At 44.0% G+C, this 121703-nt stretch overlaps 1 pseudogene; it reads left to right on the forward strand.

Annotated features, from left to right (window-relative positions):
• The first annotated feature begins 22535 nt into the window (after window positions 1-22535).
• Window positions 22536-114718, forward strand: LOC143379979 (RNA-binding protein with multiple splicing 2 pseudogene; annotated as a pseudogene).
• Window positions 114719-121703: the final 6985 nt, after the last annotated feature.

A 121703-nucleotide genomic window follows, 5' to 3' on the forward strand; every position in this document is an offset into this window, starting at 1 on the left:
CACTGCAGCTGAGTAGGATTAGAATATGCTGCTCCAAAATATGCCACGTTAGCATATGGGTTATTTTGAGCTGAAAGCTATTGAGAATCAACAGACACAGAAAGAAGCTTTGGAGCTTCCCTTATCTGACTAAAGGCAGAAACTTCTGAGAAATGAGAACTACCATAAATCCTTTCTCCCCAGAGAGTTTTATGGACATTAAGAAGACAAAAAGGCCGCACCAAGATAGGCCTGCACAAATTTCACTAAATAACCTTTCCAGGCTGGGGGTGAAGCTCAGGGGTAGAGCACTTGCCTACCATGTGTGAGGCGCTGGGTTCAATCCCCAGCACTACAAAATAATTAAACAGCCTTCCATTCGTTTCTCCTTGTATTTATCTTCCCACAATTAGCCATCCCTAGAAGTTCACCACCATCTTTCCTCGTCTTATCACTTCTTTGCAAATATATTGTCCTGTGTTACAATGATATAGGAGCTTCCAGTTCTGACCACCTTTCTGGAACTTTTATTTCTGGAGGCCCCTTATATGTATATTGAATACACCCCTTTTTCTCCTGTTAAAGTGTCAGTTTATTTTGCAGCACTTCAGCCACTAAATCTAAGAGGGAAAAAATGTTGTTTTTCTTTTCCCAGCATAGTTTTTATTTTAACCAGTAGCTGCTCTGGGTCAGGGACTTCCTTTACCTTCTTCTCTTTTTAAACACCTTTCTTCTTGTCTTACCCACTTTCTTTCCTTTGAAAAGCTCCTAGACCTCCTCTCCAGTGCAGATTCTCCTTTTCCTCTGTGCTAGCACCCATCATTGTCCAGAAACTGTCCAACCAATAAACAAACTTCCCTGGCTGGTCACAGTAGTGCACGCCTGTAATCCCAGTAGTTCAGGAGGCTTAGGCAGGAGCATCACAAGATCAAAGCTAGCCTCAACAACTTATTGAGGCCCTAAGCAACTCAACGAGATCCTGTTTCTAAATCAAATATAAAAAAGGGCTGGGGATGTGGCTTAGTGGTTAAGTGCCCATTCATTCAATTTCCAGTATGAGAGAGAGAGAGAGAAGGGAAGTCAGTCAGTTCTTGGAGACTGCCCAGTAACACACACCTGTATTCTCAGTTGGGAGGCTGAGGCAAGAGGATCACAAGTTCCAGGCAAGCCTTGGCAACTTAGTGGGACCCTGTATCAAAATAAAAAATAAAAAAGGCTGGGCATGCTGGCACATGCCTATAATCCCAGTGACTCAGGAGACAGAGACAGGAGGATCACAAGTTCAAGACCAGACTCAGCAATTAAGCTATGAGCAACTTAGTAAGACCCTCTCTTAAAAATTAAAAAAAAAAAAAAAAAAAAAAAAAGGGCTGGGGATGTGGCTCAGTGGTTAAGCATCCCTGGTTCAGTCCCTGGTACCAAAACATACAAAGGACTGGGGATGTAGTTCAGTGGTAGAGCACCCCTGGGTTTAATCCCCAATACTGGGGGGCAAAAAAAATCCTTCTCTAGAAAAGTTTAGAAAAGGATTCTCGAGTTAAAGGAAGGCAACAACTCAAAGAACCTGAATGGTGTGAATTGGAGAGTTAAAAACCCAAATTACTCTTCAAACAGGGGCCTCAAAATGGCCTCAATCAATATTATTGGATGATTAAGTGAACTTTACATTTACACTGTTGGTAAACAAAAGGATTTCTCTAATATGTTAATCAGTAGAGGAGATTGCAAGAGGGAGTTTAACTTAATTAAGAAGATAGTTCTCAAACCTTTTGCTTTATCCATTTCCAAATAACAGGCTTACTTGCAAATTTCAAGTGTGTCTTCGTTTTTTTTTAAACAAAGGCTAAGCCTTGTCTCCATTAGACAAGATTTCATATCAGTGATTTTTGTATTGGCCCTTAAGTAACAGTGGGTATCTCTTTAATAGCCCTGATCCTAACTTTTTTGCCAATTCAAAAATGATCTTGGGGTTGTGGGGTGTGTATTCTACCATTGTATCATTCAATGGTAGAATGATTGTCTAGCATGTACGAGACCCTGAATTGAACCCTAATACCACACACACACACACACACACACACACTCACTCACACACACACACACACACACACACACACATACACACACAAGAAACACCCACAATACTTTAAAAAGTATCCTAGAAAAATACCTTAAGAGGGGTGGGGATATAGCTCAATTGGTAGAGTGTTTGCATTGTTTGCAGAAGGTCCTGGGTTCAATTCCAAACACCACAAAAGAAAAAAAAAAAAAGAAAAGAAAAGATCATTAAGAATGGAGCTTAGGGTCTTCTGTCAAATAGATGTACTAATAGCACCTATATTATAGTTATTGATAATTAAATGAGATTGTGATAGAAAAGTATTTTAAGAAACTTTTAACTTTTTTTTTTTTTAACCCTGTAATTATTTCCCAGTGTCTCCTGCCGTCTCCCTGTGCAGTCTGAAGTCTTCCCTTATCACCTCACAGTGTTTATTGCTCCAGGGGAAGACTGATAAGGTAGAAAAGCAGCAAAACCGTTTAGGAGTGGTTAAGAATGAGGCCTTTTGAACCTAGAAAGTTAAATTAAGCCTGAAATAGTAGAAGGCATGGAGCTGGTGCCATAAATATTAGAATTGGAAAGACAGGGAGTAGACTGCCTTATCTCCAGGTACATGGAATTATAAAAACCCTGGAAGGAGCCTGGTGAGGTGGCGCATGCCTGTAATCCCAGCTACTTGGAGCCTGAGGTGGGAGGATCACAAGCTGGGGGCCAGCCTGGGTAATTTAGAGAGATGCTGTTTCAAAATAAAATTTAAAAAGTCTGTGGAAGGGAGAAGAAAAGCAAAGGGAGGCAGGAGGTTGGCAGGTCCCCGAGGAAAGGTCCTACAGAAGCCCCTGGCCCCAGGAAGGGCCGACAGATAACAGGGAGAGGTGACCTGACTCCAGGGCAGAGGGGCTGTATTCCAGTGTGCTCAGGCAGGAAGGCCAAGCTGGGAGGTGGGAGCATTAGTCCAGAAGCAGGCGCTGCCAGTGTTTTCCTTGTTGGTTTGTTTGTGTTTGGTCCTGGGGATTGAACCCAGGGGTACTGGCCTTGAATTTGTGATACTCATGGCACTGTTTTTTTTGTTTTTGTTTTTTTTTTGGCAGGGGGGTGAGAGGTACTGGCAATTTAACTCAGGGGCACTTTACCACTGTGCTACCTCCTCAGCCTCCCCACCTTTTTTTCTTTATCTTGAGATAGGGTCTCCCTAAGTTGCTTAGGGACTTGCTAAATTGCTGAGGCTGACCCCAAACTTGACCTCCTCCTGTCTCCGCCTCCCAAATTGCTGGGATTACAGGCATGGGCCACCATAACAGGCCTTGTGTCCCCTATAAGGTGGGTTAGAATGGATCCGTCCTCAACCCACATAGCAGGCAGCCCTTATACACCCAAGCAGCCTTATGCACCCAAGCACTCTGTTCTTGGTTCAGACTCAGAAACCAGGCCAGATCCCGTCACCAGGCAGGCTTGTGAACGTGGGGGTTGGGGGGCTGCCTAAACAAAACTAATGTTTCATAGCTAGGGAAGCAGCAGTTTATGGGCTGTTGGCAGCTTCCAGGACTTGGTTGAGGCAGAAGTCATCTCGGAGAGGATTTTCTTTGTTTTGTAGCAGTACCTGGAGTGGCCCATCTCCGTCATATAAGTATAAAGGTTAAGAGGTGGTGGTGAAATAAGTCCTACTCTAGAAGACAAAGGCCTGTCTACCACCCTTGATAATGCAGTGTTGGTCTCAGAGAAGACAGGGTCAGTTTGCAAAGAGGCCAGGAATATTCTGATGGAGCTCAGGGATGCTGAGACAGCTGGTTAGAGAGAATAAGAGACACCAACAGGAGTCTGCCTCCAGAAAGACAGCACTGGACAGTGGCTGGGGACAATCAGGAACCCTGATGGTATGAGGATTGCCTGATTCTGCCACCACAAAACTTCTTTAGCTGCTCTTCAAGGAAACCTGGCCTTGAGAACAGGGACAGGAACAGGAACTTCCAGATCAGAGGGTCCTGACCCTGCTTCATGTTAGAATCAGCAGAGGAGCATCTGGAAATGTGGGTGTCGCAGCCCTTGCACAACTGTTTGTACACTGACGTTCATAGCAGCATTCTGCACAACACTCATAAGTTGGAAATAACCTAAATGTCCATCAGGGGAATGCATGAATGAGCAACATGCTATATGCACTTAAGGAATGATCATCTACCCTAATTTTATCTGTCTAGGTGGCCTAGTTGAACTCTGCCTGGCCTTAAACTTATTTGTCTTTGAGGTCGGGGTGCCTGAAGGCCAGTAGTCTCTCTTCCGGTGGGCTAGCCAAAACCAGCGAGAGCAACAGGAAGACAACCACTTAGCTTCAAACCCCACCTGCATGCTAAATGACACCCCACACACACCCAGCACCATGACAGTTGACAAAAGAGGTGGCATCCAAGTTCCCAGAAAATGTCCACCCATTCCCAGAAAAGACATCGACATCCCGTTGCTTTTATTAGTCTCCCCCTCCCCCTCCCCCTCATTTCTTTAACCCCATACCCATGAGTTCCGGACCCTCACCCTGCAACAGGTTAAACTTTTCTCTCTGCTTCTTTTCTTGGCCAAGAATAAAGCTTCCTTCACTGATTAATCAGCCCTTGGTCTTGATTTTGGTTTTATAATTCTGAGAGGGGGGAAAAAGTTCCCAGTCTGGAGTCAAAATTTGGTAACAGAATATTATTCAGCCTTAAAAAGAAAGGAAATTCCGATACACACTACAACATGGATGAACTTCGAAGACAGTACGCATAATGAACTAAACCAGGGCCGGGGCCCAAGAAAATGATGCCCCTGAATGTGATGCTTTGGCAGCCTGAACACCATGCCACTCCCTGGGAATCTCACCAACCAGGGAAGATTAACCGCACCCAGGCTGACTTTGTTCTGTACTGTCACCTATTGGGGTGGGCTGCTCCCAGACGATTTTGTAATCACATTAGAGACTTATTTGCATACCAAGACATTTATTACAAAACAGTTCCTTCCCCAACCCTGGCATAATTTGTGTCACCAGCCTGCCCCCAGAAGCCGCCGCTCCTATTCTCTTCTGCAGCTCAGGATGCTATAAAAACTTCAATCACCCAGCCCTTCTCCCAGTCTCTTTGTCAGACTCCTGTGCATAAGCATGTGATCAAAAGTGCTTTCTTGTGTTAGTCTGTCTCCTGTCTATTTTGTAGACTTGATTATGGAAACTTCAGAGGGTTAGAGAGAAACTTGCTTGCCCTACACCAGATGCAACAGGATGAATACTGTATAGTCAAGTTCAAAGACTGAAGTAAGAAGGATGGAAAGTTATTGTTTAATGGGTATAGAGTTTTGGTTTGGGGAGATAGAAAATCTCTGTACATGGATGGTGGCAATGGTTACAAAATAACATCAATGCACTTAACGCCCCTGAATTGTACACTTAAAATGGTTAAAATGGGACCAGGAGTGTAACTCAGTGGTGGTACACTCGTCTAGCATGCAAATCCCCTGGCCTAGTCCATATTATCGTCCTGACATTCTGTGTGTGTGTGTGTGTGTGTGTGTGTGTGTGTGTGTGTGATTGATAGACATATAACATAACATAAAATTTGCAATTTTAACCCTTTGTTAAATTGTTGTGTTTTTTATTTTTTGTTTGTTTGTTTGCTTTTTTGTTTTTTTGCTGGAAACTCTTGTTCCTGATCCGATGGGCCCTGATGTTACTCCTACAGAAGAGGGTCAGATTATGTGACCCCAAAATATGCCACTTGGCATAAATATTATTTTGAGCTGAAGACAACTGAGAAGGAGCAGATGCAAGAAAAGCTCTCTGGGTATTTGCATAGTAGCAGGACACAAGTTTGTTAATCACTGGATACAACTGGACCCTGGCCAGCCCAGGAGGACACCAGAGGGAGTTGCAAAACAAACCTCACGCTCCATCCTCCCATCCCTCAGCGCCCCACGTATTTGTCTTTCCACACTTTGCTGCTCTAGAAACTCTAAATCCTTTTCATTTGTCTTGTCACTTCTCTACAAATTTACGTGCCTTTGTTAATATGCCACGTAGGCCTATATTGTTTGTTTTTGTAGTACAATTAAAGTTGGGGTGCTCTACCCTGGAGCCACTTCCCCAGATCTTTTTATTTTTTGAGACAGAGTATCACTAAGTTGCCCCAACTGGCCTTGAACTTGTGATCCTCCTGCCTCAGGTTCCTGAATCACTTGGATTGAGCTACCATGAGCTACCATGCCTTGAGTTACTCATCGAGGGTTCCCATGTGAAAACAGGATGCACATGTTAAGAGACTTCTGTTTATTTTTCTTCTGTTGTTCTGTCTTTTGTCACTCTAATATACAGGCACACTGCCAAAGACCCTTAGATGGGTAGAGGAAAAAATGTGTTTTCCTTTTATATAGAAAGGCAACCGAGAGCCTTGGGAGGAGAGAAGTTTTCCACATCTTGGTGGAAGTGGTAGTGACCTGGGTAGAGACATATGCAAAGAATTCACCAGGCTACATGCTTGCAATTGGTAAGTATTGCTGCATCAAAGTTATACCTGGTTTTAAAAATACTCCTGACCAAGTTTATCCCCGAGAGACTATAGATGTAAATGGCCTGGATGGGGCTGAAGTGGCATTGTTTCTAAAGCTCCCCTGTTGGTTCTAATATGTGGTCAGCATTAAGAAACACATGTGGGCGTTCCCAGCACATCCTACTGGCAGCCAGACAGTTACCAGTCAATGCTTGACCTCTGAAAGCAAGACCAACTTTTGTGGTCTAAGTGAACCCCAGGGATCATAGGGTGGGGAAAAGGACCCCATGTCCTTCCAAGACTCCCTTCCTACTCCTTCTATAAAGTTCCACTTTGCAAAGCCACCCCGCAGGCCACACAACCCAACAACTGATAACCTGTCATATTCCGCCTAGATAGCAGAACCCAAGCAGAAAGGGCCTCCCATGGCGAAAGCCTGAAGTCCAAGGTTTTAGCTCCAGAGGCCTCTGCCAGAGCATCACCATGGGGTAAGCAGGGAGCCAGGGGTTTACAAGTGCAGGAAATTGCCTGTAGGAATCCAGGGCCCAGAGCTTCAGCTTGGCATCTAGACACATAAACCACTGGTGCAGAAATGTCAGGAAAGGGGTCCATGCGCCGCACGTAGTGGGCGACACTGATGATTCCAGCCACCCCAGGGAAGTATGAGCCAGAGGATTTTGGCTGGGGAGCCCTGAGTAAACACAGTGTAAAAGCCCTGTGATGATGGTCTGGGGAGTTGTTGGAATGAGTATTTATGGCTGTATTTTTCATTGAGCTTGGCCAGAAGGCTTCAGAACTGAAAGTTTTTTTGGCACCAGAAGCCTTGCACCAACCAGCTATCTCTAAATTAAGTAGTGAGCAGACAGGCTCTGAGTTACTGGACACTAATTCACACCTCAGTGTGAGAATTCAAGCATCTTAAAACGAGTTCTCACTATTAGACATTTAAAAATATCTAATGAATACTAACGAAGAAAGGAAAAAAAAAAGGGAAGATGTCTACTCGTCCTGTTTCATGGCAGAAAGAGAGTGTGGAGATCATCCACAGGGCAGCCTAGGGCACAGTACCCCTTTTATTTTTCTAGTGCTTGGGATTGAACCCAGGGCTTTGTACATGCTAAGCAGACACTCTTCCACTTGAGCTACATCTCCAGCCTCTCCCATTCTCCGGCCTTTTTAGATGTATTTTATTATGAGACAAGTTCTTCCTAAATTGCCCAGAATGGCCTCAAACTTGTGATGGTCCTGCCTTGGCCTCCCAAGTTGCTGGGAATACAGGCCTTCCGCCCTCTTCTTAAAGGTCAGAGCCACCCCAAACCATTTCCATTTTCTTGAACAATGCCCCAAAGTCTCCTAAGCAGCCAGGATTCAGTTGAGACACCACCAAAACTGCCCTTGAGTTGCTCAATCTTTACCTCAGACCCCTTGGGCCAAACCTCACCGTCCTCCTTGGGCTGACTGTCTCTCTGCCAGGCAAAGCCCAGACAACAGTAGCTCCAGTTGGATTCATCTGGACTGAAACAGAGACACCCAGCTGACTCACCACGCCACACAGTGGGGTGGCTGGGCCCAGGGAACAAGGTAAGGCAGTTAATAGGTAAAGTCAGGGATGTAGCTCAGTGGTAGAGCACTTGCCTAGCATGCTCAATGGCGTGGGTTCAACCCCCAGCCCTGCAAAAAAGAAAAAAGAAAACAAACAACAACAACAACAACAACAAAAAAAAACCTTTTAAAATGTGCCCTGCAAAAAAGAAAAAAGAAAACAAACAACAACAACAACAACAACAAAAAAAAAAACCTTTTAAAATGTGAGATCATGTCTTCCATAGAAATATTTTTAAAAGAGTATGTATTAAAAAATTTTTTGCTCAAGTAATATGATAGAACCAGACAGTTAGATCTGATAGCCGACTTGAAGGAAAAAGCAATGCAAATATATGTGAAATAAAGGAATGTTGAGATGAATTGGAAATGGCAGAATTAAAAAAAAATTGTTTTTTCTCCCCCGCAAAGCAGGTAGGGGATAGGAAGAAGTCAAATTTCTACCAGACAGAACAGAATTTACGCATTTGTCAGTTAACTACCATTTTTGGAGTTGCAAAATAACTTAAAAACAACTCAACAGGGCAGGAGGATCACAAATTCAAAGGCAGCCTCAACAACTTAGTGAGGAACTAAGCATTCCCGGGAATAAGAAACAGGGCTAGCAAGGTAGCTTTGTGATTAAGCCCTTGCATAGCATGCATGAGGGCCTGAGTTCAATCCCCAGTACCACAAAAAAGCACAAAGAAACCCAATTGAACAGCTGGGCACAATAGCACACATCTATAATCCCAGCTACTCAGGAGGGTAAGGCAGGAGAATCACAAGTTCTAGACAAGCTCGGCAATTTAGTAAGACCCTGTCTCAAAATAAAATGTTTTTTGTTTGGTTTAAAAAGGGCTAGAGATGTAGCTCAGTGGTAGAGTGCTTGCCTAGCATTCCCAAAGCCATGGGTTCAATCGCTAGTACCAAAACCCAAAACCAAACCAAAACAAAAAGTCCCTGAACAACTGAGGATGGTGGCACATGCCTGTTGTCACAGTTACTAAGGAGGCTGAGGCGAGAGAATCAGGAGCTCAGGAGTTTGAGACAACCTGGGCAAGTTTCGAAAATGATAACAGCAAAACAAACACAAAAACTGAACAGGACCAGAATCTTGTGATCTTTTGACCCTGAAGAGTATGCTACAGTAGACACACAGTTTTCCACTGAAACACACATTTTTTTTCTACCTAATGTTCCTTTTTTTTTTTGGTACTGGGGATGGAACCCAGGAATCCAGGAGTGCTTAACCACTAAACCATCTCCAGCCGCACCCCCCCCACTTTTTTCTGAGACTAGGTCTGAAAGGAAAGCAAGGAACCCAGAGATGGGCGAGCAAGAATTGAAAGGCAGAGATCAGGCAGAGATACTCACAAGAGTTTGTCAGAGCTAACAAATAAAGGCCATCTCTCCATAGATGGAGAGAGGCAGGACAGGCTTGGGGTTGGGGACTTTTACGGGGCAGGCTCAGGTCCTAATTCAGGTGGTTAAAGGTGGGGTTGGTATGAGGGAGAGGTGAGCCTTTCCCAGAAATGCCCTTGGGCAGGAAAGTGAGATTTTCTTAAAATGGTGGCTGTCACTTTAGATGGCCGTCCAGATGCGAAGCAAGGACCTTACAGGGTCTCGCTAAGTTGCTTAGTGCCTCACTAAGTTGTGGAGGCTGCCTTTGAACTTGTGATCCTCCTGCCTCAGCTTCCTGAGCCTGTGCCACCACACCTGGCTCTACCTAAAGTTCTCTCTCTTTCTTCCTTCCTTTCTCTCTCTCTCTCTCTCTCTCTCTCTCTGCTGGGGGCGGGGCTCCACTCGAGAGAGAGAGAGAGAGAGAGAGAGAGAGAGAGAGAGAGAGAGAGAAGAAAAGGTTTATTTGGGACTCACAAAGACAGCTGATTCTGTTGCTTTGGGCCCCAGATGAGGCAGAACAACATCATGGCAGAAAGGTGTGGAGGAGAAAAACAGCTCAGGACATGGAACCAGGAAACAGAGAACTCTACCCAGAGTTCTTAACCAAAGGGAGTCCCTATTCGTTTGATTGATGCTTCCTTAATTCTGGCTCCTTGGATCATACACCATATTGCTGCTCCACCAAACCTCCACACAGCCAGGAAGATGGGGAGATGAAAAAGATGTAGGAAGGACTGGGACTGGGCTTCTCTGTGCCACTCATCCCTAACTCAGCAGGAACAACCCAGCCCATATCAAGTGTCACCTTGCCCTCTAGCTCTCTTGGTCTCTTTATTGAAATAATGATCCCGACAATGTTCTCGAAGGCTTCTTCAGCTTTAAATCTCTAGCATTCCAGGGAATAAGAAACTGATGTGAATTAATCTTAACCTGGCCCAGGATTTGTAGCAAATAAATAGCTCACGGGTCACAATCCTCTGTGGCCCCAGCATGTCAGGCCTTGCCCAGGGGTAGATGGTAAGTAAGACACCATCTTCAGGACTTTTTCTTTGGCTTTCTTTCCCACCACCACCTCTCATCAGCACTCCAACCATAACAGGGCACCAAGAAGTACTGGATGGTGAGCTGATCTCAGGGACCTAGGTCTCTCCTTAAGGGGCTGGCACAGTGGGGCCTCCGGAGCCTGGCAGGGATGCTGCCAGGCCCTGCAGGAAAAGGATGAGTCATGCTGGGGGCGGGGCTCCACTGGGCAAGAGGCCCAGGGAGTAATTAACATGACAATCCTCCCAAGGGCCTGAGGCCAGGAGATGGGGCCTCGGAGGGGGCACCCTAACTGCCTGTGCCCTCCTCACTTCTGTTCCTGTCTTTTTCCATTTAGATCAGGAGTCTCCTGGCCCCCAAAGTAGGAGCAAGAGGAGTCAAAAAAAAAAAAAAAAGAGAGGAGTAAGAAGAATTCAATTTCCAGTCATTTCAGTCTTAAATTCTTCTGAGACTGCCAGAAAAATGCTAATGAAAGACCAATTGTGTAGCCATGTGTTTTCTTCGGACATCTGCCCAGGCAGGGAACTGGATGGCCCAGAAGTCAGGTCACCAGCTCTATCCTATGGCAACACCTTTTGCTCGCTACTGACCCCTCCTGGAGTGATGGGGACAATGGACTGAGAGAAAGAAAATGGTGCTAGGTTCCTAAACCAGCACCTGTCCTTGGAAGATGGATCCTGCCTAAACCTTAGGCCACGGGCTAAGAGGATCAAACCTCAGGAATTCCCTTTCCTCCAAGAGGCCCCAAACCTTTTCACACTGGAATTTTCTTTTATTTGAATCTCCTTAACGTTTTGTCTTGTAGAGGATGGGGGGTTGGGTACTGAGACCTTCAGGAGGTTGAAATGAACACAGGACTTGGCAAACAGGAGTAAAGTGTGGCAGAAAATGGAAATCATGTATCCGCAAGAGCCAGTGAACACAGTTTTGGGGTGCTTTCTCCAGCGGCCTCACCATCTCGGGGCGGGGTCACCCAGCATACTGTCCTGGGACGGTTCCAGTGTTGGCACTGAACATCTGGAATCGCAGGAAACTTCTCCATCTCAGACAAACCTGGACAGCTGTTTATTACCCTGACTTGATGACAGGAGTGGCAAAAGCTGCCTTGGATTGACCCATGCGGGGAGGGAGGGAGGGAAAATTGGAGGGTCCTGGCAAGAGAGGAGGGAAGGTCAACACATATGCAAGGACTCTGCGTTGACATAAAGCTGATAAGAACAGGAAGTAGTATTAACTGGAGAAATGGGAAGAGTCGTGGAACTAGAGTTTCCAGTGAGTTCACTATAAGTGAGTTGACTAGGGAAAAAGAATTTCGAGATCTGGTAAGAAAGCAGTGAGGAAGCTTTGGACTGCAAGGAACAAAACCCTGACTCAAACTAGCTTAAAAAGTCCAAGACTGTTTCGTTGCGTAACAGGAAGGGCAGGTTTCGGATGGTTGATTCAGAGGCTCAACAGTATAATTAGAGAATCAAGTTCTTCTCACCACTCTGTTTGGCTACCTTCACTGTTGACTTCATCCTTAGACGAATGGCAAAATCACCACCTCCAGACACGACAATGTCCAGAGTAAGAAGAAAGACGGTCTCTCTTCATCACAGGAGGTGTCTCCAAACAAGGGTTCAAGGAGTTCTCTGGAGAGAAGTGGGAAATTGACTCCAGACCAGTGGTGTTCCTGGCATCTGTGACAGAAATGAATTTCAGGATGTGCCAGTCAGAGGCACAGATGAAGGCCTACTTAGGAAAGTAGATATATATTCAAGGGAGAATGGGGACTATCTCAAGAGAGAGAGAGAGAGACCTTTACGGGTAAAGTCAGGAAAACACATTCAAGGGAGAATGTGGGCCATCTTGAGAGTGAGAGACACATTTTTGGTTTCCCTGCTCTTTTTTTAAAGGAAACTTGGTGAGCGGTGGTTATGGGAAGGTATGAAGGAATGATATTAGTTTGGTGATCTTAGGATGATTTCTGGTGGTCTGGTCCATCTCAGGATTCTCAGGTTGACATGGTCTTCATTATCTGATCAACAGTACTCAAAAGACCTCTCAATTATAGGTTTCTCAAGATATCTTTCTATCTTTGCTTAATCTATTCATGGGGAGGGGCATTAGTTAATAGCACGAAGGTAGAATTACAGATTTCTCAGGAATTTGGGGATAACAAGTATGCAAAGAGACTGGTTTAGGGAGTGACATGCCTGGAAAGTATGCAGAACTTCTGAATTAAAAAATATATATATATTTCTTTTAGGATTCCATCTCCTTTCTTGTGTGTGTGTGTGTGTGTGTGTGTGTGTGTGTGTGTGTGTGGTGCTGGGACTGAACCCTGGGCCTCACATACGCTAGGCAAGTTACCACTGAGCTACAACCTGAGTCCTGGACCTATTTCTTATTCCTTCTATCCTACCTCATTTTGATGAGTTTCTCTTACAACCAAGAACATTTTTCTCAGAAACCCCCTATGGGGCAGCCCTTCATTCTCATTGGTCAAGAGGGGGTCACATGCTCAATATAGACCCAATCAATGGCAAGACAAACCTCATGCTGAGCAGGTGTGTAGTCCAGCACATGGCTGCACCTGGAGAAGTAAATCTTAACAAAACTGGAGTTCTGTTAGGAAGAAGGGAGGAATGGTTTCTGGGTGTAAAGTCAAGTGTCCATCAGGAGCAGCTGTAGGCAAGAGGGATCTAAACATGAAAACAATTCAATTTAGTTTTTCATCTGAATTTTCACTGGTCTCTTCTGCCTATGGAATATATTACATACTCATTATCTTTAACCAATATATCACTGTTTTAGAACCTGCCTTTAGAATGCTTCTCCTCCTTCCCCATCTGTTAGGGCCTGGCCCAAACCCAATCACTTAGTCTATAACCACATCTTATGAGTGCTTGGAAGAAATTTCAGGATGACCCAGTCCAGGGTTATTTTTCTTTGGAGAGCTCTCTGGGTCAACCTAGTTCCTTGAGAGTGGTCCTGCTCTACACCTCTCAGAACTCCTCTCAGTTCCAATACAATGGTTGATACACAACAGATGCTCACTAACGACGTATCAACCGGCAGAAAGTAGTGCTCACAGGCTGAGGAAAGAGTGTAACATGGCCTTTTTTGAATCTGTAACCAGCTGAGCCTAGAGAAAGGTTGTTGGGAGGAGAGGCTGATTCTGAACCTAGGAGGCATGCATGGCTAGGTACCCTGAGGTGTTGGGATGGCAAGAGGAGCATGGAAATGATCACCCCTCAAGTTAAATGACAGGCATAGATTATAATTCGCTGTTTTGAGATAAACTTTTAATATCACCTTGGCTAGGTAAGTGGCGCCATCGCCATCTCTATCACTGCCAGTCCTTAAGGTTGGGATCCCAGTTAGGCGAAAGAAACAAGCAAAAGCCCCTTTGGATGGCACAGAGATCTCCCTGTACTAGGAGGGGAAGGACATGGGCAGGAAAGGTTTGTTCTTTTTTGTTTGTTACAGTACTGGGGATCACAGGGCATCACACATGCCAAGCAAGTGCTCTACCATTGAGCTACACACCCAGCCCAGAGATGGTCATTTTATTCTTTAATGGCTACTAGCATCCAGAGATCTGAATTCCTCCAAAAGAGCCTAAAAGATTTCAAAGAGTCTGCATCCACTCTGATCTGTGTTAGGGAAAACAGATTTTTGTTTCTGTTGCTTTTTGCAGTACTAGGGATTGAACCCAGGGCCTCCCGCACCTACTCGGTAAGCACTCTCCACTGAGTCACACCCCGAACACATTTTCTTTTATTTTAAGTTATGATCTCTGCTAAATTACTCAAGCTGAACTTGAATTTGTAATCCTCCTGCCTCAGCCTCCTGTCTTTCTGGGATAACAGGCTGATGCCACCACACTGGGTTTAGATAGATTTCTTTCTTTTTTTGGGGGGGGGACACCCGGAATTGAACGCAGAGGCACTTAACCATTGAGCCACACCCCCAGCCCTTTTTTATATTTTATTTAGAGACAGGGTCTCACTGAGTTGTTTAGTGCCTCTCTAAGTTGCTGAGGCTGGCTTTGAACTCTCATCTCAATCCTCCTGCCTCAGCCTCCGGAGCAGCTGGGATTACAGGTGTGTATCCCTCAGATAGATTTCTTTTTAGTGAATAGCAATTCCAGCTAGCCTGTTTGTTTGATCCAAACAGTTAGCCAACAAGGTTCTGCTAACTGTGGGCCACCAGAAGCAGCCCAAGAGAGATTCCCAATTTTAAGTCATTATGGGATGTTGAGACTGAGGTTAACTAACACCTGCAACACTTAGCAAAAGCTGTGATGGAAATTATCTGTGTGGCTCAGATTGCCTGGGCTTCCCACTATGATCCCCCTCCAAATTCTACTCATACTTCTACACCAGGACTACAGGGGTGGCTCGAAATTAAGGACGAAACAATCAGAATCCCTCCTTGAGATGTTTCCCTAGAAAGCTAGTAGCCAGGAAAGACAAAGCCACTTTTCCTGGTTACCAGGTTCTAAGGGGGGGACTCAGGAGTGTCCCAAAGCCATGTTCCAGTCTTAGAGGACAGCCAGCTTGAGAGAAGGAAATTAACAGAAAGGAAAAACAGGCTGGAGAGAGCCAGGCAGTGAGGGACAGACAGATGGAGTTTAAGACCCCGGTCTGCCAGGGCTTCCCATTCCGGCTCTAGCTTGGAACTTTCCACAGATGGGACAGTACAGTGCCTCTTCTTTCTTTTTAGCCGGGGTCATTCAGTTCCCCACCCTGTGTAGTCAAGCATACAGTGCTTGCTCAGCCAGGGCTGAGGTCATACAGGAGGGTGGCCTTGAAGGATGGAGAGGGGACAGGGTGCTAGGTAAGGAGGACCTAGGAGACGTCTCTAGATACACAGCAGCCAGACAGGCCAGGAGCTGAGGCTGGCAGGGCACATGTGAAGGTTGGCGCCAGCTGGGCAGGGTGCCCTGAGAGAGCCCTCCCTCTGGGGGTCCCTGAGAGGGGAATCTGGGCCTCTCCCCCGTGAGGCAGCCTAACCTCGGGGCTGAGCGGAGCCCACAGCAGAACTTTAGAAAGCGCGCTTGGATTACACCACAGCTGGCCAGGGATGCCATCCTGTGGCTGGCTTTATTTCATGTTTCTGTTTTGTCCCCACCCCCTCCAACCTGTTCTAATCTTTCCAGTTTTTTCTAACCCTCAACTTTTCTGATTTCGTGCCTTTATTATGTTCAAGACCCTCCCCCTGGGAAGAAGTGGCCGCTAAAGGACTCCAAATCTCTATTTCCCAGAATCTTTATTTGACACGGGCAGCAGCTTCTGAAGTTCAAACCAGGTAAAGGCAGGGGCTCTGGATGCTCTCCGGCAACCCCGACTTACATCCCAGAAGAGGCCCCCCGCGTGGCCAGCTGCATCCTGGTGGTTTTCACTGGGCAACGTTCGCATCCAAGGCCTGCTTGCCAGGGCAGGGATCTGCCCTGGCCTGAGCCCCGGCCCTCCTCTCTGTCCCTGCCCCACCCAACCTCTGGCGCTTCCTGCCCTCGCTCCTTCCTGCTGCACCAAGGTGGAGCCCAGCCACCCTCCTCCACTCCGTCCTCTGTGACTCAGTGGAAGCTGGTGGCCACTTCCCCCCTCCACCCACCCACACGCACATTCCAATGGCCAGCTCATTCCCTTCTCGGCACTCCATCCCCCAACCCCCAGGCCTCTGTCTGGAGTAAATAGTCATCTCTTTATGGGGCTGTTTACGACCAGAGCCAGCCCAGTATGGGAAGGGGTCACGTGGATCTTACCCTCTGAGCACACTTCTTTCTCTCCACCACCAATAACTGACCTCTGTGGATCCTTCCTTCTGACCCCTGGCTGACCTGGGGCATTTTGTTTTAAGGAACTAGAGCTACCCCTTCAGGGGAAGGTGTTGGGCCCAGCGCGCAGCGCTAACTCAATACATGTTTCAATAACAGAGCTTTTAAAAATGATTAATAGGTTGAAGGTGTGGCTCCTGATAGAGCACTTGCCTGGCATGCATGAGGCCCTGGGTTCCATCCCTAGCACCACCGAATTAAAAACACTAATAAACGGAGGGGCTGGGGAGGTGGCTCAGCGGTAGAGCACTCACCTTGCACATGCGGGACCCTGGGTTCCATCCTCAGCAACACATCAAAAGAAATAAATAAAACAAAGGTGCTGTGTTCAACTGTAACTAAAAAATAATTTTTTAAAAAAATTAATAAATGGAGAGTAATTTAGGAGACCCCTAGGCTTCCCCAGCACCTGAGAAATCCTATCATCTAGGTAAATCCTCCTTCCAGGCACACATGGGAAGTCGGGTGGTTAAAATGAAATCAGTGACATTGGGGTTTAAAGCCCCCAGCTCTGCCACTCGGAGATGTGAAGCATGTTTTATGGAAAGGAATGGAGATTCCTTACCCGTATGTGGGGGATGATGGCTCCATATTTCATCAAGTCCAGGATGCACTTTTTCACACTTTAATACCTCTGAAGTCAGGATACGTCTCACAATGGATGTGGGAGTGGGAGACTGTATTATTGTGTGCTGCAGTGCCCCAACAGTGTGTCTCTATAGGAGGAGCCCACACCCTACCCTGCTGAGCCCAGGGTGCCATGTCACTTGTTGTGGCCAATGGCATGTGAAGAAAGATGACATACATCATATCTGGGCTGAAGTTTTAAAAGTCAACGGCAGCAGCCAGGTGCCACGGCACACACCTGAAATCCTAGTGGTTTGGGAGGCTGAGGCAGGAGGATCGCAGGTTCAAAGCCAGCCTCAGGAAAAGTGAGGTACTTAGCAACTCAGTGAGACCCTGTCTCTAAATAAAATATAAAATAGAGTTGGAGATGTGGCTTAGTTGTCGAGTGTTCCTGAGTTCAATCCCTGGTAACAAAAAAAAAAAGAAGAAGAAGAAGAAGAAAAGAAAAGAAAAAAGAAAAAGAAAAGAAAGAAAGAAAGAAAAAAGTAAGAAAAGAAGAAGTCAACTTGGTTCTCCTCATGCTCTTTTTCATCTACCCCAAGACCAGCAAAGTTCCATATGAGGCTATTTCATGGGCCTGGATCCCACAGGACAGATGAAATGGAATGGAGCTATAGCCATTAGTCATTAAGAAGAGAGAAGCATAAACCTTTCTCCTTTCAGCCATTGTGATTTGGGCTGTTTTGACAGCACAGTCTAGCATATCCTGCCTGGTACTGCGTCTTCCAGTTAATTGACAGATTTTTTTTTCTTTCTTAGTAATTCATAATTGATGGTATTGTTGTTTCAGTGAAATAAGGTTACCTCTCACAGTCTGAATGAGCTAATTCATGTAAATCACTTAGCACAACGCCTTGCCTACAGTAAGTGATTGATTCATGTTGGCCATTGTTACATTTTCTAACTTTCTGGTTGTTGCCAGTGGTATTGGTCAGTTTTCCTTTACTGTAACGTATGTCACATAAATCAACTTAAAAAGAGAAAAAGGTTTATGTTGTCTCCATCCATTAATTGGTCACATTGCTTGAGACCTATGACAGAAGAGCATGTCATCTGGGAGCACATGGGGTGACATCTGGGTTAAAGCCCTAGCTCTGCCACTCAGAGGTGTAAAACACATTTTCTGGAAAGGAATGAAGATTCCTTCTCTGTACACTAAGGATGATAACTCCATATTTCATCAATTTCAGGATGTACTGTTTATCTCATGGAGGGGAGCCACAAAGAGAAAAAGGAAGGGGTAGGATCCCATTATACCCTTTGAGAGAAGACTTCCAATGACCAGAAAACCTCCCACTGGGCTTTAAGCCTCTTAAAGGTTCTGCCACCTCTCAGTAGCACCAGACTGGGGACTGGACCATTAACACATGGGCTTTGGGGAGACACTTCAGATCCAAAGGACAGAGTCAGTATTTTTGACACACTTGGAGTGATGACACATAAAGGTGGGAGGCCCCTCAGATCCCTTAGGGAATGAAGAGGTTTATCTATAAGTTCAAGTGAATAAAAACGTGGCCTGTTGCTTGCTATTGAAAGCTCTTTGAGGGTGTAGGTTTTTCCACTGCCCTTCCTAAAAGCCAGCCATTGAAAAGGCCACTGTTTGGGTACATAACTAAGTTAGAATAAGAATGCTGAGCTTTTATTCTTATTCATTGACAGTTAATTAGCTGGGAAATGAGGGGGATGGGGAAACTACTCAAGTGTGCCTTGGCAAGTTTTTGGTGCATTAGAATAAAGAAACTCCATATGTTTAAAGTAAAAAAGAAACACCTTGAATTTTTGCAGAATTAGGCAGGGACCCAGATCCTGGTCTGGACAGACGGTACTTCTGGCTAATTCTTGATCTTTTATGTTATACCACGATGCTCTGGAACAATTCTCTAGAGAAATTGGGTAGTCAGCCTGCAGATTCCAGTGCAAGAAGAGGGTTGCCTACTGGGCTGAGTACAGTTGGGAGGGCAGCTGTCTGTCTCTGATTCTCCACGACATTTCCCATCCCTTTAGCATCCTCTCCCCTAAAACTCACAAACTCACACTACCCGCCTGTGCCTGTCTCTTTCTACCCTTCCTCCACTCAGGAAAATAACCAAAGGAATTTATCCTTAGGTATTAGTGATATATGCATTCCTTCTACTGGAGCATTTATATTTTTAAAAAGGGAAACTAGAAAGTGAAAAGGAGATTACAGGGCAGCATGAAGGTTATGTTAGGATCTGTTAATTGCAAGAAACAGAAACTTAAACTGACTTAAGTTAAAAAAAAATAAATAAATAAAGGAGGAGGGCTTATTATTAAGCAACCGGAATTGGCATGCTTACAGATAGCATGTACAGTGTGGCCACAGGGAACCAAGAAGTCCCGGGCAGCTACTCTCTCCAGCTCTTTCCCACTCTCTGGAGTCCATGGGCTTTCATCCTGCTTGTGTCTACCCCAGTCTTTCTCTAGCAGTTGGCTTCCTTCACTCTATGGTCAGCTTTGCCCATGGCCCCATAATGTGGCTGCTCCCAAATCCCAAATGGTGGCCCAAATACCTTGTGACTATGTGACTTTTTGCTTCCTTTTTTTTTTTTTTTTTTTTGCTGGGGAGGAGGTGGGGAGAGTACTGGAGATTGAACCCAGGGCTGCTCTAACACTGAGCTACATTCTTGACCCTTTTTATTTTTTATTTTGAGAGACAGAGTCTCACTAAGTTGCTGAGGCTAGCCTCAAAACTTGTAATCCTCCTGTCTCAGCCCCCTGAGTTTCTGGGATTATGGGAGTGCACCACCACACCTGGCTGTGACTTTTTGTTTCAAGCCCAGCACCAACTAACTAGAGTTTCTATAACCTCTAACCCCGGAGGCCAACTTCCTCCCCATGGGGCTCCCCTTCTGATTTTTCAGTCCTGCCTTCTTCTGGCTCTTCTGCCTCTTCTCCCTCCCCAGCCTCCAAGAAAGAAATTTGTAGTTAAAAAAGTTTAAAAAAAAATAAAGGAGGAGGGCTTATTATTAAGCAACCGGAATTGGCAACTCCCTTTCTCTACTTAGCAAACTCCTGTCTTTCCTTTAATACCTTGCTCCAAACCTCCTCCCGGTGAAGGCTTCCTTAGGGGCCTTCTGGGTGTGGATGCCAAGCACACAGCCTGGCATGAACTAGGTGTTTGGTATGAGGCAGTTGCAAAGCAGTATAGCATAATGGGTTACAGCATTAACTCCGGTGCTGCCCAACCCTGGGTTCAAAGTCAGGCTCTGCTCTCTACTACAACTTCACCTCTCTGTGCCCCAGTTTCTTCTCCTTTAAAAAAAAAAAAAAAAGTGCTAATGGTACTTCTTATCCGACAAGCTCTGTGGAAGACTACATGGAAAAACATATGCAAGGGGTCCATCACTTATTAGGTGTGAGCTGTTATCTTTACTATTTCTGAATATGATGTTTGTATAGGGGGAGGGGTGCACACAGCCCTGCTCTTTGCTAGCTCTTTGATTTTGTTGAGGCAAGATTATCTCTCTGAGAGATGCAGGTTGATGATACTTAAAAATATTTTGTGGTGGTGGCATGCTGGTGTGTCATCTTCTTGGAGAAACTCAGTGAATTACAAAGTATCATGTCTTTGCTTAAAGGATCTTGCTTATTTCCTTGGCCCTTCCTTGTTTGCAGGGAACATATTTAGTCAACCAAGCAAGTTATTGGGAAAGGCTTTGAGTGGCAAGGGTTAATCCCAGAGTCTTAGGAGTTGGGCCCTGGAGAAAAAGAGATTTTTAGGTATGGTGGAGAATAAGAGTCCCCTGTATCCATGTGAGACCCTGGGAGGTATCTCCATGGGGATGCTAAGTGGGATCCACTTTGGCTGTACATGGGGATTTCTTTTTTCTTTCTTTCTTTCTTTCTTTCTTTTTTTTTTTTTTTTTTTTTTTTTTGTCCTGATGGGGACAATTGAATTACATTATGAGGAAATGAGGCTCAGAAAAAGGAAAATGTTTTCCCCAGCCAGGGTGACACCCAAATTTATTAGAAAAGTGAAGACTAGGACACTGACCCATTTATTTTTATTTTTGCTACAAGGGATTGAACTCAGTCAGGGACCCTTTACCACTGAGCTACATCTTCCTTTGTTGAAAATCTATTTTTAATTAATTTATTATTTTTTTTTATTTTGAGACAGGTTCTCACTAAATTGTTTAAGTCTCACTAAGGTTGAACTTGTGATCCTCCTGCCTCAGCCTCCTGAGTCTCTGGGATTACAGGCATGCACCATTGCACTCAGCTGACCCGTTGCTTAATTAGTATTTGTGGAGGGGCCTGGGGTATGGCTCAAGGGTCAATTGCTTGCCTAACATGCACAAGGCCCTGGGTTCCACCTCTAGCACCTACCCACCCATCCCTACACACACAAAGGATGGCACTCCTCAGTTCCAGGCCCAAGTCTGAGTCTGGAGGACTCAGCAGAGCAAGGCAGATAGGGTCTCTGGTCTAATGGGAATGGCAAGCAGTAATCACAGAAGCAAGTAAATATATGCTATATTTCACTGATTCTAAAATGCCTCCTTTTCACATTGAAATCAGGGTGGCTGCATCTTGTGACCAATGATAGGACTTGAGAAGATTTATTTTTCTTTCAAAGTTATATTTATTAACAAATACTGCACCTTACAATTGATGTTGTCTGTGATTTAATCAAATGTAGTAATAAGATACAGGTGACAGCATCCTGACTTCCGTGATCCTGAGTTATTTCCTTCCAAACAAGTTTACAATAGAAAGCTCCAGCTTGAAATGGACAATGATCTCTATGATTGACCTATTCCTGGGGCTTCTTTAGAAATTCCCAGGTCTCTTAGTTGTATTTCAGTGAATCCACTTTTGTTTAAAATCAATAAGCAACTTTCCTGTATTGGTAAGGAATTTGTTTGACTGCAACTAAAAGAAAACCTAACCAACCCTGACTTACGATAATTTTTATAATCTTAGGGCTGGTGTAGCTGCTCAAATAAGTCACCAGGCCCCTAGGCTACCTCTATCATTTTGATCTACCACCCTCAGATCTTGACTTTAGTCCTCGTGGTTACAAAATAGCTGCTATGCTTCTTGCCCTAACATCCCTGTTGCAGATAAAAAGAAAGAACAGGTAAAAGGCACACCAGTCCCTTTTAAGAAGAAGAATAATAAATAGTAGCCAAGGTACTGTGGTACATGCCCATAATTCCAGCTGCTCTGGAAAGTAAGGAAGACAGACCAAGAGTTTGTTTGTTGTAATGGTGCTGGGGATTGAACCCAGGGCCTTGTGCATGCTAGGCAAGCACGCTACCAACTGAGCCACATCCCCAGCCCCAGATCAAGTGTTTGAAGCCAAACTTGGCAACAAGGATCTTGTCTTACTTAAAAATAAATAAATAAAAATAAGTAAATAAATTAGGGACAAAAAGCTTTTTCAGAAGCCTCAATTGGCTGACTTTGCCTACATCTTGTAGGACAGTGGGGTGTCACATGCTCACTGCCTACCTGGAAGGTGCTCCTGGAAAGAGGATTATGCGAGATGGAGGAGCTGACAGAGTCTGATCTGCTGGAAAACTATAATGGCACTGGTAGACAGAAGAAAGAGGGGAAATAGTTTCTATTGCTAAAGGGAAGTTGCCAAGCATATCACTCTGAAAATGTGACAGAAGGCACTCGGCACGAATGGAGACCATACCTGTGATGCTTCATGCTTCTGTTCAAATTCCCAGCCACCTTGAAGACTGGGGTGATCTCAAGGACAATGGCCATGCTACCAGACTCTTACTAATCCCCCTAGATAAGAGAAGTAACCTTTCCAGAGCAGGACAATGAACCCCTGACTCGTGGAGCAGAGCTTTGGTTCTTCCCAGAGAGACAGAACTGATTTTACTGGAAGACCTGAAGCTCATCGGGACCTGCACTGCTAGGTGAGAAGGTCTCCTTAACCAGGCACCAGCATCTTGGGAATAGGACTCACATCTTGGGCAGTGTCTGGCCAGGAAGGGAAGGAGCCTCTGTAAGGGCTACTGGGGATCACAGTAACAAAGAGGTTACCCTTTGGCAATATTTTACCAGTCCATTGGTCTTTCTTTCCCATATATCTTTTCATCTCAAGCTTGTCAACTGACCTGTTCATATAATTCCTTTTGGAAATGGTTAAAAAGCTATACACACAGATTTATATTGGTACCTATAATAATAGGCCCCAATCCTTCACTGTTCCCTTGTGATCACTCCTTTGAAAATGACCTTGTGGCTGCCCTCCATTCCTTGATTTAGGCTGCCCATGTGACTTCTCCGGCCAGCAGAATGCAGTGGACGATGTTTGCGCAGTTCTTAGCCTCTTGCCTGCTTTCTCTTGGAACCCATATAAACAGGCCCAGGCGAGCCTGCTGGAAGGAGGAGCCAACACAGAGGAGCTGCCCCAGCTGAGGCCATCTGCTAGGTCTGAGTGTCCCTCAGGTTCACGTATTGGAAACAGCATTCCCCAACATAACAGTATTGGGAGACGGGGCCTAACAAGGTGATTAGGTATTAATGTTGTTTTCAAGTGAGTCGGGGATCATGAGAGCGCATCTGTTATAAAAGCAAGTGTGGCCCTCTCACGCTCTCTCGCTTCTGCCCTCTCTTGCCCTTTTACCTTCCACCCGGGTGTAGCGCAGCACAAAGGCCCACACAAGGTGAAAATGCCATGATTGGCCTTCCCAGCCTCCAGAACAATGAGCCAAATAAATCTCTGTTCACTCTTTCTAAATTACCCAGTTTCAGGCTTTCCATCATGGCAGCAGAAAGTGGAACAAATAGCATCCTAGAGCAGCCAGACCCCAGCCGACTTAACAGTTGACCTCGGGGCATGTGTGAGCCCAGCCTAAAGAACCACAAATTAGGCTGGGGCTGGAACTCAGTGGCAGAATGCTTGCCTAGCATGTGTGAGGGTTCCATCCTTAGCACCACTTTAAAATAAATAAATAAAATAAAGGCATGCTGTCCATCTACAACTGTAAGAATTTTTTTCTTTTAAAGAAGCCAAAAATTACAGAATTTTAAACTAAATAAGAGGTGTTGCTTTAACCATTAAGTTTAGGGATGCTGTGTTAAACAGAAAGAGCTTACTGGTTGACTTAGTATGTGCCACACCTGGACACTGGCTAGGTACTTTATGGAAGTGTCTTATTTCTTTTAATGACATTGGTACAAATCAGCATGCAGAGTATGCGTTGGGAGGAGACACAGTCCCCAGCCCACCCGAGTCTGCTTCTGTCTGTTCCATTCTGATGGAATTTCTTTTTCTTTATTTTTTTTTTTTAAGGGGAGGGTGTTTTTTGTTTTTTTTTTTTTTTAAGAGAGAGAATTTTTTTAAAATATTTATTTATTTATTTATTTTAGTTATCGGCGGACACAACATCTTTGTTTGTATGTGGTACTGAGGACCGAACCCGGGCCAAATGCATGCCAGGCGAGCACGCTACCGCTTGAGCCACATCCCCAGCCCCCTGATGGAATTTCTATGTAGTCAGTTGCTCTAAAGAGCTTTCAGACAAGAGGGTTAGGATGTTCTGTGAGAACCCCCTAATGTTCTTCAGTCTCTTGTCACTTAATGGTGTGTGGGGTTGGGAGGTGGCATGCTGGTTAGAATCCACCCAGCTTCCCATTGTACCAGCATCTTTTGGGGAAGATTTCTTGCTAGTTTTAAGCATATGGAAGTCCTAGAGGTCAGTGATAAGGAGGGATCCTTTAATGCCACTCACTAGACAGTCCTTATCCAGCAGGGAAGGAAATATGAGATGTTATATTCTTTCTGTGCAGAAAGAAGTGGGCGTAGATGGGAGGTGGTAGCTTAAAACCCTTTGCAGGAGGACATCACCAAAGCAGTGACTATGATAAATGGCACCCTTGTGCCAATAAGGAGCATGTGGCATCAGGTTGAAGGTGCTCCTGCCTAGACAGCCACCCTTCAGCACACATAGCCTCCCACTGAACCTACTGTGGGTTATGGGCAGTTGGTCGCAGTTCCTTGATGTAACACTTAACTGAAAGTCAAGGTGTCTGCCAAAAAATAATAGCTTTCAATGTGAAATTATAAATCATTATGGGTAGTATGATATACAAATTGCAATAGAAGCATCGGCAGTATTTTACTTTGATTTCATTTTAACTTTCCTTTCATTGCCAGCTTTATCTAAAGTCACTGTCGGGGACACTTTATTCCCATGCCACGTACCCTTCAGTGATGGTACTGATGTTGTCCACTTGAGTAGGAGGAGGTGCATGGAGGCCAAGGAGACTGTGAAGGAGCCTTCCCTTCCAAACAAGCTGTGATTATTTCTAAGAAGTCCGTATTTAACTTTTTCAACATGGTTTCTTCATGTATCCCCTGGGCAGTGCTCGGAAATGTTTGATTTCCTTTGGGACTTGGAAGTCAATTTTAATGGTTAATCCAAAAGGTACCCCTTTTTTCAAAAGCTTAAGGAAGCCTTGTTTAAAAAAAAAAAAAAAAAAAGAGGCTGGATTTGTTTCCTTTGTGATTGGCAGGCCTCTGTTGGAGAGGGAAGACTTGAAAACATTGTGGGCCTTAAAAGGTTCCAACCCACCTGCTGGGTACTTTCTTCCCAGGAATGTGGGAAAATTGAAAAGTGGCCATTTCTCAATGCTTCCCTTTATAACCACAGGGAGGAAGGTATTGCTGAATATCTGCCTTAAGCAGCAGAACCAGAAAAAGAAAAGAATAAACAGAGGGGAAAAAAAAACCCAGAAGTGTGAAAACACTCCTAAAGTGTTTTTATCTCAAACTTCTTACAAGAATGGAGGTTCCAATTGGGTGGCCCTTTCAGTCACCCCAGAATCCCCTCTAAAAGAATTCCCAAAGAGAGTTGATATCCCCCAGGGGCAACTGCTGAGAGGACCTGTGATAAAGATTTCCAGAACATTCTGGGTTGAGGACTGTCTCCTCCAGGCTGCGTCTGGCTTCATCTTCCTCTTTTTCAACTCCCCTGTGGCCACCTGTTTCCGAGGAGCCTCAGTGCTTGTAATAACAAGGAAAACCCAGAAACTGAAAATAGATCTGATTTCCCAGAATCTCAGGTACTGAGAGGCTAGAGGGGTGGGGACTTCTTGGACATGAGCTCATAGGCGGCAGTCCTGTGCCACACAGCTCTGTCCAGCTCCGGGTGACATCGCAAGAAGACCATTTTGCAAAGAAATACTACGGAGGTTTTCTCTTCATTTTCGAACATACCCTGGTAACTCAGGCCAGACCAAAATGAATGCACTGCTAGGACCTGCTTCTTCTAATTAAAGTGCTAGATCCATTTCCAACCATGGGAACTGCATTAGTCCCATAACTTTCATTTCAATGTTTGTCACCTGAGCACTTGAGGTCATCTGTGAACGAGGTCTGCCAGCCCAGGCATCTCTGCAATCTCTGGCTTCTGAAATACACTTTGCATTGGCGTGAAACTTCTCATTTCAAAGGAAGCTTTGTACCTTGGCTCAATGGTCCTTAGCCCACCAAGTTATATATAACCTAGAGCAAGGTAGCCTTAGTCATTAACACTGTTCGTGGCACACCTATATGAGAGCATTTCCTGGCTTCTTTGCTAAGGAATACTGACCCAAGGGGGGGGGGGAATATTAGTTTTCTCTTAGAGAACTAATATGCTTAACCACTTGACAGTAAACATTTTTTGTTTTGTTTTTATATTTTATTTATTTATTTTGGTACTAGGCATTGAACTCAGGGGCACTTTAACACTGAGCTCATCCCAGCCTTTTTTTTTTTTTTTTAATTTTGAGACAGGGGCTTGCTAAGTTGCTGAGGCTGTCCTTGAACTTGCAATCTTCCTGCCTCAGCCTCCCAAGTCATTGGGATTACAGGTGTACACCACTGTGTCTGGTGTAAAGGTATCACTTTGATTATAATTTTAAAATACATATTACATTGAGTGAAGATTTGCTAGAGAGATCTGAAATTTCCCTACCTTGTAATTTTATCTGCTCACCTTTTTGCTGTTAACTGCTTCCTCTGGGTACCTGTTTATCTCCTCTACTGAGCTGCATACTCCTCAGGGTCATGAACCTTACTTTATTATTTTGTCTAGGGTCCCAACACCCATGTTCCTGCCCATCGCCTCTTCTCCCAATGTCTTGTATCTGGTCTAGTATGATACACACGGAAGGCGTTGGACATGAAGAGAATGGGGTAGAGTTACTCTCTACCCACAGTACACTCCACAATAGGGACCCCACTGACCCTGAGGAGATTCTCAATCCACGTTCAATTAGACTGAGCAGAAACATAGATTGCAATTGTCCTGGTGAGGTCCCTCAAAATGGGCCGACAATACCAAGAGTGGTGAATAATAGGACTGAAGGAACAGAAGCAGAGACCCCAGTGATTTCTTTTCTTAGCAGGGTCAGGGTTTTCATGACACCCCAGAGCCTGGGGAGAGTAAACATATTTGAAGCTGGCCAGCTACTCTCAAATGTGATCCTGGGGGCTCCCTATGGTTCACCAGAATGGACAAACTAGTCTCTGGCAGAGGTATGAGATTCACCAAATGAAATAAAACCCTCTCATTTAGAAAGAAAATTGTGTTCTGTCCCCACCCATTACTCCCCTGTGGTTCATTTCTGCACAAACATTGGCAAGAAGAGAAGAAGGAAGAAAATGAAGAAGAAGCGAGAAAAAAAAGACATTTCCTCTTTTTTTTTTTGCACCAGGGATTGAACAAGGCATACCACTTAATCACTGACCAGCTCCTACCCTCTCTTTTTTCTATTTCTTTTTATTTTTTTAATTTTGAGACGTGAGTCTTGCTAAGTTGCTAACACTGGCCTTGAACTTCTGATCCTCCTGCCTCAGCCTCCAGAGTTACTGAGACTATAGGCATGCACCACCATGCCTGGAAAGAGAGGCATTTCCTCATGTAGACTGGCTTGTCTAAGATGCATCTTCTCCCTGGACTTGCAGACAATACAGCCCTGCTCCTTGCCCAGAGAGCACTACTGGTACTCCCGCTAGACAATGTATTTCCTCTCTGCTGTTTCCCTTCTTCATGTTGTTTGCCTATTCTCTGGGCATAGCACATTCTTAGCTGCTCCCCACATTGGCATGATGGCTCCTTTTAAAGGCCAAAGTCAAAATTCCTTTGATTGTCCAGTACAGAAACCTACTTCATTAGAGCTTAAGCTAGAAAAGAAATATGTGGGCACAAAATTACCTTATGACGCTGTAACGCCATTCTTAGGTATACCCCCCCACCAAAGAATTAAAAACAGGTATTCAAATTCTTGCACATGAATGTTCATAGCAGCATTATTCACAAGACTCCAAAATAGGAACCAGCTGGAATGTCCATCAGTTGATTAGTGAATAAACAAAAGGTGGTGAGCAGGCACAGTGGCACATGCTTGTAATCTCAGCAGCTCAGGAGCCTGAGGCAGGAGGATCACAAGTTCAAAGCCAGCCTCAGCAACTTAGCGAGACTCTGTCTCAAAAAAAATAAAAATAAAAAAGGGCTAGGGATATGGCTCAGTGGTTAAGCACCCCTGGGTTCAATCCCTGGTTCCAAAACAAATAACAAACAACAACAACAACAAACACTGAAAGGTTTGATTCCATTTGTATGAAATTTCCAGAATAGGGAACATCATAGAGAAAGCAGACTAGTGGTTGCCAGGAGTTGAGAGGACAGAGGAGGAGGAAATGATTGTTTAAATGGTATAGGGTTTCCTTTTGGAATGATGAAACGTCTTGATTACACTGTCTTGTAAATGCCACTGAACTGTACATTTTTAAATGGCTAGTGGTACTGGGAACGCAGTTCAGTGGTAAAGAACTTGCTTAGCATGCACAAGGCCCTGGGATGGATCCCCACCCAGCACCAAAAAAATAAAAAATAAAAAACCTTAAAAAAAATGACTAGTGGTTAATTTTGTGTTGTATACATTCGATCTCAATGTAAGTAAAGGCAAAAGCAACCCAATGCTTAAAAAATAAAATCTAATGACAATTTAGAAAAGCAAAAAAAAAAAAAAAAAAAAAAAAGGAGCTAGGTATGATGGCACATGCCTATCGTTTCAGCTACTTCAAAGGCTGAGGCAGAAGGATTACTTGAGCCACAAGTTTGAGATCAGCCTGGAACATAGCAAGATCCCATTTCAAAAAAAAAAAACAAAAAAAAACTATATGGACTCGTGTAACTGAAAAGTCTGGGATCCATCCATCCTACTAACTTCATATATGACTAAGGGCTCAATGACACTGTCAGGGTTTTGTCTCTATCTCTTGGTCCAACATTTGCTGCGAGCAGCCCTCCCACATGGGAAGAGAGGGCCCTGCCAACTCTGGAGTCACACAAGACTTCGCAAACAAAAGAGGAGACTTCCAACTTGTGTGGGTCAGGTAGAGCCATCCTTGGACTAATCACCAGGTATGGAGTCCTCTGACTGACCTGGCTTGGGTCATGTGGTCATACCTGTGGCCAGCTTGGGATGGGTGTGGGAGGCAAAGTGTGAGGTCAGTGTTACCCAGAGTTCAGGGGCTGAATGGCTCTTGTGGAATGGAGAAAGGGCGACTCTCCAAAGGAAAGTATTCCAGGCAGCAAGCAGATGACTCCTCCAGGGATTCCTCCTGGGCTTTCTTGCTCCTTCCCTGGATAATCCTGCCTCTCTCACACCATGAGCCCAAAGCATTTCTGTTCACTGGGACCTCCATTATCAACAATACAGCACTCAAGAGCAGACTCTAGTCCTATAGGTGGTTGTGTTAATTTTGCTCTGCAGATAGCAATTTGGCACTGTGCACTAACTTTGGAATGTTCTTATCCTTTGACCCTGCAGTTATGCTTTTAGGAATACTGTATGTCCTAAGGAAAAAATCAGCAGGAGAGCACACTTGGGGATTGCTTCCCAATAGTGAACTTGGAAACAAATAAATGCACAAGGGAAGAGTTAAATGAGTTATGGGAGGATGAATCAAAGACTACCTTAAAGCTGCTCAAAAGGATAACACAACTGTGTGTGGTGGTGCACACCTATAATCCCAGCAACTTGGAAGGCTGGGGAGGAGGATCAGAAGTTCATGGCTAGCCTCAGCAATGTAGCGAGGCCCTCAGTAGCTTGGTGAGACCATTCTCAAGATAAAAAAATAAAAAGGGCTGGGAATGTGGCTCTGTGGTTAAAGTGCCCCTGGGTCCAATCTCTAGTACCAAAAAACTCCCCAAACAAACCACACACACACACAAAGAATAACATATCTGCATTTATTGACTTGACCATAAAATATGGTCAATATATAAAAATATACACATTTTAAAAAGTTCAGTGTGGTAGTGCACGCTTGAAATCCCAGAAACTTGTGTGGCTGAGGCAGGATGAAAATTTTATTAAAAGCAAATATAGTATGACCCAGTCTTTAGAAAGCAATTCTTATCGAGCTGGGGGATACACCTCAGTGGTAGTGCCCTTGCCTCGTATACCTTGCACGAGTTGGATCATCAGCACCACAGAAATAAAAACAGAATCAAAACAACCCTAATAAATCAGAGGGGAGACCCTGGGGCTCAGACTCTCTATAGACTTAATGCACAGTTTAATGGTCAAAATTAATACAAAATAAATGTCATTAGTTTATCACATCTCTGGAAGGACATTAAAAGGGCTCTGAGTTCTAATGATCTTAGTAACTTAGCAAGACCCTGTCACAAAATAAAAATAAATAAATAAATAAGGTTGGGGATGAAGCCCAGTGGTAAAGCACCCCTGGGTTTAATCTCTAGTACCCCATCCCCATAAAAGCCCATCTCAGAATCCTCTTCTTCCTCTTCTGATTATCTAGCACCCTGTAGCTACCCCAGACACTTGAATGTGCTAAAACCCGAAAGCTCTCCTGATCTGTAATCCACAGGCTTTTCCCTGCACTAGACGTCTTCCCGTCCCACTCCGATCCTTTATTATTATGGGGACCAACTTAGCTCTCCTCTGCAAGTAATAACTCTTGCTCTCTCTGGAAGAGAGAAGGGAAGGAAAACCAAATAAGCAAGGTCAGGATTTTCTCCAGTGGGGAGGGGCAGGAAGAAGGCTCCTGTTAATTTTTTTTTTCTTTTTTGCAGTACTGGGGATCAAACCCAGAGCCTCATGCATGCTAGGCAAGCGCTCTACCATGGAGCTACACACAAGCCCCTTCTTTTTCTATTTTTAAAGAAGCCATCATACTGTGGCATATTTTTTCCTTCTTTCAAGCTCTAGCAAAGGATGAAGAGAATTGAGATACTGAATCCATCCTCGACACGGGATGATTTCTTTTTTTCTTTAATTTTAGAACTTTAAAAAAAGTAATCTCCCTCCACACATAACAAGTAATATGAATAAAAGAACACTCTTTGGAGGTTTATAAATTTCACCCATAACAGGCTACGATGTAAATTCATTTAAAATAAAGCAGCCATAGGCCTGGGGTGTGGCTCAGTGGTAGAGTGTATGCTTCGCATGTGCCAGGCCCTGGGTTCCATCCCAGCACTGAAAAACAAAGTAAGATTATAAAATAAATATATTTATATCTCAGAGTGACTGAGCTTGTTTGGGGGAGTCAGTCCCTCTGACTGGGCATGGGCAGAGAAGGCCGTTCCCCCACAAGTTCCCTGCAGACTGCCTTCAGATTGAAGCTGTCCTTGCAGGCTGGCCCTGGAGTGTTGGCAACTGCCCACTGCCTCTTTGGCTTTGCCGTAGTCCCCTCATGTGAGTCTCCAGTGTGTCCGAGTGGCCTTGGCCACGTGTGAAGCCCAGTGGGTACCTCCCACTGCAGAGTTGCCATGCAAAAACTCTGGGGTCTGAGCAGGGTAAAAATTACCCTTCTGCCTGCTTCCCTCTTCCTGCGCCTCCTCTCTCCACCCCCCCCCCCCCCCCCCCCGGGGCTGCTCTACCACCTCCCCTGGGTCCTCTCTGGCCAGCTCAGCTTTTGTGTTTAGGCCAGGCAGGGGAAAAAAGCATTTGGCTCAGCTCTGTTTGTCAGGAGTCCAATATTACCAGGGGTCTCGCCTGGTTTCAAGTATTTCCCGGTGCCTTTCCTTGCTCCGTAGTCATTTCTAGCCAGGATTTCTTGGCTCTGGAAAAGATTGAATGCCTGTCTGAGCCTTCTGGGCCTGTGTTTCATTTGCAGCTGCCTGGCCCTGTACTGGGTGACAGTCTCAGCCCTCCCCAGTCAGCCCATCCCCTCCTCTTGGCCAGCAGAGGAGGCCCTTTGTGTTGTAGTGGTGAAGCTTGGAAGGGGGAGGGAGGCTCCTAGTTTCCACCCACCGCCCTGAGTTCTGGGTTTACTTTAGCCCCAGCCCAGCATCAGGGGTGGCACTGCCTTCTGAGAGCCTGCCTTCTGATTGCTGGGCTGCCTGCTAGGCCGAGCAAAGACAAGAATGCCAGCCCCAAACAGCCCTGACCCCTAACTGTGTCTAAGTCAGACTGGGACCTGCTCAGCACCTGGTGCTTTCCTGCTCAAAATTTCCAGCTGTTCTGATCTTTCACACAGGGCTTGACAAGGAGGGAAAGATCTGGAACCAAAAGAATTCAGGAGATCTGTGGAACATCAGGCCTCACTCTCTGGCTGCTTAGGGGACCCCCGTTGTGGACTCCCCAGTTGCTTCCTGCCTTTGGATGCATCAGAGGCAATGGCCTGATGGGGCTGCTTGGCCCTGGAATCCAAGAATCGGGAAGGAGAGAGCAGTTTACCTTTGTGATGTTGTTGCCATCCCATTGCTGAGAAAGTGTGGCAGCCAAGGCTAGGGGAGCCAACTGAGGGCCTGTTTAGTACATGGCACATAGAAGCGAAGAACTTGGGGGATGTGTTTTCACCACCATAGGTGACTGTGCCCTGCCCTGATAGGGTCGAGAGGAGGCTGCGAATGTTAATGAAGTTCTGACAAAGATGTCCTCCCTTTTCTCCTCTTTGAGCCTAAAATGTATTTCCCGAATTTTCCTTTTCTTTGCTTTTAGGTATCATGACCAAAGTTACAGACAAATACATGAGCACTTGGACTCTATGAAAGGTAACAGTCAGGGTGTGCTGTTGTAACCTTTTAGGGAGAAAAAAAAGGCATTATTGACAAGGGTTTCCTCTCTACAATTCTTACACTCCAGAAGTAAGGGAGATAAAACAGGTGACATAAAAGCACCCTGCCTGTGCTCCAACCTGCTAGGCCAGCATTTATTTCCAGCCTCCTTCCCCAGGGTTACTAATACCCCACACCCCCATCTCCTGCCCTGGGAGAGAGGAACTACAGGAAATGCCTCTGTACATAGGGTGTTAAGGAAAGCAAAGCATCCTCCTTAGGCTCTTCCTTTGGACCCGGTGAACTCTCCAGAGGGTGGGTGGGCAGGAGGGGAGGGAAGCGCAGTTCTCACACCAGCTGCAGGGCGGTTGCTGACAGCCACTGTGTCTTGAATTTGTCCTCGTCCTCTGGGCATCACAGGAGGACTTCACATCCTTCGCTCTCACATCACCCCACTCAGAGAGGGACAGGCACCGGCCTCGACTCCAGATGAGGAAACGGAGGCTCAGAGAGTCTAGGATTGCCCAAGGTCTCTGTGCTGGTCGACTGTGAAGCAAAGGCAGAAACCAAACAGCCTGGCTCTTGGGTTGCAAGAGGCCCGGGCGTGGCACTCCGGGCGCCACAATCTGCGGGTTGCCGGGGTCCTCTGGTTCGCTGCAGAGATCGAGAGGTGCCTGCGCCAGGCGGAGGCGCGTACAGCAGCCGGTGGCGGCGACCGGCAGCGGCAAGGACATGAGCCCAGGCGGCCTCGCGCTCCTGGCAGGCCCTTGGCCCCGGGCGCCCCAGCTCTAACCCGCGGAAACACAGGCCGCGGCCACCGGCCGCCAGCAACCTCGCGTCGGGAGGGGAGGGCCGGGCGTCCGGTTACCCGATCGTCCGCGGAGCCGGGCGGGGAGGGGCGCAGGTGGCAGCTGGCCCGCTGGGAGGGGGCGCGGGCGGGACTCGCTCCCTGCCAACCGCACGGGGCGGGGGAAGACCATTCTTGGCCTCGAAAGGAAACCAGACCGCGTTTGTATCCAGCTCAATCCGCAAACACTGTGCGTCAGGTGCCATGCTGGACTTGAGCCTGTGCAAAGTAGGACAGCTGTGTTCCCGCCCAAGCGTGTGTCCAGTCGAGGGAATGAATCCACATCGAAGAAGAACGACAAAGACACCAGGAAGTGGAGGATAAGGCCTGAGAATCGTGACCAACCGAAGGTATAGGGGTTCCTGGAAAGGAAGTTTATTTCTCTGCAGAGCCATCCGGAAAGCTTCCACACTGGGTCAGGTGCAGCTGCCCTGAAACCTCCTTCGGGGCCTGTCATCTGCCCCATGTCTCCCCACTGACAGTCCTGCAAACCTTACCCCAAGACTAGAACCCTTGCTTTTTTCCCCCTGAACCTTACATACTCCTTGGACACCGCTGTCCCCATAGCCCTTTCTAGTAGAGACCCCCTTGAGCCATGCACCTCAGGTCTTGGAGATGACCTCTGCAAGTTTCCAGTTTCTTCTTCCTCAAAGACCCAGCTCCCTAGGGCAGCGAACTACTTACTCATTACTATGATGATAGATACCTGCCATTGTTTGTTCAAACCCATATAAAGTAGCCATCCAGACTAATGTAAAGAAACTGAAGAGTTTACACTAGGTAATAACCCTGTATCTTAGGTTCAGAGTTGCAACAAATATATCATCCTCGTGAGAGATGTCCATAGTAGGGGACTCTGTGTTGAGACAGGAAGCACATGGCAGATCTTTATTTTTTATGCTCAATTTTGCGGTGAACCCAAAACTGCTTTAGAACATAAAGTATTAAATTTTAAAAAATTTAAAAATTCGATCTGGTATTGTGGGGTTTGCACTTGTAATAAAGACTATCCTTGGGCAACATAGCAAGACCCATCTCAAAAATAAAATGAAATAAAATTTAAATTTAACCCCCCCCCCAAAAAAAAACACACCTTTGGAATGCACATCACCATAAGCTTGCCATCCACCACTCCTCCACATTAGTGTCATCTGTTATCCTCCTGGTCACTTCCCCCTTCCCTTGAGAACTTTTAGCACTGGGCTTTTGGTATCCACAGTCATTATTTTTGGTGACCTTAGCATCAATGCTGACAACTTACCCAAAACCTGGCCTCTAAAGCTCTTGACTTCTTTAGCCCTAGCAATATAGGCCTCATGCCCCACTCAGCCTCCTGGTCATGTCCTAAATCTTAGAATCATCAGTGTCTACACCATGTCAAAAACTCAGATCCAAAGATGCAACAACTTGCCATCTGTCCAGCTCATTTCTTCAAGTCTGTGGATTCAGCAATTCTCCCACCTGAGACCTTCAATCCACTCTTTCTCCCCCAATATATCTTCATTCTCAACCAATTTAGATTCCATGGTTAATATGCAAAATCTTCCTCGTGAACACTCTTACCTTTTTTTTTAATTGGCGACATTTTTTTTTATTGGTTGTTCAAAACATCACAAAGCTCTTGACATATCATATTTCATACATTTGATTCAAGTGGATTATGAACCCACTTAATTGGCCACATTTTTATTGGTGCATTATAATTACATATAATGGTGAGATCCATCATTCCACATTCATTCATGCACATGATATAACAATATAATTTAGTCAATGTCATTCTCCAGACTTCTACTCTTTCACTAGTCTCTGTCTACCATACTCACTGGGTGAAAACTCCACTGTGGTTATATCCAACTGTTTACTTCACACCTACTCCAGAGCAGTTGAACACCACTAAAGTAAATCATCCACTTACTCTGGATAGACTTATTGAAAATTTACGGCTGTAAATTTCAAGTGGGTATTTGAACTGCTGGCCAATCCTACTACAGTTTCTTAGAAAATTCCTGTTCCTTCTCTACAGTGAAACATTTTCCCACTTTCTCCTCTCTGCACATACTTTCAACACCCCTTCCTCTTTCATTCTCAGTAGACTCCATCACAGAGAAAATAGGTACTGATCAACTGCCTGATCTTCCTCCCACCCAAGCCACCAGAATGCCACAGGTCTACATTCTCTCTGGCCATCGTTGACAATCACTCCACTATGCCCTGAGCTCTGTGCCCTTTTACCAGCCCAAGTATTCCCTGTCTTTCATGCACCATCAATTTCTTTCTCTCTACTAGATTCTTCCCATTGAAGTAAAGCAGAACTTAATATCCCTAAATTTAGAAGCATATAAGGCATAGTCTCATATCCCCTGCTGGCTACTGTCCCACTTTTCTGTCCCTCTTCAGAGCCAATGCTCTGGAGAGAGTTGGCCCTACGCTGACATCTCTACTTTGGCACCTCCTGTTCTCTCCTTTACCCATTCCAGTTGGACTTTTCTCCTACTTTTTTTGTTGTAATCACCCTTAATGAGGATGCTAGTTAGCTACATCTTGAGGTCCTATTAGTGGCCAGTTCAATGTCCTGTATTCATCTGGCCTGGCATTGATATTGACATGTTCTGCTACTCTCCCTGTGGATGACTGAATTATGATGCTATATCCTGTCACTTCTTGCTGTGTCCATATCCCTTCAACTAGAGGTAGTATACTGTTTGCACCTTGACTTTGAGCTTGGCTGAATGACTTGTTTTGGCCCATGGAGTAAAGGAGGAAGTGGCATGGTACCAGTTCCAAGCCTAGGCTTGGGGAGGCATTTTATGTTTCCATCTGCCTATTTGTGTCTTTGATCACCATGGGAGGAAGATGCACCCTCTCTGGCCTGCTGGCACAAGGAGAATGTGGGACATGTATCTGAGCAGACTCAGATCTAACTGAAGCTTAGAACAGCCCAGTCAAGGTCACCTAACCAACTCCCAGATGACCCACAGACTTGTGTATAGGGCATAAGAATATTTATTCTTATGCTATTGAGAGTTTTGTGGTTATTTGTTACCCTGCAATAGAAAACTGACACATTCTTCTCCAAATTTGCTGTTCCAGTCCCTTGTCATGACAATCTTTCGGTTTTCCTTCAACTTTGAAGGCTGCCCTTCTGATTTTTTTGCTGGCATTTCCTCTACCAGATCTCTAAAAGTTGAACTGGCTTCAGCATCATCTCTCTGCTATGTTCTATCTTCAATTTCTCTGTAAATGAAATTATCCAGGCCACTGCTTTGAATATTATCTAAATGCTGGTTCTTAAGTTTACAACTGCAGGTGGTACACATCAGACACTAAACTTTTTAACACATGTTTACCTGATGTCTGATAAGTCTTGGCATAGCCCAAACAGAACCCCTGATCAATCTCCTGCTCCTGACATGGACATCTATCCATTCAGTTTACCTTAAACTATATGTACCATTCTCCATTTTCTCTTTCTTAATAGGACAGATCATCAGTAAGTGTCTCCGCCTCCAAAATTGGTCAAGAAACCATTATCACATCTCACCTTACCCATATCCATACCCCAGGGTTTTTTGTTTTATTTAATCTCTTCTTGTCTTCTTGCTTGACTTCTGCAACAGTATCTTCGATGTTTTCTTCAGCTGGGCTTGGTGCATGCCTGTAATCCCAGCAACTGGGGAAGCTGAGGCAGGAGGATCACAAGCTTAAAGTCAGCATCAGCAATTTAATTGTTTACAGTGAAGCTTATGGTCCATGCTCTACACAGTAGCCATATATCAAATAAAACCCACACTCCTTATCTTGGCACCTAAGAACTGAGATTATGTAGTCCCTGCCATGTCCCCCAAACCTCTCTATTCTCTTGATTCACAGGTCCTGTGGCACATGCCCGTACTCCTAATGATTCAGGAGGCTGAGGCAAGAGGATAACAAGTTCAAGGCCACCCTCAGCAACTCTGAGCTCCTCATTAACTTAGTGAGACTCTGTCTTAAATTTTTAAAATAATAATGAAAGGTTTCTGGGGATGGAGCTCAGTGAAAGTGCCCCTGAATTCAATCCCAAGGAAAGAAAAGAAAGAGAGAGAGAAAGGCAGGCAGGCTGGCCAAGCCAGAGAGTTCAAGATATATACAAGGGGCTGGATGGCTACAATCATGGGGTGAATGAAGGAAGAAAAGTCCATGTGGTGGGAGGGTGGAACACCATTGCCCAAGTAGACCAAATAAACAGGTACCGTCAAGGATTATGAGTTAAGGACAAGATATGTTCAAAGCAAAGATTTTAAGATGATTAAAATGGTCGAAGGATATGCATTTCTGTGTCCTTAACTAAGTGCTCTCCCCCTGGGAACCCAAGATTTTAGAAGACAAAGACATCTAAGAGTCTAGCAGCCCAAGGGAGACAGAGATTGGTCCCCTTGGATTTCAGATGCAAGAAAAACCCATTACCCAACCTTTTAGGAACCAATATTGAGTTCCCAGTTTTGGAAGGTCTCTCTAGGTAATTAAGGACTTGCTGAGCAGACAGCAGGCACTCCTACACATGTGTTAACGAGCTGGCGGCCCAGTGAGCTTGGGCTCCCTTACCCACCCCAACCCCCACCACACACACACACACACACACACACACACACAGGAGCGCGACCAAATCGCTTTCATTCACCCAGTGAGTGAACACAGGCTCCAAAAGACCCCCACCCCATGAGTACATCCTGGACCCAGCTACTTGCCTTCCCAGCCCCCTCCACCCAATTCTATTGTCAGGGCTGAACAAAAGGCCCAAGGCATCCTGGGTTAAAGGATTTTTAACTCTGCCAATCCCAGGAGGCTCCGACACGAGGCAGCTTCCTGCTGGAGAAGTGACTGAGACATCTCCCCAGGCGACGGGGGCTTCCCCCCCCCCCTTTCTTTCTGAAAAACAGAACCTAGCCGCCAATCAGAAACTGCCCCCCAGGACCCCCACCCTAGAGACCTCCTAGCAGTCGACGGGTCTCGAGAGCTCTTCCCCGGTGACTTCTAGCTGTGGCTGTCAGGCTCATTTGCGTGTCCCTCTTCCCCCTCCCCCTCTCCATCAGGCAGGACTCGCGCTTCTTCCCCTCCCGGGCTCCCCCACCTCGCCCCGCTCCCAGCTGGGCAATCGCAGAGAGCCAGGCCCCGGGCTCTCCCCGGGTCTCCCTGCACAGCCCCCATCGCGTGTGTCCCGGCCGCAGCAGCGTAGCCCCGGGGCTCCGCACGCACCGTGCTCCTGCTCGGGCACCGGCTCCGAACCTGCCCGGCCGGAAACGAAACCCGTTTTCAGAAGAGGAAAGCCTGCGGGCATGTTGGTTCTTAGCACGAGAATTTCAGGGCGGCCAGGTTCGCGAGTGTGTGTTTAAACGTGCCTCTGTCCTAAGCCCCGAGCCCCGGGACACCCGGTCCCAGAGGTTTCCGGGACAAACAGCATTTGCTGTCACAATCCTTTTTTGCCCACCTTGGCACAAAAGTTATGCATGCATTTTCCTCCTCTTAAGTTCTTCACGTAGAAGAGATACCAGGTAAATGAGAAACATGTTTCGAAAGGGGGGGAGCAACAAACGCTGGCATTAAAGCAACACAAAAATGCCCTCGCTGGGGTGCACGCCCGGGCGGCGGCGCAGCGCCCTCTGGCGGCCTCGCGGGGCCCCACAGAGCCGGTCCACGCCGGTCTCCTGACCCCCCAGGCACAGAGCTGCCAAGAGAGAGCGGTGCGCGACCCGCCCCTCCTACAACCCGCCCCTCTGTGCAACACTGGGGCAACTTGGGAGGAAGGGAATGGAAGGTGTCGACATCAAGTCCTGAGAAATGCCAAACGCCTAGGGGCGGGGCGGACTTAAAAGAAAAACCCTTGTTCTATTTTCAACGGATGCCTGAAATTCTACCAATACAGCATCATCCCCTTACCTGCAAAAGGCTTTGACTCCTTTTACAATCCAAATGCTTCAAGGAAGGGCAGCCCTTAAAACAAAGGCAGATGGAAGGCTACATCCAAAAAAAAAAAAAAAAAAGTAACTAAAATCCCCGCTACTCTTGAGACTGAGGCAGGAGGTTGCTTGAGCTCAGGAGTTTGGGGCCAGTCCGGGTAACATAGTGAGACCCTCAAAAAACAAAAACAAAACTGTAATAACAACAAAGTAACAAATAAATAAATGAAAACACTAAGTAAGGAGTCTTCTCGGGCTGAGGAGTATAGCTCAATGATAGGGCTTGTTCCCTATGTGGGAGGCCTGGGGTATCCCCTAAGTTTGATTTCCCAGTACCACTAAATAAATAAATAAATAATCAATCAATCCATTGCCAATTTCCCCACCAGAAAGACATATCACAGTGTGTACATAATACATGATGGTTCGTTCTTTCTCTCTTCCTTTCTTCCTTCTTTCTTTTCTTTTCTTCCACATGGGGTCTCATCGTGTTGCCCAGGTTGGTCTCTAACTCCTGGACTCAAGCAATCTCCTGCCCCAGCCTCCCAAGTATCTGGGACTACAGGCGCATCCCACCACGCCCAACAGCAATGACATTGAATAAGTAATGTTTCATCTTCGCATTTCTCTTGTTGGTTGCCTGAACAGCCTTTTCCTCTGAACAGCAGTTATTTTAGGATGCCCCACCCCCCAGTGGCTATACCCCGTTTTCAGATGCCTCTACCTTTCCTTGCCCATTGTACATCTTCAGCATTTCTGTGATCGTTCCATTTCTCTTTCTCACAGCCACTGGGAGTTTAGATTTACAACTTCTGAGTCCCCTAGTCAGGATCACAGCAGTCACTCACTGATGTGTTTGGATCCCTTTTCACTCACGCAGGATCCCAGGGAGACCCAAGAAGATCTTTCAAGTCACCTCTGCCCAACATGCAGCACCATTGCCTGCAAAGACACCCTGCACCCAGCTTCCTCTCTATCTGGAAATTTTCTCCTTTGATCACTCCTCCATTTGACAAAGGCAAGAAGAAATAGGGGTGCCAGGCTTCTGAGGGACCCAGGCAGGTCTAATTACTTTTCCCTCTTTTCCCTTCCCAAAGGGTTTCTACTGCCTCTGCTAATTGGTGATTGTCTGTGGCAAGCTGGCAGGTCATTGAAGGGTTAAATATGGCCTCATTCAATTATTGACTGGTTGGCCCACTGTCAGCTGGTGTGGAAGGGTGACTGGGCCACATGTGTCCCATCCAGCAGACTGGCCTGTGTGGGGTTTTCTGATGGTAATAGAGTTCAAAGGATGGAAAGTACAGAACCTATAAGGCTTCTGGAGCCCCAGGCTTTGAACCAATGTACCTTCACTTCTGCCACACATTCTCTGGGTCAAAGCAAGTCACAAGGCCAAGCCAAACAGAAGGGGTGGGCAAATGAACCTCATCTCCTATTAGAAAGATCTGCAGCCTTGGATCCATTTTTCTCATCTCCAATACTTGCTCTCTTCTGTCTTGGGGCTCATTGCCAATAAAGTAAAATTCACTTAAAAATATTGTATCACTTAGATGCACCAAAGACATGCAGTTTGCATTGTGTTTATGTACAGATGCTCAGTAGTCAGAGTACTTGAGCTCCAATCCCACCTCTGCATGTGCCAGGGATGAAACCACAGGAAATCTATCTCACTATCCTGTGCCTCAGTTTCCCAATCTTAAAAAAATGGGAGTTGTTGTAAATAGTAAATAAGTCAATCCGTACAAAGTGCTTAGGCAGTGTCCAGCACATGACTCTGTGTCCCTGGAGTGATGACTAGTGGCCCACCCCTATTACCAAGGCATACTAGCACCACAGTCTGCAGCTCTCTAATCTCCCACGGCTGCTGGCATTGACTGCCTCAAGACAGCATCAGTGACAGTAGTACCTGGCATTTACAGTGCCCCATGGAGACACCAGCTAAATGGCCCATCAGTGTTTGCCAGTTCCTTCGTGGAAGCCTGTTTGTCTAGAACTGGTACCAGTTCGCTGTTATAAAAAGAGGTCTGAAGTCAGACACACCTGAAGTTCACTTCTGACTCTTTCCTGCAGGATTTAGGTGAGCTTATTGATTTCTCTGTGTTTCAGTTTCCATGTCTGTAAAATGGGTGTGACATCATCACCTCCCACAAAGCATATGAAGCATGACAGAAGAATGTAAGATGTCATGCTTAACAAATGCTACTGTACGTAGGACATGGGGCCTGGGTCCCTGAAAATGACCCTCCTAGGTGAAATTGCTGTGGATGGATATCTTTTCCCAAAAACGACTTCCATTACTCATGAAGCCCTCCCATGCCCATATGGGGTGGGCGTGATCCTAAGGAATGAGCTGTGCTCTCTCTATGGTTAGCTTAATGTCTGTGCCCCCATAATACTCCCTGAGGCCTATAGCTTTGTGAGTATTTTTTCTTCAATCTAGTATCTAATATTTAGCCCAGAGCTTGGTGTGATACGTACCCAATAAGTGCATGATGAAATAATGAATGAATGAACAAAGACGTCATTCTGATACAGTTTGAGCATCCCTAACAGGAAAATCCAAAATCCAAAATGCTCTGAAATTTGAAATTTTTTTTTTTTTTTTTTTTAAAGATGACATCTTACTATGTTGTCTAGGCTGGCCTTGAACTCCTGGGCTCAATCAATCCTCCTGCCCCAGCCTTCCAAGTAGTTTGGAGTACAGGTGCACAACCGTGCTTAGTGGAAATTTAAGCTTTTGATGACTGATTTGATGCTCAAAATGTTTGGGGTTTTGGGATTTTAGGATTAGGGATGGTGATCAGGTAAAATTTATACCAATATTCCAAAATCAGGAATAGTCTGAAATCTAAATACTTCTGATCCCAAGCCTTTTGGATCAGGGATCCTCTTTTCCTTGTTCCTACGTTCTCTTTTCCTTGGGTTAGAGCACTTCTGGATAGTTCCTAAACCCATTCAACTCCTGGGGGCAGAAGGGAAGATGTTCCTCAGAACTGGGAGTAGGGCAACTACTCAACCTCTGCTACCACTGCAGTCACCAGAAGCCAGGTGAACCCCCAGAGACCCAGATGTAACTTGCCCAGCGAGTGACTTGGGTGAGCAGCACTGGGAGAGAGCACTGATCTGGGCACAGTCAGCATTTTCTCCAGAATTGAGTCTTCGATAGCTGATAGAGAAGAAACCCCAGATTCTGCTGATGGCTCACCTGGAATTCAGACCATGGAAAATGACAGAGCCAAGCAGAGATGTAAAGGGGGCAGGACAAACCCATTTCCATTCCTGAGAGTGTGTTTATGTGTGCCTAGACATACTTGGAAAAAAAAGAAAGAAAAACCACTCATCTTACCTTATTGCTTTAACCATTTCATGAAATGAGTCCATATTCGTGGATGCAAACGTCTTGCAGAATAAATGCATGAGAGCCTGAGGTTAAGAGTGGCAGGCTGTAGAGCTGACTCCAGGTGCTGGGGGCTGTCCTCTGGGGGCTGGACCTCCAGGAGTCCTTTTAGAGAAATCTGTGAGCCAATCAAGCCATTAGCCATTCAGACCAGTGGCTGGAGGTAGTGCAGGTGCAGAGGGAAAAGGGGTCCTTTTGTGACCATGGGACTAGGCTTCCCCTGCAAATGACAGTGGAAACCAAGCTCCTGTATGAAGAAGCTGAGTTCATAGTCTGCCTTCTTTTCTTTTTTTCTGCTTCCCCTTAGCTTTTGCAGGACAGATGTGTATCCATTCACAACACTATGGCCGATGCCTACGTTAGAAGGACAGCAGAAAAGTGGGAAGGAGGCGAGTGGGTGAATGTGGCCACAGTGACATAGTGCGCACTCACCCTGGGGGAGTTGAGAAGAAAGGGATCTTGCGGTGCGTAGTTCTGGAATTGGGGACAAGGGTATCACCTTCATCAGAGGGGACTTGGAATCCCCAGAGAGTACATTTAGGCCCCCAGGATGGGGTCTGATTTCTCAAAGGACAAAGGAGGTAAGGCAGAGATTGTGTTGATTCTGAGCTGGGCTAAGGTTACTTAGTTACAACCAATTATAAAAGCCCTTCAAGCAAAGGGTGGTCCTAGGTGTTTACAGGAAAATTAACTTGACTGCTATTTAATATTTTGTTCCAGGGCCCATCTCAGACCTACCTAGCCTCTAGAAATGTGAAATAGTGCCAAACTTCATACTCTTTTGTTTTGCAAATATACTCTTTTGGGGCTCTCTAGGGAGTAGGCCTGGGGAATTCAAAATTCTAAATATGTGCCCCCAGATGATTCCAAGGTACCCCAAAATGGAAGAGCTTTATTGCGCTGGCTCCCAAACCTGGGGTGTCTGAATGGCTGGGAGCTCCACTAGGTTCCACCCTTGCTTGATCTAAGGAGGTGGCTTCAGGAATTGCTCTTCTTATGAAGCTCTCTAGATGGTTCTGATAGTCACTCTGGCCTGGTGCCCTTGAAAGGAATTAACTGATAAGAAACTTTTCTGACCTGTTACTCTGGGAGACTTAAGTCTCCCCATATTGCCTCTTAATTCAGACCAGGGCATTCTGCACAGACTCCCAGAGCAGGCCTAGGAGTGTGTAAATGCTGGGGCCACTGTGTTCAAGTATTTTTAGATTGATGAGAACCCCCAAATTGGGCCCAACATCAGCAGGGCATCTGAGTGAGCAAAATAAGACAGACAGACAGACAGACAGACACACACACACACACACACACACACACACACACACCGGGGAAATAAGCCTCCTACAGGCCTCTGGTCACCATTCTGCCGGTCTCAATTCTGCAGGGACAGTGGGTACGAACAAGTTGGCTGTGAGAGAATTCTTAAACTCACAGGATGTGAATGGCATCTACATGTGTGTCTACACCAGCAGAGACCCTGTTTTCTAGCACCACCGATGTGGAAGCTACATCTTTACTGGTAGGTAAATGTCAGTGCAGACTGGCTTTCAACCCTCAGCCCTCACCAAAAGGAGCCTCCCTCCCCCCCCCAAAAAAAATCATTTCAATTCTTATCCAAAATAAAATGGAATGCCATTCATATTCCATTTAATATCAAAATGAGCAGGGTATGCAAAGTCGAAAGTATTGTCATAATTAGATGGTATTTGCCTTCTCTACTCCCATTCTCTCACATGTGTACAAAGCTAAGTGCTTTGGGAAAACTCAGTCTGTTATCACAACAGACTAAATGCCAGATAGAAGATTCCATCTGTATTTATTAATCTAGACACTTTTTTTGGGGGGGGGGCAGGGATTAAACCCAAAGATGCTTAACCACTGAGCCACATCCCCAGATCTTTTTTATTTATTTATTTATTTTTATTTTCAGACAGAGTCTAAATTGCTGAGGGCCTTGCTAAGTTTCTGGGGCTGGCCCCTGGAACCTGAGATCCTCCTGCCTCAGCCTCTCAGAGTCACTGGAATTACAGTTATGTAGCCACCATACTCAACAAGACATGTTTTTGTTTTTTTGGGTTTTTTTTAAACAGCAGAAATGTAAAATAGTGCCAAACTTCATACTCTTTTTGTTTTGCAAAATAGTTATTTTTCTAAACAGACCAACAGAAATGTTAAGTTAGCATGTAGTGGGTTTGTTATTGTAAGAAATAAATATGTTTTCAATTCCCAATTTTAATTTCTAAATTGGTAAATATTGAGAGGTACAACCCACATAAACAAGCAAAAACCTCTTTGAGGTTCTCAATAACGTTTAATGTTTAAGTATATAAAGATGCTTGAGAATCACTGCTTCACTTCGCCTCCTCCCATAGCGAGATGGCTTCACTTTTCTCTATTCAGAAAACATATAATAGGGTCAGAGGTTCCAGACAGCTGGGGAGGTAAGGGGGTTCAAGGAACTTCTGGGTTTGAAGGCAACAGGTCAGCAGTTACTCGTGAGACACCTATAACTGCTATTTGCCAATCCCATCTTGGGGGAAGAGGAGGGCCCAGGTTACATCCAACAGGTATTTAGTCCACTTCACTCCTACTTCTCAAAGCCCCAGATTTCCAAGATTCGACCGCGCGCGCCACCTGGTGGTAGTCTCTCGCCCACGCAGTCTTCTTCCCCCAGAGCTGCCTGCCACGCACCAAGACCTCAAACCCAGCATCTCATCATCCAGCACCCTTCATCCTGAGGAACAGTTAGGTCCTGAGCTACCTCCTGCCTGTCCCTGTGAGCAAGTCTCTTTCTGTCTCTATCTCTCCTCCCCTCCCCGCCCCGCCTTTTCCTACCAGGGATTGAACCCAGGGGCACTCAACCATTGAGCCACATCCCCAGCCCTTTCTTTAAAAACTATTTTATTTAGAGACAGGGTGGCTGGCTTCGAACATGAGATCCACCTGCCTCAGCCTCCCGATCTGCTGGGATGACAGGCGTGCACCATGGCAGCCAGCACACGTTCCTCTTTTGATGACTAATTTCAGCCTGCCTCTGCCTCTGTACCTGCCCTTTCTGGGGGCTAGGCCACATTTGTAGGTGATACAAAGAAATAGTACAGTAGTGCTCCCTTTGGAGGAGGGGATACACTCCCTTTGGTGGATGCCTGAAACTGTGGATAATACATAACCATATATATATACTGTTTTCCTCCCATATTACATACCCATGATAGTTAATAAATTAGGTGCAGTAAGAAATTAACAACCATAACCAATAATGACATAGAACAGTCATGTCAATGTACTACAATAAAAGTTACATGAACAAAGTGGGAAAGAGTCAAGACTGATATTCATATTCATATTTTTGAACTTCAGATGACTGCTAGTGACTGGGGGCTAACTGGAGTCTCCTATAAGTGGTGTATATTGGACCCAAGCAGGGCAGCATCAGGCCAAAGCTTCACTTCTTACTGATATTCCCTACAGCAAAGAACCTGGCAATAGAAGGAACCCTGGACATTGCCCATTGATGGATACTCTACCCTGAGGTCAAGTTCCTTTGGGAGGGGAAACTGTGTCCCAACCCTCTGTCTCTCCTCATCTTAGGCTGGATATTCTGTTCTCCCAGAGCACATGTCAGTTTATAAATTCGGGTTATAAGTTCAATATTCTGATGTGAGGAACAATACACAAGCCCTCACGACTTTATTCCAGCAATTTAGGGGCCAAGTGTTCTATAAGATTCCAGAATTCCTCAAAGTGTATATGCAGATTAACACTTTGTAGCCTTCTTAATGCAAAATAAAGTAAGCCCTAAAATTGAGGAAGAAAACATCAAAGTTGTGTCTCTTTTAATCAGACCTTAGACACTCAGAGTAAAGATACCTCCAAACTGACAACATTATTGGGGGAGGGAAGGAGAATTCAGAGACAGTGAGGTATCCTTGCAGGGAAACTTTATATTTTATTTAGAAACAGGGTCTCACTGAGTTGCTTAGTGCCCCATAGTCCATTAGAAGGAATGTGACCATCCCATCTCAACCATCTTGAGCCCTGTGGTTTCCATGGGAACCATCAAAGAGTGGTCCCCTTTTCTTTTCCTACAGATGTTCTTCCAACCGGCACCCCCATCACCACCCCCAGGAATCACTTTCAAGAGCAACCCAGAACTGGATTCTATACAGATATCATTTGCAAAGGTGTTGCTTCCCTCATTCAATTATGTTTTAAGGAGGTTCAAGCTATTTCTTTAATTTACACAGAAATGCCCTTTAAAAACAAATCAGAATTATAAAGTACAAGACACTGATTAGTCTTTCTACTTAAAAAAAATTAGTTGTAAATGGATGCAATACCTTTATTTTATTTTTATGTAGTGCTGAGGATCAAATGTGCAAGGCATGTGCTCTACCACTGAGCTACAACCCCAGCTCTAGTCTCCCTATTTTTGTACATGCTTTAAAAATTTCTACAACTACTGGGTGCAGTGACCCATATCTGTAAACCCAGTGGCTCAGGAGGCTCAGACAGGAGGATCGCAAATTCAAAGCCCGCCTCAGCAAAAGCAGGGCACTAAGCAACTCAGTGAGACCCTGTCTCTAAATAAAATACAAAATAGGGCTGGAGATGTAGCTCAGTGGCAGAGTGCTTGCCTAACATATACAAGGCCCTGGATTCTACCCTGATGGGGGGAGTGGTGGTCAAAAATTTATAATAATATATAAATAACAAAAAGAAAGGAACATTCAAAACAAGATTTTCTTTCAATGTTTCTGAAGAAAATCTGGTCTTTTGAAGAATTAGGAGAGGTTATGAAATAAAAGCCACTTTCTACAAATGAAAACCATAAATTATAAACCTCAATCCTTATTTGGGGAATGGGAGGATAGCATGGCTTAAGACTTTAATTTTAAAGCCTTTGAAGGACATAAATCAATTGTTGTTGTTATTTTGGTACTGGGGACTAAACCCAGAGGTGCTTAACCACTGAGCCACATCCCCAACACTTTTTAATTTTTTTTTTTTTTTTTTTTTTTTTGTACCAGGGATTGAACTCAAGGACATTCAATCTTTGAGCCACATCCCCAGCTCTACTTTGTATTTTATTTAGAAACAGGGTCTCACTGAGTTGCTTAGTGCCTTGGCATTGCTGATGAACTATGCCAATGAACTATCCTCCTGGCTCAGCCTCCTAAGCTGATTAGAGGCATGTGCCACCATATCCGGCCTTAATTTTTTTTTTTTTTATTGTGAGACAGGTTCTAGCTAAGTTTTTCAGGGCCTTGCTAAGTTGCTGAGGTTGGCCTTGAACTTGTGATCCTCCTGCCTCAGCCTCCCAAGTCATTGGAACTACAGACGTGTACCACAGCACCTGGCTTATTGTTGTTATTATCACTATATTATTGATTCTTCATTTTTTCCCCATATTTTTATTGGTGCATTATAGTAGTAATAAATAAAGCTTTAGAGTATAAGTTAGATTGGAGAGAAATCAATCAATCACATTGTCTTTCTTCCAGAGCCCTCTTCACACCTTTTTCCCAGCAGCCTCCTCTTTTCCCTCAATCTTTCAAATTTCCACAATGAGAAACAGATAGCAAGTATGAAAACCCGCTGCACTGTCCTACGATCTAGGTTGGGTAACCTGAGCTCTTTGAGCTAGTTCTCTAGACCCAGAGTTCTGTTTCTGTATGCCCAGCACACTAAGATTTTTTTTTTTTCCATTTGTAAAGGTTGTACAGCAAGCAAATACACAAAGAAGATGTGCCGGGGATGTCTAAGTGCACCGTCTGGCTGGTCTGCCCTCTGCCGCAGGCTGGCTGGAGCCCCAGTGAAAGGTAGCTTTGCTTCCATCCCGGCAGCAACTGGTAAGAGGTAGAGTGCGAAGTTGCCATGCCGACAGGGAATTCAGTTCTTAAAATAGTAGACTGTGCTCAGGCATTTTCAGGGTGGGTGGGTTTGGAGAGAGGGGGCTGGGCAAGGGGTAGGGAGAGATGATAAACTAATGAGTCAGACCCAACTGGTGACAGCTGTTCCATCATCCCGCTGGCAGTAGGGGGGAGGGGGGAGGGGACAACTCAGAAAACAAGGTCTGAAAGAGAGATCCTCCATTCAGAGTAGGGACAGCTCCGTCTCCTCACACGGTTTTGTTGCCCTGCCAAAGGAAATCCCCCTCTCCTGCTCTTCTCCTGTCTCTTCCTGCAGAGAACAGAAGTTGGAAACCATCTCATACAAGAGCCTGTGTGGACTGGGGGATGGGGGTGGGGGTCTGGGTGATGCCAAGGATCAGTCTCTGCAGGGGTGACAGGGAGGAGCTTACTCTCACACAGATGGTTGGCCTGCCTCAGAGCTCTGGCTCCGAAGGCCTGGGGATATTATTCATCATCGTCCTCGTCATCATCTGATTGAAATTTCACACACACAAAAAAATGTGACTTTAGGCCCAATGCAGTGGCTCACACCTATAATCCCAGCTACTTGGGAGGCTGAGGCAGAAGGATCACAAGTTCAAGACCAGCCTCAGCAATTTAGCAAGACCCTGAGCAGCTGAGAGAGACCTTGTCTCAAATAAAAAATAGAAAAAAGAAAAAAAAAAAAAAAGACTGGGCATGTGACTCAGTGGTAAAAAGCCTTTGGGTTCAATCCCTTGTTACCAAAGGGGGAATAAAAGTGACTTTCATCCAAGTTCACCAATCTATCAATCATTCCTTAGGAATCTCCTGTTGCCCCACCGTCTTGTCCTCATGCCTGGAAAAGTGAGCTGTATTCATCCATGCTCTTTATTGTGGTAAAATATAAGTAGCACAAACTGTATCATTTAAATTTTTTTTTAGTATTTATTTTTTGGTTGTAACTGGACACAATATCTTTGTTTTATTTATTTATTTTTATGTGGTGCTGAGGATTGAACCCAGGGCCTCCCACATGTTAGGGGAGCATTTTACCGCTGAGCCACAATCCCAGCCTCTCATTTTAACTTTTTTAACAGTACAATGCAGTGGTATTAAGTTGATTCACATGGTTGTGCAACCATGGTCATCATCCATCTCCTGATCTTTTTTTTTTTTTTTTTTTTTTTTTTTTGGTACCAGAGATTGAACCTAGGATGCTTAACCCATAAGTCATACCCCGAGCTGATTTTTATATTTTGTTTAGAGACCAGGTCTTGCCGAGTTGCTTAGGGTCTTGCTAAGTTGCTGAGGCTGGCTTTGATCCCACAATCCTCCTGCCTCAGCCTCCTGAGTTGCTGGTATTACAGGAGTGAGCCACTACACCTGGTTTTGTTTTGTTTTGTTTTGTTTTTGCCTTGTTCTTGAACTCAAGGCCCTGCATATGCTAGACAAGCATTCTACCACTGAGTCATATCCCCTGCCCTTTTATTTTATTTTGAGACAGGGTCTCATGAAGTTGCTCCTGCTGGTCTTGAATTTGTAATCCTCCTGCCTCAGCCTGCTGAGCCCCTGGGATTATAGGTGTGTGCCACAGCACCCAGCCCACCAGCTCCAGAACTTCAAAGTCATTTTATACTTGACTCCTGTGCATAAGTGCCCACCCCAGCACCTGGAAAATACCCTTTTTCTTTCTGTCTCTATGAAATGGACTTATCTAGGCACCTTATATAAGTGAAATCATACAATATTTGTCTTTTTTGTGTCTGTTTTTTTTCACTTAGTATAGCATCTTCAAAGTACAACATCCATGTTGTAGCAGGTATCAGAATTTATTTCCTTTTTAATTTTGTTTTGTTTTGCTTTTAGACAGGATCTTGCTCGGTTGCCCAACCTGATCTGGGAGTTCCAAGTTAAAGCAATCCTCCCACCTCAGCCTCCTGAGTAGTTGGGATTACAGGTGCACCCCACCATGCCCTCCTTTCTCTCTCTAGTTCCTTATAAAATATGTAACAAATCATCTATGCACTCATGGATGGACATTTTGGTTGTCACCTCTTGTTGGCTATCACGTGCTGCTATGAGCATTGCTGCACACATACCCGTTCAAATCTCTACTGTTAGTACATTTGCAGGCTGAGTTCGCTTCCAGAAAGATAACTGGCAGACTGAAAGCCCAGCCAGTGTGACAAAGAGCCTGCAGCCCTGCTTTGTGTCTCCATTCCACCCTCTCCATCCCCTATGAGGTCACTAGCTCCTTGATTCCTTTCCTTTACCCCATGTTCCAACCCTCTGCTCTTGCCATCTCACCCCCGAGGTCAAGGCCCTGGGGGCCTCTGGTCCCAGACCCATCCTCCAGGACAGTGGGGAGCTTTAGTTCTTTCCTATTTTTCAGAGTTGAGCATCATTAAAGAAATTTTCCTGCTTTTTACTGTTATTAGTTTTGCAGTGCTAGGGATGGAACCCAGGGCCTCACATGAGCTAGGCAAGCACCCTACCACTGAGCCACATCCCCTGACCTTTCTGTTCTTAATTACAACTGTATCTTCTAGAACGATTTCAATCTGTTTTTGCACTAAAGGACCCATGTTCCACCAGGAGTTAAAAAAAAAAAAAAAAAAAGGAAGGACTCATTGTGTGCCATGTCACTAGGAAGTTTGGGCTGGGAATAGGCACAAGGCCTCAGTCGGCTCCCTCAGGCTAAAGGGAAGGGATTTTATTTCATGGCTGAACAATATGTTCTCCTTTTTCCTCTGAAAGTGTTCCACTTGATATTGATTGAATGGAGCTAGCTGGGCTCTGGATAAAGCCAATGCCTAGGTGGGGAGGCAGAGCCCAGCAAATAGCAGAATATGTTTCTAGAACCCTGATCCAGGGAGCTAATAAATTGCCTTCAGTTTTAAACCTGGTTTGTTAGGATTTCCTGATCCTCAGGGCCAAGAAACATCCCAACTGGCTCAGTCTGCCTGGTGTTAGGATTTGGGTTTTCACTCCAAGAACTGTGGGAAGTCATTAAGAGGTTTTAGGCATGGGGTGGGCAGGGAGCAAGGGGTGACAAGATCAAATCAGCACTTCAGAGCATCGCAGTCCAGGGTGGAAATGGGCTGCTATGGGGGAGTGGCTGTAATTGGGGGGTACTGGGCTAGTTCTGATGAGAAGCTGTAGAGAAGGAGAAGTGGAACAGACCTGGATGGTTTTAAAGACTGATGACATTTTGTGGGCATCAAAAGAGGGGGTCGAGGGTGACCTCTGGCTTGTGGCTTGCTCAACTGAATGAATAGGGGTGCTGCCCACCGCAACAAGACCGTGGTTGAGGGGAAGGGATGGAACACTCAGTGTCACATTCCCACAGGGGCAGGGCCTTAGGTGGTGGGGGACACACGGCTACTCTTAGTCACACTAGCTGTGAACCAAGTATGGCCCCAAAGTGCTCTTTTTTTTGGTTTGTTTTATTTTGCTTGGCCTGGTACCGGGGACTGAACCCAGGGAAACTACCACTGAGCCACATCCCCAGTCCTTTTTATTTTGAGACAGGGTCTCACTAAGTTGCCAAGGCTGGCCTCAAACTTGCAATTTTCCTGCCTCCATTTCCCGAGTCACTGGGATTATAGATAGGCATGCACTCTGCACCTGGTCCCAAAGTGCTTTGTGTGTATAAACTCTTTAGCACAATAGCCTTACTCCCATTTTATAGATAAAGAAACTGAGGCATAGAGGTGACTTAACATGCCCAAGGTCACACAATCAACAAGAAAATGGAATTGAACCCAAAATGTTTGTTACCATGAGGTTCCCAAGGAAGAAGGCTATAACCAGCAAATGACAGGTAACATTTGTGACACAATGATCTGGAGCTGGGTCCTACTCCTGGGGAGCTGGATTTTGATTGCTAGCATAGTCCCCCTTCTAAGTCCTAAGCATCCTGGGAGGAGTGCTCTGTTTCATGGCCCATGGTCCCAGCTGGAGTCCCCCATCCCACCCAAGACCTAATGGTCCCCAGCAGTGCCAGGGCAAGATGCTGGCCCTTCCTCCTCTGCCTGGGGCTGCTCCTACTGGGAGAAGAGGACATCCACACAGCTGGCGTGGGCGAAAGGGCCTGTCCCTGCTGTGGTTGCCTGCAGAGAGGAGAGGGCCATCCTTGCCTGCTCTACCTCTTTAGAAAGCACCACAACTGGATCTGGTCCCTGGAGTCTGATGGCTGTCCTTGATATTTACAGGGATTTGACCCTTCACTGTGGCTTGTCTTGTCAACACGGTGCTAAACAATGTCCTCAACACACAGAGGGGGCTCCTAGTGCATTATCCTGGAAATATCTCACTGTAGGTGTCTCCAAATGTCAGTTCAGCAATAAGACTATGGATCCCCAAGGGAGGAACTGGTGATGCTGCTCATTTCTGTCACCCACAGGTGCTGCCCACTTACCTTACTGTCTTCCACTATAACTCAGGTGGAGGCTTCTTCTCCCTGGAGATCTACGTGAACTCTTGCTGACAATCCTCCCCTCGGCCAGCGCACACATTGAGACCAAAGTCAGAGGAAACCTAAAACTCCCCCACCCATTGCTACTATTCTGTGGCCCAGGGACATGATTTTTATTTCTCATTGCCCTTTCTGCACCTTGGCCTCCCAATTCGAAGAGTGGTTTCTTTTATCTGCCAGTTCACAGCGGCGTGGATTTTCGTCCTTCATGGGTATCCACAGAAACAGGTCCTCATAGACTCCTCATAGACCTCATAAACGCACTCAGCTCTGTGGGGTCAAGGGCAGGCTCACGATCCATCTCGGCCTGCTCACTTACCTGCTTTCCTTTTTCTTCCTCTGCCCGCTGCTTGGTCCCCTCCAAGTGTTTGGGAAGTGGCCAGGCAGGGCAGGCAGGACATTTCCTGAGTTTTGCTGCTTTCCTGTAGGCAATGGTTGAATGCCCACGAGGGTTTTAGCTCAGGACATGCCATGATTCTTTGTGCTAAATCCTCCCTCCATTCGTGCCTGGGGAGAGCAGGGCACAAGATGGTGAAAATCTTTAAGATTTTTGCTTCCTTTAATCAGCTCCCAAGGCCACTGACTTCTGGCTCTCTGGAGTCCAATAGGAAAGAAAAGAAAGAGTGGATTGAAAATGAGAAAATACTCTGTGAAGGAGTAAAAAGGCACTTGGAAGTGTAACACTCATTTGGAGATGGAATGAATACATGAGATAAAATCCTGAATAAATGTCTTGCATGGTACTAATTGCGTTTTAAAGGCTGCCATCGGAGAACAGATAAAACGATGCTGTATTTCATTAGTGGCTCCTGTAATTCTATGGTATTTGCCAGCAAGCCCTATTAAAGCACTCTGTAATTAAAGACCAGTTCTGGGTCCTGTAATTTAGAGCATTATCAAAATATGGCAAGTGACTGGAGGTAAGGCATGGAAACAAACACTGCTTTCATGAGGTCCTTGTAGATCACACAGAATGTGAGTTTTAAAAGCTCAGCCTTTGTGTCACTGCCACCAGCAGGGTCAGTCCACATCAGTGTTTTCCATTTGACAGGCGACCAGTTACATCTTCATTATCCCAAAGGACTGTGGTTGGAGAAATCAATCAGTTCTTTTATTAAAAAAATATTTTAAAAATCTGAGATATAATTATCAAAACAGAAAGTGACCACTGTGAAGTGTATAACTCGGTGGTTTTTAGTAGAGTCACAATATGTATGACCATAACGCCTCTCTAACTTCAGAACATTTTCATCACCCTAAAAGGAAACTGTGCCTATTAACAAAGTCTTGGTCCATTCCTGCTGTTATAACAAAATACCTTAAACTGAGTCATTTAGTAATAAAAAGGTGTATCTCACAATTCTGGAGGCTCTTAAACCTTCCTAAGCCTCATCTCAAAAATGGGAATAAGTCAATCGGCTATCTCTCAAGGACTCTAAGATACAACTCTTTCACATCTAAGCATTCTTAAAACTGGGATGTCTGTCAGCCTGGTGGTAGTTGTCCCTGTCTGGGTTGCACATCAAAAGCTATGAGGGAAATTAGCTGGGCAGAGTGGTGCACACCTGTAATCCCAGAGGCTCAGGAGGCTGAGGCAGAAGGATCACAAGTTCAAAGCCAGCCTCAGCAACTTGTCAAGGCACTAAGCAACTCAACAAGACCCTGTCTCTAAATAAAATATATATATAAAAAAAAAATGGCTGAGGTGGGCTAGGATTGTGGCTCAGCAGTAGAGCACTCATCTAGCACGTGGGAGGCCCTGGGTTCAATCCTCAGCACCATATAAAAATAAATAAAATAAAGGCATTGTGTCCAACTACAAGTAAAAAAAAATATTTTTTAAAAAAAGAGGGAGCTGAGGATGTGGCTCAGTGGTTAGGGCCCCCTGGATTCAATCCTCTGTACAAAAGGAAAAAAGTTATGTGGGGAGCCAGTGACCTGGGAGAAAACTCCTGAGACAATGGTGCTTTTTTTTTTTTTTTAGTGGGGGGTAGGTTCCAGGGATTGAACTCAGTGTCACTGGACCACTGAACCACATCCCAGGCCTATTTTGTATTTTATTTAGAAACAGGGTCTCACTGTATTGCTTAGCATCTCGCTTTTGCTGAAGCTGGCTTTGAACTTGCAATCCTCCTGTCTCAGCCTCCCAAGCACTGGGATACGTTCTTTTTTAATACCAGGAATTAAACCCAGGTGCGCTTTACCACTAAGACACGTCCGCAGCCCTTTTTCTATTCTGAGACAGGTTCTCACTAAGTTGCTTCGGGCCTCGATAAATTGCTGAGGCTGGCTTTGAACTCACACTCCTCCTCCTACCACATCCTCCAGAGCTGTTGGGATTATAGGAGTGTGCCACCACACCTGACAGCAGGGCTCTTTTTAGTTACACTGTGTCACCAACAGTCTTCACAGCCAGCAGTGTTGTTGGCAAACCCGGATCTGATCAATACCTGTGGCCCAAGAGTTATCACAAGAGTGGGCCCTAAGTGTGGGAAAGTGTGGACGCTACTTTCACAACTGAAGTCACTTGGATTTTCCCTTTTATCTGGGCACAAGAATGATGTGTGGCAAACATTTCTATCTCAATCTACAAGAGTTCTTTCAGTAAGTAAAAAAAGTCCTAACCTTTGTGTCAAATAATTTCTTCCATAGGGAAGCATAAAATAGTGATGTGTGTTATCTTCAGGGACAATATACATGTGACCACTTCCCACAACCTGGAGCTATTGAAAGGACTAGATGAGACACTGGTGTAAAACAGCCAGGGCCTGGCAGAAAGCAGTCATGTTATAAATGTCAGTGGTTAAGAAGATCAGTAATAATAACACTGTGACAGGCATGAGTAATGTCCAGCTTTCTACAAGGGACCCCTCTTCTGATCCTACCCTGACTCACTGATCCCGGAAAAGGAAAAACTCTAATAAATGCTGATTTCTTTTACAGTTCTCAGAAAAAAACCAATAAATTAGCTGGCCCAATAACACAAAATTTAACAAATGTAAGTCAAAGGCCTCAGGGAAAAGACTTGTTATATGCTATTTGAAGACTGGAAGGTGATACCTAGAGATCACTCACTTGGCAGGATACAGGTTGGTCCCAATCAGCAGGTGATTCTGGGCCAAGGGGTGCAGGGGCTCTGCACTCTCCAAAGTTCAGTAATTAGCATGTGGATCTCTTTCCAGCTGTGGCTCAGTGACTGCAGTGGTAATTTGAAATTGGCCATGGTATGAAAATCTACATCACAGGAGTTGGCAAACACTATATGCACTGGATCCCTTGGGTTGAGGTGGCATCTGTAAACTTAGTATCAAACCACAAGCTGCAGGTGCTCACTGGCTCAGCAAAAGTATCTGAGCCTGTGGGAGTTGTGGCACCAGGGGCATTTGCTCTTTGCTTCCTTGGACATGTGTCCTTGCTGCTTTATTCCTTTCCATATGGCTGCCTTTGGGACATAGGCAACCTGCTTGGGGGGTGGTGGGGTTCTTCTTGCTCCAGCATCAGGCCCTGGACAAACCTCTCCTTAGTTTCTACGCAGATGGAATTAGGATTAGTATTGAGGCCTCTGAGAGCTGAGTTAGGAAGAGAATGAAACAAAGAAAGCACAAGAAAAGAAAAAATTATATAATGAGTATCTGAAAAGAGGCTAGAGACAGGCTCTTTTTTGTACCAGGGATTGAATCCAGGGGCACCTAACCACTGAACCACATTCCCAGCCTTATTTTATATTTCATTTAGAGACAGGGCCTCACTAAGTTGCTGAGGCTGGCTTTGAACTCTCAATCCTCCTGCCTCAGCTTCCTGAACTTCTGGGATTACAGGCATGTGCCACCTCACCCAGCAAGACAGTCTTTTCTTAATTTCTTAACTAAGGTGGGCTCAGCTGAAATTATTAGCATGGCTGAATGTGCAGACTACCTGCCTACATGAGAAGCAGAATTCTGTTGGTTCAATTTCTCCTTCTCTCCTCTTCAATCATTGTTAGGTCTAGCAGACCAATGAAGAGAAATGGAAAAGCAAAGAAAACCCAGGTTGTGTGGGGGAGAGAAGGCAGTCTGAGGAGGGCGGTGTTGGAGCAGCCATAGGGCTTGAGAGAAGTAGGTGGGCAGGAAAGGGAATTGAACATGTTATTTCATTATATTTTTGAATAGATGATACAGGCACAGGTACGACTATAAAACCCTTAGCTCCCCCCACCATTTGCATCTAGCAACCCCATCATCCTTCCTAAAAGTCACCTGTCACCAGATATTCTCCAAGGCAGAGCTCCTCAAGCTTCCCTGTGGATGAGGATCACCAGAGGGCTTGTTCAAACAGAGCGCTGACCCCAGCCCAGAGCCTCTCTCCCGTGCTGTGCTGGCACTGGTGCAGGGATCCCACGCTGAGAACCGCAGCTCCCCAGGTATTAACAGGAATGTTTTCAGAGCTAAACCCTCTTTCTCTTTCTCTTTCTTTCTTTCTTTCCTTCCTTCCTTCCTTCCTTTCTTCCTTCCTTCCTTCCTTCCTTCCTTCTTTCTTTCTTTCTTTCTTTTTCTGAAGCGATATGAGTTTCTTGTTCTGGGAAATAAAAATGTGCCTATTGAGACAGAGTTCACACAGCACAGTTCCCGCCATGGCCTTTCCTATATTGGTTTTGTCACTTGGGATACTCTCATCCTTGGCCTCTGTAGAGTCAAGGCCAGCTCAAAGGCCACTTTGTCCAGGGAGTCTTCCTTGGTTCTCCCCCTATGGCAGAAGAAATCTTACCGTCCTTTTTTTTTTTTTTTTTTTTGGTATGGGGGATTTAACTCAGGGGTTGCTTTACCACTGAGCTGCATTCCCAGCTCTTTTGTTGTTGTTGTTTTGAAATAGAATCTTGCTAAGTTGCTTAAGGCCTCACTAAGTTGCTGAGGCTGGCCTTGAACTTGTGATCCTCCTGAGTAGCTGGGTTTATAGGCATGGGCCACCATGCCTGGCTTTACACTTCTTTGAACTCCCATATCACAACAGATATTAAAATGAGTCTCTCTCTGTCTTAATTCATATATGTGTGTACATATATATATTTATACACACACATATATACATATATGTTTTGTTGGGGGTTTTTTTGGGGGGGGGACTGGGGATTGAGCTCAGGGGTACTCGACCACTGAGCCACATTCCCAGCCCTAGTTTGTATTTTATTTAGAGACAGGATCTCACTGAGTTGCTTAGCACCTTGCTGTTGCTGAGGCTGGCTTTGAACTCATAATCACCCTGTCTCAGCCTCCCAGGGGGCTGGGATTATAGGCGAGTACCGTTCCCCCGGCTTATTGTTGTTTATAAAGAGCTATGAAATCCCAAAATGAGTTTGAAAGATCATTAAATACAGAATTTTGGCTTTGTAACATTTGGTCCAAATGTAACATGGATAAGTGGAACAGTCTCCAACAGGGACAACTGGGTGAGGACATGACAGTAGGCATGTTGGCAGCTTTGGCAGAACAATTCACCCACCTTGGCCCTCAGAAGGCAGCAGCTGTTCTGTGCCCTTGGGAGAATCCAAACCTACTCTTGCCAGCTTGTTCACTTTTCCAAGAAGAGTGGGAAATCTGGATTCTCAAGTGGAACGTTCCAAACACACACACCTGTGGATTGGTTCAACATGACTGTGTGGGGCTCCTGGCTGCTGTTGGATCCCTCACCCTGGTGTCCCCGTGAACAAAGACAGGCCGCCCCTAATCGTGAGCCACGTTCTGCTTCTTTAGAAATTAATTAGTCGGGGATTTGGAGGAGCTTTACACAAAGGACTTAGCTTTATTAAAATACTCCTTTGGCCCAAAGAAGAAATATTTTAAAAATCCCAACCCTAAGTGCTTAATCTGCTAAAACGCACAACAAATAAAATTAACACTCTGCAAAGAGCTTGCTTCCTGTTTCAGAAGAGCCCCTGTGGCCTCTCTAATCTGATTACAGAGAAGTGGTCTTTCCTGCCAGGAGTGCGACAACAAGCCACAGACTTACCCAACCACATCTGAGAGGAACTAGTCTGCAAGCAGCATTATCTGCACTTTTCATTACCTAGAAGAGAATTCCCTCAGTTAGGGCTCTGGTGGCGGCCTGTAGGGCTGATCCTTCTTGGTGTGGCTGATCCCTCCAGGGGTGGCGGTCCTCTGAGCCTCCTGCTCTGGCACTTCTAGGAACATAAGGCCCAGGAGCCTGCTGTAAATGATGCTGGAGAATCTCTGGAAGTCAACATACAACTGAAGGCAGCCCAGGAAGAAACAACTACCTGAAACGCCTTCTCTCCATGTTCTGAATCCTGGTGTGGGGTCAGCTCCAGGGTAGCACTCCATATAAGCACAGTGGACAACTGTCTCAGGGTGCAAATGTAGCCACATTTCTCATTTTTACCACTACTAACTCTCATCTACCTTCATGAGTAGGAAATCTAATGATCTGCTTCTTGGAATGGCCCTTTAAACTTTCTAAGAACCCTGAGCACTTCTTCCAAAGAGGCAAGTTCTCCATCCTAAGGCCTGATGGAGCGGGAAAGGGCCTCCAACTCAGGTGTGGCGGTAAGAGACTGTTTGGACACTGACTGGTCCACACTTGCCCTGTACTTCAGACAACACCAAGCCATGAGAAGCTGTTTGCTAAGCATGGCGTCTTGCCATTCCTGATTCACAGCTGAAATGGTCACACTTAGGTTTTTTAATTTGGATCTCAGTGATTCCAATTTACTGTCATCAAAATGGATCCATCATAATTTGCTAACTGCAGACAACATACATATTTTTGTTTGAAACTTTTTGATAAGTTGGATGGATGCAACCGATGATCCTCTCAATCTATTATGTTTGTTTTTTTTAAAACCAAGGATTAAACCCAGGGGTGCTTAACCACTGAGCCACATACCCAGACCTTTTTTAAATTTTATTTTGAGACAGGGTCTCATCAAGTTGCTGAGACGGCCTCTAGAGTCACTGGGATTATAGGCATACACCCCTGCACCCAGCCTGTTTTATATCCATAATGATCAAAATCATAGAACAACTTTTTTATTTTCAAATTCTATTCAGGCACATCTTTGTGTGTTACTTGACATAGAGAGATAAGTCATCAGTATCTGTGTTTGGCTCCTCTACTCTTAGACAACACAAAAGCAGACAGCTGCGGAAAGGCAGCCCAGATCATGTTCCCACCCCTAAACACTTAGGTACACTCTCCCAGGTTCATTTTCCTGCCGTTCTTTACATACAGGGCCTTGCCTCTTGCTTTGCTGAGAAAATAGAAGCCATGAAACTGCCTCCACTTCCTGCTACCTCGTCTCAAAGTTTCCTGCAGCCAGTTCCCCCTTCACCAGTCCCTTGTCCAATAGAGCAGTGTCCTTCCAACTGGACTCCACCAAGGCCAGGCCCTTCCAACTGGACTCAGAGGCCTCTTCCCTCCTGCCTTCTCACGACCCTTACATTAACCATCATAATGAGGACCCCCACACGCCTTTTTTTTTTTTTTTGGTACCCATGATTGAACACCACCTCTGATCCATATCTCCAGCCCTATTTTGTATTTTATTTAGAGAAACGTTCTCACTGAGTTGCTTAGCACCTCACTTTTGCTGAGGCTGGCTTTGATCTCGCCATCCTCCTGCCTCAGCCTACTGAGCCACTGGATTACAGGCGTGCACCACCACACCCGGCAACACATTTTATTTTCAACCTCTCTTTCTCCTGGCTTCTTTCGATGGACATTGGAACACGTTCAAAATTCATCGAAAACAAAAATGTCAAGAGCTTTCTTTCCAGCTGTATTTATTAAGCAGTGGTTTTGATGGCTATAAAGATCCCAAATATCTGAACCCACTTAAAATTCTGATGAAAGTTGACTCATTTCCCATGGCATCCACACACAGCAGCCCAGGGCTGGCAGGGTGGCACTTAGGGACAGAGACCTCAGCTTTGTAAGTATCCGTGCTTCCTAGGGGGTGGTCTTGTCTGCGCAGTCTGTGGTACCTCACTCTCCTGCTAGTGTTACTGCAGCCCTAGGCCAGGGGCCTGACTCTGGGAGTCCCCACAGATTTACCCCAGAACCAACAGGAAAAAGTGATGGTGAGAAAACAGGAAAGGAACTTCAATCAGTCTGGCCGTACTGGGAAGGCAAGTGAGATCCAGTGTCTCAGCCCTGTCTTCAGGCTCCGGCATAAGCTTTAAGTTTAAATAGAGGCCAAAAACATGGCAGGGGAACAGGAGATATGCGTAAACTGTCAATCCAATATCATCTCAGTTCTGGTTTTGAGGCTGCTCTTTTTCTCTAGAGAGGACAACCTCCATTTGCAGCTCAAGATGTTTATCAAACCTGTGATCCCTGGAAGGGACAATTCAGTTCCCATGAGATGATTGCTTCTGCTTAGAAAGGCAGCCTCTACGTGGGGTGATCTGTCTGCAGGGCTCCACTGTTCCTAGAAGGTGCCCGGCAGATGACGGGAGACTTCTAGGCACCACTTTAGGGGGCTGGAAAGCTGGCAGTGGAATGCTCCTGCAAACCTTTAAAATACCTTGATTATTCTTATCTTGGTGTCCTCAGTCCTGAAGGGAGATGAAAGAGGTTAGGTAAATATAGGGTTAATAAACCTTGTATTACCAGTTTTTAGATGAATAATTCTTCTTTTTTTTTTTTTTTTTTTTGGTGGTGGTGGTGGGAGCTACTGGAGATTGAACTCAGGGACGCTCTGCCACTGAGCCACATCCCCAGCCCTATTTTGTATTGAACTCAGGGTCTCACTGAGTTGCTTAACGCCTTGCTTTTGCTGAGGCTGGCTCTTTGAACTCAGGATCCTCCTGCCTCAGTCTCCCAAGCTGCTGGGATTACAGGCATGTGCCACCATGCCAGGCTAAAAATTCTTAAATTATTAATAAGCCACCTGCAGAGCGGAGCAGGAATCTGAAGACAGGTACAAAGTGAAGGCAGAGATGCCAAGCTTTATCCTGCTTTTAGTTACCCACTGGGCAGCTGCAGGCCCAAATGAAGAGTCAGTGCTTTTAGCAAAAGCAGCTTCTAATTCTCTGTTCTAGAAGAATAGGGAAGGAGGGGTAGGGAGATGGGAACCCTTCCTGTAGGGGTATGACATCTATTCATATTTCAAGGGCCAGAATTTAGTAACAGGCCATTCCTAGCTACAAGGAAGGTTGGGAAATGGAACCATTATTCTGGTACCTAGCTAAAGGTAGACACTCTGTTACTATAAGGGAGAATGGACACTAGGGTATGAGCCCTGCCCCTCCTCCCCTATCTTTATTTCCTCTTTCTTGCCCTAATTTTTCTTTCCCTCCCTCCCTTCCTTTTCCTCCACTGGGGATTGAACCCAGGGGCTTGTGCATGCTAGGCATGTACTCTACCACTGGGATATATACCTCAGGCTCTTTTCTGTTTTTTCATTTTGAGACAGGGTCTTGTTAAGTTTCCCAGGCTGGCCTTAAACTTGTGATCCTCCTGCCTCAACCTCCTGAGTAGCTGGGATTATAGATGTGCACTGTCCCACCTGGCCCACCCTAACTTTCAAATGAGTTGTTCATATTCATTACCTCTATTTTCCTTCTGTGTTTGGTTTCCATATAAATGAAGGTTTGCCAAAGTGTTTTGGAGAGAGAACATTACGAAAGTCCCTTCCTTGAAGCCGAGACCTTTTAGGGATGGGGTGAGAGACTTGAGAAGAATGAGCCTGGGAAGGCAAGGTCCAGGCGGCCAGATCAAGCTGTGGAAGGCAGGATCATTGTGCAGGGCTGCCCAGGAATGTACCAGCTCGAAGAGCAGAAGAAGAGCAGACTCAAACAACCTAATCTCTTTCAGCAAACAAACTGGAAGCCCAAAGAGATTAGATCTTGTGTAAAGATACAAGACACAAGGGGACAAGATAACACATAATGGGGTTGGCAGCCAAAGGCAGGAGGGGACAAGGGAGAGAGGGGGTGCTGTGAGGGTGACTTTCAAATTGCTAATCTCCTCACTCTTAGTACATGTGCGTGGTGGGGGTTCCTTTGATGTAGTACATGCTGTGCTTTCCCAGAATAGGTAGTTACTTAAAGGAGACACACAGAGTAGGGCAACATTTTTACGGGCACCAATTCCTTTCTGCTTAGATCTGTTCATACTTGTGCTATTTATAAAGTAACATGTGCTTGGAGAGTTGCAGATAAAATTTGTGAAATCTGTGAAAACAAAAGCAATTAATATGAATGTAAAGCATGTGTTAAGATTAACATGGCTAAGAGTCAAGCACAGTGACTCATGCCTATAATCCCAGTGGCTCCGAAGACTGAGGAAGGAGGATCACAAGTTCAAAGCCAGCCTCAGAAATTTAGCAAGGCCCTGAGCAACTTAGGGAGATTCTGTCTCTAAACAAAACACAAAAAGGGATAGGGATGTGGTTCAGTGATTAAGTGCCCCTGGGTTCAATCCCTGCTACCAAAAAAAAAAAAAAAAAAAACAACAAATTAACATGGATAATTTCTGAGTCATATTGCCTGGGATCTAATCCTGGCTCCTGGACAAATTAACTCTGTGGCTTTGGGCAAGTGACTTAACACCTCTGTTACTAATTTATAAAGTGGGGATAATAATTAGTATGCTTAGTTTTAATAAGGTTGTGAAAGTAACAGGAAATGCAAATCTAAATGAACTTTAACAGTAAAAGGGAGATGATAGGCTTATGTAGCTTAAAAGATGTAAATGGTCGAGCGCAAGCACAGTTTGATCAAGGCTCTGATTCAGTTCCTCTGAGATTTCCTTTGACTTTGATCAGGGTGGCAAATTAGGCAGGAATTCAGGTTCACCTAAGCTCACCACCTTCCAGGAATGGATGTTTGCATCCCAGAGTTCTGAGGCTCACTGTGGCTGGCCTGGAGCCATGATCCCTTAGATGCTCACTGGGGCCAGTGCTGGTGGGCTTAGCTTAGGCCCTGTGCTGCCGCGATGCAGCTGAGTGAGAAGTTGGCCTCCCAGATCTGCTGCATGCCTCAGAAGGCTGCTAGGAAGCAGGAAGGGCAGATGCAAGCATGGGAAGCAGGCCGGAGGAGCCTGCTATGTCCACACACAACATTTTGACCCTTCCCCCTAGCAGTTATGACCATCCAGGTGTCCTGCGATTACCTTTAAAACGCCAACACAGATCCAGTTTGTCATAACTAGAGAAATTGCCACTTGTTCATAAAGAAAAAGGCAGCATAGGTCACAGCAGCGCCAGGTCTACCCTCATCTCCAGGAAATACACTGGAACCTAGATGTACATCAGTTATGAAACCCTGTTTCCTGGGCCACAATGATGGTCATTATCAGTGCTGGTCACTTTTGCCTTCAGGGCCCCTTCCCACAGGACGTAATAAAAATAAAGGCTAAAGATGGAGCTTAGTGGTAGAGCACTTGCCTAGCATGCATGAGGTCCTGGGTTCAATCCCCAGCATCACACACACACACACACACACACACACACACACACACACTGCCTTCCACAGTATTAAATATTCTGTTTTATTACTGAGTTGGTATTGATGGGGTTCAGGACAAGAGTCCCCAAAATATGACACTTTGGCATTCGAAAAGACAACAGAAGCAGAAAGGTCGTTACTCTTCTGAAGCAGGCAATAAAAGAATTCCCTGATCTCCCTCTGAAGAAGACCTTTCCAGAAGTGCCCTCCCTCTACCTGGGAGAGAGGAATGTCCTTATCTCTGAAGGCACAGGGTTGTGAAGAAGAATCTGAACAAACAGGCTTCTCTACGTTCTGGTTCATCAGATCGGCCCCTTCTGTCCTCCAAACATACTGCCTTCCACATGACTGTCCTTAAAGATATAATCTTCCCTGTTTCTTTGGGTCTTCATTTCTGAAGCCTCTGTGCCATATACATTTATATTAAATAAGTTTTTATGCTTTTCTCTCATTAATCAGATTTTAATATTTTCCCTGTCCAGTATAATGATGACTTTATTAATATTATATGTTAAAATATTATCTTCAACCTGAAAGTTCATTTCCCCTTCGAGTTTAAAAAAGATATTAAAGCACTTTCAGGTGCTCCTGAAAGTATCATGAGTTCTAGGCATTGTACCGCTGTGCCTAATGCATTAGCCAGCCCTGACTCTATCCCCAGGACCAAACAGAAGAGGTTTTGATGTCCCTTTCCCAAGAATTGTGTGTTCTTTATGTTGGGCATGGCATTTTCAGACCATTCTGGCTCTTCTAGAGCTTGGTTTGCCATCTTGCAACAAACCATCTTTGTTCCCAGGGCAGGATGAGGACTCCCGATCTCCACAAAGGCTGTAATATGTGACAGGCAAGGTGGGGCCCTGTCAGTTGGGCTAAGAATAGCAACGGGACTCACAAAAGAGTAGAAAGGGACCTTCTATGTAATGTGCAGGCATTGATGCCATCTGTCACTGAATGAGGATAACAGAGAAGCCTAGAATGGTCGCAGTGGTTTTCACACTTTCTTCCTTTGTGTTTTAATATTAGGCTTCTGTAATCTTGAGTGTGCTTATCCTTTTGTTAAAAATCTAATCAGTCTGGGTATAGGTTAGGCTATGCTGTGGTAACAAATGATGCCAAAGATTGAGGGCTTAAGACAATGAAGACTTGGTCTCCGTTCATTCTCCATGCACACCTTGCATCATGGGGTGCTGAGGGGCTGTCTGCTATTGTCCTCATCAAGGACCCAGGAGGCCTGACAGAGTAGCTGCCATCTGGAACGGAGACTGCAGCAGTGGCAGGAAGAGGGAAAATGTGGTAAATTGCAAATGGCCACCTGGGCTTGGCCAGCATCACCTCCACTCCCTTGTCTTTGGCTTCTAAAGTCCAGTAAGGGGTGGGGGGAGTACAGTTCCAGAATGTTTCCAGAGGGGAGAGTGAGCACTGGCCTGGCCTGGCCTGCTAGGCAGAGTAAACATCTGGAGGGCACAGTGGGGGGCGATGCATGAGTATGGGGGCCAGCCCCAGTGGTTACAATAATAATTATATATTTCCCCATTTTTCTTTAATTCTAACAACATCTGTGCATGGAAAGTAATAGCTCCATCTGAGGGTTGAGGAAACAGCCTGGGTCACCTTATCACTGAGGACAAGAAAAGCACCCACCTGCCAATCTGCTGGTGACACCTTGTGGCAGGTGGGAAGCATCAGACCCTGGGGGCAAAAGCCAGTAGCCCTCCCTGCTCTCTGGCTTCCAGGTCAGAGGTCCCAGAATTGGCCTGTCCTGCTGGCTGAGTAAACATCTGGAGGGAGAAGTGAGGGCCACGCAGGGCCCAGGAGACCTGGATGGAGCAGGGGGTTCTCCCAACTGGGAAACAGGGAGCATTTGAATGTGACCTGCAAAAGGAATGTGACCTGACTATGCTCCCTGCCAGGGAAGCAGGAAATCTTGTGACATATAGCCATCTACATTACAGATTTTTTTCTTTTTCTTTCTTTTTTTTGTACTGGGGATTAAACCCACAGGTGCTCTATCACATACCTACACCTCCAGCCCTTCAGCCCTTTTTACTTTTATTTTGAGACAGACTAAGTTTCCCAAGGCTGGCCTGGTACCTGTTATCATCCTACTTCAGCTTCCTGAGCAGCTGGGATTTTAGACATGTGCCACCACAGCTGGCCCCTTTATTTTCTTTCAGTCAACTTAATTCTGCCTCAGGGCTCTCATTTATCCGATGGGAATTTGCTCGCAGTTCCTCATGCCACAGTGTGCCAGCATCTCTGGTTCTCAGCAGTGAAATGCTGGGATGTTCCTGTGACTTTATTTATTTATTTTTGGTGGGGGGGTGCAGTCCACACAGTCTTCTTTCAGTTTACAGGGTCCCACAGGGTCTGGCTGGGGCACAAGAACCCTGGGGAGCTGAAGACATTTCCTTGAAAGCAGGTTCTAAAGCATCAGCCCTGAAGTCTTGCCACCTGTCCCCCCACCCCCATCACCTCTCCAATCTCCCTGCATCCCCAACTCTCTGCCACCTGCTGAACTTCCAGACACAGTTTGGTTTAAGTTTTCCATAAGTATATTATCTTTGCTGAAATATGTGAGTAAAGGGATAGGAGCAACATAGAAACTAGATGACTTAAAATTCTCCCACGATAAACTTCTAGAAATGCTGAACTTTCAAGAAGAAGGAAGGAGACAGAGAGAGAGAGAGAGAGAGAGAGAGAGAGAGAGAGAGAGAGAGAGAGAGAGAGAGAGAGAGAGAGAGAGAGAGAGAGAAAGGAAGGGGAGATGGGGGAACATCAATCACCAGGCACCAAGACCACAGAGTCAGGACTTTGTTTTGCTTCAGGATGCAAAAAGCAATGTCTAATAAAGAGACAGGCAAGCCAGAGGGTAAATCTAAAAAGAAAATGAAATAAAATGAATTCAAAACAGACAAAAATGAGACAAGACTAGATACTGGATAACAATAATACATAAGATGGGAGGGTGGAAATCTGATGTAGTATCTTAATATCACTGAATTTTGGGGAGGCATGAAAGACATTGATTCACTATTTATATAATATAGAACATGCATGTTCAAAATTTAGAATTTCATTAATTAGAATTGAGTGTACTTCCTCCATGGGAGAAGAGGGTTAAACAAAGCCTGGGTTCACTTCTGGAAAGGGAGACAGAAGAAAAAGTCAGAGAATAATTTATGAATTAAGTCAGAAAAAAAGTCTGTTAAACATACATATAAATATACATAAGGACCTAAGGAGTTACCTCCTAATGTAACTGTGATTGTGATGGAGAGATCCCAAGTGAATTTTGTTTTATTTTTATACTGTGAGAGCCAGCCTTCAAAATGGCCTTCCATAGTCCACCTTCTGGTACCCACTCCTTTGTGTGGTCTTCTCCTACATTAGTCTCAGCAACCAATAGAATATAGAAGTGGTTGCCTGTCACTTCATGTTGAGGCTGTAAAAGGTTGCAGCTTCCAATGGGTGCACTCCCTCTTGCTCTTTCTGTCTCCTTTGCTCTTGGGGGGAATTTCGTGTGAGCAGCCCCATCGAAAGGCCCACCTGTGGCTCCTGCCAACAGCCACATCTGTCAGCCTGGAAGTGAATTTTGCGGTCTTGGTCAAGCCTTCAGATGAGAGCAGCCCTATAGCCAGGTGTGGTGGCATATGCCACAGGGAGGCTGAGGCAGGAGGATCACAAGTTCAAAGCCAGCCTCAGCAACTTAGCAAGACCCTCAGCAAGGCCCTAAGCAACTTAGCAAGACCTGTCTCTGCCGCAGTCTCTGGCTGGGCACAAATCACGAGTCTCCACACAGCTTGTAGATTCAAACAGCAATTCTTTATTCCCGAACTCACACCGGCCGTCTACAAACACGCTCTGGGGGAATCCACGTTCTCTGCCCAAATCCACTTCTCCCAAATCCACTACTCTGCCCAAATCCACACCGCATGGGCTTCTGTCTCCCAAAATATACTGTCTGACCCTAAGCACTCAAGAGGAACTCAGCAGCAGGATACGCCCTATTCTAAAGGGGGAACACCCTAATCTCCTATTATGCTAAACCGCCTTATTCTAAAGGGGGAACACCCTAAACACGGATCCTGCCCTGGTCCTTGAGCAAGGTCACCTTTCAGAAGTCCTTCCACTAGACAGCATGGGAGTAAGCTGGCAAGGAATTTGTCATACCTACTTGGCTGATGGCTCCCAGCATCTCCCCCCTTCTGATTAATTAAACAACAAGTAATGTGGCTTAAGGACCGTGCCTGGTAGGTTGTCCAGTTCAACATATGGCTCTTACCCGTCATTGGAAAACTGACCTTTAGGCGTCAGCCTCCTGTCTTAGGTTGATACCACTGCAACTGGATCATACCCGTCACTGACTACCGGTCCAGCATATAGCCATTGGCCCCCAAATTTTAGACCATCACTAGCAGAAGGGAGGAGGATACAGAAATGCCACGACACCAAGCCAATTGACAGTTCCTTTGGAAAAATTGCATCATTGGTGACACCATCAGCAAAGATCACTGGTGACACCATCAGCAAAGATATGCCAGCATTACCACAATTTGCTGCACTAAACGTAGTTACATAGTCCAGGCAAGTTCTGTAAGCAGTTCAAAGGGGAGGAATCTATCAATCTGTCCGTCTCCTCCCAAAGTCCGTTGCCTCCCAAAGTAAGTTGGCTCCTTGATTGAGCATACTTGTTGAGTTATATTCATTGGGATGAAGATAGGAATTCTGGCAATGATGCTAAAAAGACATTATCCTGAAAAGAATTATTAAATATAATGAAAAGGAAAGGTGAAAGTAAACAAACAGATCTGTTAACCTTCTTAAAAAATAATCCTTAACAGCTGTTTACCTGATTTAAATTAGTAAACAAGCAGATCTGTTAACCATCTTTAAAAAGAATCCTTAACAGCTGTTTACCTAATTTAAATTAGGCCATTTAAATCACGTGAATAAAAAAAATTCGGATCCATTTTCTCATGAGCGCTCCTCATATGAAATACGCACACACAGACATACAACACAAAACACAAATGTGCAAACAAACGTACAACACATAAGATAATAATAAAGGCCTTGTAGCTTTACCTAGGTGAAATCTCCATTGCAATGTTTAAAAACTCCACAGTCAAAAAAATAAAACTGATCAGAAAAACATTAACCTAGGTTTGTATGAGCTCAAAAATAAAATAAAACCTTATGATGTGGAAAAATGCAATAATAAAATAGATGTTGAAAAAAGCATCCTGGTTAATCACAGTCGCAGATGTAAGAATGGCCAAGCTGGAGTTCTGGATATCAGCTGTTATGGATTTGAGTCAAATCATCTTCTTTTCGATCTGTAGAAATCGTTTTGGTTAGTCTTTCTGGAATCCAAATCGGCTGCTGTTCTCCCTGTGGAAACACGCAAACAGAGCCCCGACTCCAGACAATCACTGAGTCTGGACCTTTCCATTGTCCTGTTAGAATATCTTTCCAAAGAACTTTAGGCCTATGCACATTTTTTGGATACATATGCCTTTCCGCAGCACTAAGTCCTGATGAATCCAAATTTAAAAAGTTTAGAGTAAAAAGCGTTATTTTAAGTTTATCTTTGGGGGATATATACCCCTTTCCAATTCCCTCTTTTTGTTTTAGTAAGTACGTTTTAATAGTTTGATGAGCTCTTTCAACTATGCCTTGTCCCTGTGGATTGTATGGAATTCCTGTTATATGAGTAATACCAAATGATGAGCAAAATTGTTTAAAAGAGGTAGAGGTATAGCCAGGACCGTTATCGGTTTTTAACTGTTTAGGAACACCCACAGTGGCAAAATTCTGTAAGCAATGAGCTATAACATCTTTAGTTTTTTCTCCGGCATGAAGGGAGCCCATCAAAAATCCGGAAGAAGTATCAATTGTAACATGTAAATATTTTAATTTTCCAAATTCTGGCAAGTGTGTGACGTCCATCTGCCAAATATGGTTAGGTATCAGTCCTCTAGGATTGACTCCAAGATTAACTTGTGGTAAAAAGGTCACACAATTTTGACATTGTTTTATTATATGTCTGGCTTGTTCCTTAGTTATTTTAAAATGCTTTTGTAAAGTATTAGCATTAACATGGAATTTTTTATGAAAATTCGTAGCTTCTTCTAGTGTAGAGAAAATATGTATGTCATGTGTAGTTTTATCTGCTAAATCATTGCCCAAACTAAGGGCTCCAGGCAATCCTGTATGTGCCCTGATATGTCCTATAAAGAATGGATCTTTTCTGTCCCAGATTAGACTTTGTATAGTGGAAAACAAAGAGAAAACAGTAGAAGAAGGGGAAATCCTACCAGCATCTTCAAGAGATACTATAGCATTAACTACATACTGACTATCAGAAAATAAATTAAATACAGAATCTTTAAACATTAAAAAGGCTTGTAATACTGCATTAAGCTCTACTTTTTGAGCTGATTGTTTGGGTACTAAAAATGTAAAAGTTTGATCAGGGGTAACTACTGCTGCTGTACCATTATTTGACCCATCAGTGAATATATTTGGAGCATTCATGATAGGGGTTTTTCTTGTCATTTTTGGAAAAACTACAGGATGCTTAGACCAAAAAGACAACAAAGGATTAGATGGTAAGTGATTATCAAATGAAACATTAGATTTACACATGATTATTGCCCAAGTATTTAACTCATTAGCTAACTCATCAATTTGATCCATAGTATATGGAGTAATAATTTTATTGGGAGAAATTCCAAACACTCCCTTCGCTGCTTTTATTCCTTTGAGTATTAATTGTCCTACAGCCTCAGGATACCTAGTAAGAATAGTGTTAGGAGAATAAGATAAATGTATCCACAATAATGGACCTTCTTGCCAAAATACTCCTGTAGGAATATTTTTTGTTGGTAGTACAATAAATAATAAAGGCAAACTTATATCAATTCTATCCAAATGTATATTTTCCATATATGTTTCAATAATTTTCAATGCCTTTCTTGCTTCAGGCGTTAACATGCGGGGTGAGTTTGGATCTGATGGACCTTTTAGAATATCAAATAAAGGTCCCAACTCTCCTGTTGGTATGCCTAGATAAGGCCTTATCCAATTTATGTCTCCCAATAACTTTTGAAAGTCGTTAAGTGACTTGAGTTGATCTACTCGTATTTGAATTTTTGGTGGACGGACCATGGTTGAGGATAATAGAACTCCTAAATAATTAATTGGAAAATTTAATTGTACTTTATCTATTACTATCTCTAGATTATAATTTTTTAATAAGTTTGTAAGTGTGGCATAACATTCCAGCAATATGTTTTTATCTTTATGTGCCAATAATACATCATCCATATAGTGAAATATTTGTAGTTCAGGATTTTGATTTCTAAGTGGCTGGATTGCTTTATTAACATATATTTGACACATAGTTGGACTGTTAGCCATCCCTTGAGGGAGTACTTTCCATTCATATCTCTGATCAGGACCTTCATGATTTAATGCAGGGATAGTAAATGCAAAACGTGGACTATCCTCGGGATGAATTGGAATTGAAAAAAAACAATCTTTAATATCTATGGCTAAAACATGCCAGGTTTTTGGCAAAGCAGACAATTGAGGAATCCCTGATTGAGCAGGTCCCATAATAACCATTTCATTATTAATGGCTCTTAAATCTTGCAATAATCTCCATTTACCAGATTTCTTTTTAATGACAAAAATGGGAGTATTATGGGGAGATATGGAAGGTTGTATATGTCCTTCCGCTAATTGTTGTTTGACCAGATCATGGGCTACTTGTATCTTTTCTTTAGTCAGGGGCCACTGAGGAACCCACACTGGTCTTTCTGATTTCTAAGTAATTTTTATTGTCTCAGTGGCCCTTTCTGAAAATCCAACCCATGTCTGTCTGTTCCTTGATCTATTTGAATTGGTGCTGCTATACCTTGTCCTCGCTTTCCTAATCTTTTTTCTTTCCTAAAACCTTGTCTAGCCCTAGTAGTGGGCGCATTAGGATTGATGTTATTTGTTAACGTCAAACCTAATTGATCTAGGACATCTCGTCCCCATAAATTTATAGGAAGATGATCCAATACATAGGGCTGTATAGTTCCCTCACATCCTTCAGGATCCTTCCAATCTAATATCATTGCACTTCTATGGGGATTAGTAGCCACTCCTAGGCCTCGAAGCGTTTGAGTGGCTTGTTGTAATGGCCAATGTTTTGGCCATTCCTTACTAGATATGATGCTAAGGTCTGCACCTGTGTCCAGTAGCCCATTAAAGTCGTGTCCTTGAATATTTAGTTTTAACATTGGGCGAGAATCTAAATTTAAAGACAACATAGCCCAATCTACACCTGTGGAGCCTAATCCCCTGGAACCTCTTTTTACACTATGACTAGGAAATTTATTATGTAGGCTGGGTATTATTAACAACTGTGCTATTCTATCTCCAGGTGAAATTACTGATATACCTCTTGGAGAACTAGCTATAATTTTTATTTCACCTACATAATCGGGATCAATTACCCCGGGACTTATCATAAGTCCTTTTAATGTAGATGAACTACGTCCCAATAATAAGCCTACTGTCCCTTGGGGAAGAGGTCCTTTTATTCCTGTGGGAATGATTTGAACTCCCATCTCTGGAGTTAGTACTGCTCTGGCAGAGGCGCAGATGTCCAACCCTGCGCTCCCTCGGGTTTGTCTGATGAGGGATTTAATGGACAATGTGTCCTGGGCACTACTCTGATGGTGTTGCTGGGTTCCTCCACTGCCCCGTATATTTGTGGTTGTGGGCCCCGGAGCATTGGGCCCGGCTGTCCGTTTTTTGGCAATGGAGCCTGATGCCTTTCTCCACGATATCGTGGGTAAATACCTGGTCCTTGTCCGTTTTTTGATAAGGGAGTACCCTCTATGGTAGTTTGAGAACGGCATTCATTAGCCCAATGTCTCCTTCTACGGCATCGTGGGCAAATACCCGGTATTCTATTTCTTTGATACCTAGTTTTGTTAAATCCTCCTCCTATGGGGCAACTCCTTTTAAAATGTCCTGTTTGTTCACAATCATAGCATGTTTTTGGCCTGGCATCTAAAGCCTGTTGTACTGCAGCTGCGAAGACTTGCCCTTGTTCATTAATATCTCTACATAATTTAATATATGTGTTTAAATCTTCATGTCTCCATGGTCTAATAACCTCTCTGCAGCAACGATTTGCTTGGTCATAAGCCAGTTGTTTTATTAATGGCATTGCTTGTTCCGTATCCCCAAATATTTTGGCAGCCGTTTGAATTAGCCTATCTACAAAGTCAGCGTAAGGTTCATTAGCTCTCTGTATTACCTTAGATAGCTGACCTTGTAAATCTCCATGTCCTTGTAAAGTCTTCCATGCCCTAACTGCGTCTGCAGCAATTTGTGCATATATAGCAGGATCATATTCAATTTGTTGCCGCTGACCCTCATAAGGTCCTTTCCCTAGTAACATTTCTAGATTTCTTTGAGGGTAACCGGCTGCTGCACTTCGCCTAGCTGTCTCTGCGCAAAATTCCTCATTGGCAACCTTCCATAACAAATATTGTCCTCCATTTAGCACAGATTTACACATGCTAGCCCAATCTGCTGGCGTCATGTCCAAGTTAGTAATGGACTCGACCATGCTCACCGTGAAGGGAGCTTGGGGACCATAGGTTGTTACAGCCTCTTTTAACTGCTTCACTGTTTTAAAATCTAAAGCACGGTGAATTCGCTGCCCTCCTACCTGTTCAAGTACAGGGCATGCTAATCTTTGAGGTCCTGTCTCAGGATCCCAATTATCAACTATGGAGTTTGAGGGCCACTCAGCTGTCTCTATCGGTGGGGCTGTTGGTTGAATTAAACCCTCTTGTGATAAAACGGAGTTAGTAACAGCCTCCTGTTGTGGCCTTTTTCCTAACAACCCCTTTTCCTTTAAATTTTCTTCCTCTGTCTGACTATCTCGAGAGACCTTCTCTTTTGCTTGATCTAAAATGTCTTTCTCCATGTTCTGAACTTCTAACAATTTACTTAACATCTTTTCAGTTTGTTTTAATCTACTATAAAGATAACACAACCCAATAAGATAACACAAAACAAAACTGAAATTGAATGAAGCAAAAACGGAATAAAAAATCGTTGTATCAATTTTCTCTTCCTCAAGGCCGACAAACTTCAAGCCTTTAGTCAACCATTTTTTCCAGTTTGCCTGAGAAATTTCTGGGGATAGGCAGCTTGAAAGAAAAACAAAATAAATCAAAAGAAGAACACATTGTTTTCTGAAATGGTCACCCATTCTCTCGCCTTCCCTCAGGGGCGAGCAATTTCACTTACCTCCAAGTTTCAGACGTTCCCCGTACGGGCCACCAGATGCCGCAGTCTCTGGCTGGGCACAAATCACGAGTCTCCACACAGCTTGTAGATTCAAACAGCAATTCTTTATTCCCGAACTCACACCGGCCGTCTACAAACACGCTCTGGGGGAATCCACGTTCTCTGCCCAAATCCACTTCTCCCAAATCCACTACTCTGCCCAAATCCACACCGCATGGGCTTCTGTCTCCCAAAATATACTGTCTGACCCTAAGCACTCAAGAGGAACTCAGCAGCAGGATACGCCCTATTCTAAAGGGGGAACACCCTAATCTCCTATTATGCTAAACTGCCCTATTCTAAAGGGGGAACACCCTAATCTCCTATTATGCTAAACTGCCCTATTCTAAAGGGGGAACACCCTAATCTCCTATTATGCTAAACCGCCCTATTCTAAAGGGGGAACACCCTAAACACGGATCCTGCCCTGGTCCTTGAGCAAGGTCACCTTTCAGAAGTCCTTCCACTAGACAGCATGGGAGTAAGCTGGCAAGGAATTTGTCATACCTACTTGGCTGATGGCTCCCAGCATGTCTCAAAATAAAATATTAAAAGGGCTGGGATGTTGCTTAGTGCTTAGTCCCCCTGGGTTCAATCCCCAGTACAAAAAAAAAAAAAAATTAAAAAAAGATAGCAGCCCTGGCAACATATGAGCTGCAACCTCTATAGAGTCTCTGAATCAGAACCCACTAAATAAGGTGCTTCCTCTAACTGAGAGATAATGAATGTTTGATGTCTTAAATAATACAATACTTTTTCTCCCAATTTTCAATTTCTATATAATGTACAGTCTGCCCTCTGTGTCCAGGGGTTCAGAATTCATGATTCAACCCACTGCAGATCAAAATAAATTTTTTTTAAAATTATGTCTATACTAAACATGAACAGACTTTATTCTTGGTATTACTCAATACAGTAAAACAATATAGTCTACAACTATTTGGGTAGCATTTACATACTATTAGGTACTATAAATAACCTAGAGCTGATTTAAAGTAAATAGAGGCATAAGTATAGGTCATATGCAAATTCTATGCCATTTTATCTAAGGGAATTGTGCATCCTCAGATTTTGCAATACATGGAGTCCTGGAACCAATCCTCCAATTGTTATCAAGGGTTGATTCTTGATTGCTTTACAACCAGGAAAAAAATATTTTAAATAATCTCAATCAAGTAAATCCTCCATTCCAGTGTAATAAAGGGCAACCTGTCTTGATTATCATCAGTGCTCAGCACCCTGTATGAGCTGAAGTTTGCCTGAGAAGAACCAGCCAGAACCAGTAGAGGCATCCTTAATTTTTATTTGGCTGGAGACCCTGGCCTTCTAAAACATCACAAGGAGCTGAATCTTTTCCTGTGGTCCTGGCCTTGCAGATACAGCTAAAAATTCAAGTTAATTTCCTCAGGAAATTGGATAACTTAGATTTGGTTAACTGCCTCAAATGCTGCACAAACTAATAAATAGCAATTTGATTGCAATATATTGGTCGCATTGTGTTCAAAGAGGATTTTTTAAATCTGGGAATGTACAGTCTTCTTTTGGAGACCCAGAACTAAATGTGGATCAGTAAGAAGAATGCTATCCCTCTACCGGAAGCCTTGCCTCTGCCAGGAACAGCTCTGTGGCTTTGGGACAAGTCACTTTGCTTCTTTGGGCCCCTGTTTCCTCACCAGTAAAAGGGCAGCTTTGGAGTATACTATTATTCCTAATAACTTAAAAAATCTGTTAGCCTATGGGCCTTCTTCAACCTGCCCTGGACTTTTGATTTTTCAATGACAAGCCATCTCAAGGCCAGCACCATTCTCATGGTGGGCCTTGTACTATCCAGCTACAGCCTGTAGCTATTTGGGTTCAAGTTAATTAGAATGAACTAAAATTTCATTTATTTGTTGGGGTAGCCACATATCAAGTGTTGAATAGCCACCTATGGCTGGTGAGAACAGATCAGACAAGAGAGTCTGAACATTCCACGATGGTGACATAGAGTTCTACCAGATAGGGATACTACTTTAGGGCCTTGCCACTCAAAATGCAGTCCTTAAATCACCAGTATAGGCATCATCTGACAGCATTTAGAGATGCAGGCTTCTGAGCTCTACCAGATCTGCTGAATCACATTTTGGATTTTAACACTAAACCCAGATACTTCCTGCCCTTGTGAGTTTGAGAAGCCCAACTTTAGGGAGCATTACCCACCTCCCCCACGAAGTAGGAGTCTGGAAGGACAGAGTGGTGGTGAAACATGTGGTCTTTGTGGTTAAACTCCACCGACTCAGTACGGCTCTCTCTTGAGGCTGGGTAATGTAAAGCAAATTAAGGGTTGAACTTCTGGGCTTCAGTTTCTTCGTTGGTAAAACAATATCCAATAAAAATGCTATTTGACGTATCCGATTTTAAAATATGAGACTATAGCAATATGATGCAATGATCTTCGTGCCTAACGTGGAGTAAATACTCTTCAAATGGCAGTTTTGTTATTTTTGGATTCCATAAGGCTTAAAGTCTAAGGTGCAATGCAACTAGCCAAAAGGGTCTCTTCCTCTCATCGCCACAGGGTGGCGCTGTGTCATCAGCATTCTTTCCTCTCGCTCTGGCTTCTCCCGCAGCAAACTAGAATTTTTGGAGATTTGCAGCGCCTCTGTTTCGGATTACCGAGCACGACCAGGCAGCCCGGACACCGATCCAAGCATTCATCTTGCAGATAATGGGAAAACAGGCCTCAGCTTTGTACCCAGCTGGAATACAAAAGTTAAAGAACACACAAAGAATTGAATAAGGACTATGTGAAAGTTGTCCTGGAAGCAAGAGGCTCCTGTCCCAAGGCTGGGGGAAGGGAGTTGAGGATTTTCTAAGTCAGTTCCTCAGTGATTTGGGTCCCACACTCCCCACTTTCAGGCTATGGGTTTTTGCAGGCCAAGTGGTGGTGGTGGGGAGTGATTACAAATTAATCTGGTGGTGAGATAGTGGGAGTTGGTTTTCTTCTCGTCGTATTCCAAAGCATCTCAAACTTTAGGCTACATCACAGTCCCTGGGCACCATTCTCAGAGTTTCCAATTTAGTGGGAGGGAGAGAGTAGCCTGACATTTTTCATTTCCAACACATTCCTGGTGATAACAATGCTGCTAATCTTTTTTTTTAATTATTATTATTTTTATTTTTTTAAAGAGAGAGGGAGAGAGAAAGAATTTTTTTTTAATATTTATTTTTTAGTTATCGGCAGACACAACATCTTTGTTTGTATGTGGTGCTGAGGATGGAACCCGGGGCCGCACACATACCAGGCGAGCTTGAGCCACATCCTGCCGCTAATCTCTCAAACTCTTGAAAAGCTCACCTGGAACAAGTGGTATAATCCTGGCTCAAGAGAAAAGCATCACTCCAAAGGAACTGCAACCCCACCACCATCACCTTGTGGTGATGCCCACCGCTCTCAGGAAGCTCTAGGGGAATGCCTTGGCCACAGGAGGGTACTTGTTAGTCAGAACCAGGTGTAGACAGGAAAGATGGCTGTCAGGCCAGGCACCCTTCCTATAAGACTCTTAACTCAGAACTCCTGCTCTCCTGAAAAGGGTGGTGAGGACTCTCAAAACCCTGCTTAGCCCCAATGTGGGTACCAGACCTGCAGAGACCACTCTTTCTGCTCGACACCCCCAGTCCAGAGCAGTGTTACTGTCCCCAGGCAAAGTGAAAAGGGAAGGGGTCTAGAAGATTCTGGGGTGTGGGGGGGGGGAGGGAGCCGGGCATTTCAACAACTCAGATGGGACCCCAGGGGTTGGTATGGGCTGACTAGAAGTCTCCTTACCAGAGGGGCTACCTGGTCATGAGCTGTGAGCTTTTTTATCCTTTCAAAAAGGGGGTGAGAATTACTCACCGTGTGCCAGGCAGCACTATTTTTCTGGGTGGAAAGTGAGGTGAGTTGGTTTAGAGAAACTTCCCTGAAGTTTGGGAAGCATTGGCCCAAGGAATCCACTCTGGAGGAAGCCTGGGTGAGACACACGGACTTCATGGGAGATTCTGTGGCAGCAGGTTGAGGAGGAGTCTTTAGAGAACACAGCCCTTGCCTCACACAGTCGTAGACTCCCTTAGGAGACGATCACCAGGTATTTTTATTTTCTGTGTTTCTGCCACAAGGGAGCCCTACCCTACGCCACCAACTCTAACTTTTCCCCTCTGTTATGAGAGAGAATCATCCTCTCCCGATTTCCCACTCCAAACTCTGGACTGAGAAAAGTATACAGCTCATGCACAGGGATCAATGAACACTAGTAAAACCATTTTTTAAAGTCATTTCCTTAGTGAATACAGGAATGCAAAATGGCGCAACAACTATGAAAACAATCTTGCAGGTTCTTAAAATATGAAATGTATATAACCCAGCCATTCCTCTCCTACACATTTCTGTAGTTGCCCAACATAGACAAAAATACATGTCCCCACAAAGATGTGCAGCTTTATTTGCAGCTTTATTGGCTAAAACCTAAAAACATCTCAATGTCCAATAACAAGTGAATGAATACACAAATTGAGGTATATCCATTTAATGAAATATTCTTCGTGATTTAAAAAATGAATAAACTATCAATATACTCAGGCAGGGATGAATAACTATGCTAAGAGAGAAGCCAGACAAAAAGAGTACATACTGTAAGATTCTATTTGTAGAAAATTCTAGAAAATGCAAGCTAATTTAGAAAGCTGGTCACTGTTTGAGGATAGGGTAAGAGAGAAGGTTAACACAGGATTATAAAGGAGTACAAGGAAATTTGGAGAGGGGGCAATTGGCTCTATTCATTATTATGGTTGTGGCAGTGGTTTAACAGTTGTGTACTTGTCTCAAACTTTTTAATTGTACATTTTATTTTCTTTTTCCTATGCTGGGGAATTGAACCCAGGGTGCTCTACCACAGAGCCACATCCCCAGCCCTTTTTATTTTGAGACAGGGTCTTGCTAAGTTATTGAGCCTGGACTCGAACTTGTGATCCTCCTGCCTCAGCCTCTTGAGTTTCTGGGATTACAGATGTGCAACCTCTGTGCTCTGGCCTTAACCATACATTTTAAATATGTGCAATTATATGTCAGTTATACACCAACCAAGCTCTTAAAAATAATAATGCAATTCAACAATAATAAAGCAACCAAATAAAAATTGCAAAAGACACTTTATTAAAAAAGAGATCAAGTAAGCCCATAAAATAATGTCGTACACCATTTATACTAGGGAAATACAAATTAAAAGCACAATGACATACCACTGCGTATCTATCAAAATAGCTACAAACAAGAAAACTAACTATACCAAGTTCAAGTTCTGAAGAGGATTGTGGAGCCATCGGAACTCATACTTCTCAACAGAATGCAAACTGGTAGAGACACTTTGAAACACAATCTGACAATTTCTTATAAAGTTAAATATACACTTAATTTAGAACCCAACAATCCTACTCCTATTTACTCCAAATAAATTGTGTAATTTTACAATAGAATAGTAACTCAAGAATAAAAAAGAGGGACTGGGGTTGTGGCTCAGTGGTAGAGCACTTCCCTAATACATATAAGGCACTGGGTTCAATCATCAGCACCACATAAAAATAAATAAATAAAATAAAGGCTTTGTGTCTATTTATAACTAAAAAAATTTTTTTAAAGAATAATAAAGAAATGAACAACCAATATGTGCACACAAAATGGATGGATCTCAAAATAATCAGAAGCCAGATTTCAAAGGCTGTATACCACAAGATTTTATTTCAATTACATTTTGGAAAAGGCAAAACTGTAATGAGGGAGGATATTGGAACTTGGGGTAGAGCAAAGTAAACTATAACAGGATATTTTTCTGGTTATGCAACTCTTCTGTATCCTGTGGTAGTTACACAACTTTATGCACCAAATAGCACACCAAAGAGTGAATTTTACTCTTTTTTCCCCACATTTTTATTGCTGCATTAATTATGTTTTTACATATTCATGCATGCACACAATATAACAATATGGTTTGACCAATAGACTTTTTTTAACTTTATTTTATTTATGTATTTTTTATACATAAAAAATATGTATAAGAATCTGAGAATCAAATCCAGTGCCTCACACATGCTAGGCAAGAGCTTCACCACTGAGCCACAACCCCAGTCTTTTACTCTCTTTTAATAAAAAACAATTTTAAAAAAATAATTCATATTGTTGTAGAAATGTCAAGTGATATAGAAGTATAGAAAGGAAAAAGGGTAAGGTCCCTTTACACAAATATGGCTCAGAGTTTTGAGCCTGCTCTCCAGAGCTAATCATGATTGACAGTTCACTGAGCATCCTCTCAGACTAGTTTCTAAGGAAGACATATGAATTTATATAGAGATTTTGTTTTTTATAGAAATGAGATTCTCTCCTATCTATGGCTCTGCATCTGCTTCTTGGTGCACTGTAGTGAGGGCTTTGGAGAAATCAATTCCAATGTACATTTCTGTAGATGGCAGACTGGGTTGGAACCCAACTCTCAACTTTACCAGGTGGGTGACCTTGGGAAAGTCATGTGACCTCCTCTATGGGTTCCACAGGCCTGTTGCAGAGGTTAATAGTGTGTATGCTGGCCTGGGGCTGGGGCTCAGTGGTAGACTGCCTGCCTAGCATGTGTGAGGAACTGGGTTTGATTCTCAGCAACAAATATAAATAAAATAAAGATCTATCAACAACTAAATATATATATATATATATATATATATATATATATATATATAATAGTGTGCATGCTCACACATGCTAGTTACTAGCTGCTCAGCACAGTAAGAAACTGTCCTGTTATTACCTCCTGACCTCTGGTCTAAGGAAGATAGGATCCCTTTGGGGACTTTCCTGAGTGGTTACTAAACAGATGTTGCCAACAGCTGCCCTTCCCCCAAAGTCAGGGGGCGGGGCCTTCAATTCTCTCCAGGTCAGCACCAAAAAAATAGCTGAAACTTGCCTTGGGACATTGGCTAGCAGGGCCTGTATCGATTTTATTCTGGAAGCCTTTCAAGCTGCGGCTACCTCTGTGATCTCATTGCAGTAGCCAGTTGCAAAAGCCAGCGGCTTCCCTCAATGGCTGCTGAAGACTCTCATGCTTCTAGAAAGAAATCCAGACGCCTGGGCCACTAGAGTCAGTCTTGTGTTTAACAGGGTCTCAGAGCTCAGCTCTTCACCAGGTCATTTAACCACCACCCAGGTAACGGTAAGGGGCGTGGCCACGAGGCTCCTCCTTTCCCCACTCAGCAATTATTGATCCTGTCCCTACGTGCAACAAAACCACACGCAGCACTTCCTAAGACCTTTTACAACCCGGAGCGGCTTGTTGGGCAGGTCAGTGGTAAACAAAGGAAGGGCGACCTTAGCTGATTTCCCCGTCAGGTCTTGCCAATATTTAAACCAGGTCAATTCTTCCGGACTAGCGCACCCTGTAAGTCTGGGCTGCAACTGCTGAGGCCCAGCAAGCGCTGGCTAAGCGAAGTAAGCCAATCCCAAAAAACTAAAGGCTGAATGTCTTCTTTGATAGCCGGACTCGCAGCTGTGTGGCCTTCAATGTTTCAATCGAGTGTGATCACGCAATGCTCTTTGCTGCTTTCATGTTATATTTTAATTTTTGCAGAAATAAGACCAGTCTCAGAAATTTTGAAATGTGACTTTTGCTGTTTACTACAAATTCTATGGACAGAAAACTGAGGGGGAGTAGCCACCAGCCCAGAATGGAAACTACCTTTTTAAAAAAGGATTGTCATTTATGCAAGAGGTCCACATACACCCCATAGTTCACACTCATCTTTCCAGAAATTGTGTTGGGAATCCAGAGGAGCGGGAAATCTTGTACTTGCAAGTAAATAGACTTTTGTTATACTTTTATTATTGCTATTCAAAAAAAAAAAAAAAAAAAGCAGTTCAAGTAGATATTTTGAAAGCAAGTAGAGGAATATAAGACAAGATGAAATATTCTTGGAAAGACAATATAAACCAAAGGGAAGCTCAGTAACAAAGGTAAAGAAAACATGTGACAGAGTTTAGAGATACATTATAAATTTAATTTTAAAAAGGGATCATAATAATTAGAAAATTGCACATTAAAACAACAATGGCATCTAGTTCATGCTTAATAAATTTTGACCAAAATCCAAAACTCTAACACCACAAATGCTGGCTAGTGTGTGTGGCAACAGGAACACTCATTCATTGCTGGTGGGAATATAAAATGGTACAACCACTTTCTAAGAGAGCTTGGCAATTTCTCATAAAGCTGAAATAAGCTTTTATGATCTAGCAATCTCTCTCCATGGTATTTACCCAAAGGAGTTGAAACTAATGTCCACATAAAAACCTGCATACAGATGTTCATCATAGCTTTATTCATAATTGCCAAAATATGGAAGCAACCAAGATGTCCTGCAGTAGATGAGAGATAAACTGTGATACATTCAGACAATGAATTATTTTCAGCACTAAAAAGAAATGAGCTCTAAAGCCATGAAAAGACATAGAAGAAACAGAAATGCATATTGCTAAGTGAAAAAAGCCAATCCAAAAAATCCACCTTCAATCTGATTCCAACTGTATGACCTTCTAGAAAAGGGCAAAACTATCAAGACAGTGAAAAGATGGATGGTTTCTAGGGGTTTTGAAAGGTGATTTGCATTACTTACTAAAAATTCTGCAGGCAGAAGGGAAGAGAGCTGCCACCAGCCTCAATGGTAACTACATTTTCTCAGGAGACAGGGATGGAGGGAGGGGTAAATAGAACACAGAGGATTTTTTTTTTTTTAATTTTTATTTGTTCTACTAAGTTGTACATGACAGCAGAATGCATTTCAATTCATCATACACAAATGGAGTGCAACATTTCAATTCTCTGGTTGTACATGGTGTAGAGATGCACCATTCATGCAATCATATGTGTACCTAGGGTAGTGTTCATCTCATTCTACCATCTTTTCTATCCTTATAACCCCCCTCCACCTTCCCCTTTGCCCAATTCAAAGTTCCTCCATTCTTCCCATGCCCCATCCCCCTGCATCATAGATCAGCATCCATTAATCAGAAAACATTCAGCCTTTCGTTTTTGGGGATTGGCTTGCTTTGCTTAGTATAACATTCCCCAGCTCCATCCATTTACCTGCAAATGCCATAATTTTATTCTCTTTTAATGCTGAGCTGAGTAATATTCCACTGTGTATATTATATACCACAGTTTCTTTATCCATTCATCTATTGATGGGCATCGAGGTTGGTTCCACAGTTTAACTATTGTGAATTCAGCTGCTATAAACATTGATGTGGCTACATCACTATAGTATGCTGGTTTTAAATCCTTTGGATATAAACTGAGGTGTGGGAGAACTGGGTTAAATGTTGGTTCCATTCCAAGTTTTCTGAGGAATCACCACACTGCTTTCCAAAATGGTTACACCATTTTGCAGTCCCACCAGCAATGAGCACAGAGGATTTTTAGGGCAGCAAAAATACTCTGTATGATAATATTCTGTATGAAAATGCTCTTATGTCATCTTACATTTTTCAAACCTGTAGAATGCAACAACAAGAGTGAACCATAATATAAACTATGGGCTCTGGGTAATAATGTGTTTTGTTTTGTTTTGTTTTGTTTTGTATTGGGGATTTAACCCAAGGCACTTAACCACTGAGCCACATCCTCAGCCATTTTTATTTTTTATTTTGAGACAGGGTCCCTCTGAGTTGCTTAGGGTCTCAATAAGTTGCTGAAGCTGGCTTTGAACTTGTGATTCTTCTGCCTCTGCCTCCGAAGATGCTGGGATTACAGATGTGCATCCCCACACCTGGCTGGGTAATAAGGATTTTAACAAAGGTATCACCCTGGGAGATGCTGATAGAGGGAGAGGCTGTGTGTAAGTGTGGGGACAGAGATCCCTGGGAACTCTATACTGTCCACTCAATTTTATTGTGAAGCTAAAATTGCTCTAAAAAATAGAATATATTTTAAAGTGGGGGTCATGATATTCAGTAACAGTTTTGAAGTTTTTGAATCTATGACATGATGTTCATTTCACTACAGGGGCACTCATTTCCTCACTACTGTCATGAAATATTAAAATGCTAACTTAGTGCTTGCACAGCATGCTAGTATATAAATTCACCATGACTTATTTACCTATTTAGTTCTGGAAATTTAGGTTGTGTGTGTGTATCTGTGCATGCACGTGTGTTGCTATTATACACAATACTGCATTCATAGCTAATACTTACCAAGTCCTCACTTCATGCCAGGCACAGTTGTGTGCACTTTCTAAGCATTAACAAATACTTCATCTGGATTATAGCCCTAAAACATTTTACTGCCTTATGTGCATGGATAAGAAGACTGAGGTCTAGAAAGGTGGAAAGGCAGAGCCAGGATTTGGACCAGACATTGGCCCCAGCACCTGTGCACATACCAGGCATGCTAGGTTATGAATGTGTTGCTGGTTATTTCCTTCCATTTCTAGAAGGGGGATTTCCAGATAAAAAGAACATGAACCTTCCTCTGGTGGTACTTGACATGTGAGCTCAAGACACTCTCCAAAGACTGGTTCAGTTCTCATTCTCTTCTGCTGGGTTGGAGGGACAGATTGGCCCAGCATTGTCCACATCGAATGTTCTGTTTGTTCATGCTTTATAATCTGATAGGTGAAAAACATGATTTCATTATTGGTTTAATTTCCATTTCTTTGATTTCTTGCACATCTCTGCCTTTTTCTTAGCTTAGTCATTTGTTTTGTTTGTCTCAATGAGTAATCTGATCTGTCATTTGTCTTTATTTTCAGTTAAAATTTAGAAAATTGAACAACATTTTACACATCAAGACTAGCAAACCTTTGCCTCTGGTATTCATTGCAGCTATCTCAGTTCATGAACAGTTCTATCTTATTTAAGGCATTATTCATGTTCAGTTCTTTCTATATTATAACACACATACACACACTCAAAAAAAAAAAATCCCACTGTTCTTTTATTCCATTACTGCTTAGAATGTATTGGTACAAAGGAACAGTATTCCCCTGGTGTCAGGTGTCGTAGAACAGATCTGGATCTCTTTTTCCTCTTTTGGAGCCATGGGTTCTCAAACTCCACTCTAGACAACAGACCTCGTCCAGAAGTTTTTTTGACAGCCCATACTCTGGTGTTGATAAGCTGGACACACTCTTGTAAGTCAGGTGTCTGTAAGTTGGGAGCTGCCTATGTTCTCAAAGGATTTGAACACAGGCAGAGGGAACCAAAAAGTATTTCTATGCACTGAGGACCTGGCTAGTGCAAGGCCCACTGCAAGAAGAGAGGGGACGTTGTGGGAGACAAGATCTGGGGCTGGAGCGTTCATCCTGGATGTCAAACCTATCTCTGGAGATGGGCAAAGAAAGGTGGAAATCTTTAGCAACCTACAACCTCAGGCAGTGTCCCTGGCTGAGCCAGGCAGAAAACTTATTGAGGATACTGGATGCTCATAGAATGACCAAAAAGACAGAACCAGGTTACAAAATGGAAGAGGAAGATGTCATAGGACAAGAGCCTATGCTGTATCCCCGGAAGCAGTTTGTTCTGCCACCACTTGGGTCTGAATGCACTGGTCACCCTGCTGGCACTGTCAAAGCAGAATGTGAAGTCTGAGGTAGGTACATCTAATCAGCCAAGCTCTAGTGACACAAGACATTGGGACAGAGAGTGCCCAACCTCAGCAGTGGGCTTTGCCTTTTGATCGTGTTCGATGAGGTTGTTCTAAACTCAGGAAGGGGGTTCAGAGGTTAGGCTGCCAAAACTTTACAAATGTCCCTTAGAGCCAAGACCAGCCCATCAGTCTCTGTGGCTGTGCTGACTGCTCAGAAGTGGAGGTTATCACAAAGGGCAGTAAGAGCCCTGTCCCTGAGTGACAGGATCTCCTGGAGGCAGCAATGGGGCTCTCAGAGGGAGAGTTTATCCCAGTGACTCTTATCTAGGGACAGTGTTGGCAATGGAAAAAGACATTTCGGGTTGTCACACCTTGGGGAAGGAGTGCAAGCAGTATCTAGTGGGTAGGGGCCAGGGATGCAGCTCACACCCCCACCAGAGAAGGATCCCAACAGAAATGTCAACAGCGCAGAGGTTGAGAAACCTTGCTTTGTGCAGAGATCCTCAAAGGTCAGCTCTCCAGGCACATTAACGCATGGAGGACAAACGCCCAGCATGGACACTCAGCCAGGATTCAGATTGAGACTATAGGATGGGCTTCTGGGTAGCCCAGGATGACAGAGACATAGGAACAAGGACCTCGAAGGAATTTGTCTTCTAACAACTAACATTCAGAGGCTAGCACAGGCTCCTGCCAGGGATTGGGCAGTATGGCCAGAGAGTCTTGTGTTGACTGGGACCAGAGAAGGCTTCTGTGACTTCAGCTCTCAGGAACGGGGGAAGAAGGGGTAAGCACCCAAGTAGGCTGACAGTCTCCAGGCACCCCTTAAAACCAACTACAATTCACTCTTTTTTATTATTATTATTTGTTCTGATCAGTCATACATGACAGCAGAATGCTCTTTGTTTCGTTGTACACAAATGAAGCACAACTTTTCATTTCTCTGATGGAGAGTTTGTGCAATCATACATGTACCTAGGGCAATGATGACCTTCTCATTCACCATCTTTCCTATCTCCATGCCCTCCCCCCAACTCCCCTCCATTCCCTACAATTTACTCCTGAGCCCTGTCTCCCTAGTTAGACTGTGATCACCATAAACACATATTGGGGGGGTGGGACTAGGAGAACGAATCAGAATCAAGGTCTCCTGGGAGGCAGGAGTTTGTATAATTGGGAAATAAGACAAATATCTGTTTGTTTTCAGAGCACAACAGACAGAAATTAAAGCGTAGCATACTCTTCTTGGTAGGTGGAATATTGTTTTTAAACCTGATATATCAGTATCAAGAAAACTGACCTAGACTTCATTGCTCCAAGCTCTCTTGGATTTCTCATAGGCCCCTGGATGGTGCTAATTTTCCCAGCATATCGTATGTTGGTAGGATGTTTTTGCTTTTTCAAAACACACTTTCGGGGCTCCTGTCAACTCTCAGCATCTCAGCAGCCCTATAAGGTGGGCCTCAGTATTCCCATCTGACAGGCCAAGAACAGAGGCACAGACAGACCAGGCAGCTCACCCAAGGTCCCAGGGCTAGTTAGCAACCAAGTGAACCGCCCCTGGCCTTCCTTCTTCTGTAGGCACGTTGATTCCAAGGGGCTTTCTGAAAACACGTGGGCACTATGACCAGGCACTTCCCCTTCTTGCTGTATTACTTCATGGTCAGCATGCCTCCCCTGACTGCCTGCTCCCACTCTGGTTTGATTGGCAGTTTTCTCCTATGGGGAAAACAACCTCTCAGTAGCCACCTACTTATTATTTTTCTCACATGGACAGGAGCTTTTTTAGAGGCTGCTGCTCTTTGTGAAATGCCAGATTAAACCAAAGCAAGAGTTGCCTTAGCCACAGACCCTCCCCTGCTGCTCTGATCCAAGTGGGGGAGAAGGCCCCGGGAGCCAGCTTCCTCAGGAATCATAGACTCAACTAGTCTTTATTTTACTAAATTGGTGCTAATTGCTATGGTGGACATTTGCTTGTTTCGTTTTTTTTTTTTTCTTTTTGAGCGGGGAGGGGTACCTGGGATTGAACTCAGGAGCACTTGACCACGGAGTCATATCCCCAGTCCTATTTTGTATTTTATTTAGAGACAGGGTTTCACTGAGTTGCTTAGCCTCTTGCCATTGCTGAGTCTGACTTTGAATTCTCCATCCTCCTGCCTCAGCCTCCCAAGCTACTGGGATTCAGGTGTACACCACTGCGCCCCTCCCTTTTTATTTTAATCCTAAACTTGTTGTTAAAACAAAAAAATTATTTTTTGAAATTGTCAGTAATCCACTCAAGACTGTACCTTTTGGCACTAGAAAATATTGATAAGTGCTTCCATGATTTACTAGTCTAGATGCAACTATAAAATAATAAATTACCACAAAAGCTTCCAAACAGTAATTGTACTCTTATCCATCTTCTTATTGATTTTGAAGTCAGATCCCTTTGAGACACTTGGCCAGTTTTGGGGGTTTTAAGCAATACAGTGACATGCATTTCACATCTGAGGCAACTGGGTTCCCTTTTTTACAATTGCTGTTTCTAAGCACTGGGTCTCTTAATCTACAAAAGTAATTTTGAATAGCTTTGTTAAGGTATGATTGGCATACATAGATTACATATATTGAAAGTGTACCGTATGATTCATTTTTACCATATGCACACATCTCTGAAACCATTGCCCCAATTGAGGTATTTCCATTGCCCCCAAATTTCTCTCAACTCTTGAAGTTTCTTACTGTTGTCTCTTTTCACCTTCCTCATCCTCATTTCCTGGGCAATAACTTATCTGCCTACTATCATAATAGAGGAGTGTTTTCTAGATTTTCATATAAGTAGAATTGTAGAGTCTCTCCTCTTTCTATCCATCTTCCTTGACTCAGCCTAATAATTTTGTGATTCATTCTTGTTAGTCTGTTGTATCAATTGCTCATTCCCTTTTGTTACTGAGGACTGACATTCTAATTTGTGTGCAATGGTATGTCACTATGGCTTTAATTGCATTTCTCTAATGACTCATGAAGTTGAACATCTCATAAGCTTATTTTCTCTCTGTATATCTTCTTCAGTGATATGTCCATTTAAATTTTTGCAAAAATAAAAATCTGCATGACTTGGAACTCCGTGTGATTGATTTGTCAACCCCCCCAGCCGTGCAGTCCCACTTGAGACACTAATTCAAACCCTGTAAGTGTGCAGTCAAAATCCTAGCATCAGTAAAAACTAACATTACATGACAAGTCATGTGCTAAATGTCTTATGCATGTTAGCCCAGTTGATCCATACAACATTTCATTTTGGGGGTGAGAAAACCATGACACAGACTTGCCCAAGTTTGCACAAGCTTGTTCAGCGGTGGAGCTGAGACTCAAACATGGAGAAGCAAGAAAGAAATACATAAAGAAGCATTGGTGGGCAGATTGAGAGCTCGTCCAGCTTTCTCTGCAACCACTGTGCAGAACAGGAATGGAATTGATTCAGTGTCCAAAGATTTGCCAAATTCAAAGAAACAAAAGTCATGATATTGACCAAGTAGATTGTGAAATGCCAGATTAAACCAGATTAGGTGGTCTTGGCTAGATAGAAAGTGAAGACAAAAGGGTAAAGGAGAGCAAGGAAGAAAGAAGACATCTCTATGAGATTTGAGAGCTCAGAAAGGACAACAGAGTACCAGAAAGTAAGATGTAGAGACTTACAAATTCAAAGATGACTGGGCTCTTGGTACTGATGGGATCCAGGGCTGGATGTTAGCAATCAGTTAAGTGGAGTCAAACATCACTGGATGGCTTGCGTCTCAAAAGAGATACTCACTTATTTAATTTTTGTTTCCTATGGAAAAACACAGAAGTTTCCATGTATCCAGACTATTTTCTATTTTTTAATTCATGTTGTTTTTTATCCAATGAAATCCATCATTCTCTTCCTGTATAGTTCTGGGTGGTGTTTTAGAGGGATCCGCCATTAGCTTGCCTGGGACTGTCCCAGTGTTAGCACTGGAAATCACACATCTGGGAAATGCCTTTGTTCTGGGCAAACCAGGACAGTTGGTCATTCTAGAAGCAGTGGACTCTTTCTCGCTTTGACAATTACTAGTAGCCTTCTTTTGGTTCTCATCTCCCTTCTCTCCTGCTGATTTCATCCTGAAGCCCAGCTTCTTATTGCCTACCTACAACCCAAAAAAACAAACTCACAGACTGGTAGGAACCTACATCTTCAACCCTAACTCCCATTACCCCTTCAGGCATCCAAGATTCTAGCCAAATTGATTTAAATATGATTCCCCAAATCCCCTTCCCCATCCAGGAGTCTCCATTGGTCTGGGCTGCTATAACATAATCCCACACACTAAGTGGCTTAAACAACAGACATTTATTTCTCACAGTTCTGGAGGCTGGAAAATCTGAGATCAGAGCACTAGCATGGTTGGTTCTGCTGAGGGACTTCTTAGTTTGCACATGGCCAAGAGCGCAGAGAAAAAGCAAGCTTTCTTGTTTTATTTTTTTTTTTAATAAGGGCACTAATCCCATTGATAAGGGCTCCACCCTCATGACCTAATTACTTTCCAAAGGCCCCACATCTTATACCACCACATTGGGAATTGGGCTAACATATGCCTCTCGAATGGGAAAGAGACAGAAGCATTCAGTCCATAGCTCCAGGTTTTCCTATGTCAGATCTTTATTTAGGGTCTTTCCCTGAATTCTCTCTCCCTTCCCAGCCTGCCTGTTTCCTGGTCTTCATTTTTGAGTCTCCTTTGAGGCAACCTCATCCAGGAAGGCTTTTTTAAAAATCCAAAGCCTTCCTTATTAGATATGTATAGCTTTGAGCTCCTAGATTAGTTACAATTAGGAGGTGGCAGAATGTCTGACATCAATATGCTCAGGCATGGTTGGGAACTGAGCCCAGCCAGCTAGAGGGTGTATTTCTCCTTCCATCCCTCATCTCAGGTTGCCTCCCACCTTGGTAGGCTCTCCCTTGTGGCTATAAGGCAATGTCAGCAGCTTCCTGGGCTATGTTATTTCAGAGAGTGGGTAAAGAGTGGAAGTCATTGTCCCAACATCCCAGAAGTCTTGAGATGTCTTCTGATTGGACCACTATATCCCATCACCAAAGCCAGGAGAACATGCAGGGCCATACACAGATGGTCACTGTCCCCTGCACAGCATGCAGAGGTGCCACCACATAGACTACAGCCCTAGCGCTGGGAATGAAGACTTCCCTTCACCTCCCTGGGTCTCAGTTGCTTCATGAGTCAGATGAGAGTGGTGACTCTCTAGGTCCCTTCCAACTCCATTCCACCCTTCTGCATCACCCTCCACTGAAATAGCATTTTAATGGTTTGGCTACTTTTTGGTGAAGAGGCTTAAATTCTTTTTGGTCAACCCCTTCTAGAAAAACAAGTGGATGGGAGGCCTTTTTCAAAAGAGGACAGAGAGAAGCCCCAAGAAATTGGGAGGTAAAAATAATACACATTGTGAAAACTCTCATTCCATGCAGCCACTGGTTACATTCTATTTGAGTCAACAAAGTATTCTATGGCCACTGTTGAGCATTTGCTATGTGCTTGGAGCTGTTTTGTGGGTACTGTCTCATCTAGCTTTTCCTAGTGAGCCCCATGGAAGAGATAGTACTGTACTTGTTGTTTCCATTTTAAAGACACACAAAAAATAAGGCCAGGTATAGTTGTGGAGGTTGCCTAAAGCAGCATGTTTATGGAATGGTGACATCAGGACTCGAACCTATGTTTGCTGGGCTCCACATTTTTGCTTTGAATCAGTATGCTTCATTACGCCTTTGTCAGTCTATCTGGAGCTCGCAGTCTCAACTGAGGCTCCCGTCCTGAGGGAAGAACACATTTGCTGGTGCATAAGAACACAGGTGTTTTTTTGTTGTTGTTGTTGTTTTTGGGGGGGTGGGGGCGCAAGTACTGGGGATTGAACTCAGGGACACTCGACCACTGAGCCATATCCCCAGCCCTATGATGTATTTTAGGGAGACACAGTTTCACTGAATTGCTTAGTGCCTTGTTTTGGCTGAGGTTGGTTTTGAACTCTATCCTCCTGCTTCAGCCTCCCAAGCCACTGGGATTACAGGTATGTGCCATCCTGCCACCCCCCACCCCCATTCCACCCCTGCCAGCGAACATGGGTGTTTTTAAAATATTAGATTTCCTAACAATGTTATAGTTGGAAAATTTTTTTCTTTCTTTCTTTCTTTTTTTTTTTTGAGAGAGAGAGACAGTTTTTTAGTATTTATTGTTTAGTTTTCAGTGGACACAACATCTTTATTTTACTTTTATGTGGTGCTGAGGATCGAACCCAGCGCCCCACGCATACCAGGTGAATGCGCTACCTGGAACTTTTTTTCTATAACAAAAGAATAGAAGGTAAAATTCAACCAAACATTCTTGGTAAATGGAGAAATACAGAGGGAAGTGTCTCTGTGTATCAGGACCTTGGGTCAGGATGACCCTGAAGATTTTTATATTGATCTAAAGAAGGTACCTTTTTTTTTTTTTTTTAACAGAACACTGGCTTTGCTTGGGGTAACAGGTGCATGGAGGGACTTGAAGCTGAAAGTACCAGTTCTACCTAGAAGAATAGAAATTAGTCATTGAGTGGGGTTTCTGGGAATCCCCCCTGCCATGTGGCTTTTATCTATTGCCCTTTCCCCTTTCTTCCTGAGATTGCAGACAAAATGCTGGAGAGCACACAGTCATCCTTCCAGCATGTGTGTAGCAGCAACATGCTCAGGATAGGGGAACAAAAAGACGGAAGGAGCTGGGGACACGGGAACATAAGGAGGCTGCCACATCTGCCCTGACCCTGGTGCTCTAGTCTAGACCTGTGAAGTGGGGCAACTTAAAACTCTAATTTGCTTATGCCACTGTTTTCAGTTTCCTGTTATTTGCAACTGAACCCAACCTCTGTGTGGGGACAGGAATTTCTGCAAACATCAAGTTCATTCTGGTTGGAGAAAAAAATGTAGGACTCCTCTCTTGCTGAAACCAATCACAGAGGCTGTCACATAGGTGAAGGGCCAAGGTTAAGAGCTGGATTTCTGGTTTTAGTTTCCCTGTGGGTCAGGCTATGCTAGAGTGGACAAGCTATGGCCAGTAATGGGCATCCTGGTACCCAGTACCCTGCTCCTTCAGTCTCAGTTCATACACCTTCCCGACATCCCTACAGCTGGAGACTCCCATGACTAGAAGTCTGGATCTGGATAGCTCCAGGGTCCGTTCAGGGACTCAATATTAACACTAAGAGCCCTGGTTTGGTTTTTTATTTGTTTGGTACTGGAGATTGAACCCAGGGGCACTCCACCACTGAGCCACATCCCCAGCCCTTTTCTGTATTGTATTTAGAGAGTCTCACTAAGTTGCTTAGGGCCTCACTAAGTTGCTGAGGCTGGCTTTGAACTTGTGATCCTCCTGCCTCAGCTTCCCGAGTTGCTGGGATTACAGGCATCTGCCACCTTGCCCAGCTTTTTTTTTTTTTTTTTTCCTTTTAATTAGTTCATTCATTCAACTAAAGACTTGTTGAGGGCAGGGTGGTGCATGTCTGTAATCCTCAGCTGGGAGGCTGAGGCTGATCTAATCTAAGGACAGCTTCAACAACTGGGTGAGACCCTGTCTCTAAATAAATAAAAATAAAAAGGGGCTGTGACTTAGAGGTAAAGCACTTCTGGGTTCAATCCCCAGAACCAAAATTTGAAATTTCTCAAAAAAAAATTTTTCTTTATTCCAGCACAGTTTGTTTAAAAGACCCTTTTCTCCACAGAATTGTCTTTGAATCTTTATTGAAAATCAGCAATCTGCATATGTGTTGGACATTCTATTCTGTTCTATTTGCCTATTTTATGTTAACTCTAATTTTCCTGATTACCATAGATTTGTAATAAATCTTCAAACCTTGGTCTTATTTATAAAAAAAAAATTTAAATTAAACAAGACTTGTTGATGAAAAAAAAAAAAAGACTTGTTGAACACCTGCTAGATTCCAGGCACTGTTCTGTGTGCTGAGGAACCAAATAGGGTGCTGCTCTTAGGAAGCATGTGTGTGTGTGTGTGTGTGTGTGTGTGTGTACACATACACATATAAACAAGTAAAAAAATAAGTCCATAAAGTCTGGGGTGCTAATATGTACTCCAAAGCACAATAAAGCAGGAAAAAAAGAAAGAATGATGGAGGCAGAGTGCATTCAGAAAATCCAGATAATGCCTCTCTAATGAGGGGACACCTAAACAGAACCGAGGAAATCAAGGACACCAGCCAGGCATCCTGCTGAGGTCTAGCTCAGGGCTGAGAGCCCTCCCAGCAAAGCAAAACAGCCAGGGCAAAGCTCCTGAGGTTGGAATGTGCTGGAAAGATTCAAGGATCAGCCAAGGAAGCCAGAGGCTGATATGGAAAGGCGGAGGGAGAGGAAGAATGGGAGGGTAAGACCCAAGAGGCAGGAGGAAGTGTTCTGACACGGTGGCTTTATGGACCAAGGTACAAACTTGGAATTTTGTTCTTAGAAAGGAAGAAAACCACGGGAAAGCTTTCAACAGAGTAGCAATGAGATCTAACTTATGAACAAGACTGCCTTGACTCCTGTGTGAAAAACAGAACAAAGAACCAGCAAGCATCCTCCCTCCTCCGCTCTGTCGCCCCCAGGGCATTGACTTAGCACTTGGACTGCATCCTCCTGAACAGCTCCAGTGTTGCATGTGAACTCAGGCAGCTGAGGTCTACAGACAAAACCAGGTCGCACCTGGCCCTACCTCTTCCAATGCGTTCCCAGGTTTGCTTCCTGGGGGCTCCCTCTACTTTCTCTCCTGTGTTTTCAAGGTTTCCCTTCTCTCCTGGTTGCTGTACATCTTCTCTACAGTATTAAAAAGAAACAAACATCATGCTAAGCAAAAGAAGCCAGGCATGAAGGGTCACATGTTGTATGGTCCCTGTGTGTGGAATGTTCAGGATAGGCAAATACAGAAGGACAGAAAGCAGATCAGTGGTCACCTAGGGCTGAGGGGAGAGGGATGAGGATGGGGTTCTTTTGAGCGGAGACAAAAATGCTTTGGAACTAGATAGAAGCAATGATCGCATACCACTGGGAATGCACTCGATGCCATTGAAAAGTACACGTTAAAATGTTAAATTTTATGACATGTCAATTTTACCTCAATGATTTTAATAGTAATAAGAATGATAATAAAGAAAAAAAAAAGACTCCGTCTATAGTTATCTTCAGACATCTCAAACCCAACACGATTAAAACTCAGGCTCATCAACTAGCCCCTTGTGCCCTATTTCAGACAGGGGTGTCCAGGCCACTGTGCATGTGACTGTGCAGCTTGTGATATGCACAAAGGCTTCTAGCCAGGGAGGAATATGGGAGATAGGATCCATCACCCTATCAATAGCTGCATTTGTCCAGAGGACCCCTTTACTAATTCTCATAAAGGTGCCTATGGGATAGAAGTAGGCTGGAGGTGGAGCTGAATGGCCCCACATTGACCCTTCCTCTGGTTTGAATATGTCCCCAGAAGGGGGAAACTTAATCCTCAATGCAGTCCCATGTGCTGAGAGGTGGAACCTTCAAGAAGTAAATAAATCATGAGGGCTCCACTCTTAGGAATGGATGGACCATTCACCAATATCAGGAGAGTGGATTACTAGGTGTGGGTTCCTAATAAAACCATGAGTTTGAGCCCCTTCCCCCCCAGACACATACCTGTGCTCTCTCACCACATGATGCTTTCAGCCATGTTAAGACACAGCAAGAAAGTCCTCACTAACTGTAGTCATTCAGTCTCATACTTCCCAGCCTCCAGAACCATGAAGAAATAAATCTCTTTTCTTTATAAATTGCCCAGTGTGGCATTCTGTTATAGCCACACAAAGCACACTAAGACACCAGACCAGTCAGATGGGGCTTCACCTTTGATCTCTTGTGAGCACACAGAATGGCTACTAGCCCTATTGAGTCAGTTACTCAGTCCGGTCCATTCTCCTCTCCATCTTCCGCCCCCCTCCCCAACTCCAACCCCAGAACCTTGGCTATTCCACTGTATCCTCTCTCCCCTGAGACAGTGAGGAACATGGATTTCCTATCTTTAAGCTTCTCAGACTAACATCCGTGGCTTCGATGACCCCATGACAGGTCCATGTTTCTCCCATTGGGTGGAGCTAAACAATGCAGAGGCCGTAATAAGCTTTGGAGACTCAGCCTCTTCTTACTCTCCTCTTCATGGACCACAGTGAGGTGGTGATTCTGCAGGGAAGATGCTTGGGGAGCTGCCCCCAGGTCTAGACTGCCGGGAACAACTGGCAGGAAATGGTAGGAATCCCATTTGACCCTCCCCACTAAAGCACACTCTCCAATAACTTTATCCCCCATCAGTCAGCTTCCTGCATCTGTTTCTCAGACTGCCTTCAGGATAAGAATGAAAACAAAAATAGAGGTGTGGTGGTGTACACCTGTCATCCCAGCAACTCTGGGGGCTGAGGCAGGAGGATCACAAGTTTGAAGCTAGCCTGGGCAACTTAGCCAGGCCTTCTCTCAAAATAAAAAATAAAAAAAGGGCCAGAGATCTAGTTCAGTGGTAGAGTGTCCCTGGGTTCAACAACAAAAACAACCTCCCCCAAATCAGAGACACTACCCTCTGATCCCCGACAGCCACCATAGTCTGAATTCCTGGTCTCAATTTTTAACATGATTTGATTTCCATAGCCAAAGAGATCCTTCTTGACACACAAATCCAGCCTTCTGTTTCCCTTGCACAAAAACCACTCTGGCACGTCACTGGCCTCAGGAACAGGGCCTGAAGGATCTTTAGTGAACTGGTTCCTGCGAATCTCTCCAGACTCACCTTTCACCACTGCCTCCCCTGCCCTCTTGGCCTATTGGACAGCGAAGAATTGTGACACTGACATCTCCCACTACAGGGAGCAGAGCTGACTGACAGCCCTGCTTCCACCCTTCTGGATCCTTCACTGAATTCACATCAAAGCCATGTGTCCCCTCAGCTACTAGCAGCCAAAGACAAGCACAGCACAGTACCAGTTCCCTCCTGATCGGAGGGACAACTATGACTCGGAGACCCCGTCTCGCTGTCTCTGCAAAAACTCCATTAGAGCCTCACTGAAGTCTGAAACTCTCCCTCTCCAATCACTCTCCTCCCACTCCTTTCACAGGTCACACCTGCAACGTGGTTCCAAAGCTCCTCCTGCCCTATCCTGCTCCTCTCCTCTTATTCTCCATAGCAACCACCCCCCACCCCACACACAATCTCCTGCACGCCTAATCCCTTCTCAGCTCCAGCGACTCAGAGGACCCACACTAGCACACCTGTCCTGTTGAATACTTGCTGACTTGCTGTAAGGCTCCGCTCTCCTCCCCTGGCCTTTTTACATACTATTCCCTATTCCTGAGGCCAGTGACGTGCCAGAGTGGTTTTTGTGCAAGGGAAACAGAAGACTGGATTTGTGTGTCAAGAAGGATCTCTTTGGCTATGGAAATCAAAACATGTTAAAAATTGAGACCAGTAATTCAGGCTATGGTGGCTGTGGGGGATCAGAGTAGGGTCTCTGTTTTTTTTGGGGGGGGTTGTTTTTGTTGTTGAACCCAGGGACACTCTACCACTGAACTAGATCCCTGGCCCTTTTTTTAATTTTTTATTTTGAGACAGGGTCTGGCTAAGTTGCCCAGGCTAGCTTCAAATTTGGATTCTCCTGCCTTAGCCCCCAGAGTTGCTGGGATGACAGGTGTACACCACCACACCTCGATTTTTGTTTTGATTCTTATCCTGAATAGTAGTAGAAAGTTCTCTCTTCTCTCCCTGACCCTTTCCCCAGCCAACCACTGTCCATCCTTAAGGATCCAACTTAGAATTTTAGAATTTACTTGTTTTTTTTGTTTTGTTTTGTTTTTTTTTTTTTTTTTTTTTTGTCAGAGATGGACATCAAGTGGCTTAGTGTGGCCCAGGCATTGATCTGCACAGTGGAGATGCAGTCAGAAATAAAGACAATAGATCAAGTGCGTGCTCCCATTAAGCTCACTTTATGGTGGGTAAATGGTCAGTATTTTTTAGAGTAAGTCCACTGTGTGGAGTGTAAGTACTACGAAGTCCCTCCTCAAGGGAGGGGATGTTTTAGCAGAGTCCTGAAAAATGTGCAGCTATATGGGGAAGCTCTTTCCTGGCTTAGGGAGAGCATTTCAGAGAGCCAGAGAGAAGTCGCTGAGGTCTGCACTCCCAGCTTTGGGGCAGGTACCCCTCCAGTGAGCCTCAGCAGCCCCTCTTGTTTCTGCAATGGGGGGCTCTTGCATGCCACTACTTAATGCAGCCCCAGGGAACACATTCGCCTTCCCCCAGACAGTAACTGTCAGGCTAGCTGGTTAGGACTGTGTCCCCTGAGCTTTGCACTAAGTCTAGCACTCAGTGAGTACTGAGGGTTGATGCATGTTTGTGAGAATCCCTGTTAATTCACTAATGATGTGCTAAAAGTTTTACTTTCTCAGTATCATTCATTTTTAAGAATATTTTTAGTCATACATAGACACAGTATTTTTATTTTGTTTATTCATTTTTATGTGGTGCTGAGGATGGAACCCAGTGCCTCACATGTGCAAGGCAAGCGCTCTGCCACTGAGCCACAGCCCCAGCCCTCTCAGTATCCTTCTTTGTCCCAACCGGCAGGACACATCAACGTGGGCAGCGAACCTAGATGGGGAGGAATGAAGGGACAAGAGACACGAAAGGAGACAGCAAGACAGGAGTTCTGATCAAGCTGCAAACTTTTATTGTTCACACAGGGGTATTTATGGGCTGGGGATGGGGAAGCTCTCTTATCAGCAGTTGCTAGAAGTCTTCACAAGGTGAGATAACGCAGGATGCTTCAGGAAGACAGATGGCCGTAGGATGTCTCAGGGAGATAGATGGCTGCAGGGTGTCTCAGGCAAGATGTCTCCCAGGGGGCTGTTTCTTGTAACTGTCAGGCTATTCTTTGAAGGAGAACTCCCTTTTGGTCCCTGGCACTGTCAGGCTATTCTTTGAAGGAGAACTCCCTTTTGGTCCCTGGCACTTCTTAAGAGCAAAATTGGGAGCATTATCACCTCCAGCATATAAGGTATTTATTAGAGCAAATCCACTGTAGGTTTGTCGTTTCTGCCAAGCACAGGAACTGAGACACTGAGAGTTTAAGTCCCTCTCCATGGCTTGGCAGATGAATATGCTAAAAGTCAGTCCAGGTCCACAGCCACAGCACTGATATCTTCTCATTTTTCCCTCCAGCACCAAGATTTTTTTTTTTTTTTTTTTAATTCCAGGGGTTGAATCCATGGTTGTTCCAACTACTGAATCCCAGCAAGTTGCTTAGGGCCTCACTAAGTTGCTGAAGCTGGCTTTGATCTTCAGAGTTGCTTCACCCAGTACCAAGATTGAACCCAGACCCTGACACATGCAGGCAAGTACTAAGCCACATCCCAGGACCTTCCTATTGTACTTTAATTTGAGGCAGATCTTGCTAAATTACCCAAACTAGTCTCAAACTTGCCATTCCCCTGCCTCGGCCTCAAGAGCCACTGGAATTACAGGCTTGTGTCACTGTCCCCAGCACTGGGGTAATTTTGAAGCTGCCTTACTATTTACTCTTTCCTGCAGCCAACACTTAAACTTGACAATAACAACTGCAAAAACCATTTGGTCAGAGGCCTGGCACTGCCCACCTGAAAAAACAAGTTGCTGCAATGAGGTACATAACCCAAGGAGGGACGAAGTTCATGCCCAGCGGGAGCCCTGCCATGGTGACTTCAGCATCCTGGCCAAACAATGAGCCTTGGTGGTGTTAGCTTGCCAGTGGCCTTGGCATTGCCATTCTGCTGGCTGCAATGCCAACTGGCTCCCATGTGTCCGCCACTCCCTGACACTTTGGCAGTTCTTCTGGTGCTACTGGCAGTCCCAGGCGCTATGCCACAGTTCAGGCTCTCCCCACCCCTGGAGCAATGGAAATGCGCAAGACCATAGTCACTGCAGTGGGAGGGCTGCATCCATCCCCATTAGTGTTCAGAAGTGGAAGCCAAATCCCAGACAGATAATGTGATTTGCCCAAGGTCTCAAGGCTCCTGAGTGGCAGAGCCTAAATAAGACTCTCCTTGGAAATGTTTTCCCTTCTTAAACTGATGACCGTCCACTTCCCACTCCAATGGTCTTCCATATTGTTCTCCTCTCAGATCCAAGAGCCATCTCTCCTGTCCTTTTCCAAGGCCCCAGCATTGGTCCTACTGACCATCCTAATCCCAGCAGTGACCTCCCTGCTCAGCCTCCGCTATTGTCCCTTCAATCCTTTCTCCATCAGGGAGCCAAAGTGCCCTTTCCAGATAGCAGGTCAGGTCACGTCACTCTCCTATTAAAAGTCACTGATGGCTCCTCCTTGTCCTGCTGATGAAGCCTTAGCACAGATGGCGGTTCTCCCTGCCTGGCCCTGGTAGGCTTCTGTAGATTCATCGTATGCACCCCTGACATTCCAGCTACATGACTCACCTAACTTACAGGCTGTTGAGAGAATTAAATAACATCTGAAAGTGTGTAGCATCTGGAGCATGAGAGTCCAGAAAATATTAGCTGTCACCTGGATGGAATGGGCACTTCCCCAGTAGGCTCCCTTCCAGAGCCCCTCTATGCTTATTAATACACAAGCTCAGCTCTGCTGTCCAAGCTAGGACACATGCCCTTAGCTATGACCCTGGGCCAGACCCTTACCACCCAGATGGAGGTTACACATTCCAAGAGAAGAAGTAAAATGCAGAACACCTGCCCTGCTCAATAGTTTCCAGTTTGTTTGTTTTTAAGAAAAAAAAATTACAGTAATGCAGAGAAACAGCCATATAGTTCATCATTATTTCCTGGCTGGAGAGGAAGGGAGCCACTATCCCCCTTTGAATCCCCACAGCCGCAGCTGCAGGTCTGAACTCAGGGCAGGGGCAGGACTTCAGGAATGTTCGCCGCAGGGCTCAGGGGAATAATGGGCAGGAGCTGCTATTTCTGTCATAACTAGTCATTCCTACATGTAGGTACTTGCAGTCAGACAGGCATGGATCCTGATTTTATGAGTGAGTTTATTACATCCAGAGAACAGCAGCCAGTTCTGTGGCCACAGGGGCAGCCCCCATGAGCCTTCCTGGGGAAGGCCACTTCCTACCCACACTGAGAACCAGAAGCTGTTGGTCCATTAACCTGTCCATCTATCCATCCCTCTGTCCGTCCATCCATGAACTTATTCAGATGGCATTAACTTTGCCTCTTTCTCCTGTTTGCTGCTGAATAGGACCTCGGGGGAGGGGGAATCAGAAAAGCAAAACAGCTTCTACTTTCATTCTTTCTTCCTTCCTCTCTTCTCTCCTTTCTTCTGCCTGGAGTACTTAATAGAGTGTTCCTTAAAGATGATGAACTATACAGGAGATAAACTCCATTATTTTCTCCTTTTTATTATAGTTGATTTTTTAGCTTATAAGGATTTCAAACATATGGGAAAGTATGGAGAATACTGTTACAGTCACCCAGGGGCACATCACTTGCTGGGATGAACATTGACCTTTTTGCCATATTTGCTTTGAGGGTTTTGTTTTTTTTAGGAAACAGAAGGTCACGGGTCCAGGTGAAGTTGCCTCCCCCAACCTCATTCCACCTCCCTTCTCTATCAGCCCTTCCCAGGGGGTGTGTAGTCTTCCAACAGGGTTTAGGCTGTTACTAGATCCCTAGGTACGAACCCCATGACAATACATCCTGTTGTTCAACAAGACCTGTGCGGAGAATCAGCCTGTAGGGAGAAGTCAGAAACATTTTGGATTTTATGTGCATGATATCATACCGTATGCATCCTTTTGCAACTTGCATTTTTATTTTATTGGGATTTTAAAACTGTAGGAGCGATACGTGCTGGTTGTAATGAGCAAAGGTGGAGAAGGGGAAAGTTAATTATCTCCTTCTGCCTGACTCCAATCCTACCACCCAACATAACCACTGGTAACAGTTTGACAAACATCTTTCTGCACCTTTTCTTTTGCTTGCATAAACAGACATAGGGCCTCAATGCTGAGGAAAGATCCAGGGAAAGTTCAGGAAAGGCTGAAGAATCCAGGGATAGCAACATGCATAAACATGGTCTCTCTCGTGCTATATCGCAACAAGAGGCCGCAGGGAAGATGTGTAACTTCCCCTGTCGTTAACCCACAGAATGTGGGTTTCCCCACTCACAATAACAGATCCTGTGGTCTGAAGGGAGACCAGCATCAGTTGACGAGCAGCATTCCTTCATTAAATGTCTTTAAGCTAGACCACTGGGGAAGATGTGCCACTGGCCAGCCAGGTAACCATGGCAAAAAGACTCAAGACTTCTCAAGTCCTTTTGACCATTATCAACCCAATTGTTCCAAGTGTGGGGACGCTCTTGGGAGGCCACATTGACATAGCCCACAGTGTGACTTTGGTGTGACACAGAAGAAGTTCGTGGTGGTATGCGTATGCTGACCGTGCTGTGACCCAGGAATAAGAACATGGAATGCCAAGAAAATCTCCCAGCATTGGTAATCTGCCTACTTTTAAAAAGTGGAATAAGACTAGACACGTAGTGTTCCAAGCTGGATGGAAATGATTTCCTTTTCCTTGCCAAAAAAAAAAAAAAAAAAAAAAAAAAAAAAAGCAATAAGTAGACCTAAAGTTTTGTTTTGATTTGTTTTTTGTTTTCCAAAATTTGCTTTCAGGTTACTACAAAGTGGGAAGAGAAACTGAATGTGAAACTTGGGCCCCACGTCATCTGGGAGACGTGTTCAATTTTTCAACCCTTGAGGCCATGATATCTTGAGAGGTCTAAAGCTTGCTGGGATTTCTCCATTGAGAGTTGAGATGATCTCTAAGGAACCTCCAGATGTTAAATTCTATGATTCTTTTTTCTCTTTTCCCATGCATTCAACAACTTTATTTGAGAGCTGATTATTGTGGGAATCAGACTGGATGAGAAGCAGCAAGCAGCACTTGGAGAGGAAGAGAATGCCAAACTTCATTATATGCAGGCAGGCCCAGAGAAGAAACTCCAAATTCTGAGCCCTGATCCACATTGTATATGTTTTAACATTTATAGGTTAAATTTGGCATCATCTTAGACCCATCCATCTTTTTTTTTTCTTTAAAAAGTGACTGGAGGCCTTGTGCAGGGTCAGCACTTACAGAAACAGATAAGAAGAAATGGCTCTTTTTCCGGCTTCTGTTAAATCTCTAACCTGGAAAGCCTGGCACAGGGGTGTTTACATTTCAAGAGGGAGAACTCAGACTCCTAGAGATAGTTATGTACAATCCAAAGGTAGAGACCCATGGCTAACTAGGTTTCCTGAAGAAAGGCTGATTAGAAGGGAAGGGGAGTGACCCTTTTTCTAGGCATTGTTTCTTACCATAACATTTTTATAATTTCATTTTACAACCAGGTCTGGTTTTGCCATCACACTGACTATGGGTCTGTCACTGTCCTAAGAACTGGGGAAATCAGTGAAAAACCAAACAAACCCCCACCACCCTCATGGAATTAAGAACTTTTAACAAACATTATTAAAACACAAAGACTGGGGCTGAGGTTGTGGCTCAGTAGTAGAGCGCTTGCCTCCCATGTATGAGGCACTGGGTTTGATTCTCAGCACCACATATAAAATAAATGAATAAAATAATACACACACACACACACAAAAATTTTTTATTAAAAACCCAAAGACTTCTACTCTTTGTCAATATTTCAATGATCATCCATGCATTTTTCAAAGTGCATGGAGCCCCATGACATCCTCATGCTGATGGACAGAACAGGTGTTTCCGGCCCTGTTCTCCTAATGGGCAGACCAAGAATGGATAAATGTGAGAAAGGAACATTGGAATAAATAACGAGTCTTTAAGGAGACAGAAAAAGGTGGAAAGGGACAACTCTTTCTTTGTTGAACCTCTGTCTAGCCCGTCTCATGGGATGGGAAAACTTGAACGTGCATGTCTTCATATTTAATAACAGAAAGAAAACTGAGTCTCCAGACCTAACTCAAGAAGCAGGTGATGAAGCCTGGTAAAGGTTACCGATGTAAGAGAGGCAAGGAGTCTTGATTCCTGGAGCAAACAAATGCTCCCTACCTGGCTTCATTTTTCCAAAGAGCATGAATACCCACTTAGTATTGTTGGGGCTCAGAAAAGCAATACCCCAAAGTGAAGGCCTAGTGAGCGAATTTTCTCTTTGACCTTCCTCTCCCTCCTATATCTCATCGCCCCCCGCCCATTTTCCTCAACATAAGCCATAGAAATTAGAATTCTGCTTCCCCCCACCCAGGTCAAAGAAACTAGACTTCCTTTTCCCCAAAGTCAGCCATGAAACCTAAAAATGCTACTCTTTCTTTTTCCTAACTTTCTGCATATGAGCTGGCCATAAAAAAAATTAAGGTAGATCCTAAGACCCTCAATCCAAAAAGGGTCCTGCCCCAGTCCCAGAAGGAGGGAAGGTCACACAGACACACCTTGCTGGGTTTCCGCACTCAACCTCTCACTATCAGGTCACCCTCTTTTAATCCAATCACATTTCTATATAACTGTGTGTGCTTTAGCTAAGCTAAGTACAAAGATGGAGCATTCACTCTGGGTCTTGAGTCTTCATTCTGAAGGCTCCTATGTCAGGTAAAACCATGAACAGATATATTTGTTAATGCTTTTCTCTTTTAACTTGTCCTTTGTTATAGAGGTGTCAGCCATGACCCTGAATGATGGGCAGGAAGTGATCACCCCCTTTCCTACCCTTCAGCATCGTTAAAGCTGAATATTGATCTTTCTTAGATTTTTTTTTTCCTTCCTCTCCTTTTCCCTGGCTTGGTGTTGAATCTGATGGCAGGAACCTGCAGCCTCCATTCAGGAGGACCCCTCTTGAGGCTGGAGGGCCATTTGGTCCTTTCTTTCAATGCCATCTAATATCAGAGCCAGAAATCCCTTAAACTTCCCAGTGAGGTCTTTGTAGGTCTTTAATAACTTGCCCTCAACTCCCAGTCCAGGATCCTGGCCAACCTTCCCCAAACCCTCTTCATTAGTGATGAAAGGGCTGTTTAGTGTTGGGGTCAAATGCAGGACCTTTTTGCTCCTTTCCTTGCAGAGCTGTGAAGTCCCTTTCAGGCTGCTGTCTCCACCCAGCATTACCCATCCATCAGAAGGTATTCAGATCCTGTGAGTGGGCCTGCTGAGCCAGGAGGTGGCTTCCACGGTGATTTAGAAGATTCCAAAAAAGTCTCCCCAGATGGCCTTGAATTGGCATCCCAGGCATAATGAATTATCTGAATCAAATTGCTTTCTTTAAAAAAATGCTGGATAACAAATTTTAGGATAGCAAGTGTCCATATTTCATGAGTTAAAATGGGGAAAATATTAATGCAGTCCCAACCTATCCAAAAAGCCCCAGCCAATACCCTCTCAATCAGTGAAACACTCAAACACTTACATAGTGATCCACCAAGGAGCTCTATCTATCTATCTATCTATCTATCTATCTATCTATCTATCTATCTATCTTTGCAGTACTGGGGACAGAACCCAGAGGTGCATATAGTCTAGCTACATCCCCAGCCCTTTCAGTGTATTTTGAGAGAGAGAGAGAGAGAGAGAGAGAGAATTTTTTAAAATATTTATTTATTTATTTTAGTTTTCAGTGGATACAACATCTTTATTTTATTTTTATGTGGTGCTGAGAATTGAACCCAGCGCCTCACGCATGCCAGGTGAGCGCGCTACCGCTGGAGACACTTCCCCAGTCCCCTTTCAGTGAATTTTTTTTTTCTTTTGTGACGGGGTCTCACTAAGGTGCGTAGGGTCTTATTAAATTGCCTAGGCTGGCCTTGAGCTTGTGATCCTCCTACCTTAGCCTACTGAGTCACTGGGATTATAGGCATGCACCACTATACCCTGCTAGTTCTTTATCCTGTCTGAAGGTCTCTTCTACACAGCCAACTCTCCAGCAGCCCTGAGTCTTGCACTGTCACATGGGAACTTCTGGATCCCCTGCACTTCTAGGGTTAAGTGAACTAACAGTAATACCCTTTGTACTGGAACCCAGTTCATTCTTCCTCTTCCTATCAGAACTTTGCATGTTGCTGGGAGCATTGTGACACTGCTGACTGATGTAGAGGCATGTTGGACGGTGTAGTGCTATGATGTCATGGTTAACTGTACTAACCCTCCACACCATCCTGGATATGGATATTGTACTGATCATACTGGTCTGTTGCTGAGTGTAGCTTATGTGGTGGTGGTGGTTTGTTGAATAGCGCAGTAGTGACATAGTTGTTTTTTTGAAGGAGGTAGCGGAAAAAGTAGTGGTTTGTGGGATGACCCAGCAGTATGGAGTGTGATTGGTGCAGCCAGGTGGCTTAGTGGTTTATTGAAGAACTTAGCAGTGTGGTTGGTAGAACAGTGCAGGGGTGTGGAGTGAAGAATCAGACACATTTAAACCCTCCTCTGCCACATATTAGCTATGTGATCTCAGTTGGACAAGCTCCTTAACCTTTCTGTGCCTCATTTTATCCTCTATAAAACATGGCTAGCAACCTTGCAGTATTGCTGAAAATCAAATGAGCTTGGAACATATAATAATTATCAAATTTCCTGATATATTATAAAATGCTTCATAAATGTTAACTAAATTAATTATAATTATATTATTTTTGTGTGATCTACTTCAGTTGCATGAACTGGTTAATGTGTCAGAAGAAAGAAAAAAAAATTCCTTCCAAGGACAAAGAATTTGAATACTTGTTCATGTTCAAATAATGCAAGGAACAATCCAAGCAAAACCTTGCTGTGCGACGGGGAGAAAGTTAGACATTTTTCTGGTGCATTTTTCAGATCTAATTCCTAGTTTCCCTTTTCCCTCCCTTGACTCCAGGCCAGCTTGCCTGGATCCTTACTATTGCTGATCTGCCCTGGAGAGTGAGTCATCATCCACAGGAAGGCACTTGCAGAAGAGAGGGAGTTGAACACTTGAAGCTGCACCATGAAAGGTCATTACTAGTCAACAGGAAGAGGACTGGGCATTCGGCCCTGCTTGGCAGCTGACCTTGGCCTTTGGCAAGCATCCAAAGGCAAGTGGGTTTGGCATGTGGCAAAAGTGGGCAGGTCCTCCTGACTCCTCCCTACCCCACACCCTTCTCCCATACCCGGGGACAATGGGAAGGTCATCTGTCCCTCTTAAATCATAATACCTGTGTTTAGACTCTCTTAAGTCCTTGCTAACTGGAGAAACTGGCAGTTATGAACTAGGACCAGGTACTTATATTTGTTTATTGAGCTTTTTTTTTTTTTTTTTTTTGGTGCTGGGGATTGAACCCAGGGTCTTGTGCATGTTAAACATATGCTCTGCACTTCCAGCCCCCAGGTTCTTATCTCAACATGAAAAGCAGTATATGAAGAACGGCTAAATCTACATCAACATCAATAGTGATGAGTCATGATGATGCTGTGCACCTCTGACACAATGTGATAAGAATGACGCTTCAATGGTTTTCCTCTGCCACACCTACAATTCCTGCCTAGTCATGAATGAAACTGCAGAAAAATCCCAATGGAGAGGCAGCCTATAAAACATATATTCAGACCCAAAACTGTCAAGGTCATCAAAAACAAGGAACTGTCACAGCTAAGGGGAACCTAGGAGCCTTGAGAACAAAATGAACAGATATTCTGCAGTATCCTGGGATCTTTGAACAGAAAAGGATAGTAAGTAAAAACTAAGAAAATCTGAATAAAGTATGGACTCTGATTAATTATAAATATGGATCAATGCCAGGCGTGGTGACCCACATCTGTAATCACAGTGACTCAGCAAGCTGAGGCAGGAAGATCGAAAGTTCAAGGCCTGCCTGGGCAACTTAGCCAGACCCAGTCTCAAAATAAAAAAGGCTGGGGGTATAGCTCAGAGAAAGAAAAAAACAAAAACTCCAAACTTCTTTGAAGGTGTTTTTTTGTTTGTTTGTTTGTCTGTTTTGCTTTGTTTTGTTGTAATGCACCCTCGAACTAGAATTTTTTTTTTCTAAATTTTACATAAGAATCTACTTAAGGGCTACAGTAGGGGTTCAGTGGTAGAGAAATTGCCTAGCATGTGTGAGGTACTGGGTTAGATTCTCAGCTACCATGCCCTATTTAGGACAACTATTTTTTACTTCCAAGTTTGAAATGAATAAATAGTATCCCATTGTATACTTCCTGGGTAATTTCTTTTTTAGAAAAAATTATTAATTTTTCAGTTATAGGTGTACACAATATCTTTATTTTATTTTTATGGGGTGCTGAGGATCAAACCCAGTGTCCCACACATGCTAGGCAAGCACTCTACCTTTGAGCCACAACCCCAGCCCCCCCTCCATGACTCTTCCAAAAATAATGATGAAACTTGTTAATTTGAGTTATACTGCCTGCATCTACCTTGACATTCTCAGGTGTTTTAAAAAGCATAGAATCTGCCCTGAGAACAACAAATAAAGGCCTCTTGGGAAATCATTCTTCCCCTCAGGATGGAATTGGGTTTATAGCTGAAGGTCTCTCCTTCCACAATCATGAACGTTTTTATTCTTTTTATCTGCATGGGTCCAAATCCTGGGTGAAATTAATCCTCTTTTCCTGCCCTCATTTCTAAATGATTCCATTTTTAAATGTAAAAATAATGCTCGTTACTGAAAAAAAAAAACTATTATAAAAATAAAATAAAACAAAAATCAGAAACATTTCTTTCTTTTTTTAAAAAAAGAGAGAGAGAGAATTTTTAACATTTATTTTTTAGTTATCGGTGGACACAACATCTTTATTTTTTTATGTGGTGCTGAGGATTGAACCCAGCGCCCCGTGCATGCCAGGCAAGGCGCTACCACTTGAGCCACATCCCCAGCCCCAACATTTATTTCTTAGCACAAATCCACTCTCATAAAAAGTAGCTGACCTGCCAGTGTCTGGTGGTACACACCTGCAAGCCCAGCAGCTCAGGAGGCTGAGGCAGGAGGATTGTGTGTTCAAAGCCAGCCCCATCAATTTAGCGAGGCCCTAAGCCACTCAGTGAGGCCCTGTCTCTAAATAAAATATTAAAAGAGGGGGTTGGGGTGCTGGGGATATGGCTCAGTGGTTAAACACACCTGGGTTCAATTCTCAGTACCAAAAACAAACAAAAACAGCTGCCTTGATTTATATTTGTATTTATTATATTTATATTCTTCTTTTAAATTTATTTTTTAGTTGTAGTTGGACACAATACCTTTATTTCATTTATTTTTATGTGGTGCTGAGGATCAAACTCAGGGCCTCGCACATGTAGGCGATTGCTCTACCGCTGAGCCACAACCCCAGCCTCTTATTTACATTCTTGCAGTTCCAAGTACATATATTTTTAATATGTAAAAATTTATACACAGAAGATATTGTTGACTCTCTATTGAACATCTACCCTTGTTCTTTTCTAAATAACCCATTTTTTTTTAATCAGGAAATTCAAGCTATTTCTTGTGCCACAAATTGGTTTAAAGGACACAGGCTTCGATTCTGGCCAATGAGACTTGAGAACAAGTCACCTGGGACTTCCAGGAAACACAGGTGTTTTTTTAAAAAATAACACTCTTATATTTAAACAATTTTAAATTTAATTTTAGATTTAAAAGACTTTATGGATCTCAGTTCCAAATCTATCATATCCTACTTAGGACTACTAATTTCATTATGGAAAAGCAGAAATGTTTTTAAAAAAAATGTCAACGACAACAAAGACTCAACCACTATCATCTTGTTATGTAATAATCTGTCTGAAACAGAAAACACTGAGGCAATACCTCAAGGATATTTGCTCCAAACTTTGAGGCAGGAGCAGAATTTGTCAACTACTTTTAAACTGATGGGGGCTTCTTGGAAAGGCCCCTCATATCCCAGGAAGAGGCAGCCCCTCTTTTTTGCTTAATGTTGCTTTATTTGAGTTGGATACTAAGATAATCTCTTCTGAGTGGTGGATATATTTGACATTAAGAAAACCCAAACTGAGGGCTGGGGCTGTGGCTCAGTGCCAGAACGCTTGCCTCGCACATGTGAGGCACTGGGTTGGACCCTCAGCACCACATAAAAATAAATAAACATAATAAAGATATTGTGTCCATGTATAACTAAAAAAATATTTAAAAAAAAAAAAAAACTGAGCCAGTTGCGAGCCTGTAATCCCAGCAGCTTGGGAGGCTGAGGCAGGAGGATAGTGAGTTCAAAGCCAGCCTCAGGAGCCTAGCAAGGCCCTAAGCAACTCAGTGAGACCCTGTCTCTAAATAAAATAAAAAATAGAGCTGGGGACATGGCTCACATAGGGGATACTGGAAAAAAATCCCCAGTACCCACCACCAAAGAAAAAAAGAAAAGAAAAGAAAACCCAAATTGTCTCTGAGGGACTGAACTGGAAAATCAAACTAACACTTTGAATGTGAACTTCTTATAAGGGCAAATATCCTCATGGCTTAAGTCAAATAAGCCAGGATTTCCTGTATTCTGCAGCTGAAGACATCTAAATTGATAGAATATATTGTTTCAAAAATAGAATCTCATTACCTAGGTGGATCATTTTGTCCCCTTAAGACCGAAAGGCCCATATCCCAGGAATCACCTCAGTCCCTGAAAACCTTGACCATTGTTTATCCCTACGTCACAGATACTTCGGCAATTTTTTTCACTTAATAGATCTTGCATGTCTTTCCATATTAACATATGAACCCTTACACAACACTTCCATTTTATTAATTTGGATGCTATGTAGAATTCCTTTAGATGGATCGTTCCACTAATAAATGTTTTAAATAACCTTAGCCTATTTGTTTTGACAATTACATTGTTCCCTCCTGGGTATTCCCCCACCCCTAATGAACACAATACCTTTATTTTATTTATTTATTTTTATGTGGTGCTGAGGATCAAACCCAGTGCCTCACACACACACCAGGCAAATGCGCTACCACTGAGCCACCACCCCCGCCTTCCCTCCTGGTTTTAAAAGAAGCATTCCATACACTTGGTTTGCAACTTTTTTTTTCTTTGCTTGTAAGATTTTATAATATGGTAATCTTTGAATAGGCAAATAAATCCATAAGTAAACAAAAAAACCTCCTGGAGACATCGCCTCATGTTTTAACATGCTGCTTACTCATCAACCTCTCTTAATAGAACTGTCTCATACTTTCCATCTTAATCTTGCCCATCCATTTCCCCTTCATTTGTTCTATCCTCATGAACTTTGGATTTGAAAACAGAATTTGCTGACATCACCACAAAAGCATTGCCCGTCCTGCCTCTCACTCCAAGTGATGTTTCCAGACTTTCGAACTTGAAATAAATTTGCTGGAATCCAAGTTTTACCAAATTTTGAAGAATAAAGTAAAAGAATGAACCAATTTTCTCAGGAACAATTAGATCAAGAACATTTTGTTCTGTTCCTTGAAAGACATATTTCTTCTGGAAAGGGGAATGTGTATCCTTTAGGATTATTTTAACATAAGAAAAGAAAACTCATTGCAAGTGACTTTAAGATAAGGATTTTCATTATTGTTTCTCAAAACAAGAAGTCCAGACGGGAGGGAAATCCTGGGCTCAGCTCAGAAGTTGGTTGACTTCATCCAGGACATAGATTCTCTCCATCTTTCTGATTTTTCCGTGTTCAGTGATTGGGCTTTGTTTCCAAGCTTGTTCCCTCTTGACTACAAAATAGCTGCAGCATCACACACTCAAAGAATGGCATCTCAAGACAGAAAAAGGAAATGTCCTTATCATCTATTACTTTTTGAAAGTGAGGAAAATCTTCCCAGAAATGTTGCAGATATTCTCCAATCTTATTTGCCCCCATCTGTATCTTTATCTAAACAATCACTTAGAAACCCATGAATGTGCCAGTCACTATAAGCTCAGGCGAATCAAGAGCCATCTCCTGCTTCCCTTAAAGAACATCACAATATGGCCACTGGAGGAAGGGGAACAGAGCCAAGCAACAGGGAGAAAACTGTCAGGAGAGGGGAGTAAGAAGCCACTATTGGATGGCCTGATAGATAAGACAACTGTGGGGCACACCTGTAAATCCCTGCTAGTCTGGAGGCTAAGGTAAGAGGATCTCTCAAGTTCAAGGTCAGATTGGGCAATAATTCAGTCACACCCTGTTTCAAAATTTAATTTTTTTTAATAGGACTAGATATGTAGTACAGTGGTAGAGCACTTGCCTAGCATGCATAAGGGACTAAGCCAGGACTCAAAAATCACCTGAACTGGGGAGGTAAAAAAAGACAGGACAGCTTCCAGAATTTTATCAGGTTATATTTACTTTGGAGAACTGGGGATTCTCTCCAGGCTCAGCAACCACCATTCCAGTTATAAAATGGTTCTCTCAAGTGGTATTCCAGTTATATAATGGTTTCTGGTTTTGGTTTAAATAGGATTACTAGGAGGTTATTTTAAAAAATTATTTTGGCTCTGGTTGTTGATGTTAAAAACAACATCTATAGCAGCACCTCTCTAAGCCTCAGTTTCCTTGTATGTAAAATGGGTCTAAAAAACTGGAAATGATACACAGAGTCACTTGGAACAGTTCCTGGCACTTAGTGAGCATGTGTAAATACTTGTTATGCCAGTTTTTGATACAATTCCAAGATAAATTATCTCGTTTCCTAAACTGCACCAAATTGGGTAAAAATGGCAAGTTAGAAAATGTCTAATGACTTAGAGGCATTTATTGATTTAAAGTTCATTCCAAAAGGTGGCTGCCAAGTGTACCTTTTTTGGGGGGGAGGAGGTACTGGGGATTGAACCCACAGATGCTTTACCCTGTGCTACATCCCCAGCTCTTTTTATTTTTATTTTGGGAAAGGGTCTCACTAAGTTGCTTAGGGCCTCCCTGATTTGCTAGGCTGGCCTTGAACTTGTAATTCTCCTGCTTCAGCCTCCAGAGCCACTGGGATTATAGGCATGCACCACCATGCCGGCCAGACTTTAAAAGTCTTGAACTTTATACATCCCAGCCAGGCCAGGCGCCAGGCTTGTCCTCCTTGTTCCCTTCCCCTAGCCACCCCCTCCCCCTTCACCATCAGCAACTTGAAGCCTGACAGCCAGCACAATCCTGGAGGAGGAGGTTCGGACATTGTCAGTGGCCTCCCTGTGGACATTAAACCCAGAGAACTCTACCTGCTCTTCTGGCCATTCAAGGGACATGAAGGGTCCCTGATCAGGTTCACCTGGAGACAGCCTGTTGGTTTTGTCATCTTTGACAGCCAGGCAGGAGTAGAAGCCTCCAAGAATGCACTGAAGCATATTCGCTTTGATCCTGAGAACCCATAAACCCTGAGGCTAGAGTTTGCCAAAGCCAACACCAAGATGGCCAAGAGCAAGCTTATTGCAACACCAAATCCCACCAGTGTTCACCCTGCCCTAGGAGCACATTTCATCGCCCCGGATCCCTATGACCCGATGGGGGCTGCTCTGATTCCTGCTTCCCCAGAGGCCTGGGCCCCTTATCCTCTGTACACCACAGAGCTGACCCCAGCCATCTCACATGCTGTGTTCACCTACCCAGCTGCCGCTGCCGCTGCTGGCCTACATGCTCAGGTGCGCTGGTACCCCTCCTCCGACGGCACCCAGCAAGGATGGAAGGATCCCAGTTCTGTTGATTCTTCAGTCTGGTCGCCAGGAAGTTGGTTCTAGAACTATGTGGTGGGGCCAGAATAGGGCCCTGAGCTTCCACCGCCCCCTGCGGCCTGTGCAGAGCTGCTGCTTCTCTGGAGACTATGAATCTTAAGCCTGACTCAGTGAACGGCTTCCTGTTCCTTTCCCTCTTCCTCAGGCTTGTTCCACCCCAAACCCTTCTCCCAGGCCTCCCTGGAGGATTTGAGGGCCTTCTTGCTGGAACACCCAGCCCCAGCTAGGAGGCCTCACTGTGACCCAGCAAGCCCTGACCTGACCTCCTACTCAAACATGCTTCTTAAGCTCCCCCTCAAGGAAAAGAGGCATTTAATTTTGCATGTTTTCTGGCATGAATTAAGACACTTCAACTTGTGTATATGTGAGTGTACAGTTTGTTCTCACACTATCTCCATAGCAACAGGTCCTAGCTTATGGTGCCTGGTCCCTCTCTCCACACCCCGCCTCTACACCCAACCAGGCTTCATAGAGGCCTGAGCCCTGTGGCCACTTCTCCCCCGAGGACCCGTGCGCCACACACTCTTCCAGGCTCAGCAACCACCACACGACATTTGCCTCGTCATTTCGAATCAGTCCTCTGCTTCCTTCTCAGATGGGCCAATAACTATAAGAAAGCCCTCTCCTCTGCCCATCTTGCTGACCTCTCTACAGGGCACCCTGCCCCCAACACCGCTCCTTGTTTTTTCCAAACCTTAAAAATCAAACAAAATGTGAAAAGTGTTTTTGTACTCTGGGTAACAAAATATTTAGGCATCATAAAGGATTTTCATGTGTGTACTATTAATTATTAAAGAGACCTTGTTCGCCTTGTCAGATAAGTTTAATGTTTGGTTTGAGGCATGAAGAAGAAAAGAGTTTCCATTCTTCAGCAGCGAGCCTTTGCGTCAGGCGTTGGTTTAAGAAAAATAAAGAAAAAAAAATTTTTTTGAACTTTAAGAAATTTGGACTTTAATTCATAGGACAAGATCATTTTATTTTAAACCTTAATTCCTTTTAGACTTTAAAACTTTTAGAATTTGAGTTCAATAGACTGAATTAAATGAATTAACTCTAGGACTCTACTCCCATGGGAATTTGATAAATATAGAGATGTTTATGTTCAAATTTGGGTCCTCTCTGTTAGAATTGTATTATCAGAGCATCTTTTTACTATTTAACTCATTGCAAAACCAATTAAGCTCAGTAGTAGTGTGGCTGGATGTAGTTTTAGATAGAAAAATAGAATTAGGGGCTGGGATTGTGGCTCAGAGTGAGAGCACTCACTCTGCCTGTGGGAGGCCCTGGGTTCGATCCCCAGCACCATATAAAGATAAAATAAAGATACTGTGTCCACCTATAACTAAAATAAATAAATAAAAAGAAAAAATAGAATTAGCTTTGTCCCAACCTGATCTGAGAACATGTGGCAGATTTTATTTTATAAAATAGATCCCACCAGCTCTGTAACTCAGTGGTAGGGTGCTTGCCTAGCATGTGGTGAAGCACGTTCCATCCCCAACCCCAGGCAAAACAAACTAAAACGTAAAATAGGCCCTGAAGTGAAATGAGCCAGACACGAAAGGACAGGTGCTGTATGACTGGATTTTTATGAGGTCTATCTAAGTAGTCAAACTCACAGAGACAGGAAGTAGAATGGGATTGCCAGGGGCTGGGGACAGGAGGGAACAGAAATTTGGTGTTCAAAGGGTAGAGAGGTTGAGTATGGGAATGTGAAAAAGTTCTGGAGTCGGATGGTGGTGATGTCTGCACACCAATGTGAATGCACTTAATGCCACTAAAGTATACACAAATGAATGGTTAAGTTAGGGCTGGGGTACAGCTTGTTGGTAGAGTATTTGCTTAGGATACACAAGGACCTGGTTTCAAACCCCAACAGAGCAAAAAAAAAAAAAAAAAAAAAAAAAATATATATATATATATATATATATATATATATATATATATATATGGTAAAACTTAAGTTGTGCATGTTTTGTCACAATTTCTTTTTTAAATAGGGGGAAAATGGCTCACAATACTGTTTCCAGTCACATGTGCTCTTCCCACACCTTGCTACTCTCCCATTAAGAGCTAGAGTCCCTGTACAGAGTCTGAGGACTGCAGGCGGGATGCTAGGGGAATTCTAAGACTCAGGCATAAAGGCATATAATTCATGCAAAGAATCCAGCCCAGCTGCTGTCTAAGAGGCAACTGTATTCTGAATCCAGAACTGGTAAAGAGAATAACAATGGATTGTTGTTTTCTAACACAAAATTGGAAGAGTCTATTATGCAGCAATTATAACTGGAACAAAATTGATTTAACTAATTTTTTTTTTATCTGACTCTTCCATTCTCTGGGTTGTCTTCATCCTTTCTTGAGATAAAATATACACTGGCCAGCAATGGTCCTAAGAGGACATTCAGAGGTCCATTCCAATATCAGAAGGTGGGAATAACACCCTCTAGGCTGTTAACCACTGAATCACATCTCAGCCCTTTTTATATTTTATTAGGACCTCACTAAGTTGGTGAGGCTGGCTTTGAACTTGCAATCCTCCTGCCTCAGCCTCCCAAGCCACTGGGATTACAGACATGAGCCACTACTCTGGGCAGGTGATGACACACTTGATAAACTCTAAGCAATGAAAGAACAAATAGCTGAATACCCTGTTCCCCCCCTTCTCACATTTCCTGTGGAAACATCCACCTGAGCCCCACTCTTGGCCTCTCTCCCTCTCCTTTCTCAGTATTCCTTTCAGAAGTGACATCTGATTGGCGAGTCTGAGAGAAAGATCTGGGCATGCTGATCCCAGTCCCTTCTGCTCTGCTTTTGGGATGGCCTGGGTCCTGGTTGGCATCTCTGCCATACAAAAAGGAATCATTCGCCTAGTGGATCCCCTGACTGGGGAATGTCACTTCAGTCCTCTTGGCAGTAGGCCTTAGCCCTGTTCCCTTAGCAGCTTTCTAGATAATAAAAGTGATAATTAAATTTCCAGCTGCCAGACTTCCGTGCCTGCATCTCAAATAATTCAAAATTCAAAAGGGAAGGAGAAGGGTACGTAATTTCTTTGACATCCACAGTTCCTGCCCATCCTTCAAATCTTCTCCTTGTTCTTTAAGACAAGGAGCAAATGCCAGCCCGGATACCCCTCCTTCCCAGGCAGGCATGACCTGACCTCTCACTGTTGTTCTTCCTGGGTTCCTTTTTAGGTACTTGTAACATCTGGTTTTTAAAGTCCTCTGTGCACTTCTCATCCCTCATTACTACCTGGCATAGCTCGTCTTCAGCTGTGATAACTGGGCTTTGAAACAACCAAACTTCCTTTTACTGTCCTGCACTCATGTTATTTGCCAAATGCAGACTCTCGTGCATCAGCTGGCAAAATGAATATTCCCAGGGATCTCACAGCAGAGTTGCTCGCCAGTCAATGGCTGGTCTGTAGTTTCATCACTTTTATTAGGATGCCAATCAATTATTTAATATTTTATTACATTTTCAGTGATTTATAAAATAAGTGTTAAGCAGAAAAATAAAAACGTTCAACCTGATGATGAAAAATAAAGATCTCATAAAACTTGTTTAGGTAAAGTTGGAAATTGTGAGGCACATTGAATGCTAGGGATATTAAACCCCTATTTGAATATTTCATTTGACTGTGTTTGTGAAGAAAAATGGGCAAAATGGAAAGGACTAGTAGAACACAGCATATTAATCAGGTTCTGCAGAGGACCAATAGGGTCAAGAGAGAGAGAGCAATAGAGATAAAATTGTTAAAATAGTAATATGTTGTGTTGTGTGTAGTTAACTATAATATAAGAAAAGGAATGTGGTGAATCACCTGCTTTATTAGTTTGACATGTGTTTTTACTGGTGAGTTAGTTAAGACTTTGTGGTTGTAAATTACAGAAGCAATGAAGCTACTTGGAGTGAATAGGGAATATATTAAGGGACTGGAGTGTAACCCAGAACCCAAGGGCAGGAATGCTAAGAGGTCTTGAGAAGGACTAGAATCAAGAACTGAAGGGCCATCTGAGTTCTGCCCTGTCTCTGCTTTCCTCTGTGATTCTGTTGCATCCTCATCACCCTTGCAGTCTGGTTTCTCTGACCCTCTGGTCCACTGGATGGACTAGGCTTGCTGTCTTCTCTCTGTGGCTTCTGGAGATGTTACACTCCCATGTTAACAGTAGTTCATAGTGTCTCAGCCCAATTCTACAGTCCCAAAGAAGGAACACTGACTAGCATGTCCTGAGTCTGGTGGCCTCCCCTGGTTCACTCAGCCCTGGCCAACAGGTGGTACAAACTTGACTGCCTCTGAGCGAGGAATGGCTGAGCATATACATCAAACTGTGCCTTAAAATTTGGAAGTATTGCCAAGTGTAGTGGTGTATGTCTAGAATCTCAGTAACTTGGGAGACTGAGGCAGGAGGATCATAACTTTGAGGCCAGCGTGGGCAATTCAGCAAGATATCCTATTTCAAAAATAAAAAGGACTGGGGATGTAGCTCAGGTTAAGCAGCTCTGGGTTCAATCCCCAATACTGGGGGTGGGGGATGGGATTCAGCTTGCAGTGACTTTGAGACCAAAGGAAATGGCATGGAACATAACCATGGTCCAAAATAGCCAACAATATTCAGAATGTTGAATAATTAACTCAGTCTCAGTCCATCACACACACAAAAAATCCATCCATCAGATGGACAGGCTAATCAGGATAGTGACAGCTGTGCACAACTAGGAGGGGCTGAGCATTAGTCCTGAGATGGCCCCCAAAGATAGAGGAGCATGTGCCCAAGGGACCCCTGTACCATCACCCGGTCACTTAGGCACCCTTCCTACACCATCATGAGAAGGACTAGAAGGAGGAGGACCGCTTGGGTTTCAGCATCCACGGGATGCTATTATGTGTGGAAAAGAACACAAGATGTTATTCATGTTTCCATTAACACTGAACTAGCTTATAAATCTATCAACCTAAATTTTTTCAAAAGGCTTTAAGCTCACCATGAATTTTATATATTTATAGATCTAGTAATTCCTTGTATTAAAATAAAAAGTACTCACTTTTGCTTTCTTTTTAATTTATTCTCAATAAGCTTATACATTTTATAGATGAATTGCTCCCTAAACACTTAACACGTTTACAAACTGAATTAATTAAATTCCTTTAGAGATTTCAAACCTCGGTCACAAACATAGCATATCTGAATTCTCCTAAGAGCTTCAAACATCAAAAACAGACTTATAAATCTAGCAAGTAAAATCTTCCTAATTATTCAAGTGACTCATAAACCTTGGAAAGCAGATTTACAAATTTAATAAATAAACCAGATTATCTTAATCACCAAGAGCATCATAAAGGAAAAAACCATATGAGCAGTATAAAAATTCAAAATTTGTAATTATACTTATATAAACACAATTTACACCAAGTTGTCAATGCTGTTAATTCATTACTTAATCTAGGAGTTATAAATGACTCATGTAATCAAGGGGAACAGAATTGCCATATTAAGCATATTAATTGAATTTATGAACTCCAGATACTGAAGGTCTCCAGGGCTCAGTCCTCGAACTTCCTATCACCTGGCCGTCTCATTTAGTCCTATGGCTTTAAATGCCATCTATGTGCTGATGATTGCTTCCTTTGCATACCTCCAGATCCAGGAGGCATGTTGAGTGCCCATATTCCTGATCTTCCTTTTCCAGACATTAAGTGGAATCGTGCTTCCTCAACCCCTTGAAGGCCACGTGATTGACTTGAGCCAAGGAAAGCAATGGGTCATTTCAAAGTGAGTGTATGTATTTCATTGCTGGCATGAGACTTCCATTTTTTTCTCCCTCTGGCCATAGTAGTAGTCCAGATATTTGAGCTTCTCTTATTCGGTGACCCAGAGGGGAAATAACATGGAACGGAATCCTACATGTGACAAATGTTTGTGTTAATCCAATGAGATTTTGCAATTGTTCCTGCAGCCTTGGACATCACACTTATCTGCCCAGACTTCTCAACTCTAGAAAAAGATAACAAATGCTGATTCAACATCTCCACTCAGACATCTAGAAATGAAGTTTCAGAGGGCACTAAAGAGAAAAAATTGCCATATCAAACCCATTTTTTTTTCGTGGTGGTACTAGGGATTGAACCCAGGGCACTCTATCACTGAGCTACATCCCCAGCTTTTTTTATTTTTGTGTTTTGAGACAAGGTCTTGCTAAGTTGCCTAGGCTGTTCTCATATTTTTGCTCTTCCTGCCTCTCAAGTAACTAAGATTACCAGCAGGCAGAATGTATATTTTTCAGAGGTTTCATTAGCCAGGGAAAATAGAAATCACACTAGGAATTTCCAATGGAAGAGATATAATACAAGTAATTGATTGCAAAGGTGTCAAGCAACTGGGAGGAAAAACAAAAAAACAAACAAACAAAAAAAAAGCAAATGCTGCAGCCAGCCAGAGGTTAGAGGGCAGTAGCTACCAGATCCAGGACTGGGGAGGAAAAGGGAAGAGGCGGTATTAGTAGAACCAGGACTTCAGAGGACAGAGTTTTGCAGGGCTGATGCTTAGACATCTCCCTGCACAGGTGGTGCTCTGCTCTGATGAGGGAGTGGAGCTGGATGTGAGTTTGAACTGTTGGGAAGGTGTATGAATACACCACGTTTTCTTTAATCCATTCATAAATGAACACCTGAGTTGCTTCTATATTTTGGCTATTGGGAGTAATGCTGCTATGAATATGGGTGCTATGGATTGACTGTCTCCTCCAAAAGTTCATGTTGCAACCTTACTTCCCAAATGTATATATTAATATTATTTGGCAATGGGCCTTTGGGAGGTAATTAGGATTACATGAGATCATGAAGGTGGGGTCCCCATAATGACATTAGTATCTTCACAAGTAAAGGAAGAGTGACCCGAGCTAACACGTTTTCTCTGTCTCACCATGTGATGCTTTGTGCCATGATGTGATACTGGATAAAGGCCAACCTGATGCTGGCATCAAGCTCTTA

The sequence above is a fragment of the Callospermophilus lateralis genome, chromosome 14 (assembly GCF_048772815.1).
Source record: "Callospermophilus lateralis isolate mCalLat2 chromosome 14, mCalLat2.hap1, whole genome shotgun sequence".
In the NCBI taxonomy this organism is placed as follows: Eukaryota; Metazoa; Chordata; class Mammalia; order Rodentia; family Sciuridae; genus Callospermophilus; species Callospermophilus lateralis.